The sequence below is a fragment of the Coenobita brevimanus genome, chromosome 71, assembly GCF_032717465.1.
Source record: "Coenobita brevimanus isolate Jiangsu-jjx chromosome 71, ASM3271746v2, whole genome shotgun sequence".
Taxonomy (NCBI): domain Eukaryota; kingdom Metazoa; phylum Arthropoda; class Malacostraca; order Decapoda; family Coenobitidae; genus Coenobita; species Coenobita brevimanus.
The window spans coordinates 39,443,599-39,556,493 of NC_137024.1; the positions used below are offsets into that span (position 1 = coordinate 39,443,599).

At 43.9% G+C, this 112,895-nt stretch overlaps 1 protein-coding gene and 1 pseudogene across 1 annotated transcript; both read left to right on the forward strand.

Moving 5' to 3' along the window:
• The first annotated feature begins 15,462 nt into the window (after positions 1–15,462).
• APP-BP1 (Nedd8-activating enzyme E1 regulatory subunit APP-BP1) lies at positions 15,463–109,332 on the forward strand. The gene is made up of 9 exons (XM_080277988.1): positions 15,463–15,578; positions 22,608–22,772; positions 32,442–32,624; positions 33,027–33,120; positions 49,740–49,989; positions 59,635–59,914; positions 60,226–60,428; positions 83,909–84,045; positions 108,581–109,332. Exons 1-9 carry the CDS (start codon positions 15,511–15,513, stop codon positions 108,809–108,811), a joined length of 1,611 nt encoding a protein of 536 aa, XP_080134114.1. The 5' UTR covers positions 15,463–15,510; the 3' UTR covers positions 108,812–109,332.
• LOC145406952 (5S ribosomal RNA) lies at positions 43,473–43,586 on the forward strand (annotated as a pseudogene).
• Positions 109,333–112,895: the final 3,563 nt, after the last annotated feature.

The following is a 112,895-nucleotide window of genomic DNA, read 5'->3' on the forward strand; positions in this document are numbered from 1 at the left end:
AGCTAAGGTACTAGCCAGACTTTTACCTCTGACTGTACTCTGGACATTTCTGGCCTTGTTCCTTTGCATCTTCTGTCTAGCTTCCTCATGCCTGTTACTACTTATTTATTTATTTATTTATTTAGAGAAAGTACACTTTCTGCAATCTCTGACCTCAAATTGAGAAATGCGAGTGGTCCTGGTGGTATCCCTCTTACTGTTTTCAAGAAGTGTGCCTCCGTGCTAACACCTTGTTTAAGTAATCTCTCATCTTTATACTCGTATGTGAACTTGCAGCTTTCCGTTTTTATGGAAACTTGCACTCATTCACTTTGTCCCAAAGTAAGTTCTTTGTTCACGTCAGTTACTGCTCAGCTGTCTTGATATGTCATACTTCCAAATTCTTCAAACCTGTCCTTAAACAGATAATTTCAAAGTAACTTATTATTCATCTTTAGAGACAAGTCACTTATGATCTTACATTCCCTTCATATTCCTGGTTCTCTTCTTCATGATTTCGTTGAAACCTTTGCTGTTGTGCAAGACATATTAAAGCGCATTTCTTTTTAGTCTTACGCTACTAAAAAATTATGGTGTTAACATGAGATATGAACTCCGCAATTTATTCCTGACTGTCCCTGAGCGATAGTTCTGACATTTCAATTAGTCCCGTTTAGGATTTCCTATTATCGTGACTAACGAACTGATTCCTACAATTTTGAAATATTATGGTATTTTTGCATTTATTTATTGTTTTCTGTAACAATTTTACATAATAGGTTTCTCCTTGTAAAGATTTGAGGAAAAGTATGTACATTATTGCTGACCAAAAACTTCTGGATACTCTGCCGTCACTTCTTGGGCCGACTGTACAAGGAATTGGTGAAATACATGCAGTAGCTTGGAGGGAGGCAGGAAACCGCCCTAGTAGTTACGACATGGCATGGGTACACCGTAGTTTTTTGCATTTTTTCTCAAGAACTATGAGGCATAGGGGAACCGTCCTGATATCAAATTAAAGCCCATGAAATTCTGCATAAGATGATGAAGTAAACATTTAACACTGCCGAGAAAAGTTTCTCACTAAAGCTCCCCGAATAAAAACTCAGTTGTCTGTCAGATAGGTTTTACTTTTTTTGCTTATTACCCGAACACCATACCTCGTATCAAAATGTAACTTACCCATTCGAAAGCTAATAAAATTCTCTTTCCAATGATTGTACAACATAAAGAGATTGATTAGTAGACATTCGAGTTATGATGTTGGGAAGTGAGATGAATGTTCATGAATGATTATTCACACTGCCCTGACGTATGTATAGTGAAATACCTGCCGCTGCCGGACCGACCACCCCACCACCCCCCACCCTACCACCGAGCCGCCGCCTCACCACCACCCCCCACCCTACCACCGAGCCGCCGCCTCACCACCACCCCAGGAGGACACCACGGAGGGCCAGATCACCGAGAGGTCAATCCGGGACAAGAAGGGCGCCAGTGCTCCCCTGTCCTAAGTCCCTCTGTCACTCAACCAGTCCAACAGAAGCTACGCCGGCAAAAGACATGACCCTGCGAGCGGGGCAGCCTTCACCAGGTTCGAGGTGGGACTGAGCCGGATTCAGTCCCAGGCAACACCGCGGTACGGCCACTGTACGTGCCGGGGATGGAGCGGTCACTGTTTGCTCCTCAGTTGTTTCCCCCCTGTAGTGCTGCCACAACGGCCACTGTACGTGTGGGGGAAGGAGCAGCCACTGTACGCCCTTCAGCTACAGCCACATCTGGAGACAGCCTCAGAGTGTTAGCTATTGAGCGCACTCCGACTGGGAAAGGAAGGAGGAGTGGAACCGCGATAACAGCCACTGTACGTTTTGGGGAGGGAGCGGCCACTGTACGCCCCTCATCCACTACCTCCTCCTCCTACGGGAGTAACATCGCGGTAACGGCCACTGTACGTGCTGGGGAAGGAGCGGCCACTGTACGCCCTTCAGTTACTTCCCGTGGGGCAGGCAGACCTGCGGTAATGGCCACTGTACGTGCCGGGGAGGGAGTGGCCACTGTACGCCCCTCATCTGCCTCTTCCTCCTTCAGCACTGCCACAATGGCCACTGTACATGTGGGGGAAGGAGCGGCCACTGTACACCCTTCAGCTGTGGACCTTAGGAATCGCGGAACCGCCACAACGGCCACTGTACATGTGGGGGAAGTAGCAGCCACTGTACGCCCTTCATCCATGATTTTTGAGGTCCTCCCGGAGAAGGAGGTCCCTTGCACGGCCTGCCTTTCACCTCTCGGCTGCGTGGGACGCCCCTCACCCCCTCCAGGTGTGGTTCCCCAGAGGTGCTGCCGGAGTGGTGGCATGGCCCTGTGTCGGTCCTGCCGCTCACCCCTGCTTGGCCCCGGTCTCTGACGGACGCCAGACAGAAGAGGTGCCACAGTCTGCCCCTGACGGCACCCCTCCCTACAGGCAACCACAGCAAACTGGCTCCCAGACCGGACCGGCGGGCCCCAGAGCCAGACCGTTTGGGCTCCATTCCCTCACAGCTCTCAGCCCGGAGTAAGAGGTGACATGCCCGCATCCTGCAGCTGTTCGGCCCCAGTCCCAAGGGCCGCCCTTCAGGTCGAGGCCCCCAGGTTGGAGGGCCTCCCTTCACCCCACCGATGAGGCTCCAGCACGAGGGCCTCTCAGGTTGAGGCTCCCAGATGAGAGAGCCTCCCTGCACCCCCCTGACGAAGAAGGCCCGGGCAGTGACACCCCTGCGGGTAGTGCACTGCCTCCTGCAGGAGGGCTCCCCAGTAGAGCCCTCTCCCAAGCCCAGGCACCTCCTATGTTAAGCCCAGGAAACAAGGGCAAGTAGTGACTTTAGCGCATCTCATGTGCCTTGAAAAACCTTAGAGACGGGAGTGAATAGTGACAGTGAAAGAGTAAGGCCAGAATAATATAAGTGACACGCAGTGAGACAAATAGTCAAATACCTAGGCAGAACAGAAAAGACTAGTAAACACGGGTACAGTGATATACAGAACGAGTAAGAGCGCGAGGAAAAACCAAAAACCTGTGAACAGTGTCTCCGTGACTAAAGGGGCTATCACACGGGAGACTCGTGGACGTCCAAACTAGCCGTGGACGTCCAAACTTGCCCCCGCGGGAGGGTCATGGACGTCCACGAGTGGAAGGCCGCCTAACCCATTCGTGGACGTCCACGGTGACCGTGGACGTCCACGACTTGGTGTTCTCCTTCTCTATGGAGTTTACACATAGTGTGTGTTCTCTGCTGTCTTGAACTCTGTAGTCAGTTGAGGTGATATATTATGATTAATTCAAAACCGTCAGTAAACTTTGTACTTTTAATATTTCTGTTTGTCATAGAAACTTTTCATATATACCAAAATGTGGTAAATATGATGGAATGTGGATTGATTGTTTCCAAGAGAGGCCAGGGCACGTTCAAAAGGCATACTCGGGAAGAAAGCACTACTGTGCAGATTTCTATACTGGCTGCTTTCTTCACTCCGTGGGAGCCATTCTATCGTCCACAATGCCCTCATTCTCCTCCTCCTTTGTCTTCTTGCAGAGGCTTCTTCCTCATCCTGCAGGGTTAGGACTGCAGCACCCATTGCAAAAGTCACAATCTGGTTAATGTCCATTGTTGTTGCTGATATACACGTTGTCTGCTAGGGAGTTGGAGGTGACCTCCCAGTCGCTTGGGGTGAACTCAATAAAGAAGAAGGTGGCCGTCGACGTCCAGCGTGTGATAGGGTATGGACGTCCAAGCTCAGTTTGGACGTCCGTTTTGTGCTGCACAATTTGTTCACGGGTCCCCGTTTGATACCCGCTTAAATAACTATCCTGAGTGTCGCGACTCGCGCTCTGACAAGTTATAGTAATATTCACTCTCTTGACCCCTGGCCCTCTTTACCCCTGGTGCATCTGGTTTAGACTATTAAATGCTAATTCTGCCTATGGACATAATACGGGTATAAGGAAATTACAACTCACCATCGATCTGTGCCTGTGCTGTGTGATACATTATATTGAGAAGCTAACTCTGTAAACCTGTCTCCATCATATCCTGTAACTCTTTGTTTTTATTGTAACAGTGTATTGAATTAAGACAATAGATGTCTTAAGGTGTACTGCCTAGTTTTTATGCCCTGTTCCTTTGTGAGTGCTTTATTTCCGGTCCGGAAAGAGGACCCCGCTCAATCACGGGCGTTTTAAGAACGAGGAGTCGGACTAAAAACATCCCACATAACATAGTGTTTTGTTTTTTTTTTTTGCTTATCGTGTAGAACAAACATCGACGTATAAGAATATGTGGGTTTTGTGGCAAAATAAATATGTTTGGGTGGTGAAAATAAGCCAAGAATGGAGCGCGCGGCAGGCAGGAGGGAGGGGAGAAAAGCCGATGTGTCGTGGAACATGAAACATTTTAAAACTTACCCTGTGCGATAGATTTAACCAGGGAACAACACACATTCAACACGCTACTTAGAGTTCTCCCCAGTATGGTCAAAGGACATTTTACAAAACACAACCCTATGGGAGACCTAGGTGAAGATTTCCCGCTCATACAATGCCTCCTAACCTCCCGCTCCACCCCACAACAGATCAACATCGTTAGTAAATTCCTCACACAAAGACCAGCGCCAAACAACAAACCTCAGCCGCCCTCAACCCACACCAACCCAACCAACACCCAGCCTACCCAGGACGCATCCAACCAACAAGCGCCCCAACCCCAAGGAGAACCAGAATTTAATTTCCATTAACCCGTGGGAATTTATCGCTTGCAGCCACCAATGTCCACTCCACGACATCAGAGAACAACTGAAGGCTGCCAGGTGTAGACCAGCCACCCAGGGATGACGAAAAGTGTCCTCCCTCGATAACGAGGGCCCTGAGGATAACAATGCACCCACCTGGGACACAAACCCCGAGGAAATGGAGCTGGAGGAAGACGAGATTCCACAGCAGCTGGATTTTTAGGCCTGCCCACGGATCACCTCCCCATGGTGGCAGGGGCCACCTCTCAGAAATACCACCCCCTAGTCTACAGTACGACAAGATGAGACTGAACGGAGTAAAAGCGAGGTTATGGCTGACACAGGAGCGGCCAGATCCTGCCTCTAGTCATTTTCACTCCCGTAATAAGTCGGATTTTCCCTACGTCAGCTCATCTCATGGACTCAGGGAATGGCCCCCTACCCATCCGTGGGAAACCTGGACCCTATGCACTGACACCCACCAACAAGTCTCCACCCAGCACAAGTTTATTGTGTTCGACTCGACCTGCCGTGTGTTTGATGGATATCTGGGATTGGACCTCCTGCAGAAGTTATGTGCAAACATCAACTGCCACAAGTAGCAGCTCCAATTCCAGGATCCCTCTCACTCCCCCCCAGTCCATGTGCGCATGCAGGTCCCTCCCTCTCCTCCCTCCCTCCTTCCCCCCCAGTCCATGTGCGCATGCAGGTCCCTCCCTCTCCTCCCTCCCTCCTTCCCCCCCAGTCCATGTGCGCATGCAGGTCCCTCCCTCTCCTCCCTCCCTCCTTCCCCCCCAGTCCATGTGCGCATGCAGGTCCCTCCCTCTCCTCCCTCCCTCCTTCCCCCCCTGTCCCCCCCTCAGCTCCTCCCCTAGCCCACCCCCCCACACCCCACCTTCCCAGCAACTATTGCATCCGCCCTAACAATCCCTCCCCACCACAAGGCTTGGATACATCTATACAGGCCTACTGGCACCTGCGTCCTGTTCTCCCCCGACCTACCACCCGGGCCCCTCTCAGCCTGTCTGCTGTTCCCCACCTTCCTCCCCCCTCCACATTGCCGCAGTCAGAATAGCCAACATCACACACCCCTCACGCTACCTAGGAGATTAGTTGTGGGAGAGATGGAAGAGGCCGAGCCTTGTGCCACCCCCCACTCCCCCCCTACCACGCATACCTGACTATCTCTCCCCCCACCAGGTGGATAGCCTCCGCCACCTTCTCCTGGACTTCCAAGACCTCTTTGTGTCAGGCCCTACTGACATCAGCCACACCACCTACCTGATGCACGAAATATATACCACAGGACCACCCATTCGCCAACCATCTTGGCAAAAAAAAAAAAAAAAAAAAAAAAAAAATGGCTGAGGAAAACCGGCAGGTCCAGGAAATGCTCAATGCCGGTGTTGTGTCACCCTCCACCAGCCCGTGGTCCTCTCCCGTCGTCCTCGTCAAAAAGAAAGATGCCACCATGCGTTTTTGCTTGGACTACCGCTGATTGATGGACGTAACCACCAAGGACGCCATGCCCCTTCCCAGGATAGATGACTCTCTTGACTCCCTGTATGGAGCCTCTTGGTTCTTGATCCTAGACCTCCAATCGGGATATTGGCAAGTCCCTGTACACCTTGAGGACAGGGGGAAAACTGCGTTTTCCACTAGCAATGGGAAACACTACGAGTTCAATGTTCTACCCTTCAGACTCTGCAATGCCCCCGCCACCTTTTCTAGGTTAATGGAGTCTGTCCTGAGCAGCCTCACCTGGGATATCTGCCTTGCCTACCTGGATAACGTAATTATTTTCAGCAAAACATGAGCCCATCACCTCCAATGCCTCAGGAAAGTTTTTCTGTGTATCCGCCAGGCTGGCCTCAAGCTCAGGCCTTCCAAATGCGTCCTGGCAGCACAAACTATCGCCTTCCTGGGGCACATCATCTCGATGGATGGAATCTCACCTGACCCTGACAAGCTGCAAGCTTTTGCAGACCTCCCTCTGCCACAAGATGTTCACGAAGTCTGCGCCTTCCTGGGCCTCACGTCGTACTATCGGCACTTCATGAAAGGGTCCGTTGACATTGCCAAACCCCTCCACGACTTGACCAAAAAGGGCGAGCCTTTTATCTGGACCGATAAACAGAGAGCTGCTTTCCAAGAACTAAAGAACACACTCATCACCGCCCCGATCATGGCCTTCCCCGACTACACCCTGCCCTTCTGTCTGTACACGGACGTATCATTGATAGCAATTGGTGCTGTCCTCGCCCAGGTACAGCAAGGGTGAGAACACATCATCGCCTGTGCCAACCGCACCCTCAACCTAGCCAAAAGAAATTACGCCGCTACAAAAAGAGTGCCTGAGCATCATCTGGGTGCTGGAACACTTCTGGGCCTACCTGTCAGGTATGAACGACACTATCATCACAGACCACCAATCACTCCAGTGGCTTTGGTAGCCTGACACACACAACACCCAACTTATTAGATGGAGGAAAACACTAGAAGAATTTAGCTACGAGATTTCTTACCGCCCCGGCAAAGTACACACTAACACAGATGCTCTATCCCGACTGCTAATCAGCTTGATCCACGGTGAATCTCAATTCCTACAGCAATGGCACAACAAAGAATTCCCCCAGTGGCTGCTGCCACACCTGTTCTCTAAACTCCACCAGCAGGGTGACCACCTGTTCACCCAGTCGGGACATATAGTGCTCGACCCCAAGACCGCCTTAGACACCATGACACACCTCCACTCCGACAATAGGATTCACCTGAGCATCAAAAAACTGCTACAGGTATTTAATGAAGCCTACTGGACCCCTAACCCCTCCAACCTAGCCAGACAAGTCACCCAATCTTGCCGGACCTGTGCACTAGGCAAAGATACCCTCTGCACACCAGGCCCGTCGAGGAGCATCACTGCTCACAAACCGTGGCAATTATACTATCTGTTGACGTAGTGGGCCCCCTACCACCCAGAGCTGGCTACAGGCACATCATCACTTTCGTGGATACCTATTCAAAATTCCTCATCGCCTGTCCAGCCGTGGAACACCACACTAGCCGTGGATGACAAACTTGTCTGCCACATCTTCCCCTATTTCGGGATTCCCCAGCCTCTGCACTCAGGCAATGCCCCCGAGTTCACCAGCGCCATGTGGCAAGAGCTCGCGAACATCTTTGGCTACTGCCTTTCACACTCCTCCCCACACTGGCCCCAAAGCAACGGCATATGTGAGAGGAGCCATCACATCCTCATGAACCAGGTGCGGACCCGAATAGAGGAAACCAAAAACGAGGACTGGCCAGCCCAGGTCAAAATTGTTCAATGGGGGATCAACTCCTGCCCCCAAGATGACGGTATATCCTCCCACAAAAGGGTATTCGGGGAGGCCCCCCTCCTCCTGCCCCTACAACACCTGCAGCCTCCCACCACGTCCCCCACGTCCGACCCTCTCCACCACCTCAAGAGGTGATTGCACCACCTACAGAGAAATCAAGATCTGCAGCCGCACCTGTGGTCAGATGATGGCCTCCACCCACACCTCGCCCATGGTCCTGCTCGGAAGTCGGGCCTCGATAACGGCCTCCAGCCGCACCGACAGGGAAGGGATGGCCTCTATCCTTCCTCCCCCTGTTGCCTATGGGACCTCAGCAACGGCCTCCAGCCGCGACAGGGAGAGGCATCACCACCAAAGCCTCTCACCCCCTGTGACTTCCCCAGTGATGGACGACCCTTGCTCGGCTCGCCCCTCCTGTAGCCAAGAAGGATGTTCCTCCATCCCTCTCCACCAAGGCAGTCCCCAGGAGGAACCTCCCTACCTGGAGGAAGTGTGGCGAGGTCCTGTGCTGTCCCTGGGAGTGTGTGCCATCCAGCTGGCGCCCATGGGAGACGACCACCTGACGGACTCCTGATGAAGGCAACGCTGCAGTCAGACCCTGATGAAGGCCTGACAGAAGGGAGACCGCAGGTGCTGGACTCCCCGATGCGCCCCCACAACCCCAGGGCACACCCTCCCCAGCACCAGGCAACAAAGACCTTCTACCCAGAGTAGGCGCAGACAAGAGCGCCTTCTCGTGCTGTTCGGTCCAAGCCCTATAAGGACCAAATTACCCCGCCAGGCCCCACAAGTAGAGGACCTCCCACCACTCCCGACCACAGCTCTCAGCACACGACGTCACCTTTGAAGGTCGTCCCATGGCCATTGATAGAAGGGACACCAGACGGGATCCCTCCAACACCTGGCCGACACCTGAAGATCACCTGGCCCCTGAAGCCCGGCTGGAGTTCCCCGGACTGCCCAGCGTAGTAGTGACTGCCCAGACCAATAGTGACTGTAGTGCTCGTGATACATGCATGTACAGTGCCGAACTATTTTTTTTTAGTGCCATAGTGCCTATGTGTGTATATTGTGTTGTGTTACTGCATTTACCACTGTGTGATATATGGTGAGACACATATGTTCAGATTGATGTCAGAGCCCAAGTAACAAACTGTGTGAGAATTAATATCCTTCATTGCACAGTGTCCGTCTAGCATCCTCTGACTGGCTGGTATCCTGCGTGATACCCACCAACCTCGGGACCCTCTATCCGTCACAGTTGACTGTAAATAGTATGTCGTGTGTAACTCCCATCCTACTGAGCGAAGGTTGTAATTTGGATAATATACATGTAAGGTTGTTACCTAGAGTTTTATGTCCTGCTCTTTTCGTTGTGTATTCTAGCTCCGGTCTCGAGAGAGGTCCCTGGCTATATTGCAAGCATTCTAGGACGATAAGCCGCCCTTAAAACACCTACCATAACAATGTTACCTACTCGTTATGAAACGTTTGCATTTGGCACACTATAATTAGCCAGTTTTCCCTAATAAAACTTGTATTAGCACTCTGCACCTTTTACAACAATAAACCATTCCATTCCGTTTACATGTCAGTACGTTATAGATTTACTCCCGGACTCTCGTCAGGACCACCATAGCGTGTGGACGTCTGTTGTGGTGTTCTACCTTGCATACATAGTCTGTTTTCTGCGACAATTTGCTACGTCTGGTGTGTCTACTGTTTCCTAGCTGACACCAGAGTAATGCCTGAACCACCTGTGGATCCAGGGGGCATGCCGCAACCACAACATATGGACGAATCCTCCGCCGGCATCAAGAGGACCCATGACTCTTCTCCTTCCGGGGTTGGTGGTGATCCCACCCAGGTAAAAGTGACTGGGGGCTCTGCTTACCATCCTCCAGCATCGTTAGGTGAGCCCCAAGAGGATACTTTCGCCGTTTTTTACATCCAGGAGGCTTCTGGGTCCAGGGTTTTTACAGCTCCCCCCAAGATCACTGAGTATCTGGTAGCTGCACCCTTTGCAAAGTGGCGCTGAGCTGATAAAACATTCATCAGGGGCAATGGTATGACCTTGGAGGTGCAGATCCGGGAGGTGGACTTATTTAAGATAAACCCCCCATGGAACAGCTAAATGAACTTGGACCCTGGAAGGTGAAGTGTAGACGGTTACGGGAATGGGAGGTAGGTACAGGCAATTGCACCTTCGGTACCATAGGTCCTATTGCTTGTGACTGTTCGGTGGCTGACCTCACCACAGAAATCAACATCTTACAGCACAATCAAGATTGACCCCTGGAGACGAGTCGTCTGGTGGAGGTGGTTCAGCTCCCATCCAGGTGTCCAGCTCCAGGTGAGCTTAAAGTTTCCACGACGCTACGGCTTCGGTTTGCAGGCCCATTACCATCGCGTGTGGTTTATGGTGGGGTGTCTTTCCGTGTAAGTCCATATACTTTCCCCGTCTATCGTTGTTTTCGATGTCTCGCATTCGGTCATAGCTCAGTCACGTGTAAATCTGGCTTTCGTTGCTCTTTGTGTAGTGGTAACCACCAATTTCGGATGGAGGATGGTACCACCTGTTCTTTAGACCCACACTGCTACTTGTGTGGTGGTGCCCATAGGCCGGTTTCGCACGTGTGTCCAATATATCGCATGGCCTTAAGTGTAGATCGTGATGGCAGGATCTCTTCAACACCAACGGCAGACATCAACAAGATCCTGCGTGCCCTCCCAGCCACCTACTGTCGAGATCGTCCTATCTCTGACAGTGTCGTGGCCACCAGCTCCTACGACAAATACTCTCCGAGACAGCTTCTGGGCCCCCTCGCGTGGCTCTGCCCATGGTAGTTCCTCTTCCCCTGGACTGGGGCCGAATCGTCCCTCAGTGGGGATACCCATTATGAACCGGTTTGCCACCTTGGAAGAACAAGATAACGGAACTGCAACAATGGACTTCGGGACCTGGGGTTCAGAACCCTCACCAATCACTGAGGTCGATACTTCCACCCAGAAATTGTCCTACTCAGCAGTCGTCCACTTGCCTCCGAGGTTGAGGTGCCCTAACGGACTTGAACGTTGTTGTCCCCAACCACATCTCCCAGCAGACAGGACCCCGATGGATGAGATCATGCCGGCTCCACTCCTCTTCCAAGGTCAACCACAGGAACACGCCCCTCAGCGTGCCCCCGCAACTCGTACCCCGCCAGCCAGACCCCAGCGACCTCCCTCATCACCCCCCTCCCTCGGTAGCCAGCCGCGAACTCTCCCTTCTGTGGATCTTGCTACCCTTCTCCAGATCATCATCAATGCCATCTCCGCTTATCTTCAAGGAATCTCACCCAAGGACATCTGTGAGCAACTCATGCCCAGGCTATTCTCCCTTATGCCATCTTCTTAGACCACTCTTATGCCTTTTTCCATGGTGGTGTGGAACGCTCGTTCTGTACTGAGAAAAACCCAAGAATTCAAGATGTTTTTGGATGAACTTCTTCCCTCGGTTATTGGGATAAGCGAAACGTGGCTACAATCGCATCTTCTTTTTCACCTTAAGGGTTACACTGTCATTAGACAGGATAGGCCGGCTCAACAGAGGGGAGGGTTGGCCTTACTGGTCAGAGAGGGTATTCCATGCAGGCCATTTCCTTTCACCACTTGTCATAATGGGGTATTGGAGACCTTGGATGTACAGGTAGAGCTGCAGGGACGTCGGGTTTCCTTGCTACTTTTATACAACCCCTGTCGCACTCTTACAGTTGCCGAATTAACACATTACTTTGACCAGCTTCCTTCACCAGCACTGGTCTTCGGTGACTTCAATGCCCGTCACTCCCTGTGGGATCCTGACCTCCCTTGTAGATCTGTCAATGCCTCAGGTTCTTCCCTGTTCTCTTATCTGCTGCAGTCGGATAGGTACACCCTTCTCTCCCCAGCGGGCCTCAAGACCTGTTATGATCCACACACAGGAGTGGGTTCAGCTTTAGATCTGTGTATAGGGGATACTTACTTCCATGGGGCAGAGTTTACCGTGGGACCCTTTATGGGTAGCGATCATCTCCCACTAATAATCCTCTTCCCCGATGTATCCGTTTCCAACTCAGTTCCCGCGAGCCCGCGATGGCGCCTGTGGGCTGGTGGATGGACAAAGTTTTCTGTGGCCTTGACGGACTCTCTGCCGGTACTTCACTTTCCCCTAAATATCACTGCAGGTGTTCGGATTGGTTGGTAGCAGCAGGTAAGGATGCGTTTTCGTTGGTCACTTCCCGCCGGACGCCACGGTGTGGTGTCCCGTGGTGGACCGAGGAGTGTCACCAGGTGGTGTTAGCAAAGCGCCGGGCTTGGCGCGCATGGCAGGCCTGCTTGTCTGAGAGCAACATGGTTCGATATCGCCGATTAAACGCAGAATGCATTCGTACTGTCACGACTGCAAAACGGAAGGCTTGGGCGACTTTTGTGGCGTCTCTATCATCCTCCACCTCCTCCACTCGCACCTGGCGTTTCTTGCAGGCCATGAAGGGTAAGTTATATTCTTTCTCATATCCCCTAACCCTAGATGGTGTAGATATACTAACTACTACCGGGAAGGCTGACGCTCTTGCACGCCATTACAGCTTAACACTTAGTATCCCTGCTCCCATCCCTGATTTCCCCCGGGTCATGCATATGGTTGAGGTGGCTGAAGCAGAGCCCTCCCCCACAGATCTGTCATCTCCTATCATTCCCCATGAGTTATCAGTTGCGATACGTGCTCTACCGCCCCACAAAGCTACTGGGCCAGACATTATACCGTACGAACTCTTGACCCATCTTCCCCCTGTGGCACATGATCTCCTCCTAAAGCTGCTTAACTCTAGCTGGCAATTGGGCGTCTTCCCCATGGCATGGAAGCATGCCGTCGTTCTCCCTTTTCCAAAGTCGGGAAAAGACCTCACCCTGCTTAATAGCTACAGGCCAATAGCCCTTCTCTCATGTCTTGGGAAACTCATGGAGCGAGTGGTAGGTAACAGGTTACACTGGTGGGCAGAGGGAAAGGGTCTTCTCCTGGAGGAGCAGTGCGGCTTCCGGCCAGGATGCAGCACTCTGGATATCCTTCATCACCTTGAACATTCTATCTGGACTACATACAGAAATAAGGAAGTCATGTTGGTCCTTTTTAATGACCAGGCTGGGGCCTTCGACTCTGCTTCCCACGAGGGGATCCTTTATAATTTATCTAGAGTGGGGATAGTTGGGACGACTCTAACTTGGATCCGTAACTTCCTATCTGGTAGACCCTTCTCAGTTTCTCTTGGGGGGATAACATCTTCTTCGTTTCTGGTCGGCAGAGGGGTACCTCAGGGGTTGGTCTTGAACCCTTTCCTTTTTAATATGTTATTGTCTACACTTCCCCGTCCTCCAGGCACCTCCCTTCTGGTATATGCGGATGACCTAACCCTCCTTAGCTCAGCCCCCACTCTGCAGGAAGCACAGGACCGTCTCCATGCAGAGAGACGGTCCTGTTTGCAGACTGGGGTTTCAGGGTTAATGTAGATAAATGTATACTAATGTTTTTTACCGTTAGACGCACCCTACCCTTTCTGCCCATCATTCATGTCCATGACACCCCAGTCCCTCTCCGGGGTCACCACACCTTCTTGGGGCTCCGACTTGATGGCCCCATCCTGACTTGGAAGGCACACATTGAATATTTACGGGTCTCATGTATGAAGCGCCTTTCCCTCATGAAATGCCTAACAGGCTTCTGATGGGGTGCCTCCCGGGAAGTTCTGTTCAAGTTTTACCGGGTGTATATCAGGAGTAAATTGGATTATGGCAGTACCATATATGGATCCGCCTCCCCCTCCCTTTTACGTAAACTCAATGTAATTCAAAATTCTGCCCTCCGGATAGCACTAAGAGCACTCTGCTCATCACCAGCTGCTGCAATGCATGCAGAGGCAAATGTGTTACCCTTGGAGCGATGGCGAGTATTCCAAGGCTGTTCATTCCTATATAAAAGTCTCTCCTTCCCATCCCTTGACTATACTGTATGCTCATCCTAGTATCTCCCACGACGATCCATCCTGGCCTCTACGTTCCCGTGTTCCATTCATCGTCCGTGCTTTGTAATCCTATTGCCGATTGTCCTTACCTCTGCCACTTTCCTTCCCTATGTCTCCTGTCTCTCCACTCCCCCCTTGGTTCCCTCTCCCCTCCCTTTTTCACTCACACCTCCACGTCCCGTTTACTAAGTCCACAGACTGTCCCAGTGCCCTACCCCTCTTTGGCGAACTAGTGTCCCTCCATTATGCTAACTCTATTCAGATTTTTACGGATGGCTCTCATGTCCCCTCCCCTCCCTCCACGACAGCAGCAATCTTTGTCCCTTGCCTTTCTCTGTGTAAAACATGGAAACTAGACGGGCTTCAGCCTATCCTTGCTGCCGAGCTTTTTGCCATCATGGGTGCCCTGGAGTTTGTCAGATTCATTTCCCCCCCAGTCAGTTGTCATTTTTTCCGATTCTCAGTCTTCCCTTGCCCTATTGTGCTCCAGGCGCCCATCCTCTCATCACAAACTCGTCTTCGACTGTCACTCTGTTCTCCTTTTTCTCCACGACCAGGGTTTTACATATACATTTTCAGTAGGTCCCTTCTCACACAGGCATCCATGGAAATATCGTAGTTGATGATGCGGCCACACTGGCACACGACATGACAGAAATTGAATCTTATCCTTGACTTTTCCTCCTTCTCATCACACACCTTTTGCACCCTCTTCAACTCGTGGAACGCTGCCATCCCTGATCTACTCCGCAACACTAGCCTCTCTGCATATCGCTCATCATCTACCCCACAACCTTGGGCTCGCTCCCCGAGCCGAGACCTGGACACAGCATTGGTCCGACTACGGCTTGGCCACACTGCCCTCAATGCACACCTGCACAGGATAGGCCTTTCCCCTACCCCTTCATGTCCATGGTGTGGTGACACGGACGAGACCATCCTCCACTTTGTCTTTTGGTGCCCGAGATTCTTCTCTGCCAGAACTTTCCTCCGTTCAGCCTTGATCGCCTCTGGTGTCCATGACTTCACGCTCCCCATTCTGCTGGCAGATGTCGGGCTACCGGAGGACCTCAAAGCCAAGGTGCTACGTCTCATGAAGAAGTTCCTCCGCGTCACTGGTCAAATTCGTCGCCTGTGATCTCTGCTAGTGAGAAGAGCCTCCCCTGCTTTCTTCAAGATCCCGCTTGATCACCAGTGCATAGTCATCCCTGCAAAGCCTCACCTCCTGGCGTACCACCTCCACCAGGGGAGGGTGTATAAGCTTCATTGCTTCTCTACCCTTCAACCAAAGAAGAAGAAGATTTTCCTCCCGGGGCTTGAAGGTGAAGAGTAAGGTTAAGTTGTGTACATGCGGGTGCAGTTGGTTGACTTTCGGGTTATCACCAGTAATGGAGTCGTCGGGAACTCCATCCTGTGAGCTAACTGACAAAGCCAAGAAATATGACCGCCAGCTGAGGTAAGGAGCATTGAAATAAGTGCATATGAAATACTACGTGATCAGTAGTCACTGATTATACCTGGGGTTATTAGGCTTTTATTTAACACCTCACATAACGAATGTAATTTCGACCACTTCACGTTACTTACAGGTTCTGGTTATTTTCCTTCTGTGATGTTATGTGTATTACCTTTACAGTTTGTGATAAGTGTTTGTATGTCAGTATAGTTGCTGTTCACAGGATAGTTGTTTGGCTTATGTTTCTTGTTCCCTCATAAGCTGAAACAGCATAGGTACTGGTAACGTGTAATTACCTGCTCCTCCCCATATTGGGATTTTATTATTATTATTATTATTATTACTATGAGATAAAATTAAAACTATTACTGTTGTTCGGGGTGAGGGTATTATATTGGAATCGCACCTGGTTAATGTTTTCAGAAATTAATATAGCCACCATCAAGTTCATGCATCACTAGATAGAGTCAGTAGACACCATCTAGTTTATGCTTCACTGAACAGTTTCTCTTGGAAATGCTTTTTCATATGTGCAGTAGATGCTTTATGTAACAAACACCAATTTAGGGGAAGCCTGAGATAACAGAATCATTTTTTTCTGATATTTTTTTGCCCAATTTAAAGGAAAATTTTGTTAAAATTTGTATGAATCCATTAAGGAAATTCCGTTCCAAAAACCTCCTATTTATTGGAAAAAAAGAAAAACAAATTGATCACGTCATCAAGCCCATACCGGAAACACTTCCTTGACTGGTGGTGTGCGGTGTTGCCATTTGTCCCTACTAAGCATGCAGTCTTCACGTGATCACCAACTGTAAACAATTGCGGCTTTGCCTTGGTATTGTGGCCTTATTTGCGTTTTTCTTAAAGTAAACCAAAGCTCCTATGAAGCATGCCTAAGGGTCAGGAAAAGGAGGGGGTGAGGGTTTCTCTCGACTAGAAATTGGAAACACAGTAACTGAGAAGGTGGAGCACCATCCCTGATGCTCCTGAGCCCCTCTGTCATCCCTGTACCACCTTGAGTGCTGATGGAGGGTGACTCTGACAGTGACTAAACCACACCCAGGCCTGACACAGGTTTAGGGGGGGGCCAGTATGGCTACCTGTGTTGGGATATTTCTGCAACAAATGCAGAATCCCTGCTTTTGGAGGGAATCCTTACTGTAGTTTAGCATCTCTGTTTACTATACTACAGTATTTGGTACACTACTATCACTGCTTTATTCTTTATGTGTGCATATTTTATTGCAAAGTCAGTACTGTATGTATCACTGTTAACATGTACACAATAATGCATGTAGGTGGGGGTATTAATTATGAGTGTACACAGTAATGCATTTAAGTGGTGGTTTGGCCATGTGGAGAGGATGGAGGGCGAAAGACTGACGAAGAGAGTGTATGTGAGTGAGGTGGAGGGGGGAAGAGGGAGGGGGAGGCCGAGGATGAGATGGAGGGATGGGGTGGAGAGGTATATGAGAGAGGGGGGTGTGAGTTGGGAGCAGGGCAGTGAAATGGCAGGGGACAGGGCGACTTGGAGGCGATTTGTTTGTGGCCACCCCAAACGGGATTGAGGCGTCTGGCAATAGAAAGATAAATAGATGGATTAATTATGGGTGTACACAGTAATGCATTTAAGTGAGGATATTATGAGTGTACACAATAATGCATTTAAGGGGGGTATTAATTATGAGTGTACATAGTAATGCATTTAAGTGGGGGTATTAATTATGGGTGTACACTAATGCATTAAGTGGGGGTATTGATTATGAGTTCAGACTGCTGTGTGTAACATTGAGTTAGCATAGTTATGCTAGGTTTGGTTGTGCATTTTCAGGAACTTGGCTTGACCATTGGCTTTAAGGATTTAGTGGAAAGTACCTCAGTATATCAGAAAAGTTTCCATTATATTGAACCATGGTTACAGAACTCAGTTTAGCAGAAAATTCAAGGTATCGGAATGGGTTGGCTAAATTAGTTCATTAAATCGAACATCTATTGTACTTAGTAAATAGGTACATTAGGTGGGTCAAAATTCTCCAGCGCCTCTATCTATCAATTTATTGCCAGACACCTTAATCCCGTAAGGGGTGGCCACAATCAAATTGCCTCCATGTCGCCCTGTCCCCCGCCATTTCACTGCACTGCTCCCAGCTCACCCCACCCCCATCTCATATAGCTCACCACTCCATCCCACTATCTCATCCTTGGTCTCCCCTCCCTCTCCCCCCCCCCTCCGCATCACTCACACTCTCCTCGTTCGTCTATTGCTCTCCATCCTCTGCACACAGCCAAACCACCTCAGTGTATTTCTCCTAATGCTTTCTGTCACTTCCACATCAACACCACAATGCTCCCTCACTTCCTCATTTGTCAGTCTGTCTCCATGTAACTCCACAAGCTCCTCTCCAATAACACGTTTCCACTGCTCTCACGCTTGACTTGTGTCCTTCCAACAGGGTCCAAGTTTCACTTCCATATGTTAGAGTTGGTACCACAATACTGTCATGCAGTGAATTTTTTACTTCCATGCTCACTTCCCTTTATCTGTTGCTGCCTTCACATAACCAGCAACCTTCCTTGTTGTCCCTTTTCAAGCACTTCACCTTCCAAACTTTCATCGGTATCACACTATCCAAGTACTGTACCATACTTGAATGCTTTCACATTTTCCATTTCTTCATCATCCAACCTCACTGTACATCCAATGACTTTATTTGTTTAGAAGACCGTAACTTTACTCTTCCCTACATTCACCTCAAGATTCTGTTTCTTACACTCTCTTCCGGACTCATTCACCAAGCCTTGCAGACCCCTTTCGTCTTCACTTAACTATACAGTATCATCTGCAGACAACAGTACAGGGAATTTCCAAATGCTGCATTCTCTCATTAGGGCTGCTCCAGCATCCACTGCCCTACCTTGCATGTCTTTTATAACCCCAGCTGTATACAGATTGAACAGCCTTGGAGACATGTCACATCCTTATTTTAATCCAACATTCAAATAGAAAAATTCACTCACTTCATTATCCACACGCACTGCAGCCTTACCCTCTCGTACATACTCATCACAGCATTCAGCATCATCTCATTTACTCCAATTCTTATATATGTCTGCAGTATTTCCACATCTACATCAATGCTAGCTGGACTAAGATTAGCATAGTTTAGCTTCATTTACATTGGATTAGGCCATTAGGTTAGCTGTTTTTGATAAAGATACAATAACGGATAGAGACAGAAGCTATAGTACTCCTCCCCCCCTCCATATTAGTATGTCTGTCTATCTATAGCCAGATGCCTTAAGATGTGGACACAAATAAATCGCTTCAGTGTTTCCCTGTCCCCTGCCATTTCGCTGCCCTCCCTCCAGCTTTCACCCACCTCTTTCATACCAGTATCTCTACTCCATCCCTCCATCTCATCCTGTCTCCCCCTCCCTCTCCCCCACTCATTCTCACTCACTCACATCCTCCTCATTAGTCTCCTGTTCTCCATCCTCTCCACATTTCAGACTTGTTTATAGATGAGAAATTGCATAAATTTTTGAAAATTTATGAATGAGATACTAGTGCAATCTCACTATTATGTACCGTACAGCATTCTCTCGTTTATTCGGACATAATAGAGCCAAAGGCATGTCCGGGTAGTGGCAACATACGGGTAATGAACACTATTCCCCTGCCATCCCCAGCCCCTACCTATACCCACCTCCAACCTATACCTAACTTATTTGTTCATCTATGTTTAATTTGGCAATATTTTTGGTCATTCAGGCATATATAGACATCAAAATACACATAGGAATATCCAAAGTAGTGCTAAACACCTAGAAAATCATGCAGAAAAACAACTGAAAACCAAAAAACACCCTTCCTGTACACCACTATATGTGCAGTGCCCCTTCTAATTTTGACACAGTTTTCAGGCCAGTCTGCCACATTTCGACATCAAAGCACACCTAGGAATGTCCAAAGAAATGCCAAACACCAAGAAAACCATGAAAAAACAAAATGAAAACCAAAAAACTCCTTACTTATTCACCACTGTAGGCACATTACCCCTCCTAATTTGGGCACTGCTTTCAAGTCATTCTGCCACATTTACATCAAAAAACACATAGGAATATCCAAAGTAATGTGAAATATTGAGAAAACCATGAAAAAAAAAATGAAAACCAAAAAACACCTGACCTATACACAACTGTATGTACAGTACCCCTCCAAATTTTGGCACTTTTCAGGTCAGTCTGCCATATTCAGCAGGGTTGGAAAAAAATAACTGAAAATTTTTTTTAGATAAAAAGATCAGTTAAAAAAAAATATATATTATTTTTTTCTTTAACACTGAGGTTGTTTGGCCATGTGGAGAGGATGGAGGGTGAAAGACTGACGAAGAGAGTGTATGTGAGTGAGGTGGAGGGGGGAAGAGGGAGGGGGAGGCCGAGGATGAGATGGAGGGATGCGGTGGAGAGGTATATGAGAGAGGGGTGTGTGAGTTGGGAGCAGGGCAGTGAAATGGCAGGGGACAGGGCGACTTGGAGGCGATTTGTTTGTGGCCACCCCAAACGGGATTGAGGCATCTGGCAATAGATAGATAGATAGATAGAATTTGTTTCCAACCCTGTTTGTGCCTCTGGGAATTCTGTCAAAAGAGTACCATACTGGGTCTTTTCTCCTCCCACTTGCTGCAATGTGTCCATTAGGCATGATTTTATATCACTTCAAATAAACAGACTTACAAATTTGAAATAAAAATGTGAATGGGAAGTGGGAGTAAGGCAGTGCACCATAGGCTAGCACTTCTTGGTATGGGAGAGGTTACCGTACTTACACTCAGGGTTGAAAAAAATAGCAATATATATATGTCATCATCATCATCATCATCATCAGCCGTTGAGGTACACTACAGGACCGCCCTATCCCTACCGAAGCAGGGATGATGCAGCCAATGTATCTCTACTTAGTGGCTTAGGCTGTCTGGTAGAGACTGTATGTAGAGTGAGAAGTGCTTGTGAGTGTAATTGTTGTGTTGTAGTGGCTTTGAATGTGTATGTAGTCTGTGAACCAAGTGTAATTGGCCCACCTTAAGCCTATTGGGTGCAAGCATACTGGTATGCGACACTGATTCAACCACAGCACCCCTTGTGTCCGCCAAAGGAGCAAGTGGCTTGGTGAACGCTTCCCAAAGTTTTTACAACTCTGGCGGGGGGCGAACCTGCGCTCACCAGAGTGTGTCTTATTACATTCAAGGTTCTTAAGTTTGGTGAACTGAAGTATCTTGCTGAATTGTTAAAATTCCCATCAGCATGCCCAGGTGTGTTGTTACTTAGTGAAGATGGTTCCTTGTGTCTTGAAGAGGCTGGAGCCATTCACCAGTCATCTTTTTCTGATTGTTCTTTTGTGTATAGAGCCTCAAGATTATATAATAGATTGCTGTTGTCCATGAGACATCTGTCATCTGCTGAATCCTTTAAGATAGAGCTTAAAGCCTTTCTTCTTTCAAAATGCTACGACCTGGAGAGAGGTACTGTTCTATGACGGATGATTATAGGGTTTAATTATTGCCACGTTATTTTTTTTTTTTTTTTTTTTTTTTTTTTTTTTTTCTGATGATGTTTGCATTGTATATGAGAGATGTCACAATTTTTGCAATGGTAAAAATAATGTATATGTGTATCGATCACTAGTGAATTCCCTGTGGAAGAACTGGTGCTTTTGAGAAACAAAAGACCAGATTATTATTATTATTATTATTATTGTGTGGTAGGTGGGGGCACTCACCATCCACTCACTCAGTGTAGTGCTGCTCTCAGGTGTCTGCCCTGTCCTCTCCTCCATCCTTCTTTCCTTCCATCTTCTGTCTTTCTTTCCTCGTCTTTCTGCCTTTACACTCCCTCTTCTGTCTTTCATTCCTTCATGCTTTCCTCTTCCTTCTGCCTGTGGGTGACTCCACACTGAGTGACAAGCCAAATGGTTTCCTGTACACCAGGAAACCATTTACTACGCTGGATGGTAATCATATAACCAAATTTTGGCGCCTGGTGGTTTAGTAGGTAATTACGGCGCTCCAATCGGATTGAGCCGGTGAAGGTTTATATCCAAGGGGTGGTTGGGGTTTATTGCTCATGTAATGCCACTTAGGGATGAGGGAGGCGGGTCACTCTCATCTTAAATGTCAGGACCAACTGCCGTGCCCCAGGCTCCTGCACTCTTCATGGGGCAATGTAGGATTGGGTGATGGATGGATGAATTATTATTATTATTATTATTATTATTAATATCATCATCATCAATATCCAAGGGGTGGTCAGGGTTTATTGCTCATGTAATGCCACTCAGGAATGAGTGAGGCTGGTCATTCTCATCTTAAATATCAAGACCAACTTGCCTAGCCCGGAGCTCCTATGCTCCTTATGGGGCAACATAGGATTGGATGATGGATGGATTATTATTTTTATTATTATTATAAGTACAGTATTGAGAACTGGAAATACTCCTCATTGAAATGTGGTGTTAATGGACTCACTCAGTTTGAGGTTGTGTCTGGTGTTGTCATTTTGCAGAAGGGTGAATACAGTACTGTATTAGCATCCTCTAGGTGTTGGTTCTCTTTTTCTTAATAGGTGTGAGACATAACTTCAGCAATAAGCAGAGCTTTGGCATGGTGAGTTTATTCCTTTGGTACTGTGTTCTTGTGAGATCACTGGTATGACTGAGTGCATATTTCTCTGATGCTGAAACTGCAGTAACAGTGAAATAGAGGGAAGTATAACAATATGTTCGTTGAGAAGTGTCATTATTGTGTAACTGTTTAGGAGCAGTATAGAATGCCGCCATTGGGGTGATGGCCTTGCACAGCTTTGATCCCCAAGAGGTGACTGGTGTTGTTTTGGTCATCTGATGCCATTAATGGTAGCAGGCTAGTCATTTACCATTAATAATACTGAACTACACCATCTTAATCTGCACCTCATATGGTGTATTATGAGACAGTCATGGTTTTTTATGTCTGCATGTTTACTCTTCAGGTTATGGGGTGACCATGGACAGTCATCACTGGAGTCTGGCCATGTTTGTCTCATCAATGCCAGTGCTTCAGGGACAGAAACTCTCAAGTCTCTGGTGCTGCCTGGACTTGGAGCTATCACAATTATTGATGATGCAAAGGTCACCCCTCAGGATGTAGGCAACAAGTAAGCTTCCCATTTTAATTTTTTTTATTTAGCTGTTTATTTTTTTGTTTTTACTTGGTCTTATTTTCTTGAAGATGATACTAATCTGATTTAAAATAACATTGTAACTTGTATGTTGGGTCTGGTTAGTACTTGGATGGGTGACCGCCTGGGAACACCAGATGCTGTTGGCATAACGTTCTCCCTACGTGTGAAGTGGGGTTGGTGGAGGATTAGTGCCCCTCCCTGTAAAACAATTAACTCTAAGCCCTTGGCCACCCCGTCTGGGTTACATGGCGTCTGGCAATGAATGAATGAATGAACTTGTATGTCATTATCGTCTGTTATTCAATCTTGTAATTTTTTCAGTATTGGATACTGGATGGGAATGCTACATAAAATTGTTGCATTTATGTTTGTAATATAAATTTTGTAGTATGTGGAATGTTAAATAGATCCTCTGATTACATATATTCTACATTCTACATTCAAGTGCATTTTGGTGGAGCGGAGTGTACCAGTACATTGATAAATGCTTACATTTTCAAGAACATTTCAGCCTCCCAAATCTGAACATCCAATTTCTAGAAACTTCTACTTTCATCCTATGTCCTCACACAGTCAGGACATATTTGACAACAATTTTTATATGTGGACAAGTTTAATAACAGATGTTTCTCTTGCTAATAGAAGGTACTTAATTACATTTATTGTTCATGCTAGTGGTAGGTGGTGATGACCATCAACCACTCACATGGAGGAGTGATAGCAGCTTTTCCCCTTACCTTTATCATTGTTTTCCTAACTGCCCTCCTCCCTTCTTTCCTGTCAGTTTTATATTGTTGTTCTTTCACTTCAGGTGTCTTTACACTGAGTGACAAGCCAAATTACTGTATTTTATTCTCAAATCCATCCTAATACTTTCTAATCTGTTGCGATTGTACTGAACCATGACTCGTGTCCATAAATTAAAATTGGTCTAACCATGGACTTGCAAATTTTTACATTAGTATGTACCAAAATCATATTATTATTCCAAACAGATTTTGACATTCCAACAGCTCACCAAGCCAGTCTAATCCTCTCCTCAATTTCATTGTTTATTGATCTGTTAGATAATACAATTGTTCCCAGATATTTAAAATTTTCTACATTCTTCACCACATTATTCCCAGTTACACAATCGATTTGGTTCTCCACGTTCATATTAATAATTTCAGTCTTTCCACAATTTATTACCAGTCCCACTTTTTCTCCCTCCTCCACCAGACAATCAAGCACCCTCTGCATCTCGTAAATACTTCCGCAAATCAGTACAGTATCATTAGCATAGTCCAAATCCATCAGCATCTTATTTTTTTTCCAGTTAATTCCCGCACCTGTTCTCCTTACAACATTTCTCATAACATAATCCATAACCAAAACAAACAGCATTGGTGAAAGAACTCCTCCTTGAATCACTCCTGACCTAACTTCAAATGGATTATTCAAAGAACCACCCACCATTACCTTACAGAAAGTACCTTCATGCAGGCTTTTAATATTATTTATAAACTTTTCTGGTACACCATTGAATCTCATAATTTTCAACATAGCCCCACGTGAAACACTATCAAACACCATTTCAGAATCCACAAAACACATACTATGTGGCATTTTCATCTCATTAGCTTGTTGCATTAGATGCCTTGCAATAAAAATCTGATCATTACAACCTCGACCCTTTCTAAATCCCACTTGTTCTTCTCTTAAAATTATATCAATTACTGGCTCTATTCTGTTCAGCAAGATTTTGGAAAAGACTTTTGCAAGTACAGGTGTCAAAATTATCCCCTTCCAGTTGCCAAACACACTTAAACCTCCCTTTTTTTATATTTTTATAATCATTCCATTTTTCCACCCTTCTGGAATTCCACCATTATCCCAAGCCATATTAAAAAGTTTCAAAAGTGCATTCATCAGCTCATCATTAATCATTTCAGGAAATATTCCATCCTCTCCTGGGGCTATAAAATTCTTTAACTCCTTCATAGATTTTGCTATCTCTTCCAAGGTTATATCCCCTGTTTCTTTCTGCAAATCTCTCTTGGCTGGCAAAATGTCCTCTTCAGCTTCAGCTGGGATTGGTCTATTTAGAACAGATTCAAAATGCTCTTTCCACCTTCATTATATCCAAATTTAGTCATTATTTCTATCTCGTACAGGTATTTCCTTCCTTCTCTTTTCAGTCCCAGTTAACTCCCTTATGGCCTGATACGCTGCTCTTGTGCTCTGATCGTCATTTTTACTTAATTTAATTTCTGTCTCTGTTGCCTTTTCATCATATAGCCTCCTTTTATCACGACTAATGAGTCTTTTTACTTTAGAACGTAAACTCCAGTACTTTGCTTTAAGTACTTCAACTTCCTGGCCATCAACCTCCTTTTATCACGACTAATGAGTCTTTTTACGTTAGAATGGAAACTCCAGTACTTTGCTTTAAGTACTTCAACTACCTGGCCATCAGCATGTTGTTCTTCACTTCTTAACTTTGCCTCTTTCCATTTTTGAATAGCATTCCATGTTTCATCTGACATCCACTTTTTCCTTCTCACCTTTCCCTTTTTCTTAATAGTAATCTTAGCACTCTCATGCAAAACCTCTTTTACCTCTCTCCACATTTGATTAATATCATTGTCTTCAGTTTCCTTGAAATCAAAGTCTGCAGGAATAGAAACCTGTTCCTACATTCCCACCAAAATTTTTCCTTCGTGTTCTCATCATTTCTCAGCTCATCAAAATCATAATTATTACCTCCTGTACAATTACCATTAACGTTTCTCAAGTTTTATTTTAATCTTTGACACAACCTATGTTTGCCCCCCTTCTTATGCAAACATCTTGCAAATAACTCCTATGCCTTTGCTAATTGCAGTATGGTCAGTGTGGTTACAATATTTACCACATGATGAAATCCAAGTAGTTTTATGTATTTTCCTATGCACAAAGATAGTTCCACCAATCATATGGTTATATGCCAAACAAAATTTTCCAAATCGCACCCCATTTTCTTTTCTTATACCAACACCCTCCTTACCCATACAATATTCAAAGCCATCCCTACTACTGCCAACAATCGCATTAAAGTCACCAATGCAAACTAACACATCACGTCTTGCCTCTCTGTTCACTACATCTTGCAGCTTCTCATAAAAGTCATCCTTCATTTCATCAGCAGCCTCATTTGTTGGAGCATACCCTACAACCATACTGATATTACTATCTATCTATCTATCTATTGCCAGACGCCTCAATCCTGTTTGGGGTGGCCACAAACAAATCGCCTCCAAGTCGCCCTGTCCCCCGCCATTTCACTCCCCTGCTCCCAACTCACACCCCCCTCTCTCATATACCTCTCCACCCCATCTCTCCATCTCATCCTCGGCCTCCCCCTCCCTCTTTCCCCCTCCACCTCACTCACATACACTCTCTTCGTCAGTCTTTCACCCTCCATCCTCTCCACATGGCCAAACCACCTCAGTGTGTTCCTCATAACGCTTCCTATCACATCCACATCAACACCACAACGCTCCTTTATATCCTCATTCGTCAGCCTGTCTCTCCATGTGACTCCACAGGCTCCTCTTAAATAACTCATTTCCACGGCTCTCACTCTTGACTTGTGTCCTTCCAACAACGTCCAAGCTTCACTTCCATACGTTAGAGTTGGTATCACAATACTGTCATGTAGTAACTTTTTCACTTCCATGCTCACTTCCCTGTTTCTTATCACTGCTTTCAAAGAACCAGCAACCTTTCTTCCCTGCTGTACCCTTTCAAGCACTTCACCCTCCAAACCTCCATCCTTACTCATCACACTACCCAAGTACTTAAACGTACTCACATTTTCCAATTGCTCACCATCCAACCTCGCTGTACATTCACTGACTTCACCTCTCTCAAAGACCATCACTTTACTCTTCCCTACATTCACCTTTAGATTCCGTTTCTTACACACTCTCTCAAACTCATCCACCAAGCCTTGCAGCTCCCCTTCGTCTTCACTCAACAACACAGTATCATCTGCAAACAACAGTACAGGGAGTTTCCAAACACTATCCTCTCTCACCAGGGCCACTCCAACATCCACTACCCTACCTTGTACCTCTTTTATTACCCCATCCATGTACAGATTGAACAACCATGGAGACATGACACATCCCTGTTTCAACCCAACTTTCAAAGAGAAAAATTCACTTAGTTCACCATCCACACGCACTGCAGCCTTCGCACCATCGTACATACTCTTCACAGCATTCAGCAACTTCCCATCTACTCCATATATTCTTAACACTTTCCACAATCCTAGTCTATCCACCCTGTCATATGCTTTCTCCAAATCCATGAAAGCCGCATACAACTTCTTTCCCTTCTCTAGAAACTTTTCCACTAAAGATCTGAGAATGAATATCTGATCTACACAACCTCTTCCCTTCCTAAAGCCTCCCTGTTCTTCTCCAACTGATTTCTCTGTTCTTTCTCTAACTCTGTCAATAAGTATCCTACCATACACTTTTCCTATTATACTAAGAAGACAAATGCCCCTATGATTACCACACACTTCTTTTTCCCCTTTTCCTTTGTACAAGGGAATAATTATACCTGACTTCCAATCCTCCGGGACTCTACCTTCCTCCCAGGCCAATCTGCACATCTTCCACATCCATTCTACTACTATCTCTCCCCCATGCTTCAGCATTTCACCACACACTCCATCAATTCCTGGGGCTTTCCCTGATTTAACTTTCTTCATTGCTTCCACAACTTCTATCCTACTGATTTCTTCCTGTCCTCTAACCTCCCTCCTTCTCGCAGCCATTCCCCAGCCACTTATACTCGCATTACTTCCATCCTCCACGTTCAACAATTCCTTAAAGTGTTCTCTCCATCTGCTCACTTTTTCTCCCTTCTCCACTAGTAATCTACCATTTTTATCTTTCACTCCCCTGCTAACTTCACTTCCACCCTGTCTTACTTTTTTCACCTCTTTCCAGAACATTTTCTTACAGTCCCTCCACTTTACACTCAAATTCCTTCCAAATTCCTCATCCACTCTCTTCTTACTCTCTCTTACTAGTCTTTTCACCTTTCTCTTTCTTTCTACTTATAACTCTCTCTTCCGCCTCTCAACTTCTTCCACGCCCCTATTTCTCATCCATTCATTGTATGCTTTCTTCTTTTGTGCCACAGCCCGTTTCACCTCTTCAGTCCACCACGCTGTTCCTTGCACCCCCCTCCGTCTTCTCTTCCTTCCACACACCACATCACATGCTGCACATATTTCTTCTGTAAATATTCTACACACACCTTCCACGTCCCCCATCTGCTCCAATTCATATTTGCCCAATCGTTCCTCCACTTCTCTCTTATACTCTGCCTTTTTCTCATCCTCTTGTAACCTTTCCACTCTCCTTGCAACTACTCCTTCCTCTCGTCTTTCCCTTCTTCTATTCCTCCATCTTACTTGTACTTTAATTCTGGCCACCACCAAGTAGTGGTCAGAAAGTCCACTCCCCCAACCTCTGTAAACTCTTGCATCCAATATACATCTTTGCATCCTTTCATCCACACACACATAATCAGTCATTGCTTTCCTTTCACTCAGTTCACCACCCACCCTTCTCATCACTCGCCATGTATACCTGTGGATCATTTTATGCCTGAAGAGGGTATTGGCTATTACCAACCCCCTCCCAGCACAAATGTCCACTAATGCACTCCCATTCTCATCTACCTCAGCAGGCACACCCCACTCACCAACTATTCCATCCACCTTCACATTCCCAACTTTACCATTCATATCACCAATCAAAAACACTCTCTCATTCCTTCCAAACTTTTCCATGCACACTTCTACATTTGTCCAGAACTCTTCTCTCACTCTTCTAGCATGATCTTGTGTTGGCACATACACACACACAATCGCCCACATTTGTATTCCAACTTTCAACTTTACCCACACAATCCTTGATCCAACTGATCCATACTGTCTTATGCTCCTCTTCCATCTTTTACTCACAACTATACATACTCCTTCCTTTGCCCTCTCATTCTCACCTACTCCTGCATATATACCCCATCCATACTCCCATTCTCTCACACTTTCTCCTCTCCATTTTGTTTCAGTTATTCCACATACATCCACTTTCACATCCTCAAGCACCTGGACAATCTCTCTCTCTTTCACCTCATCATTTGCTCCCCTTACATTCCAAGTTCCAATTGCAATATCCTTTGTCCGGTCCTTGGTCGTCAACGTTTGGTTAGTCCTTGTCCGAGGCTCCTTGTTTGTTTTTTTTAGTTAGTTGTTTGCCGGGGAGGGGCACTAACCCTCCGCCAACCCTTTTAGTCGCCTTTTACGACAAGCAGGGATATTACCATGATCAGATTTTAAACAAGCATAAAGCAAGCGCTCATTAATTGGCTCAAACACACATAGTGCCTTACAAGCATCTCTGCTCAGCAGTATGCCTGTTCATTGGTAATAATTTCCATCACTCTTGCCAGAAACCAACAAAGTAATACCATCCTCCAAATTCATTTTATCAGCACCAAGCAACCTTGTTTCTGTAAGAGCACAAATATCCATTTTATATTCCTTGAGGAGGAGAGAGGGTTGGTACTGGCTCTTAAACTCTGATTCTGGGAGACTGGGATCAAGTGTCCGGTATTTATTTTTGGAAGCACGGTAGCTCGGTGGTAGGGTGTTGGGCTCGTAATTCTGAGGCTGCGAGTTCGCGCCCCGCCTAGTGGCTGCTGTGCTGGGAGGGATAGCGCTCTCCTGTAACCCTAGCAGGGGTATATGATCTGATGAGGTCTAGCTTGGGGATTAATCCCCTTTTCATCCCTACGTGTCAAGTGGGGTTGGTGGAGGATTAGTGCCCCTCCCTGTAAAACAATTAACTCTAAGCCCTTGGTCACCCCGTTTGGGATACATGGCATCTGGCAATGAATGAATGATATTCCTTGAACAGTGAAATAAGTTCTTCCATTTTACCAGCCTGATTGAGAGTTCGAACATTCCAATTTCCTTTTCTTAAGGTTCTTTTTGGATATATAAACTTATTCCTACACCGTGGGATTCTTAGGACCCCCTGCCCACTTAAGGGCTGCACGGGACTGAGGGTCATTGCATCATAAATACATGTATAAAGGGTCAATTGGTGCCGCCACCCCAGGACTTTTATCTGTTTTTTTCCATTAGAAGCCCTCCTATCACTGCTTTTTTTTTTTTTTTTTTTTTTTTTTTTTTTTACAAATAATAGGACTGATTATTAAATTGTCATGATTAATATAATTCTCAGGTGTTCTGGCAGCTGTCATACCCTCCACCCCCATCCCAGTCCCCACAGATACAGCGGAGGCCATTATCGACCACGAACCCTAGCAACCATTGTTGTACAGGCTAAAATACCACACATTACACAATACGGCTTTACTCCACCGAGTGTGGTAAACTTATGACGCACATGTGACAGTGTGAGCGTTTGAGAAAGTTTGAGCGAGACGAGGCTACTACGTCATCAAGATGGCGGCCAACAAACGCCATCCAAGATTAGCTCGGCGGATGTTTCATACAAAATAACCGTTATTTGAGTGAATCCAAACGTTATTATAGAAACTGGGGTATCTATTCTAACGTAACTTTATCGCCAAAAAAATTATTGTTGAAGTCGTTATTGGTGAGGCCCTGCTGTATGTGGATTTTGTGTATGGGGAATGGCAGGATAACATGAAGTGAGGAGTCCAGCATATGCTGGGTATGCCCTTCACATACCGATATGTATCGTGCAGTTTCCAAAATTTGAATTCCAAATTTCCAAAAATGTTGTAGCAGTTTTTCAAAATAGTTTTGGGAGCCAGTTTACTAGAAATAATTTTTGAAAGAATTCATTTATCACCAAAAAAGCTCTTTTGTATAGTTTTCAGGCTCATTGCTATGTTGACAAAGTCCCGCAGTGCCGTAGTATATAATCAGACAGGACTCATTAATCACAGGGTTAATTTTGTTGTTTTTGTGGTAGCTGGGACACCCATCATCTACTCATTCACTCTATTGCTGCCTTCAGGTGGCAACACTGTGTTACAAACCAGATGATTCCTTTTAAGCCAGGAAACTATTAATAACACTGGCTGGTAACCATAGAACCAGATGGTGCCTGGTGGTCTAGTGGCTTAACCCACAAATACAGTACCAGGCTACTTTTAATGCAATTGTCACTTCACTATGGGCAATTTCTCAGAAACCATAGTATTTAGGGGAAATGAATTAATGACCATTTTACTCATCAACTCTTCCTCTTGGAAATGAAAATATCCCCAGGTCTCTAGGCTGTTGCGTTGATGAGTAATGGCATGAGGAAGAGAACTGATTTTCGACGCAAGAGCAGGACGTGTTCATGCGTCTGCCCGCGGTGCCGACTATGGCTTTGCTGTCAGAGTGATAACTTCTTCACTACTAGATAAACTAGACACTGTTGCATCCAAGGCATGCCTTATGGCACTATCACTGAGTCTTTTTCTTGTATCCATGGAAAGAGACTTGGCAGGGGTGGATGATGCAATTAACTACAGGTGGTACAGACAGACTCAGACAAATAGGAACCTGAAGACATCATTGTACACCTGGCAAAAGCACGGGACAGACTGAGTCTCGCCTGTGTGCTATGGAGGGACTCTCTCCCTACCCTTTAGTGGTGAGATGAAATGGCAGCCGGCTCAAATGGTGGCAGGAAGACGCTTGCTTTTATAGATGTCACCTGGCGTCCCCGTAGCAGCCAGATTGTGACGTGTGTAGATGTTGCCTGGCGGATGGGGGTTAAAGTGCAACAACAGGATGGAGCCTGTAAAGGTTTCCATCTGATGGATGGTTGGGGTTTATTGCATACCTAATTCCACTCAGGGGCAAGTGAGGCTGGTCATCTTCGCCTTGAATGTTGGGACTGGATAGCCTAACCTCGACCCCCTGTGCTCCTGATGTGGTAAAAAGGGATTGGATGATGGATGAATTCTATCCCTATGGACGAAATATTATCACTGTTTAGTGGCAAATTTTCACATCTGAACTGTCAAACCATGATTGTAGGATACAGTAAGCATTGAAGGGAATGGCAAGCTGGTTTATGTCCACATACATAACTGATGGTTATGATAGAGAAGTCCAGTTTGGAAAAAAAAAAAAAAGTCCAAAATCCTGTTGACCCTGACCTTATCAGATTGGGGGATTTTCAGTTGGGTTTCATTTTTACATTTGGCTCATTATACCCAGTCCAGCACCGAATATGCACATATATACCTGTACTGTATTGACTTTGTGATGTAAGATCTGCTGTTTACAGCACTGCTGATAAAGGCTATGCTTCAGTAACTCCACACCAGCCAGTTTGTCTAAAGTGCTTCACCCTTTCAGCCACCATGTGAGGCTGATGGAAGGTCCTTACAAAATTTATGAATATATGTGAACATCCTGTGTGACACACCATTTTATCACAAGGAAGAAAATTAGCCAGTTAAAGGTAACTATTAGGAGAAGGTGTGAACCTATGGACAAATTGGCTGGTGTGGAGTATTGTGTGAAGGATCAGTGTGTAAGAGTACTGATGACACATTGATGTGAGTGAGGCTCATGTACACAATTTTTTTGTATGGCAGTTTCTTTGTGGAGAGTGAAAGTGTTGGTAGTCCTCGGGGTGAGGTGGCCTTGCGGTTGCTGTTAGAGCTTAATCCAGAAGTCCGCGGCACCTTTGTTGACCAGCCCCTGACAGAGATCCTTGATAACCAGCCTGACTTTTTCACCCCTTTCACCTGTGTTGTTGCCACCTGCCTTCCTGAGTGGTGAGTATTTATTTTTGATGATGATCTTTTTTATCAAATTATGGTAATATGCAGGGATGTCATTCCTATGTATTGGGTAGGGAGCTGTAGGAAACTCTACTTTATCTGCATACAGTATGATAAGCCAAGCACTCTAGCCTGATGTATGTGCTTGAGGTTTGGGATTTACTCTGTTGCTAATTCTTGTACTGTGCTCCCACTCATTACGTATTTTGTAAATTGCTACCTTTCATATTAAGTTTACTCTTATAATTTGTTAGTACTTTGTCTTTACTTCATTTATATCATGATACTGCAGTTTGCAGCTTACCGATGCTAAATGGAGTAGTTGAAAGAATGTGTAATGATCTGCAAAACATTTGAAAGTGCATTTTGATAACACAGTATTAACTGTCCTTACAGCACACTGCTGACACTTTCAAAAGTGTTATGGGAAGGAAAAATTCCATTGATAGTTGTACGCAGCTATGGCATGATTGGATACTTGAGAGTACAGGTTAGTAGAAGCATTTATTTAAGTGATGTTGACTCTTCAGATTAGATCCTTTATAAGTACAGTATGTTTGTAAACTAATACTCTTCCATATTGATATTATTATTATTTTTTATTTTTTATTTTATTTATTATTTTTTTTTTTTGTACAGAATTTTTTTAATTTTTTTTTTTTTTTTTTTTTTTTTTTTTTTTTAAAGTGGGGGCACTGACCATCCACTTACTCGTTGCAGTGCTCCTCTCGATTGCCTGCCCTTTCCTCTCTTCTTTCCATCCTTCCTCTTCTGTCTTTCTTTCCACCATTCATTTCTCTTCCTTCTGTCTGTGGGTGACTGTACACTGAGTGACAAGCCAAATGGTTTCCTGTACACCAGGAAACCATTTACCATGCTGGATGGTAACCATATAACCAGATTATGGCACTTGGTGGTTTAATGAGTAATTAAGGCGCTCCAGGTGGATTGAGCCTATGCAGGATTATATCCAAGGGTTGGTTGGAGTTTGTTGCTCATGTAATTCCATTCAGGGATGAGTGAGGCTGGTCGCTTTCATCTTAAATGTCAAGACCAGCTTGCTTAGCCTGAGCTCCTACACTCCTCATGGTGCAACACAGGAATATATGATGATGATGAGGCCATAAGGTTCAATGCAGGTTATCGTAGTTGCATCTGTTCTTGAGTGCCACATATTTTTATTTATATAGTTCATATCAAAAGTTTTAGGACCTGTCCCTGTTGTGTAATAATCCCTGTGCTTATCAACAATAGGCTGAGTAATGTTAAAAATGGTAGAAAATATTGCAGGTGACTCATACCAGCTTGCAAATATTATTGATTTTTTTATTTTTCAGTATTAAAATTGCATCTTATTTCCCACCATATAATGTACACTTTTTTTTTTTCCAGAAAAATTGCTTTAAAAATTACCCTATGCTTTATACCACAAAGTTAATGGTTTGGGGTAGGCCTATGGGTTGAGGTGACTGGTACCAAGGCCATCAACATTCAGAAGAAAATCACTCAGTGTCCTTGGTAATTATTAATTAAGATATCAAAAGTTCAAATGCATTATCATAAATACATCATAAATAAACAGTAAAGTTAACATTCTATGGTTAGGTAGTATGCACACACATGAAGTATGGAGTGAGTGCACCACGCTAAGTGTATCAGTAGATTGTAAACAAAAATCATCTGATTGCCAGCTAGCAAATGTAGGCAGCAGTGAAAGATACGTGTATTCCACTTTAAGTATATAATTATTGCAAAATTATTTACCCTCACAACTTACTGGTGGATGTAGAATTTGAATTATTTGTCACATTGTTGTTTTATCATTTATAAAGGCTCCAACATGCTTACATGCATCAGCCTTGGTCACCTGATGGCGACTCTCCACGCTGCTCGATCTCTGGAAGCTTCCCCATTCCATCCCTTATCTTTCCATAAAGACACTTTCTATGAACTTCTTATCACAGGTCTTTTTTGGTCTGCCTCTCAGGGTATCCTGAGGGCTAGTAAATGAGGAGCTCCAATTCTCCCTGTCATTAGCATCACATGATGTAGTGCTGCTTTTGTTATCTGCCCTTTCCTCTCCTCCTTCCTTCCTCTTCTGTCTTTCTTTCCTTCATTCTTGTCTCTTCCTTCTGTCTGGGGGTGACTTTACATTCCCTCTTCTATCTTTCTTTCCTTCATTCTTTCCTCTTCTTTCTGCTTATGGGTGACTTTTCACTGAATGACAAGCCAGATGGATTCCTGTACACCAGGAAATCATTTACTGTGCTGGGTGGTAACAATATAACCAAATTATAGTGGGTAATTAAGGTCCTCCAATCGGATTGAGCTGGTGCAGGTTTAAATCCAAAGGATGGTTGGGGTTTATTGCTCACGTAATGCCACTCAGGGATTAGTGAGGCTGGTCACTCTCATCTTAAATGTCAGGACCAACTTGCCTAACCCTGGGCTCCTATGCTTCTCGTGGGGCGACATAGGATTGGATGATGGGTGGATGGATGGATTAGTATTTTTATCCTCCTCCTCCTCCTCAGGAGTACTGTCCTGATCGACTAGTGCTGCAGCCTACGGTAGTAACTAAATTGAGTAAACTTTTTTTTTTTTCCCTAAATATTCCTTGCTAAATTATGGGTGCAGATTGTACATTGGTGCACATTATAGGACATAAAATATGGTGAGAGAAACCTGTACTGTACACAGGAAAAATCATCTGATAAATTACCAATATGCTGAGAATCGAACCGGGGACTCTCAGGTGAGAGCCAGGCAGCATACCACTACACCACGACCAGGTAAAAGTTAACTCACGTTGTCACAATCTTGTAACCAACGTCCCTCCGCCCCTACTGTGGGCATCAAGAGGATGAGTTAACCCCCTGGCACTCGGGCAAGTAGATGCTTTTAATCTATCTCAAGCACTTACGGCAAGTCAGAATGAAGAGAGAAACCTGTACTGCCTGGTTCTCACCTGAGAGTCCCTGGTTCGATTCTCAGCATATTGGTAATTTATCAGATGATTTTTCCCGTGTACAGTACAGGTTTCTCTCTTCATTCTGACTTGCTGTAAGTGGCAATACAATGCAGAACTACAGTTACTTAACCACAATTATAGTTCATAAAGTTTACAGGGGGTGTGGGCAAAAAATCATGATTTTACGTAGTTAGGTTCGGAGGCCCCGGACCCAAACTAATTTCCCATAAGTTCAGTTTAAATTTTGATGGGTTGAATTTTGCAGTGATTTTTAGGTACCCATGCCCATCGAAATTCGAGAAACCACTGAATAGAGAGAGAGAGAAAGCCAGATGATCATAATTCAGCAAGGCTAAAATTTTGTGATGTCAAATGTCATGTCCAAAAAATGGGAGTAAGTTTCACAAGACATAGTTATGAGTATAAAATGGTAAGAGAGAGGATCACCAGACAAGGGAAGAGAAAGGTCTTGGAGTGACCATACAGGATAATCTGTTGGCAGAAAAGCATATAAATAATAATCGGAGGGGCATGTACACTCAATCCTCGTAAATTGTGACAATTTGGGTCTGGACCACTGCTGTGATTTGCGAATTCCGTGATTTATGAATAATAACTCTTATGTGAGAAATTAATTTGGGTCTGGACTTTGGCCAACCCGCCCCCGCGGCACCCTACCTACACCTATCTAGGCACCATCAAACACAAACATATAAATTTAGGATTACAGTAATCACTCTAATATCCGGACGCCCAGTATCTGAACATCCCCACTATCCGGACATAAGAATGTTTCATACTGTACTTTTTTCCATACTATACTTACCTCATTTCACTCTTTAATGTCCTTTATTGGTGTGAATAGGGTGTTAGGAGCTATGCATGTGCAGTAGGAAGGTGTTTTTCTGAGTTAGGCTAGGTTAGGGTCCATAAGTACCAGTCCAGGAGCCAGTCACCAGAATGTTTATTATTGTATGAACCTACTTCAAAACCCTCATTTTATGTTTCTTTTGCATTTATTTCAGTCATTTATATGCCTTATTGGTGTGATTAGGGTCTTAAATAGGTGCTATGCATGTCCAAAGGGAGTTGTATAGGTGTTTCTCTGAGTTAGGGTCCATAAGTACAAGTCCATAAGCTGGGGCCCAATATCCGGACAGAACCAATATCCGGACCTACCTATGGCTCTATTACGTCAGATATTGGAGTGATTACTGTATTCAGTGCATGTATTATATGTTAAGGGATCTCACCTTAATCCTATGATGAATTTGCTTAAGTGAATGGAGTAGAGTGGTGTTGGGAAGAACTTAGAACCTCTCAGCACTTGTTCTTCCCAAACTCTTTTGCCAGCTTTGAAAACTTCTCTCCCCTCTCAACACGACGAATGAGCTCCAAATATTGACTGTACAACAATGACGGCAGCTTCGTGACGACATACTGCTTAGAGCGCTTCATTAGGGGTTGGGACGGGCCATGGCAGGTAGGAGGCGGGTGGAAGTTGCACAAAAAAGGCAGGTAGTTCTCGGCGATGGTCTGTAGTGTGCGGACTGGCAGGACAAGAACAACAACAACATGGCAGCATTAGTATGCACACATGCCACCAGGGACGCACGGTGATTGGTTGTTGGGTCGTGATTTTCAGTTTGAATGCTGCGGTCCATGATTCTCCTCGGAAAAGGCCCACTTAGGTGCCTAGGTCCATGATTTTCGTGACTTAACAGTGATTTAAGGTTGCCGGCAGTCTGACAGCCACATAGCCGTGATTTACGAATCCATGATTTATGAACACGCGATTTACGAGGATTGACTGTAGATTGATGATTCATATGAGGGCGGTCTTCAGTTATCTGGATGAGGAAATGTTAGGTAGATAATTGTCTCCATAGGTAACTGTGTCCATGATAAGACCAAAATTAGAATATGCAGCAGTGATTTGGTCACTGCATTAAATGAAGCATGTAAGAAAAAAGGAAAAGGAACATAGGATGGCTCCTAGGGCTGCCAAGTTGAGAGAATTGTCCCATGAAGAGAGGCTGAAGAAACTGAAGTTGCCAACATTCAGAGAGAGAGAAGAGAGAGAGAGAGAGGAAATTTGATTGCAATGTTAAAATGAGTTAGAAAACTGGAAAAGGTGGGTAGAGAAGATCTTTTTGTGGGTGATGATGGAAGGACGGGAGGACATGACTATAAATTGAAGATTTTTTTTTTTTTTAAACAAGATGAACAAAGGAAAAACAAATTTGATAAAAAATATAATCCATACACCAGATTACAAATGTCCTCCATTAAAAAAATATATATATGTATCAGTTGAACTTGAACTGCTGTAGGTTGAAGTTTTGGGGGAAATTATTCCAAGGAAGCAAGCTCCAAAGAGATGCAATTCTGGGAACTAAAGAATTCTGATAGGAAGAAGTTCTGCAATCTGGCAGTGTGATAGTCCAGTCATGAGCGCTACCAGATGCCAGTGTAGCACGGAGAAAATCGTCGAGAGGTGGTACAATGGATGCAACTTCGTCTGAACACTTACCTTAAAAATATCTGTAAAATAATGCAAGGGAGGCAACATTCCTTTTTACTTGTAGGGGAGGTACAGTAGTTCATTTGTAATTGCAGGGTTGCTAATAATTCTTCAGGGTAGGTGGGGGCACTCACCATCCATTAACTCAATGTAGTGCTGCTTTGGGTGTCTCCCTGTTCCTCTCTTCCTTCCTACCTTTTCTGTCTTTCTTTCCTTCATTCTTTCCTCTTCTTTATGTCTATGGGTGACTTTACACTCCATCTTCTGTCTTTCTTTCCTTCATTCATTCCTCTTCCTTCTGCCTGTAGGTGACTCTGTACTGAATGATAAGCCAAATGGTGTCATGTACACCAGGAAACCATTTACAATGCTGGGTGGTAACCATATAACCAAATTATGACGCCTGGTGATTTAGTGGGTAATTAAGGTGCTCCAATCGGATTGAGCCTGTGCAGGTTTATATCCAAGGGGTGGTTGGAGTTTATTGCTTACATAATGTCACTCAGGGATGAGTGAGGCTGGTCACTCTCATCTTAAAGGTCAGGACCTACTTGCCTAGCCCAGGGCCCCTATGCTTCTTATGGGACAGTGTAGGATTGGATGATGGATGGATCGATGGCTAGTAATTCATATAGTTTTGTTATGATTTTTGTCCAGTTGTTTTAGTGCAACCTCTCCACATCCACTCCACAAGGGTGCGCAATATTTCAGCTGAGAGTGCACACGACCCTTGTAAATTATAGCTAACTACTTGTCATTGAAGGAGTTTTGGCTTCTGTACAATAATCCCAGCCTCTTTGAAGCTAAATGAGAGGTCCAGCTGAGGGTATTGTTAAGTGAAACACCAAGAATCTCAGTGCTTTTAGAGGTAGGAATATTGGTTGCATTAAAGGTATCGTCGAAGTTAGGCAATGTCTATCAGTAAATTGTATATACAGGCAAACCCTGATTTGTGATACCCCTATACAGTCACTACTTGTTTTACGTTGATTCGGTTTACGATAATTCGCTACAACGATAATAGAAAATCCGATATACGATAAATTTCCCTCTATAACGATTTTCCCTTCGGAAAGCGCCAGGCACATGCAAGGTGACTGTCACTTGTCTCAGGCAAGATGGTGGCCCCGGCGTGCAGCGCATTGTTATGGTTCAGGTCCTGCCACCCCTTCAAAGCCCTGTCTTTTCAACTTGTTCATGTGTGCCCCCATGTTATCATCACCTCTAAACCAAACATCGTACTACAGTAGACATCGTGTAGCACCAGGCCAACTTTACGCAAGTGTGATTACTGGACTGTATTGTGTTGTTGCAACGATTTACTGTACGTGAGTAACTCTGCCTGTACTGGTGTGATAGTGTTTCTTTTGGTGAATTACTGTACAGTACTGTAGATTTGTGTGCCCAGTGGTAAGGTCAGTGCCAGTGTAGGCCCCAGTGCTATGGTTGGTGCAGGTATGGGCCCCATTGCGAAGGTTGGTGCGGGTATGGGCCGGATTCCCCTCCCCCTAACCTGTTGCTTTCTGACTCAGAGGCTGCCTACTAGTGCCTGTAAGCACAGGCTGTCCCCCAGCCTTGTGGGGGATGACTTGGAGACAACTTGGACCAACACAAGAAGGAATGAAGGTGGGTTGTCATTTATGGTTTAGTCTTGGTTAGGAGACTTTGGGAAGTTGAGTTGACATAACCCCCCTTTTATAATGTGTTTCAATCTCCTGATTTACGATAAAATTGGTATATGATAATGTATGACCGGACGTAACCCTATCGTAAAACGAGTAGTGACTGTATGTGATACCCCGAATTAGTGATGATGGTGGAAATACCACCCTACCTCGCCAAATGTTGGTCAAACCCCAGTTTAACGATGGTGGTTTAACCTATTGACTGCGGCTGTATCATATATGATATTTGAGTCCAAATGGCTCTGACTGCGGCTGTACCATATGAGGCGCTGAGTTCATTATGTGCTAAGTGCCAAAACTACAAAACGCCAGAAAATACGTTTAAAGTCTGGCGATTTTAAAACTTTGATATCTCTGTAACCACTTGTGTTATTTTGATTTTTTTTTTTTTTTTTTATGTAGCTTATGGTATTTCCTTTATTGCACTAACCTCTATTTTGCACTACCTGTCATTAATCATGATGTTATCATGTGAAGAAGTAAAATTTTGCCTCCCACTGCTGGACCGATCGGCTAAGAAAATATTTTCATCCTACAAATAACTACAGAAATACATCATAAGAGGTCAATAACATATTAGCATAATGTCTCAGGAGTGTCATACTGTGGAATAAAATAAAAGTTCTGTTCCGAAAACTGCAAAAAAATCGAGAGAAAAAAAAAAACGAATTTTTCCCACCCGTAATATGAACTTGGCACGCGGAGCACGGGACAGCTTTGTTGTGGCACGTCTTTCCTCCGATGTCCACTAGAGTGCCCCTGCATCCTCCCCACTTTCCGCCTGTCTCTCGTTGCAAGTGCACACTCGTCGTCATGGCTGCCCACGTGCTTGCTTTTGTGGTGGTGCCTTACCTGCTGCAGGCACTCCTGCTGCTCTCATGCCTCTCCTTCGTGTGTGTGATGATGGCCCCACCACCAGAGAAGAGGAAGAGAGTGGTGTTGACTCTGGAGAAGAAACGGGAGATATTGGAGAAAGTAGATGCGGGGTGGTCTTCTTCCCGCATCCTCCGTGAGTTCAACCTGGCCTGATCTACTTTGTTTGATATTAAGAGATCCCGAGACAAACTCATGCAGTACACGGCTGACTTCTCATCGAGAAGCAAATGCAACGTGGAAAGGAAGGTGATGTTTACTCCCAAGTTTGCTGAAGTCGACCGCTTACGTTGATTTGGTATGGACAGCAACGTGCTGCTGGTGTGATGGTACGTGGTACGGAGCTGAAGGCTGCTGCTGAGAAGTTCTCCAGCCTTCACGACGCCCTAGACTTCAAGGCATCCGAGGATTGGCTCTTCGCGTTCAAGTTACGGCATGGCCTTACCAACCTTTATGTAAAGCTCATGGCGAAGCTTTGGACACTAACGAGGATGGAGTTGACCAGTTTCGGCACAAGGTGAAGGGCTTGATCGACAGGGAGGGCCTCACTCTCGGTCAAGTCTACAATGCTGACGAAACTGGTGTATTCTATCGCTCTTTGCCAATGAACACTCTAGCCGAGGAGACGGAGAAGCGTGTACCTGGCCGCAAGCTATCCAAGGAACGGATATCTGCTTTGTGTTGTGGCAGTGCTAACAGCATGCACCGGCTTAAGCCCATTATTTTTGGCCGTGCTAAGCAGCCTAGGTGTCTTCGTGGGGTGATGGATGTCCTTCCTGTCGTCTGGTACCATTCTTTGAAGGCATGGTTTACAGCCCAGATCTTCAAAGACTGGTTCCACCGCCACTTTGTCAAGGAGGTCATACATTACCAGACGGAGACACTGGGAATCCCACGCGACCAGGTAAAGGCCCTCCTTCTCCTCGACAATGCACCTCCCCACCCGTGCAACAAGGACTTGGTGGCTGAGAATGGCCGTATTAGGTGCATATTTCTGCCACCTAATACGACTGCTCTCATCCAACCAATGGACCAAGGAGTGATCGTGGCAACAAAGCGCCTATACCGACGGAAGTTCCTGGACGAGGTGATGGTTGTTCTCAAGGACGAGGACGAGCGCAGGTAGGGATGGGACAGGCGAGGCCAGCGGACTTTGGAAAACCTTTGCTGCTACAACATCAAGTCTGCAATCTACAACTGGGCCAGTGCATGGAAGGAAGTCCCTGTCAAGACTCTAGAAAATGGCTGGTCTCATCTGCTTCCCGGAACGGATGTGGAGTACGATTTCCTAGGTTATGACGTGGATGACTTCCATGCACGTCTACTTACACATGGCAACAATGTTGATGTGGACGATGTACATGAGTGGTTGGATGACGACGAGAGTGATCATGGGTATCAGACCTTGTCTGATATCGAGATCGCATCTTCAGTTGCAGGTGTCAGTACCCAGCTTGAAGATTCTGACGAGGACGGCGACGATGATGTGGACTCCTCTCAGCATGACACAACTCCAGCCATCCCCAAGCTGAGCGCACTCCAGGAACACCTAGAGTTCGTTCTCGACTACCTGGAACACCCGGACTGCGACAGGGAGATGGGGCCCTTCGGACTTGTGGAGGAAGTGCGTGCTTTCAGGCAGCGCATCATCAATCGTCAGAATCGTCGTTCCTTGCGTCAATCAACGATTGACAGTTTTTTCAGGCCCGTGACCCCCAATGTGCCCAGCCCTGGCTCCACTCTGTTGCCTCCCCAAGACAGGCCCTCATGCTCTGAGCCACAGCCCAGCACATCAGCCACAGTGAAGTCACCGCTCGATGTGAGTTTTCGTCTGTCTTCAGAGTCGTCTGCAGTGGGTACGCCATCACCACGACCCAGCGACTCACCCCTAGGTCACCTGCCAGTGATACTCTCGGACTCTGACAGTGAATAGATGCCAAGAACTTCTCCACTAGACCACGCGGGAATTTACAGTGTTGTGCAGTGAAAAAACAGTGCATTGTGTTAAGGATTTACGGTTGTGAATGAAAAGACAATTTTTGAACTAAATTTAACGTAAATAGACTTGTGTGTTTTTGCTTTTGAAAATGGTTATAAGAGCGGAAAAAGTTAAAGTGCAGAGTGCAACACGTATTAAGTTACAATGGAGCATAAGTTAGACAAGAGTGCGCACTGTGAAGAGAATGGACTTCTGAGTGCGAATGACTAAGTTCAGTGCAAGACTTCATGAACAGTGTACTGCAAGTGCTTCAGGAAATCCTTCTTACTGTCAGAGTCCGAGAGGAGGCGGTTATTCATCGAGATGGCCATGGACTTGCTGTAAGTAGGCAGAATGTTTCATACTTTACTGTATTTTCCATACTATACTTACCTCAAACACCTCATTTCACTGTTTTATGTCCCTTATTGGTGTGAATATGCTGTGTCTTAGGTGCTATGCATGTGCAGTAGGAAGGTGTTTTTCTGAGTTAGGCTAGGTTAGGGTCCATAACTACCAGTCCAGGAGCCAGGGACTTGTAAGTACCCAGAATGTTGAATATTGTATGAACCTACCTCAAAAACCTCATTTTATGCTTCTTTTGCATTTATTTCAGTCTTTTATGTGCCTTATTGGTGTGATTTGGGTCTTAAATAGGTGCTATGCATGTCCAGAGGGAATTGTATAGGTGTTTCTCTGAGTTAGGGTCCATAAGTACAAGTCCATAAGCTGAGGCCCAATATCCGGACAGGACCACTATCCGGACCTGCCTAGGACTCTATTACGTCAGATATTGGAGGGATTACTGTATATATACTGTAAACTCGCGTACACCGCTTCCCGTCCGATCAGCGAAGTTAAGCAACGTTGGGTCTGGTTAGTACTTGGATGGGTGACCGCCTGGGAACACCAGATGCTGTTGGCATCCCTACGTGTCAAGTGGGGTTGGTGGAGGATTAGTACCCCTCCCTGTAAAACAATTAACTCGAAGCCCTTGGCCACCCCGTGTGGGATACATGGCGTCTGGCAATGAATGAATGAATGAAACTCGCCCGGAACACGTTCTCGCCGAACGCGCTCGCAATTATACACGGTTAGTGCTGGGATATGTATAAGATAACGTAAGATTAAAAAACCATTACAAAAACTATATATTTACGCAAGAGAGGCCTTTGATAGGCCAAATCCTCGAACATCAGCTCAGCATGCACGGTTTGTTTTGATCACGTGATGTGATTCGCTGTACTGCTTTTCCTCAGTGCTGTATTTGTAAGTTAAATATTTACATTACTGTTCTGGTAAGTTTATGTGCAAGTTAAAGTATTATTAAATAACGTTCAGGCAAGAAATAAAGTCTTATAACCAGTTTTCTGATAGGCGTCAGAATATTACCTTTTTTATTTGTTTGATAAATATTTGTTGTACTGCTTTTCCACAGTACTGTATTTGTAAGTTAAATATTTACTATTCTGGTATGCACTTGTAAGTTAAAGCACTTAAAGAAAGTTAAAGCATTAAATAAAGCCATGTAACCAGTTATAGATTACACACGATCGGTGGGTTCCAAGACAATTCACCATCATGTCAATTCCCCGTCAAAACATGAACGATTCCCCATCAGGACAATTCGCACCTTGTATGATTCCCCGTCATTCTATAAATATAATTAATCAATACTTTTATAAATATACTTATTATTAATTAATCAATACTTTCTATCTATCTATCTATTGCCAGACGCCTCAATCCCGTTTGGGGTGGCCACAAACAAATCGCCCCCAAGTCGCCCTGTCCCCCGCCATTTCACTGCCCCGCTCCCAACTCACACACCCCTCTCTCATATACCTCTCCACCCCATCCCTCCATCTCATCCTCGGCCTCCCCCTCCCTCTTTCCCCCTCCACCTCACTCACATACACTCTCTTTGTCAGTCTTTCACCCTCCATCCTCTCCACATGGCCAAACCACCTCAGTGTGTTCCTCATAACGCTTCCTATCACATCCACATCAACACCACAACGCTCCTTTATATCCTCATTCGTCAGCCTGTCTCTCCACGTGACTCCACAGGCTCCTCTTAAATAACTCATTTCCACTGCTCTCACTCTTGACTTGTGTCGTTCCAAGCTTCACTTCCGTACGTTAGAGTTGGTATCACAATACTGTCATGTAGTAACTTTTTCACTTCCATGCTCACTTCCCTGTTTCTTATCACTGCTTTCAAAGAACCAGCAACCTTTCTTCCCTGCTGTACCCTTTCAAGCACTTCACCCTCCAAACCTCCATCCTTACTCGTCACGCTACCCAAGTACTTAAACGTACTCACATTTTCCAATTGCTCACCATCCAACCTCGCTGTACATTCACTAACTTAACCTCTCTCAAAGACCTTCACTTTTCCTTTCCCTACATTCACCTTTAGATTCCGTTTCATACACACACTCTCAAACTCATCTACCAAACCATGCAGCTCCCCTTTGTCTTCACTCAACAACACAGTATCATCTGCAAACAACAGTACAGGGAGTTTCCAAACACTATCCTCTCTCACCAGGGCCACTCCAACATCCACTACCCTACCTTGTACCTCTTTTATTACCCCATCCATGTACAGATTGAACAACCATGGAGACATGACACATCCCTGTTTCAAACCAACTTTCAAAGAGAAAAATTCACTTAGTTCACCATCCACACGCACTGCAGCCTTCGCACCATCGTACATACTCTTCACAGCATTCAACAACTTCCCTTTAATAACTGTATTTCAGGGGGATCCATCAAAGTGTTTGTTGTCTTGTTATTGTTGTGAAGGTGAACTGGCTTGACAGCGAATAGTCCAGAAACCATTTTGCTCCCTAGACTCCCTAAACTTGGTATTTTGCTGTTATCTGCCATTGATAATCATTATGAAGCAATTTAAGTGGTTAGAAGGTTTATTTAATGTTATAACTTACAAATACAGTACTGCACAGCAAAACTTCAACATACAAATACCTAAACACAAGGCAACATTCCGATGCCGAAACCAGTCGGCGTCGGAATGTTGCCTTGTGTTTACGAATTGGTATGTTGAAGTTTTGCTGTGCAGTACTGTATTTGTAAGTTATAACATTAAATAAACCTTCTAACCACTTAAAGTGCTTCATATTGATTACCAATGGCAGATAACAGCAAAAGGCCATGTTTAGGAGATCTAGGGAGCAAAATAAGAGTAGTTAAATCTTGCGCGGTTTCGCGCCGAACTCGCCACGTTAGGAACGAAACCCATGCATTAGGGGCGAGCTTGCTGTATGTTTTTATATATATATATATATATATATATATGTGTGTGTGTGTGTGTGTACTTACGGTCATTCCTCATACTTCGATGGAGGTATGTTCTGCTAAAACCACACAGAGTGTGAAACGTTGAAGTATGAAGTTAGTTGTTTATGTGAAAAATTAAAAGTGTTCTGGAGGGACAGCTATGTTACCTACCTAACGTTTCAAAAAACAAATCCTCAAACGCAAGGAATACCTAACAAAATGAACTGAAAAATATTTTTAGGTTACATTATATTGTAATTAGGGGCAAACTTGATGATAATAACAAGTAAAAATAAAAGATATTTATACGAGTACACAATTTATTGAAAAATTGACAAAAAAAGACAATCAAATGCAGGGGTTAGGTGAGGATGTTCTTGTAGGGCATGTGAAGTTCTGTACAGGGTGGATGGGGGATAGTGACTAGGTGTGTGCGTGCATGTGTGTGTGTGTGTGTGTGTGTGTGTGTGTGTGTGTGTGTGTGTATTTACCTAATTGTGATATACAGGAAATGAGCTACTCGTACACTCTTGGGGTCCCGTCTCTGTTTTTCGATGTCAAATTTTGCTTTAAATTTTTAGACTGGACGATCTCTTTGTCCAGGCTATTCCACAGGTCTATGCATCTGTAAGGAAAACTATTTTTCTTGATATCCTTAAAGCAGCTTGGCTTCTTTAATTTCATTCTTTGTTCTCTTGTTACTCTCTTATCCCATTCAAACAGATCTTCTCTGTCAGTTTTATCTACTCCCACCATGGTCCTGAACACAGCAATCATGTTGCCCCTCTCTCTCCTTTCCTCTAAGGAAGGCAAATCCAGTTTTTCCAGCCTCTCTTTGTATGACAGATCTACCAGGCTGGGGACCATCTTGGTTGCTGTTCTTTGTATTCTCTCAATCATATTTATATCTTTCTTTTTTTTGGGGGACCACACTACTCTTTCAGAGAGGAGGGAGGGCATGGAGAATAAGAGAGAGAAGAGAGACAGATGTTTATGCCTTATCTCCTCACTCAGATGGATGCTCTTTTGCCATTCCCGTATTTTCTCTCTCTCTCTCTCACGTGTGTGTGTGTGTGTGTGTGTGTGTGTGTGTGTGTAGATCCCCTAGCGCTTGGTGCAGGGTTGGCGGCGTCACAGTAGGAAAATTAGTCCGCGCTTCATGGTGTCTGTGCGCGTGTGCGTATTCTGAGCATATATGGGGCAGTGCATGGGTGGTATCGAGAGTTGCCACCTGCCCCTATTTCCCATACAGATTTCAGCCACCTACTCCTCGTAGCGCGGTTTTGTTACGCCTTTGAAAATCGCGCTCATTTGAGACCTATCGCTTTTGACTCTGATAAGTCCCAAATGAGGCCTATTGCTCTCAATGGGTTAAAAAAAAAAAATGGAGGCTGTATACACTACTTTGTCTCTGGCAGCCTTCCTATTTGGTCCCTTATTCCTGAGATCACACTCTGTGACCATGTCCCAGGTCTCTTTCTATTTGTCTCATGCAACCCTATCCTCGACATTCACACTTCTTGCCTGTCAGTCAGGGCAGTACTCCTCAGGAGGATGGGAATACTAGTGACAGGGTGAGCTGGAGGTCCTGTTTCACTAGCTCTCAGGATATCCTGAATTTTATGAGTTTAACATAGAGACCTGGGGAACATACCAGTGCTCTCCCAGGCACTTTTCTCTATCTCGTGCACTACTCCACATGCCCTTTACATCCCACACAATGTACCCCACTGCTTCACAGGGGTTGGTGCTAACAAGGGCATGCAGTCAGAAAAGTTTTCCCCCACTACTTGGTGGCAGACCTGAGGGGAGGCGTGGTGTGGGTTCTGCCAGCACATTTTGGAACCAGGATGGGATGGGGCTCAGATCTGTGCCAGATGGTACAGAGCATTGTGGTTCCCAGGCTGCCACTTTCACCCAATAGAGAGGGGTCTGAACCTGGGAGTAGTGCCCTGGGAGGCTGTCCTATCTGTGGTTGAATAATGGCAGGGCAATTAATGCCAAGGGTGCCAGGAGGGTGTCCCTGTAGCTGTCCTTGCAGGGTACCCCCAAGGCCACTGCCACAGCCACTGGTAATGGCTGGTGGGCTGTGGGTTCCAGGTTTTGTACCTGGACTTGGGACTGTGTTGGTGGGTGGGGCCTTACGTCTGTCTGCCCCTTTATTTACCAGACTTATGAAAATGAGTCATAGTAAACTGATATTAAGTACCATGTGAGGATGGAAATGGCAGGTTACGAGGACTGATGGATTTTATGATACTGTTCTCATATTACTAAATTTTTGTCACAAAAAAAAAAAAAAAAAAAAAAAGGTCATTCCAAGTTATAATGCGTAACTCATATTTGGGATAGCTATGGCACTTCCACTTAGGGTGACATAGCCTTTGTCTGGCCATTTTCCATCTGTTGATGAGCTGTTGGGAGGATTCGTTGATTTTATATTACTCTTCATACATATCCCACAATTTTTGCCACATTCGACCTCAGAAACTATTGTCATTCAGAATAGTAATGCACTTTGATTGAGGATGTTGCAACCTTTGACTCCATGGTTAAGGTGATGGCTGTTTCCTGTCTAGCTCCCACCTGTGACAATAGCATTACATTGTTGCTTGGGTGTGTCAAAATCTATGCTTGTTTTTCCCTCTCTGGTACCACACAAATAGTATAAGTGACTGGACAAGGGATTACCTGGGTATAGATTTGCCTCCCTATAGATTGTGCAGGTCAGACCTGTGTAGATGAAGGACCTGCGTAACACAAGTCCAAGTTTAGGCTCTTGCACTCTCACTGATTTTTTTTTTTTTTTCTCCAACACCTGTTGGGCAGGGGGGGCATAATTAGCTGCTTTTGATGCTTGATTTATTACAGTGCACAGAAAGTCGTCAGTTGTACCACTGCCACCCCCAGAGTGGGGTTCCAGTGGCTATTTTAATAATAATGATGATCAGCCCTTAATGCTTTAAAGTTATGTTGTATCTTTTTTTTCTCCAGTATCTGTACAAGTATTTTATGTTTTTTACTAATTTTTAAAGAATTCTTGAGTTTTGCTTATGAATTATATTAGATTACATGTACTTTTAGTGGAAGCTTAGTGAACTGTGCATATTTTGTTTTTCATCCCTTAGGCATGGCATTGTGAAAAAATAACAAAACATGATACAGCAACTTCATCAGCCTGGAGGTGTCTTGTTAAAATACAGTAGATATTTCATTGTAGCTAATGCCAGATGATTATATTTAGCTTGGTAAAATATTGTAGGCTTTAGAGGTTAATAATAATAATAAAGATTATGGCAGTAACTGAAAGATCATAATGATGGAGATTAATTAGTATATAAGCTTATGGTTGCCTTTCTGAATACTGTACTGTTGTATAAGGAAGCTACACCTTGTTTAAAGTATGTACAGTACAAACACAGAGCTTTTCAAGTAGGCAAGTTAACATAAACAACGGAAGGGTAGAAATGGTGTTCATAACTGGAAATAGCTGAGAAAAATATTATGATATTGGTGATTATAGCATATTTAACTCATTACTGGGATAACTCTCATAAGCTGTTCCAGTTAATGTTACAGTATTTTACTCAACTTCAGATGTGTCATTTGAGCCTGAGTGTATTAATACTTTCACCATTAACTCTCTCATGGTGAGGACAACTCTGATATAGGACTGCACTTTACTCCTGATAACATAAAATTACTGTATTTTATTCTGCTGAATGTGTGGCTTAGGAGTCAGTATTAATATAAGGGCCTGATACCACAGTTGCAAGAGCATACAGTGGTCGAGAGCCATCCAGATAATGAGATGCCAGACCTGCGTCTAGACCGACCCTTTCCCGCCCTCCAAAAATACATGGATAGCCTGGACCTGGAGGCCATGGATGACCGTGAGCACAGCCATGTTCCCTATGTGGTGATCCTGTACAAGGGTCTTCAGCGCTGGACCCAAGAGCATGGCAAACCACCTGCCACATATAAGGAACGAAAGGCATTTGCTGAGCTCATCAAAGAAGGTTAGAGTTATAACTTTTTTTATGTAACTAGTGCCAGATGATATTATTCAGTTTAGGAATGAAAGGAGTAACCCTTAAACTGAGAATGATGGCATGAGCTTCACTGAGGGAGACTGCAATTGATGTCTCTGGCCTTACCCCCTCCTACTACCCACCTCTCAACCCCCAACCTAAATTTATCCAACATACTGACCCCACCTTCCTTCCTCCATCCATCCCCCACCCCTAGCCATCCGCCACTCCCGCCACTGCCACTATACCCCACCCCACCCCATCCCACCCCATGCCCTCGGTGCCTCAAAATAACAGAATTAAAAACACTGGAGCTGCTAAACGATGGTATATATCAACCTAAAAATTGATAAACATGTACCTCTTTACATCAAGTAGGCCTGAGAAAAAGGACTTTTGAGATACATGTTTTTTTGCACACCAGGTGCAGATTATACAGTAGTTTCCCCCCCTAACAGTTTATAGGTTAAGAACCAACTGTTAACCCCATTGGTTCTGTGATTAGAATTTTGTATCTCTCTCAGTACATTCATGTTTTGCATATTTATATGCTTGTAGTGACTGAGTGTCTAACATTGTTGGATATAGAGCTGCTGGTCTGATTGTGCCAGGGTTCAGATTCTGGTGTAGGCAGTTTAACTACTTGATTCGGGTACCTGTCCATCCTTCGTTGGTTGGTAGGTAAAATGAGTACAAGTGTACGTAGGGTAATACATAGGTTACCTGGATGATGCAGTAACACTGGTACTGTATCCCAAGATAGTGGGTAAATATCTCACCATAGACTCAAAGGCATAAATTACAGAGGTAAGCATTGTAGCAAAGTGCCTCATGGCATCTGTTCCACCTTTATCCTTACTTTTGTTAATGCCAGGTGATTTTTTGTTTTCTTGTAGGTTAAGTGGGGGTTTCCATCATTCAGACACTTGAATATAGTGCTTCCTACTTCATCCTTCATGTCTATCATTCTTTTTCTGTGTCTGTCCATCTGTCTCCCTGTTTCTCCCATCCTTCCTGTCACTATTTATTACTCTTCATTCCACTTCAGGTGGCATTGCACTGAGTGACAAGCCAAATGGTTTCCTATACCTCAGGAATCCATTGGCAGTGCTGGGTGATAACCATAAGGCTGAAGAACAGGGATATGTGGAATCTACTATGGTACCCCAGTGAACCCTTCTGGCATGCTTTTCTCCTGCCTCGACTGCCCCCCAGGACGCAAAAAAAGGCCTATTTTTTTACTTTCTCAAAGGTTAAAAGTTTTATGCCCGATTTATAGAGCTTGAATTTACACACCTAAAAAGGCCAAACCTCATCCTCCTAGACCCAATAGTTACCGAGCTATGGCCCGTCTAAGTTGATAATAGTTACCCATCGTGGCCTGGACGAGAAAGAAGATATGCCGCTCGCACCCTTTTTCTTCCCAAAAATACGTACAAAAATCACCAGAATCAATATTTTTTTGGTGTGTATAGATGTTATTAACCATTGTAAAGTGCTAAGAAAAAAAATAAAATGGCCATGAGCACTGCAAAAAAGTATGATAAATAGTAAAAGTTGCCCTTCCCTCCTCTCCACTCTTCATATCTTCCATCCCCTCCCTCCCCTTCCCTCCCTCCCCCTTCTCCTCCCCTTCCCTCGTCTCCCCTCCCCTTCCCTCCCCTCTTTCCCCTTCCCTTCCCTTCCCTCCCCTCGTTCTCCTCCCCTTCCCTTCCCTCCCCTCATTCTCCTCCCCTCCTCTCCGAGCTTTCAAATCTAGCTCAGGAAAATAAAATTTCTTTTTTGAGTGGGTTTCGAATAAAGTAAATATTTATGTATTTATGTATGTCTGAAATAAAGACACAAATATAAATAAATATCATTATAGTAGTCCCACCAATATCCGATGTAATAGAGCCAACGGCATGTCCGGATAGTGATCCTGTCCGGATATTGGGCCCCAGCCTTCTAGACTTGTACTTACGGATCCTAACTCAGAAAAACACCTCTCTCTACCACCTCAAGCAGTCTGGCGTTCACAGTTCACTTCGTCCCAGATGTTTTCTGCCGATGCATACATGCTGATGTAACACGCATCCTGATTTTATTAATTCTTACACAAATCATAGCAAATCACAGGATGGATTTAGGGTAGAAAATAATAATAAAAAAAAAAAAAAAAGCCAGGTGTGCGAGACGAGTCTTTTTACATATGTAAGAAAAAGAAATTGATTTTAGAACTTTGAAGAAATGGTCCCAAGGCCGACCACGGGAGCACGCAAATATCTGAACCCACAACCATTGAGGGGGCTAAACATACGTTTTACTGTAAGCAGTAAAAGCACCATACCAAATCAGTTCATTCTGATAGTCTGTTATATTTTTCAGATTATTTCTGGGTTGGTAAATACAGTAAACTTTTCTTATTAAAAATACAGTAAACGTTTCTTATTTTTAGCTGTTCAGGTGTGACAACTCTTGTTTATTTCGTTAACATAATGGCGGCAAGGACTGTTCTTCCCTAAGTGTTTAACTAAACCTGGCCTAACCGAGCTTATCTGTACCTAATAATTTTAATAATTTGGTTTGTGTTCAGTCCTGTACAATTTCTCTTGCTGTCTTTCTTGTGTGTATTGTAGTGTACACTCACGATCACTAATTTCTGCTCAGGGGTGCCCCCTTTGTACCCCCACATACCCAGGGAAGATGGAGGGGGGAGACAAAACGAGCTTCACCCACCTCTACCCCAGCTTCCAACCCTCCCCCATACCCCTACCCCTCCCAGCCCCCCACTCTTCATTCTTAACTGGCAATTACATCTCAAGCTAAACTTATACTTTACACTCATAGTCACATTACTAATACACAAATATAAAACACTAGGATATGTAAAAAGTATATAATATGTCTGTGAACATGCTGCAGCAAGAAATTAATGCATTATAACGTTGACAATAAAACAAAAACGTTAACAACGGCCATCCCAGGCCTCGTGCATTGGGTGTTTGCATGCATCCGTGTCTGTGCCTGCATGTTTGGGTGTGTTTATGTCTGTGTTTTTCAATGTGTATTTACCTTATTGTAATTACCTAATTGTGATATACAGGAAATGAGCTACTTTCGTGGGGTCCCGTCTCTGTTTCTCAGTAAGTCAAATTTAGCTTTAAACTCGTTTAAGTTTTTTGACTGGACGATCTCTTTGTCCAGGCTATTCCACAGGTCTATATATCTCTAAGGAAAACTATATTTCTTGATATCTTTCAGGCAGCTTGGCTTCTTCAGTTTCATTCCGTGTCCTCTTGTTAATCTCTTATCCCATACAAACAGATCTTCTCTGTCAATTTTATCTACTCCCATCATGGTCCTGAACACTGCAATCATGTCACCTCTCTTTCTCCTTTCCTCTAAGGAAGGCAAATCCAGCTTTTCCAGCCTCTCTCTGTACGACAGATCTGCCAGACTGTGGACCATTTTGGTTGCTGTTCTTTGTATTCTCTTAATCTTGTTTATATCTTTCTTTTTGTGTGGAGACCACACTACTGCTGCATATTCTAACCTGGGGCGTATCATGGCCACTATCAATTTTTTCATCATCTCCTCATCCATATAATGAAAAGCTACTCTTATGTTAGTCAAGAGTTTATATGTGTCTAACTGTCATGTTAATATTTTTTTCAGGTGACAAACTGTCCTGGACCAGTACTCCCAAATCTTTCTCTTCTCTTGCTTTTGTGATTGGTTCATTACCCATCAAATAATTCTGTTATGGCCTCTTGGTATTATTACCCATTTCCAGTATTTTACATTTCTTTGCATTGAATTTCATTTCCCACATCTGACTCCAATCATGTATCCTATCCAGATCCTCCTGCAGCATTTTACAATCCTCCTCAACCTCTACCTTCCTCAAGATCTTTGCATCATCAGCAAACAGACTGTTCACTCCATCTACCATATCGTTTACGTAAATCAGGAACATTACTGGCGTCAACACCGAGCCCTGTGGGACTTCACTTGTTACTTCCCTCCATCCAGACATCTTATCCTTTTTACTGTCCTCATTTGTCTGTCTCTTAAAAAGTCTTTCATCCATTCCAGGAGGTTCCCCTTCAGCCCTCCTGTATGCTCTAGTTTCCACATCAGTCTCTTATGGGGTACCTTGTCAAAGGCCTTCTCCAGATCTAAATACTGTACACATAATCCACCCAACCATCTCTCTCCTGTAGCACGTCAATTGCTCTTGAGTAAAAGCTCAGCAAGTTGGAAACACGTGACCTTCCATGTCTGAATCCAAACTAACTATCAGCCAGAATATTCATCTCTTCCAGATATTTTATCCATCTATCTTTCAGAATTCTCTTGCACAATTTTGCGACCATGCTTGTTAGGGATACTGGTCAATAATTCAGGGGTTCTTCCCTGTTTCCTCCCTCATAAATTGGTACCACATTTGCCCTCTTCCTTTCTTGAGGCACTTTCCCCTCTTCCAGAGAGCACACAATTTAACCGTGAATCTTATCCGCCAGTTGTTCTCTGCATTCCTTCAGTACCCATTTGGAGATTCCATCTGGTCCTGGGGCTTTCCTTACATCTTGAGTTTCCAGTAATTTATACAGTTCATGTACTTCCACTTTTATATCTTTTATCACTACATTTCTAGTCACTCCCTCCCCTTCCACAAACTCCTTTTCATTAGTGAAAACTGATTGGAAACATTTGTACATTACTGTATTTCTGCTTGCATTGCCGCATCTTTATAGACCTCTTTATAGACCTCGCCTTCTACTTTCAGTTTGGTGATTCCTTCCTTTTGTTTCAGTTTACCATTGACAAATCTATAAAACAGTTTGGGTTCATCCTTACATTTGTCTGTTATACCTTTTTCAAAATTCCTTTCTTCCTCTCTTCGTATTCTTGTGTATTCATTTCTAGTTCTTTTATATTCTTCCTTCATTCTGTTCTTATCTCTCTTTCATCAGTTGTTCCATGCCGTGTCTCTCTCTTTTTTTGCTATCAAACACTTTCTGTTAAACCACTCCTTTTTCCTGTTTTCTTTCCCCCTTACTCTTGGAACAAATTTTTCCACTCCCGAATTATAAAGGTCTAGAAAAATATCTCACATCCTCTGTATCTCTCTTGTTTCTCTGAATTTCTCCAATCTGCATTTTCGAATAATTTTCTTAATCCTGTAAAGTTTTCTTTCCCAAAGTTGTATCTTCCCTGCCTGTAAAGCTCGTCTCTTGGCTCCCCTTCCCTGCTGTCATCTGCAGCTCTGTGACCACATGATCACTTTTTCCAATAGGACACAGATATTTCAAAGATTCTGTTACATTGGGTTCTTTGGTAAACAGTAAATCCAGTCTTGTTGGTGTGTCCTCACCTCAGAACCATGTTTCATCTTCAACCCATTGCGTCATCACATTATTCGTTATTACATTCAATAATACAGTGCCCCACGAATCTTCGCAGGCTCCTGAGTCCCATTCCTCCCAGTTCACCTCTTTACAATTGAAGTCACCCATTAAAATTATATTGTTGCTTTTCTCAATCATTTCCTGTAAATAACTAGCCATGTCTGACAACATTTCCAGGTATTCATCATCACACCATGCTCTTGTCTTAGGGGGAGCATACACTACCGCCATATCTCTCTTGCTATTCTCTCCAGTTTCTAATTTCATATTTATCACAGCCTGCTTCTCCCATTTCCACGGTATCTACATTTATGTTGTTCTTCACTGCTATCATCACTCCTCCTCCCTTTTTTTCTTTTCCGTCTCTTCTTCACAGTTTGTATTTACCATCTGCCATATGAACCTCAATATCTTCTCTTAACTTGGTCTCTACAAAGCACATAATATCAAGTTCGTATACCCTCAAAAAATCGTTGATTTCTAGTCTTGCCGATATTAAACCATCAACATTTGTATATGCCACCTTCAAGTTACTTTTGATGTTTTTTATACCCTCTTTTCTCCTCTCCGTTGGTACCACTTCCTTAATTCTTATCCATGACTCTCCAATAAAACACTGTCTTCTCTTCCTCCATTCTCTGTTCGTGTTTTACCTTTGCTTCCTTTACTAACGCCCTTATTTTAACCCTTTCTTCCTTAATTGCATTTCTCCTTATCCAAACATTTTTTAACTCTTCCTCGTCAGATAATTTGCATGTTCTGTTGATAATTTCATATACTGTTGCCTGGGACTTAAACTTTACCTCCAATGTCCTTGCCCCTCCTTCCTCATACTTTCCTAACCTAAACACCTCTTCAGTCTCATAAGCTTCGTTGTTTTCCTCCATGACTACTGATTCTGTAACTTTACTCAGTTCTTCTCTTTCTCTTCCCGATCTTACTGTCATACGTTTTTCTTTAACTCCTGAAATTATTACACATTTTTTCTTATCTGCTACGTCCCTAATTAAAAATTCTCTACTTCTCAATACCCTAACCACTTCCCTCTCCACCTTTTCCTTGCTTTGTTGTTTCAAATTTACATTTCCTGGTTCCTGAATTTTCTTTCACCCCTTATGTTGCTCCTTGATTTCTTTAATGTGTTCGTCTTGCATTCTTGATTTGAATTCATACTCATCTAGTTTGCTTTTCATCCTGTCCCTTTCTTCTTCCAACCTCTTATTCTCCCTCTTAACCCTTTAACCGTGGGCATTGTTTTGACTCGACTGCCCCCCCCCCTCCCCCCGCGGGGGTTCCAGCCAAAATGTAAACAAACTTTAAACCTTTATAACTCTGCACAGAATAAATCTAGAGCGAAAAATAAGGTACCATTAGCAAGTACTAACCTTCGGCTTTGCAGTGATGTAGGTTTCATGATTTCGTTGACTATCACTGGATGGGCAGTGCCATTAGAAGTGAGCAATCTAAAATCACCATTTTTCGCTCACACACCATTACCAAATGCCAACCTCATTCAGATAATAATACTATAAACATATATGAACACTGCACATACGATAAACACCCACTCTGTGTTCACTGAGGCAGGTAAAAGGCACTGTAATTGCCCGCACTTCACTGCCACATCAGCGCTGTTGTCACTCACAAAGCTGGACAGATACTGATGTGTGTTTGGTCAGGGGTGGGGGGTCCGGGGGGTGGGAGGTGGGGGCCTGGGGGGTGGGAGGAGGGAGGTGGGGGGTCGGCTGGAGTGAAAGAACTTAATAGCTACTCTCCCTTGAAACAATTGGCACGCGAAAAAACGCGCGGTATTCAAAATATTCACAAACATTCCAGAATGACACCCACGGTTTGGTCCAGTTTTTGCAATATCATTCTGGAATGACACCCGCGGTTAAGGGGTTAAGCTGTTTTATTTCATTAGAGGCAGATTCATTGCTCACGTTTAATTCTGTAACTTCTCTTTCTTGTTCGTCACTGCGTGTACAAACTTTTTCCAGTTTCTTTCATAGAATTTTGATCTTGTTTTCCTGCTCTATGGTCCTTTCCTTTAACTCTCTAATTACTGCCCATACCTTTTTTATCTCCTGGACATTCTTCTCTGCTGTTTTCTCTACACCTGCTACTCTTGTTTGATTCAACTTAATACTTCCATTTCCCACATCCTCTTCGAAGAAGCCCTCAAACTCTCTCTCGGCGGCTGTAAACAAAGCACTGTCCTTTTCCGGCATGATTCAACCATATGGAGACTTTCTGTTTCCACTATGTCTTGTTCTTTTTATGACCGAACTTCAGTTTTCCTTAACTACTGTCCGACTGGACCACCACTCACGCACTCATTAACATAATCACAAATAGGCTGGTCTCCTTTTCGTCGCTGATTCAGCGATTATTTTCCCACAATCCAGGAGGAGCTCTGTCTCTGTCGGTGACCTGTGTGTATGTATGTGTGTGTGTTTGCTTGCAAAGCAGTTCATCCAACACAGGAGGCCAGAGGTGGCCGTTGTTAACCTTTTTGTCTTACTGTCAAGTCATAAAGCATTAATTTCTTGCTGCAACATGTTGATAGTTATATTCATTTAACACATCCTGATATTCTGTGTTTGTATTAGTAGTGGGACCAAGAGTGTTAAGCATGAAATCAGCTTGAGATGTAACTGGTAGTTAAGAATGACGGGTGGGGTGGGGGGTTGGTAGGGGTATGGGGGATGGTCAGGAGCTGGGGGTAGTGGCGGGTGGAGCTCATTTCGTCTCCCCCTTCCCTCTTCCCTGGGTATTCTGAGGTAGGAAGGGAGCATCCCTGGGCAGATATTAGTGAGCATGAGTGTACCTGTTCTGTATCTTACCTGTACAGTACTTTATCTAATACTGAATAATGTATACAGTAGGTACTTTATGAAATAAAGTCCCAAGTTTGGTACTTCTGTATTTCATTTGTTTGACCCCTCAGAAAATTTCTAAGAGTAACATTCGATTATCCAGAAAATTCCATATCCAGAATGGAAGAATCCCCATGCGTTCCGGTTAATTGAGCTTTTACTGTATTATGTAAATGTTAACGAATATTGTACGATCAATGCCACAATGATGACTAGTTCCTGTTAGTGACAACTAGGTTTAGGGATTATCCGATGACCAATAACTGTCAGTGAGATAAAATGATGCTTACTAAATGCATTTAATTTTATTCCATTCGGTACCTTACTTACAAAAATATATACTCGTATTTCAGCATTAGCACAAGAAAAATGTGGGTGATTGCAGAGCCTGACTGAGAACACTTGGGACGGGTGGTGAGTGAGTGCAGGATGGGAAAAGATTTAAGAAAGCTCATTGTCATCACAAAACATGCACTATATTCTTCTAGTAAATTACCAATATGCTGGGAATCGAACCAGGGACTCTCAGGTGAGAGCTAGGCAGCATACCACTACACCACGACCAGGTATAAGTTAACTCACGTTGTCACAGTCTTGTAACCAACGTCCCTCCGCCCCCACTGTGGGCATCAAGAGGATGAGTTAACCCCCTGGCACTCAGGCAAGTAGATGCTTTTAATCTGTCTGACTTGCTGTAAGTGCTTGGGATAAATTAAAAGCATCTACTTGCCCGAGTGCCAGGGGGTTAACTCATCCTCTTGATGCCCACAAGGGGGGCGGAGGGACGTTGGTTACAAGATTGTGACAACGTGAGTTAACTTTTACCTGGTCGTGGTGTAGTGGTATGCTGCCTGGCTCTCACCTGAGAGTCCCTGGTTCGATTCCCAGCATATTGGTAATTTACCAGATGATTTTTCCTGTGTACAGTACAGGTTTCTCTCTTCATGCACTATATTGATGTTTTTCTGCTAGCTGACTGGCTTCATAATTAATATCTTGTAACCTCATCTTTAGCACTCATGATAAATAGTAATGTTTCCTAAAGTACTCGTTGGCAATCAGTAGTACAAATCCTTTATATCCAAGTCCCTACGAAATAATATTCATACAATAATGTCACATTTTCCAGTAAGAATATCATCTCACGTGCTGTACATTAATATTATCATAAACTGAGATATAACTTATCTCTGGCTCACAAATGTTAAATATTATCCATTTAAATTATACCAGGCAATTTTATTTCACACTGAGTTACCAGGTCAACAGGCTCGTAGTTCACACGCTGATAGGGATGACTTCTGCTGTCGACTGCACATGCTCGTACTATCATAGTAATATTTAGGTTTTCAATCTTTCAGGCATGAGGGAAAAAAAAGGTGGAGAGACAGAAGAGAACTTTGAGGAGGCAGTAAAAGCAGTGAACACATCTCTGCTTCCAACAAATATTCCATCAGGGGTGCAATCTATCTTAAATGAGGCTTCCTCCATCACGCCAAGTCCAACCACCAAACCCTTCTGGATCATGGCTCGTGCCCTTCATGAGTTTGTCACCTCAGAGGGCCGAGGTGCTTTGCCCATCCGTGGTACCATTCCTGACATGACTGCTGACTCAGAGAAATATATCAAAGTACAAAATCTGTGAGTATTTATGTATTTAATGTTAGAAATTGTGATGATGATGGTACACAGTATATTTCCATATATAAGTGAGACATGTAATGCAGAGTATGTGAATATTTTGTGTCCACCTGATGAGACAGCTTGATGAAACAAACTTGTCCTTGTAGAATTATTTTGCTCCATTGACTTGCTATAAGTGATTAATATGAGTGGGAGAAATGCAACTGTTGTATAGAATGGGATATGGTGAGTCATATGAGGAGAAGTAGAGGCAGGTGTATAGAATGGAGCAAGGTTATGGAGTACTGATGGCCATGTTGCTGTGGCAGGTACCGGGAACAGGCGGCACAAGACGCTGACTGGGTATTGCGTCGGGTCCAGGAGCACAGTCAGCAGCTGGGGCCCAGGAAGGTCATGACAGCATTAGAAAGTAATGTTAAGACCTTCTGTAAGAACGCTCATGCCCTAAGAGTAGTCAAGGGCAAAGCTATTGCAGAGGAGTACAAGGGTAGCATCAACCTTAGTGAAATTGGTAAGAATTGGCTTTGTGTACTGTAAATGTCATCTGTTTCAGTATTGCAATCGTATACTGTCAGATGGGGCTATTTTGGACATTTAAAAAAAAATTTGCTACAGAGAACACATTGTAGTTAACATAGGATCCACATTTATTCCATGGATCTAGAATAATGTTTTGAGAATAAAATGGTGCAAAGAAGAATGTTCTATGATTTAAAAAAAAAAAAAAAAAAAAAAAAAGGCAAATTTTTTAACCAACACTTCGGAAAATCTTGGCTTCAGGGCTGTTTCGGACAGTACCTTAAAGTCTCATTTAATATGCCCTTCAACCAAATAATAACTATTTTTACAAACAGTAATGTTATAAAATATTTAAATCAAGTATAAATTTACTGAAAAAAAACTTAAGATGGAATTTTTTGGAAATTTTTATGAATCAAATTTTTTAATGAAAATAAAATATTTATAAAACCTACTGTTATTTATTTATTTATTTTTTTTTAAATTAACAAAGCAAGTTTAGTTATAGAATGCAGTTATAGTGACAGTTGCTTGGACCTCCTGTAGTCCATGTATCCATGAGACGCCCAGCCATGTAGACAATGTAATGGGTAAGCATTTGCCTGGCCACAGTACTGGCGAACATGATGGAGGTATTAGTCATGCCTATGTTCATAACCCTCTCTGCATACTTGATTCCCTACTAAAGAGCTGCATATTTTAGTTGGGATCATCCTGTAGGTTTGTCTCATGGTAATTTATGATGTTTGATGGAGGAATGCCAGACAAGGAGTCTTGTAGGTGGAAGAAGTAGTCTTGAATTTGCTCTTTGGTGATGGCGGCACATTTTCGACTGATTTTCTAACAGTGTCTTTTGGTAAGAATTTGGCAATTCCTCTTATAAAACCCAGCAACCCAGCCCTACCCTGGTAGGTTGTTGTCGAAAGGCACAACCATCCTGGCTGTTGTGTCCAGATGTACTTGAATGAAATTCATGAGGTCCATGGAGTCAAATGCCTGTCCATAGTCCCCAAGAGTTGCTACATTTTGGGCAATTGCTTCTTCCTCTTCCCTTGTTAGTGAGGTGGGATGTCGTGGTTGACAAATGTGCAACCCTTCAGTTGTGGCCTTCTTTCTGTCCAAGACTGTGCTGTGGGGCATATTAAACTTAGGCTTGGTTTACACATTCAAGAATTGGAACGCTTCACAACAGGCAAAAGGGTGGGATTCGTGGTGAAAATGCCACGATTGCTGATGGTTCGTGATCGTCCAAGATGGCTGTAAGAATTGCTAACAATGTTGCGACGATTATCACGACAGAGTTACAATCGCATTAAGAATGTCGTAATTGTATCACCAAGGATGCCTCCTGATTCACCAAGATTATCACATAAACAACAAGTCACCAGCATGATGCTAATACGATGTACTTACGTTTTTTGCCGAATGTCTTGCACGGTTCGTAGCACCGGTGTCCCGGTGATATACATAGAAATATAGAAATACACAATATACAATATTTACAAGCATATAAAAATACACTATCTATTAATTTCATTTAATATTAGTAATTCAATGTTTCATGTGCAGACATATACAAAATTTATTTTTGCCAGCGTAACTTATTGTTTTACGAAGTTAAATAACTCACAAAGTACCTGTCAGTGGTGGCGTGAGGCTAGCGTCTTTTTCTTCATACATTTGGTTTTTCATGGCCACATTCTTGTAGCTCTTGAGCCCCTTGTTGTAGAGGCATGAGTGATCCTTGAACCACTCCCCCAGCTCCATCTCCACTTCCTCATCGAGGAGAAGAGATGTAGCTTTCTTCTTCCTCTTCCTGGTTCTGCGTGGGAGCTCGGTGCTGTCATCCTCATCACTCTCCTGCTGGGTGAGTGGTCCGTGTTGATGACCTGACGCAGTTTCTTCGTTTTCATCATCCAGGTCTCATACAACACCTGCTGCTGGAGGAGGAATAGTTGGAGGGATCTCCAACACTTCATGATCATCACCAAGGGATAGAGTAGCACTGGTGGTGGGTTCCTCTTGTGATGAGCTTCTCTGCACCTTTGAAGGGTGAACCATACTGAAGGTGTCAGTGACAGTGTGAGAAGCACACAGCAGCTCTGACAGAGGCACAACTGGGAACGAGCCCCCCAGCCCCCCCCCCTTTTGTATGTGTGTGTGTTCAACTCTGGGCATTGGCTTCACAGCCTGCTATCAAGGCCCAACAGTCCTCCTACACACCATACACCTCTTCATGTCACCACTTCGGCGCTAACACCCACCGTCTATATTGAATACATGCTAGGGCTGTCTCATTCAGGACTGGTGTATTGGTCAGTGACAGTGTGAGAAGCACACAGCAGCTCTGACAGAGGCACAACTGGGAACGAGCCCCCCAGCCCCCCCCCCCTTTTGTATGTGTGTGTGTTCAACTCTGGGCATTGGCTTCACAGCCTGCTATCAAGGCCCAACAGTCCTCCTACACACCATACACCTCTTCATGTCACCACTTCGGCGCTAACACCCACCGTCTATATTGAATACATGCTAGGGCTGTCTCATTCAGGACTGGTGTATTGGTATTAGCGGGGGTATTTTTACGACATGTCGGCGGGTCTTCTGGTAGATCAGTAAAGCTTGATTTAATGAAATTCAAATCCTTAAACTGTTCCCTGCCCCAGCGGGGATTTGAACCTGGGTCCGTTGGAACGGCAGGCCACCTCTCTACCAATTGAGCCACGCCTCCCCTCCCACATCGGTACGCAGGACAGTTGGTCAAGAGGGTAACGTTGCCGATTCGCAATGTCTTCGTAAACCGTTTTTTAACACTACGGACATCGTTGTTCCTTCGTTGTGTTTTCTGAACCACCAAGAATCACACCGATACTTTTAAGTTGCTATTACGATACCACAATGGTGTCAATAAGATATTCTTGGTTGTTTCACGAATTCTGATACTTGTCAGTGTAGGCCACGAAAGTTTTTGGCAGCCAAAAACTTTCGGCATGCATTGGGACTTTCCCGCCACACACCAAGAACCCTGGGGATTATCTCACGAAGCGCTCTGAATACATTCGCAGTATATGCTGTTTCTACACAATGCCCACCATTTTGGCTTGTCGTGAAGCATCGTGGCTCCGATTCTTGAATGTGTAACCCAGCCTTAATGGCAGCTTTGCGAACAGTCATCCGTCCTTCCAGAGCAGATTGAACAGCTGCATTAACCCCTTAAACGCGGATCGTCGCTTTTGCGACGGTCAGCCCAAAGGACAGAACGGCGGATCGTCGCGTTTGCGATTTGAGTTAATTTTGAATAACTGCGGGCAAGCAGGCTCCAGCTGGTATTGTCTATCAGTACCGCCACCCTTGAGCTACGTTTAGCACACTTGACCTTTGTACTACTGACCTCGGTTGTTGCCAAGTTTAATTTTTTTTACCCACCCACGCACCGATGCGCGGCCCTCCCTCGTCGTGCGATATGGCAGCGCGCGGACGGCTCATACGTGTCAATCTGCGCCGTCATCTCGCAAGCACTTTCTGCTATTGGGAAACGCTTGTTTCCCCAGTTGTCACACTATGATTTTTTCGCGCGGTTTGCCCCTGTTTAGCGTCAGTCCACGCGAATCTTCCACGGTTACACCATGTCAAATTCAAGCTCTTCCGAGTCTGTGCCTTCCAGCCCTCCGAAAAAGGGTTTTGTGACCTCAACCCCGTTCAAAACCTTACCAGGAACTGCTAAGGGACTGAGTGGCTCTGCAATAGCCAGTGAACTATTGAAAGCGTCCATGGATTATGGGAGTGACGTCGGTGTTTGATCAAGCCTGGCAGAGTCTGACACGCAATCGAGTGCTGAGTCTGTGCCAGAAGTGACTGTTTCTGTGCCAAGCACCTCAACAGGCAAGGCTCCTGTGAAAAGGGGCTTAGAATATGGAAAGGGGGCCAAGAGGAAAAGGATTGGTGACCCCGGTTCACAGCCATTGTCCCCTACGCCACGTCACGCCACCGCCAGCCCGCCACGCACTCCCAGCCCCATTCTCTCGTCCTCCTCTTCAGCTGCCCTGTCTCCTGAGTCTTCAGAGTCGCCTTCACCACCTCGGAAGGGAAGTAGACCTTCGACTTTACGTAGTAGAGGTTTCCGTAGGCCCAGTGTTCGTGGTAGTAGAGCTAGAACTTTGTCCCCTAGTGTAAGGCTAGCTCGTAAGGAAACTCGCACTAGGCAACTTGCCAGTCACGCCACCGCGAGTGACCTTGAACCCTCAGATAATCTCCCCACCACCACCACCACTACACCAACACGACCTAGGACAGCCTCTGCCTCACGCACTGTCTCACCGCCTGCCTCACCCACTCCCACACGACCTGCCTCACCCCCTGCCGCCCCCAGCACCTCCCAGCCTAGGCAGGGCACTCTTGATGCCTTCGTGTGGTCAGAGGGCTCAGATTTTGTGCCGGAAGATCTGCCCTTTGATGACAGTGGGTGTGGAGTTCAGGCTGACTTCCCTGTCCAAGAGGATGGTGAATGCTTGGACTACCTGTTGGCCTTCCTTGACAACGAGGTAATGGAGCAGATTTGTACTAAGACGAACAGGTACGAGGGGCAATCTGCTGCAGTTCGTGAAGGAGAAGGTGAGGCAGCAACGCCATCCACGTCGCGGATGGCAGCATGGGTGCCTCTAACGATCAGGGAACTCTTTGTATTTATTGGGTTGATGTTATTGATGCCCCACAATTGGAAACATAAGCTGGAGAAATACTGGAGTTCAGACGATCTTTGCCCAACACCAGTCTTCAATAAATACATGAGCCGCGATCGTTTTAGGCAGCTCATGACTTACCTTCACTTCGCGAACAATGATGAGCCTTCCCGAACTGACCCATTATGGAAAGTGAGGGGAATCCTGAACTTGATCAAGGATAAGTTTACGAGGTTCCTGCGCCCTTTCAAGAAAGTGGTGATTGACGAGTCCTTGGTTTTGTTCAGGGGCCGTCTTCGGTTTGTGCAGTATATTCCAAGCCAACGGCACCGCTTTGGAATCAAGTTTTTCGTGCTGTGTGACTGCAAGACGGGGTTCATCTTAGACTTCGTGATTTACACCGCCAGCAATGTCGATTTGTACAAGACTGACCCCCTTGGATTCTCTGGTTCTGTGGTGAAAGTGCTTTTGGAAAAGTACTTTGGCGAGAAGCATGTCCTGTATACGGACAATTACTATACAACTCCTAAACTCGCCAAGTACCTTTCTGAACACGGCGTCGGATCCTGTGGCACTGTCAGGAGCAATAGGGCACACTACCCTGCCTTCCCCGAGGCTGAAAAATCAAAGCGGGGAGACGTGCACCGGAAGAAAACTGACAAGATGCTTGCGATCAGGTGGCATGATAGGAGAGTCGTGAATGTGCTCACCACAGTACACAAGGGGGAAATGCTGGCCACAGGGAAGGTCGACAGAAGGGCTGGCGAGCCTGTATTGAAGCCTGATGCTGTCATTGACTACAATGTCAATATGCGGCTGGTGGACAAGTCTGACATGATGATCGGAGAGATAGACTGCCTGAGGAAGAATCGTCGTTGGTACAGGAAGGTGTTCTTGCACTTGATTGATATGTGCATGCTGAACGCCTTCATCCTGTATAAAATCAAGAACAGGAAGCCAGCAAACTACTCTCTCCGAAGATTTTCTAAGACTTGTGTCTACCAGCTGCTTCAGCGTTATGGCCAGGTACTTGCAACAGGTCCCAAACGCCACCCTCAGACACCTCCAGACCGCCTACGGTGTCAGGCCTACCTTCAGCGACACCGCCTTGAGCCACTGCCTGCCACTGCCAAGAGGGGAAAAGCACTGAGGAGGTGTCATGTGTGCAACCACACTACCAGGCAGGACAGAACCTTTAGGCGCACCTCCTTGCAGTGCAAAGAGTGCTTACCTGTGTTTCTTTGACTACCACAGCCTGACTAGATATTGAAAATAAGGGTAAGATTCTTGGAAATAATACTGAGAGTGACAGTGATACTAGTGTTTAGTTTTCTTTTACGTACTGACAGTGACAGTCTGATGAGTGTAAATTAGTGTATGTACTTGTAAAAGCACTGACAGTGACTGTTTTTTGGTGTAAATAATTGTACATAGTAATAATATATGTATTGCGAGTGACAGTCACTCCAGTGTAAGAAGTTGAAAGCATATGTTCCTATTCTATGTTCTGACAGTGACAGTTTGTTGTGTAGAAAATATTATTTTTATAACAATGGACAGTGACACTGATGAATAAGGCAAAAAACGGACAGCTAGAGTGAAAGTGAGCGATAGAAATGAAGTGCGAGTGGCCGACCGGAGCGAGAATAAAGTGGCTGCTGTAAGGCTGAATAAACTCGCGCCGCGGTGGTCTTCCTCAGTCCCGATCCACAATACTGGCAGTGACAGTGATTTTTATGGCCGTAATAGTGACAGGCGAACGTTTGCGAAGTACTATGATGGAAAATAATGTAGTATACGTGTTTTTAGCCGTGAAAAGGCAAATGTGTCAATAGTGACGGGAAGATCGCCGCCTCGCTGCATGTCGGCCGTGCGCTCCGTTCATTTTAGCCTTATTTTCAGTGCTTATTGTACAAATACGGATTCCAAACAACCTGTACGTTGTTGTATAAAGTGTACTGTGACAGATTGAGGCTGTGGTAGAAAGAAAACCGGGTTTCTGGAGGTGTGAAAGTGAAGACTTTGTTACCCAACTTTGCAAGTCTTCACAAGTCTTTTGGTAGTCCACGAAGGCTCAACATGTGTCTCAGGAGAAAGCTGAATGTAAGTACTATAAGCCATAAAAATTTTAATGCTCTAGGGTTAATCTCTGATTTTTGGCAAATATTTTCCCACAGGTACTCAGTCCCCGCTACAACCCCGCCACAGCGGGGGGATCGGCCGTACACAGCCGCGTTTTAGGGTTCTCTTGAGAGTAGTGCTTAAACTTTGTGGCCCTTTCCATGGCTTTCTTGTAATTTCTTACCATCAGTGGACATAAATGAGAAAAAAAAGGCCCTTGTAAGTTTCAAAGAGATGCAAGGTTGAATTAACGGGAAATGCTTCAGTAATTGTGCCACTGTCTGGCATAACCCGGGACTTTTATGTATTCTTTTTCGGAGGGTAATTATTGATCAAATTTAATAAAATTTTGGGTACACAAACCTTATTAGTCTATAAACTTCCAGAAAAAATTTGGTTGTTGTCAGTTGTGTTTAAGTCTGGTATCAGCACCTTAATATTTTCCCACCAGCTCTGCTGGAAAAACAAGCTATAAGAACAAAGTGACAATAACAAAAGGAAAAGGGACAAAAACAAAGAGTAGAAAAAGTAACAACTCCACAGAATTAAAGTACAAAGCATACAGCATCTCTGAAAAAAACTGAACATGTAAGTTAAGAGTGAATATTTTTTATAAATTAAAGAAAAAAACATAGGAGACCGGTGGTCAGGTGTCCGAAATAGCACCGTATGACAGTATCTAATTTGTTTTTGTCTTTTACAGTCCCATGGATTCAGGGCTGTATTCCAGTATGGTTAGGGAGCTTACCAACACCTGTTCCTTACCAATTTATTTCTGATTCTGCTGTGTTACTATATTCTTGTGTGTGATTCTTGCAATCTATGTTGATATTGAAAAGACATAAGATGAAAACCAGGGGATATTAATCTGTAGTTTGGAAAATAAATTGTTAAGGAAGAGTGTTATGGAGCCTTCTTGCCCGATGAGAATATAGGCACCACGGTAGGGAAGATAATGAATGATGGTAATAATAATTGTGGTGTTTATACTGTCTTTAGATGCTCATACACTTCTTGTATATTGCAGTGTAATTTTTTTTTTTTTTTTTTTATCAGGGCAGTATTTAGAAAAGGAAGTTATTTTAAAGGAAATGGACATGTCACTCGTGGGTAAGTGTTTTGCTCTGTTTTTTAGCAGTCAGTTGAGTTCATGTACAAAAGAGGCTGGGGGCACAACAGCAACAAATAAAAGTATCCTTCAGCAATCAGTAAAAATTTTTATGGAATACTCGTATCGTTTGTATTGTTTATAAAGGCTTCACCATGCTTGCATGCGTTTGCTTTGGTTAACTAATGGCAGCTCTCCATGCTACTCGATGTCTGGTAGCCTCCCTATCCAGTTCCTTATCCCTGAGGTCACACTCTTTGACCTTGTTCCAGGTTATTTACAGCCTGCCTCCCTCAACCCCTCTCAACCCTACCCCAGATGTTCACGCTTCTCACCTTCCACACCCAATTGTCTTTCTCCATCCTCTCAACATGCCCAAACCATCTCTATCTACCCCTCCCCATCGCAACACCAATACATTCCAGTCCCATCCTTTCTGTCAGGTCTGCAGTCATAATCATACCCCCCCAGGCATCACATTCAAGGACACACTACACATCCATCCAATCATGGTCATTACTGTACATGTGAGCCTATGAATATCCCCCTCCTTTACTGCCCAGGTTTCTGTTATACAGCATTACACTCCAAATGTACTTGTTTTATTTTTTACTTTTAACCCTCTCACATACCGATGATGGGCTGTCCCGTCATTCGTTTGTCAACCTCTGATGTCAGTATGATGACTTTGCCTGTCATCCGATGTAGTCTCTAAAGAAATACTTAGGGAGTTGCCATTTTTGTTGAATGACAGGCAAAAATGGGCAGAGCTAAGCCTGCCACAGTTGGTACATGCATGCTCACTTTTTTGCTCTTGTCAGTGTTTTGTGAGGCTCCTCACAGGTTGGATGTACCCTTTGTGACCTCCCACTGAACACTTATGCTCCTTTTTCTCTTGTATTTATAGGGCGTTATTATTGAAGAAAATACAACAAATAATGCATCTTTGGAAAGGAAATTTATTCTGCTCTGTACTGAAGCAAAAAATATTATTATTTCTTGAATAGGTTTTTTGGGGGCAAATATGTTTTTAAAGGTAAGTGTAAAACTTTAGCATGTCAGATAACTTCTACTCAATTTTTTTGCATTTTATTTTATATATACCTCTGTTGTCTTTCTGAACAATGTATGACAGAGCAAAACTCTTCATATTCAAAACGAGACCAAATTGGCCTTTCTGCAATGAGTAGTAACTTTCCTACGAGCATTAGAAGTAAAATATCTCTACATGACTTCTGAAAGCTCTTGAGCGAGACTTGTGTGCCACAGCCAGAATTTACGCACACCCCTTTACGTGAAAGGGTTCACATAAGCAGCAATGATCTTTGCTGATACATTGTGAGATGTCAACACGTGGGACTAAAGGAAAAAAGAATATCACTCATGTACAGTATTCCCTGTGGTAGGCAGGGGCACCCATGATCTTCTCACTCATGAAATGCTACCATCAGGTGACTACAGTAAGCAACAAGCCACATGGTTTCCTATAACCCAGGAAACCATGTACAGTACACCCCCAGATATCCAATATCCAGATAACTGGGATTATCCAGCAGCCGGGAAAGTTCATAGACTGGCAAAATATAGTAAAAATATATTACTGACTGCCACTTTGAATATCCACCACTTCATGGGATAGTCACATTGTCATGTTAGACTGGATGAAGTCAGGCAAAGTGAGGTGAAGGCATTAGTCCCCTTCTCAGACCTCCACTCCCCCCCTTCTTTCCCTCCTAATTCGGTCACCATCCACGCCACCACAACCAGTATTAGACAAGCTCTCTTGCTGTTGTGTTGTGATAGACAATGATTTATATACTCCTTGATGTCTAAAGTGCAAGCTAAATGTAGGTGTGTTGTGCTCACCATGAATCAGAAGCAGGACATACACAATCAACTTGAAAAAGGTGAACATTATAAGACACTGATATCAGAATATAATGTAGGAAATGCCACGATTTATAATATAACCTTCCAGGAACCCCAGCTCTAGGAATTTTTATGTGAAAAGTGAGATGAGTAAATCCACTGAAAAATAGCATGCCCTTCGTGAGGCTAAATTGTTTGGTACCAGTATGGTTTTCTACCTAATGAGCTGACTGATAAGTACACACTTGCAGTGCCTTACTGTACCTTGGGAAGCCCATTCTTTTAATTATTATCCAATATTTTACTATTAAAACATCCAAAAAAATTAAAAAACAAATTTTGAATATTAATTGGTAAACTGATGGTATACATTAGAAAAGATGTTGTACTGTGCAATAGAATTATTACATCACTTGTCAGCTGTGTTGATTTGGTGTTGATTGCAGAGAATGAAAGGGAGGCGGAGGAAAGGTTTAGGAAGTGGAGAGATGGTATGGGGCAAAAGGGTTTAAGGGTAAATGCAGATAAAACAAAAGTGATGATATCTAGGGTTGGTGGCGGTACTGTCAAAGACGAGGGAGAGTGGCCATGTGCAGTTTGCCAAAAGGGCATGGGAAGTAATTCCATCTTGTGCGGTGTGTGTGATAAATGGGTGCATAAGAGATGTAGTGGTATCAGAGGTAGACTGCGAGATAATGCTGATTTTATGTGTATGACGTGCCGGGGTGAGCAGGTGGAGATCATCAGACATGAAAGGATTGAACTTGCTGGTGAATCTCTTGAGTGTGTGGAAGAGTTTTGTTACTTGGGAGTTATGTTGTGTGCTGGAGGTGGGGCTGGAGCTAGCTCTGTGGCTAGGGTGAAAAGTGGTTGGAAGAAGTTCAGGGAGCTCTTGCCTCTCCTGACATTGAGAGGGCTCTCCCTATGTGCTAAGGGGTCTTTGTATGCAGCATGTGTTAGGAGTGTAATGCTGTATGGCAGTGAGACCTGGGCAGTGAGGGAGGAAGACATTCGCCAGCTCAGACATACAGAACTGACAATGATTAGGTGGATGTGCAGTGCGTCCCTGCGTCCAAGGCCTGGAGGGGCTGGGTTTACAATGGAATAGTTGAGAGGTAGGATGGGACTGGAGTGTATTGGTGTTGTGATGAGGAGAGGTAGATTGAGGCGGTTTGGACATGTGGAGAGGATGGGGGATGATAATTGGGTGAGGAAGGTGAGAAGTGTTAATATTGGGGGTGGGGTTATGAGGGGTAGACCGAGAAAGACGTGGGACGAGGTCATTAAGTGTGACCTTAGGGTTAAGGGACTGAACAGGGAGGCTGCAATGGATTGTGCAGCGTGGAGAGCCGCCATTAGGTGACCAAGGCCGACACATGCAAGCATGGTGGAGCCTTTAAAAACGAAACAAAACGAAACGTATACAACCACAACCTGCCCATCTATTTCTTCCCCACCTATCGTCACTCCATCCCTCACTTGCAAATTCAGCTGTTTTGCAGAAAATAAAACAGATATTTAGGAATTGTAAGCATAGTAATTTTGTCCAACAAAGCAAACATGCATTCCTGTCATCTAGATTTTCTCCTCTTTGCCAGCACAGATACATTTTCAGATGATTTAGTGTATCATGTACAGTTGACCTTTGATGCTGTGGACTAACAGGGGGGAAGACCGATCCTTTAATGCAACAAGTCCGTTCCTGTAAAATATACACTGTACGTCTATCTACCCATCTATTGCCAGACACCTTAATCCCGTATGGGGTGGCCACAAACAGATCACCTCCATGCTGCCCTGTCCCCCACCATTTCACTGCCCTGGTCCCAGCTCACACCCCCGTTTCTCATATACCTCTCCACTCTATCCCTCCACCTCATCCTTGGCCTCTCCCTCCCTCTCCCCCCCTTCCACCTCACACATACACTTTCCTTATCAGTCTCCCGCCCTCCATCCTCTCCATATGGCCAAACCACCTCAGTGTGTTTCTCCTGATGCTTCCTATCACATGCACATCCACACCACAATTCTCATTCATTTCCTCATTTGTCAGTCTGTCTCTCCATGTGTCCACATGCGTCTCTCAAATACTGTAACTCATTTCCACTGCTCCTATTCTTGACTTGTGTCTCTCCAACAAGGTCCAAGTTTCACTTCCATACGTTATAGTTGGTATCATAATACTGGCATGCAGTAACTTTTCACTTCCCTGTTCTTATCACTGCATTCAAAGAACCAGCAACCTTTCTTCCTTGTTGTACCCTTTCAAGCACTTCATCCTCTAAACTTCCATCCTTACTCATCACACTACAGAAGTACTTGAATGCACTCACATTTTCCATTTCCTCGTCATCCAACTGCACTGTACATTCAGGGACTTCATTTTTCTCAAAGACTGTAACTTTACTCCTCCTTACATTCACCTTTAGATTCCATTTCTTACAAACTCTCCCAAACTCATTCACCAAGCTTTGCAGCTCCCCTTCATCATCACTTAACAACATAGTATCATCTGCAAACAATAGTACAGGGAGTTTCCACACATCCCTCTCTCATTAGGGCCTCTGCAACATCCATTGCCCTACCTTGTATCTCTTTTATAACCCCATCCATATACAGACTGAACAACCATGGAGACATGACACATCCCTGTTTCAATCCAACCTTCTATCTATCTATCTGTCTATTGCCAGACGCCTCAATCCCGTTTGGGGTGGCCACAAACAAATCGCCTCCAAGTCGCCCTGTCCCCTGCCATTTCACTGCCCTGCTCCCAACTCACACCCCCCTCTCTCATATACCTGTCCACCCCATCCCTCCATCTCATCCTCGGCCTCCCCCTCCCTCTTCCCCCCTCCACCTCACTCACATACATTCTCTTCGTCAGTCTTTCACCCTCCATCATCTCCACATGGCCAAACCACCTCAGTGTGTTCCTCATAACGCTCCCTATCACATCCACATCAACACCACAACGTTCCTTTATATCCTCATTCGTCAGCCTGTCTCTCCATGTGACTCCACAGGCTCCTCTTAAATAACTCATTTCCACTGCTCTCACTCTTGACTTGTGTCCTTCCAACAACGTCCAAGCTTCACTTCCGTACGTTAGAGTTGGTATGACAATACTATCATGTAGTAACTTTTTCACTTCCATGCTCACTTCCCTGTTTCTTATCACTGCTTTCAAAGAACCAGCAACCTTTCTTCCCTGCTGTACCCTTTCAAGCACTTCACCCTCCAAACCTCCATCCTTACTCATCACACTACCCAAGTACTTAAACGTACTCACATTTTCCAATTCCTCACCATCCAACCTCGCTGTACATTCACTGACTTCACCTCTCTCAAAGACCTTCCAACCTTCATTTAGCAAATTCACTGCATCCTTACCACCTTCATACATACTCTTCACAGCATTCAACATCCCATTTACTTCATATATTCTTAATATTTTCCACAATCCTTGTCTATCCACCCTGTCATATGCTTTCTCCCAATCCATGAAGGCCACATACAACTTCTTTCCCTTCTCTAGAAACTTTTCCACTAAAGACCTAAGAATGAATATCTGATCTGCACAACCTCTTCCCTTTCCAAAACCTCCCGTTTCTCCACCTAATTCCTCTGTTATTTCTCTAACTCTGTCAATTAGTATCCTACCATATACTTTTCCTATTACACTAAGAAGACAGATGTCCCTATGAATACCATGGCTGACATTAAAATTTCTTCAGTTGATGTATTTTCTGCCATCACTGGCCTCAGTACTAACAAGGCATATGGGCCTGATGGAGTCCCTCCTGTTGTTCTCAAGAACTGTGCTTCTGTGCTTACACCCTGCCTAGGCAAACTCTTTCGCCTTTATCTGTCAACTTGTACCTTTCCTTCTTGCTGGAAGTTTGCTCTCATTCAGCCAGTCCCAGAGAAGGGTGACCACTCCCAACCCTCCAACTATCGTCCAGTTGCTTTAACGTCCTGTATTTCAAAAGTTTTCGAGTCAGTTCTCAATTGAAAAATTTTAAGGCATCTTTCCTATCACAACCTTCTTTCCGATTGTCAGTACGGGTTCCGTCAGGGACGCTCCACTGGCGATCTTCTCACCTACCTTTCAGACTCCTGGTCATCCTCCTTTCGGGACTTTGGCGAAAGCTTTGCCATTGCACTTGACATCTCAAAGGCTTTCGATCGAGTCTGGCATAAATCTTTAATTTCCAAACTGCCCTCCTACGGTTTCTATCCTTCTATCTGTGCCTTCATTGCTAGCTTCCTTTCTGGTCGTTCTATAGCTGCTGTTGTAGACGGCCATCGTTCGTCTCCTAGATCTATCAACAGTGGTGTTCCTCAGGGCTCTGTCCTATCACCAACTCTCTTCCTTTTATTCATCAATGATCTTCTAAGCTGTACATCTAACCCTATCCACTCATACGCTGATGACTCCACTCTTCACCTTTACTCTTCACTAGGCTCTTTATGTTTTTCTTGCTCACAACATACTTCAACTGAATCCCTATCCTGTAACCACTTTAGCCACTTCTTTCTCTTTTCCTCCACCTCTCTCTTAACCTCCTCATCCCACCATGCTGTACATTTCTTCTTTGTTGTTACTCTTGCCACACCACACACCACTCTAGCATAGCTGACTAAACAATCCCTATATGCATTCCACAGTCTGTTCAGATCCATTTCATTCCAGTTCACTGATTTGGCGGTCAATTCAAATTGGCGCACAGTTATAACTTACTGACATTTTTACCATCCCTTGAATTTTCCCGTTTTTCTGAGTATTCCGTTTGTCTGGATACCGGATAGCAGGGATTGTACTGTATATTTATGCGCATCTTTGTGTTTGAAAATATGAGTTACAAATGCACAACCTCCTTTCGTGACACATATCCTTTAGTCGCTTCCCATTATCATTTTCATCTGGTACTCCATAACATCGCATTATGTCATCCTCAGGACCAGTGCCTACTCTTTGATTCATATCCCCCATTATGATCACCTTGTAGCTCCTGGTCATTTCTCCCATTACTTCATCCAGCTCATCCCAAAATCTGTCTCTCTTTCTCACTTTTGTCCTCACACAGTGCATATACTATAATCACTGCCACTTTCACCTTCTCAAACTTGAACTTGACATACATACACCTCGAGCTGACACATTGTAGTCTCTCATTCCACTCAGCCACGCCTCATTCATCAACAAAGCAACTCCTTCCTTGCATCTTCCTCGCCCATTCTTTTCCAATCTTACACATTTCGCACCCTCCCACTCCTCCACTGTGCACGCTTTCATCTTCTTTTCACACATTGCCATCACAGCATATCTTGCACTTTTCACACATTGCCATCACAGCATATCTTGTACTCTTAAACACATTCACCACTTCCACCTTCTTGCTCTCCTTATTCACACCTCTCACATTCCACATGGCCATGCAAATCTGCCCATTTGATTGGGGCCCTTGGCAGGTATTGGGCCCTCCGAGGCTCTTTGAAACGACTGCCATGATTAAGTGATTTTGGATAGGGTAATCTTGGAGATACTTAACCCTGCCAGAAACCCCAGTTATATGGTTACCACTCAGCATAGTAAATGGTTTCGAGGGTACAGGAAACCATTTGGCTTGTCACTCAGTGTAGAGTTCATATGGCATCACTCTACATTGAGTGAGTGGATGATGTATTTATTGCTTTAAGGCTATTTACTCGCGCTCTTATGGCTTCTTTACCTCTGTATAGTAAGCTGTGCTCTCAGTGAGCATACCTGTAGTACTTTATTTCTGCATTCTTATATATTGCTTTAAACCTCTTTAACCCACCGCATCCTGGCAAATTTTTCACCAGTGACCCCCCCAAATTCCGGCAGATTTTCGAAAAGATTTTTTCTGGCTAAATCCTCCGCTTTTTATGAGAAACATCGAAAATTCAGAGAGAAAGTGCTCAACTGAGTTTAGAAATATGGTAGAAGTAACAGTAACTTCACCTATGTACCGTGTTCTCTCAGGCCAGGCTCCAGAGAAAACATTTTCTATGGGAGGGGTAACTATTCCAAACCATTCATAGTTGGTTAGATATTTAATTATTTGGTACGAATTTATATGTGGTACAAGAGTATATTGGTTTTCAGACAATAATATAGACAGTATAAGCATTGTTCACTCACCAAACACATCGACATATGGCACCTTCTTTTACGACGTTACCGCCTCATCACTTCTGCTTGTTTCTTCCTCTGGTTTGTTTCTTCCTTTATCCTCCACCTCGGGAATCACTTTCGCCTTGAATTTCGTCATTGGAGAGACCATGGTGCAACATGTCTTTATTGGCCAGGTCACTGCTAACAGGTGAGTTGCTGAGAAAATGGCATGCAGGGTGGAGGGGGGGGTCAGGCCAGGCATTTTCCCTGCCTGGTGTTGGGTAGAGGAAGGTCTCCCACATATGCCTACCAAAAATCGCCAGTGAAACTTGAATAATGTGCAATGATGGACCTCTCAATTGCAAAACGTATGGATACGTTGTCGGGTGTGACTGTGACAAAATGTGGCAACGTATCCATACTTCGTCGGGATGCCTTGGGTTAATGCCACTGTAATGTCTGCCTTACCTCTGTGCAGTAGGCTACTCCTTTAAGAAACTTAACCAGTAGTCTAGTTGGGGTCATGAAGGTTTTTAACCCTTAGACTTGCCAACGACAACCTGGGTCGTCATGCGTTTGTCAACCTCTGACGTCAGTATGACGACTTTGCCCATCATCTGATGTAATCTCTAAAGAAATATTTAGGAAGTCGTCATTTTTGTTGGATGACGGGCAAAACTGGGTGAAGCTAAGCCTGCCACAGCTGGTGCGTTCGTGCTCACTTGGTTTGCTTGGCTGAGTGTGGTGTGAGGTTTCTCACAGGTAGGATGTACACTTTTTGACCTCCCGCCGAACACTTATGCTCCTTTTTCTCGCGTATATATGTGGCATTATTATTTAAGAAAATCCAACAATTAATGCATTATTGGAAAGGAAATTTATTCCTGGGAACACCAGATGCTGTTAGCATCCCTACGTGTCAAGTGGGGTTGATGGAGGATTAGTGCCCCTCCCTGTAAAACAATTAACTCTAAGCCCTTGGCCACCCCATTTGGGATACATGGCGTCTGGCAATAGATGGATGGATGGAAATTTATTCTGCTACTTATTGAAGCAAAAAATATTACTTCTTGAATAGTTTTTTTTCTTGGCGAATATTGTTATAAAGGACAGTGTAAAACTTTAGCATGTCAGCTAACTTTTACTCACTTTTTTTGCACTTTATTTTGTATATATTCTCTTTTTGGACAATTTATGACAGAGCAAAACTCTTCATCTTCAAAATGAGACCAAAGTGGCCTTTCTATGATGAGTAGTAACTTTCCTATGAGCATTAGAATTAAAATGTCTTCGCAACTGTTCTGAAAGCTCTCAAGCGAGATTTACGCACACAGCCAGAATTTACGTTCCTCCCTTCATGGGAAAGGGTTAATAGGCAGGTTTGGGTTAGGCTACAGATTTGGTTAACCCGAGACATCCCATTGACGTATGACTACGTTGCAACATTTTGTAATTGCCAGTCCTATCGACGTGCTTGTACGTCGCGCAATTGCAAGGTGCATAATTTGCACAATTTTCAAAATTCACGCTTGATTTTTGGTACGTAGGGTCGCTCAACCTTCCCCTACCTGCCACCAGGTGGGGACACTTGGCGACCCCGGGCGACCCGCACTCACCCTTGGCTCGGTCACTCACCTGTTAGCAGTGGCCCTGGTCAGACATGGCGCATAGAGGTCTCTCGGAGGAGGAAATCCAAACCGCCCTGGACGCCTTCACAGGCGACAGTGATTCCCCACTGGACGACAAGGTTGTGGACAAAGATTATGTCCAACCAGAGGAGGTTGAAAGCAACAGCAGTGATAAGGTCCCGTCCCCCAGGAAATGGTGCTACGTGACTTATCGTGCTGCTAGAGAGGGCCAGCCTGCACAAAAACAACGTGCAACATCCTCTCGGCAGCCCCTACGTGATGTGGAGCCCGATTTTGAGGACGAGGATGGAGCCGTGGGACGTGCTACCACGTGGTACAGCGGAGAGATTATCACCCATCGCGGCCCCAAGCGCACACCACGTCGTACAAGCAGGTATGGGCCTAGTCTTTTGTTTGGGGAGGGCAGAAGTGTTGTGGAGGGAGTGGGGAGTGAAAGGGAAAGTGCAGGGGCGAGTATGGAAAGTGAGAATGGCGGGAGTGAGTCATCGCTCTTCCGTGGTGGTGTGAGGCGACGGGGAGTATCACGTGGCTGAGTGAGGGTGCATGATGAGTCACGTGGGATTGTGATGGAGGGGGAAGGTGGGGAGGAACCATTCCCCAGCACATCTTATGCTCCCCAATATTCCCAGACACGTGTGCGAGTGAGGGTGCGTGATGAATCACGTGGTGTTGTAATGGAGGGGGAAGGTGGGGAGGAACCACTCCCCAGCACGTCTTATGCTCCCCAATATTCCCAGACTTCATTCCCAAAACCCCCTAATGTTCCACAAGGCCATAAGGGTGAGGGAAAAGGAAAGGGTAAAGGCTGTGGGAAGAGGAGTCCGAGTGGGGAAGCCCTTCGCACTCCTCCTCCCGGACCTCCCCCACCAGCATCTCCTCCCCACCCAGACGAAGGCGACGATGGGGACGAGGGATTTGTGTCTTGGAATTGGGAGGATGGGAGTGATTTTTCTCCCATCATTCACCCCTTCACTGAGCAGGGGCCCGCTGGCTGCACTGCTCCAGGAATTCACCCTAATTCCACCAGGCTGGATTTTTTCCACCTTTTTTTCAGTGAGGGTTTTGTGGAGGAAATAGTGGACCAGACAAACCATTTTGCTAGCAGCCAGCGACATGAGAGTGAAAGATTGGGCACAAGGAGCAGGCATTCTATCAAATATGATTACCCAGTCTCCCTTGCAGAAATGTTTTTATTTTTTGCCCTGGTACTTGTGATGGGTATTGTACGAAAGAACAGAATTCCGACATACTGGTCAAGGGACCCAATTATGCTGACACCAGTATTTGGCAAAGTCATGAGCCGTAATCGCTTTCAGCAAATTCTAAGTCGCCTCCACTTTTACGATGCTGATGATCCTGCAAATGCAAATGACACAGATAAGATGAGGCGAATTAGGTTGGTCTTTGATCACCTGAAGCAAACATTTCGTTCCTCATTTTATCCCTATAGAGACCTCGTCATAGACAGGAGTCTTGTGTTGTGGAGAGGCAATATTTCATTTTGGCAGTACATACCCATCAAAATGCACCATTTTGGGTTCAAGATCTTTGTTATGTGTGACTGTAGGACTGGTTATGTGCAAGACATAGTCTTGTACACCGGTGCACAGACAGACATAATAGAAGATTAGAGTATTGGACTGTGTGGAGCAGTGGTAAAGACAATGATAGAAGACTACCTTCATCATGGTCACGTCCATTACCTGGACAACTGGTACACCAGCCCTCTTCTCGCTCATTATCTACGCAGGCATGACACAGGAATCTGTGGTACCATCAAGGTGAACCAGCGTCACATGGTCAAGGAGGGGCGGAAACTTGACAGAAATGAGGTTGTCTTCTTCCAGGCAAACAATATACTAGCAACAGTGTGGAACCACAATAGAGAAGTCAACCTCTTGTCCACGGTTCACCGCCCCTTGATGCACCGTACAAAGTCCGTGAATTACCGGAGCGAGAACAGGCGCCATATATGGAAACCTGAATGTGTCCTCGATTACATCAGCATGCGCTTGGTGGACCAGTCAGACTCCATGATATCCACTGTCGAGTGTGCCAGGACCACGATGAAGTGGTACAAGAAGCTCTTCTTTCACTTGCTAGATATAACTGCCCTGAATTGCCACCACCTGCATGCCATGACAATAGGAGTTCAGGAAACCTTTGAAGGGTTTGTGAGGGAGCTCACACGTGAGATTTCTGCCCGGTATGCGGTTGAAAGGCCCCAACACCGCACACGCACTGCCCCTACCGGCCAAACTCCCCTGAGAATATCCACCCGCCATTTCCCCACTCCTATACCTCTCCAGCCAAATAGACTGAGGCCCCAACGCAGGTGTCATGTGTGTAGCAATTCCCAGGTGAGACCCACCACTCGGAGAAAAGACACCTGCTACCAGTGCGTTGAGTGTGACGTGGGTCTCTGCATTCACCCTTGTTTCAGTGAGTATCACACCTTGATGCACTTCTGATACGGTGTGAATGCGATATAACACTGATACTCAGAAATAAATGTGACAAACAGACGCTCAGTGTAATTATAAGGCCCGTAGATCTGTAAATAGTAGTATGGAAGTGGAAACGGGTGTATAGTAAGTGGAAAAATCTGTAAGGGCATAATTATTTTCAAAGTGGAAAACTTCCCAGCAAGTGTATGTAGATGAGCTTTTCTGACACTCAGTGGAATAAATAAGGCCCGTAAACATGTAAATATTTGTATGAAAAATGCTATCTATCAATCTATTGCCAGACGCCTCAATCCCTTTTTGGGTGGCCACAAACAAATCGCCTCCAAGTCGCCCTGTCCCCTGCCATTTCACTGCCCTGCTCCCAACTCACACCCCCCTCTCTCATATACCTCTCCACCCCATCCCTCCATCTCATCCTCGGCCTCCCCCTCCCTCTTCCCCCCTCCACCTCACTCACATACACTTTCTTCGTCAGTCTTTCACCCTCCATCCTCTCCACATGGCCAAGCCACCTCAGTGTGTTCCTCATAACGCTTCCTATCACATCCACATCCACCTTTATATCCTCATTCGTCAGCCTGTCTCTCCATGTGACTCCACTGGCTCCTCTTAAATAACTCATTTCCACTGCTGTCACTCTTGACTTGTGTCTTTCCAACAACGTCCAAGCTTCACTTCCGTACGTTAGAGTTGGTATGACAATACTGTCATGTTGTAACTTTTTCACTTCCATGATCACTTCCTTGTTTCTTATCACTGCTTTCAAAGAACTAGCAACCTTTCTTCCCTGCTGTACCCTTTCAAGCACTTCACCCTCCAAACCTCCATCCTTACTCATCACACTACCCAAGTACTTAAACGTACTCACATTTTCCAATTCCTCACCGTCCAACCTCGCTGTCCATTCACTGACTTCACCTCTCTCAAAGACCATCACTTTACTCTTCCCTGCAGTCACCTTTAGATTCTGTGTCTTACACACTCTCCCAAACTCATCCACCAAGCCTTGCAGCTCCCCTTCGTCTTCACTCAACAACACAGTATCATCTGCAAACAACAGTACAGGGAGTTTCCAAACACTATCCTCTCTCACCAGGGTCACTCCAACATCCACTACCCTACCTTGTACCTCTTTTATTACCCCATCCATGTACAGATTGAACAACCATGGAGACATGACACATCCCTGTTTCAACCCAACTTTCAAGGAGAAAAATTCACTTATCCACCATCCACACGCACTGCAGCCTACGCACCATCGTACATACTCTTCACAGCATTCAACAACTTCCCATCTACTCCATATATTCTAAACACTTTCCACATTCCTTGTCTATCCACCTTGTCATATGCTTTCTCCAAATCCATGAAAGTCGCATACAACTTCTTTCCCTTCTCTAGAAACTTTTCCACTAAAGATCTAAGAATGAATATCTGATCTACACAACCTCTTCCCTTCCTAAAGCCTCCCTGTTCTTCTCCAACTAATTTCTCTGTTCTTTCTCTAACTCTGTCAATAAGTATCCTACCATACACTTTTCCTGTTATAATAAGAAGACAAATGCCCCTATGATTACCACACACTTCTTTTTCCCCTTTTCCTTTGTACAAGGGAATAATTATACCTGACTTCCAATCCTCCGGGACTCTACCTTCCTCCCAGGCCAATCTGCACATTTTCCACATCCATTCTACTACTATCTCTCCCCCATGCTTCAGCATTTCACCACACACTCCATCAATTCCTGGGGCTTTCCCCGATTTAACTTTCTTCATTGCTTCCACAACTTCTATCCTACTGATTTCTTCCTGTCTTCTCACCTCCCTCCAAACGGGTGTAATATAAGTTGAAAGTTTTGTAATTGCTGAAATTATTTTCTAAGTCAAAATATTCCTAGCAAGTGTATATAGATGCGATTTCCTGATGCTCAGTGGAATAATAAAGCCCGTAAATATGTAAATAGGAGTATACAAGTGGAAACGGGTGTAATATAAGTGGAAAATTAGTATGTAAGTGTATGAGTATTATCTTTGTCGAAACATTCATTGTGAGGGTATTTTGGTGCGATATTCTGACGCTCAGTTGAATAAATAAGGCCTGTAAATATGTATAGTGCAATCTAGGGTGTAAACGGGTGTAATGTAAGTGGGGAAGTGTATTGGGAGTGAAGAAATAAAGTAAAAGTTGAAACACGAGTGGTAGAGATTGTGCTTGCTATGTGAATATGCGCTAGCATTTCGCTAAATGCCCTCGTAATGAATGTGAATAATTGAAAACATTTACAGTGGTGGAGGAAAAGTTCAGTGTAAAGAAAACATTACTATGAAAGTGATAAAACAATATGGTATGTTGAGATACGAGTCATAGCCAGTGCGCTGAGTAAGCAGATGTGCTCTATAGTTATGCTACATGCCATTGTAATGAATGAAAACAGCTGAAAACAATTACATACAGTACAAAATGATAAAATGGCATTGAAACAGTAGTATACAAGTAGAAAAAATGATATGTTGACTGAAACAAGAAACTTAGCACATAGCTGTTACCACTGTGACCAAACTCGCTATGCTCATGCGATGGTACAATGCTTATTTTTCATATATATGTCACTGAAATCCATTATATTGTTATTCTTATTGCTTATTAGTTCAAATTCAATAAATGTAGAGGTGTTCTTTGTGGTTTCTATCCAAAATTACCTACCGTAGAAAACGTGAGCGCCTCACACGTCAGTGACAGAATACGATACCTGGCGCGGGGGACCTTACCTGTTCCGACCACTTATGGACCACGATAAGCCCTTTCTTGGTGATTTTCCTTTGTTTCTCAACAAAAGCGGAAGTTTTAGCCAAAAAAAAAAAAATTCCAAAATAGCTCGGGATTGGGGGGTGTCGGAGATGCAAAATAGCTCGGGACGTGATGGGTTAACACGTCAAATTTTTTGTAATGTGTTGAAGGGGACAGTATCTGTAGTTTCAGTATGCATGGAAACATATGGAGGAGTGACTACTGCTTTATGCTGCTAACATCCATTGTTGATGATTCAGGAATGAATGATAACAGTATGTTGTAGAGAGTACAGATGTTAAATAGATTAAAAGCAAAGTTTGGTGCAAGTTAATTTGGGCTGTGTTTTTCTTCCATGGAGGTCCAGTCCTACAATGGACCACAGCAAAGATGAAAGGCCATCTCTAGAAATTTGAATCAGGTTAGAAAAGATGTTCGTAAGTTAAAGGAGTATCAAGTTAACCCTTTCAGTCTGAAGAAATTGTTCATATTATTTTGGCAAATGCCAGATGATTTTATTCACATTATGAAAGATGCCTTGAGGCCGAAAGGGCAAAATGTTTCAGTCTGTGGTTGCCCGGCCTCGGAACCCTACACCTTACAGAGGTTCATGTGGAGCTGATTTTGATCTGTTTTAGTTTTTGATTGCAGGAGCACACCTGGAGAACCCTGAGAGTGAGCTGGTGTGGTATGTTATGCTGCGTGCTGTTGACCAGTTCCAGTCAGAATTTCGGGCATATCCTGGCTACTTCCAGGATCAGGTGGAGACAGATATTGTCCGCCTTAAGGTTAGTACTGTATGTGAGATTTATAGCCATTTGTTTCATTTAATTTTTAAAGGCTGCAACAAGCATGTATGCATTGGCCTTGATCACCTAATGGCAGCTGTCCATGCCTCATTGTATGCCTTAAGGTTAGTATGTGAGATTTATAGCCATTTGTTTCATTTAATTTTTAAAGGCTGCAACATGCATGCATACATCGGCCTTGGTCACCTAATGACAGCTGTCCATGCCGCTCGATTTTTGGCAGCTTCCTTATTCAGTCCCTGATCCCTAAGGTCACACTCAATGACCTCATCCAAGGTCTTTTTTGGTATACCTCTGCCCTACATCTAACATTAACACTTCTCTTTTTCTGCACCCAGTTTTCATCCCCCATCCTCTCCACATGCCCAAACTATCTCAATCTATCTCTCCTCATCACAACACCTATACACTCAAGTCTCGTCCTACCCCTCAGCTCTTACATCGTAAACCTAGCCCCCCCAGGCCTCGCACTCAGGGATGCATTGCATGTCCACCTAATCATTACCATTTCTGTAAATTTGGGCCTGCAAATATCCTCTTCCTTTACTGCCCAGGTCTCACTACCATACATCACTAAACACTTAACACATGACACATACATAGATCCCTTAGCACAGAGGGAGAGCCCTCTCAGTGTCAGGGGAGGCAACAGTTCCCTGAAGTTCTTCCAGCCACTCCTCACGCTAGCCACAGAGCTAGCTCCAGCCCCACCTTCAGCACATAACATGTCTCCCGAATAGCAAAACTCTTCCACACACACAAAGAGACTTACCAGAAAGTTCAGTCCTTTCACACCTGACAATCTCCACATACTCTCCTCGACATACCACACACATGAAATCAGCATTATCTCCCAGTCTGCCTCTAAGACCTTTACATCCCTTATGCACCCACTTATCATGAACACTGCACAAGGTGGAATTACATCCCACGCCCTTGTGGCAAATCTCACATGGCCACTCTTCCTCTTCTTTGACAGTACCACCACCAGCCCTAGATACCATCACATTTGTTTTATCTGTGTTTACTCTTAAGCCCTTGTACCCCATACCATCTGTCCACTTCCTAAATCTTTCATCTGCCTCCCTTTCATTTTCTGCAATCAGCATCAAATCATCAGCATACATCTCCCACGGGAGTCCAGTTCTGACGTCATGTGAGAGGACCTCAAGTACCATAATAAGCAACAAGGGGCTAGAGACTGACCCTTGATGCACACCAGCATTCATGGAAAACTCATCACTCAAATCTTCATTCACCTTTACCTGGGTGCAAGCACCTACACATATGGCCAAAACCATGCTAACCAGCCACTCCTTGATTCCAAGATTTCTCACTGCCCACTTCACCACCTCTGTAGGAACCCTGTCAAAGGTCTTCTCCAAATGGACAAAAGCAAAGTACAGTTTCATTTTCTTCCTCGTATATTTTTCCAGAAGCTGTCGAACGATGAATATGGCACCAGTGGTCCTTTTGCCTGGCATAAACCCAAACTGCATCTCATCAATATTCACTTTTTCTCTAATCATACCTTCTAGACCTCTCTCCATTACCTTCACTGTCTGATCATAAAGCATTATACCTCTACTGTATAATTTCCTTTTTCCAGGGCATCACCCTTTCCCTTTCACACAACTGCAATTATACTCTTCAGCCAAGCATCTGGGACAACAAACTCATATATAATCATATTTATCAAGTCAGTGACTAACCCTGCTCCTGTATCTCCTGAGGCTTTCAACATTTCAGCAGTCAACCCAGACACACCTGCTGGCTTCCCCACCTGCATCCTGCCTATTGCCCTACTTACAATAGCAGCGTCAATCCACGAGTAAGGGCCAAACACTGGATCTGCTGGCACTAAACCTTCCATGTCCCAGTCGAACTCCTCATTCAACAGCCAATTGTAGTGCTGTCTCCAGGCATCTTTAATATCCCCATTGTTCACCACAACCTTTCCTTCATCATTCTTCACACACTGTTCACCTATGATATCCCTGTTCTCCCTCTTCATCTGATTTGCCACCTTAAATATCATATCCTTCCTTTCAGCATTATTTAGGTTATCAAGTAAATGGCTCTGAGACTCAGACTTTGCCTTGTAAACCTCTTTTCTAGCCCTGCGCTTGGCAGCCAAGTATTCCTCTTTGTTACCACCCTTTTCCTTTCCTGGAAAAGCCTTCATTTTTCTTTAACTTGTACACCCTCATCCCACCACCAAGTTACTTTTATGTCTTGGGGGGGCCCTTGTGCATCCACACACTGAATCAGTAACTCTTCAAGAGGTTGTTCTTGAGGGCTCTGTGCTGTTCAATAACACTTCTGTCAATGTCTACCTATTCAGCCACCACTTTACTCATCTTCCTATAGAAGGCATCCCTTACTGCTTGTTTTTATTCATCTTCCATATTTTCCTCGTAGGTGCATAAGTCCTCTTTTCATCGCCCGCCCCTTAACCCTCAAATGCCAGGCTGTTTTTACCGTGCACCACAGCACTCTCCTTCTCCCAGCACGGGATGTTCCAAAAATAGCCTGTTTTCAGACCTTAATATCTCGTAAGCTATAGCAGAAGGGGATACAAATTAAAGGCCATATTACTCAACAGTTCTCCTTCTTGTGAATGAAAGTATCCCCAGGTCTGTAAGTTGTTGTGTCGATGAGTAAGGACGTGATTATGGGGACTAATTTGTTGTGCACGAGAGAGGGTGCATTCGCGGGTGTGCTTGCGGCCCTGACCATGGCTTTGCTCTTAACATGATAAACTTGACACAGTGGTGTCCAGTGCACGCTTCTTGGCACTATCGCTGAGTCCATTCCTAGTATCCCTGGAAAGAGGCTTGTCAGGGGTTTATTAGGCAAAAGTCCATGTGAGGTGGGAACGGAATTGGACAAGAAGGTTAAGAAAACATCGTCTTACACCTGGCAGAGTCAGAGAGGTGACTGAGATGTGGTTGGCTTGGCTGGCTGGACTCTTTCCCTAGCATTTGGTGACGAGATGAAGTGGCAACTGCTTCAAACAATGGCACAAAAACATTTGTAGCTATAGCTGTCACCCAGTGTCCCCGATCCACAAACTTTGCATCAGATATAACCGTCACCCAGCGCCTAGGGGTTAAGCACCATGTCACATATCAGTAACTTGTGTTGTAGCACACACTCCTCACTCCCTATAACTTTAACATCTCTCACTAACCTTCTATCAACCCTCCTGACCAGGAAATATTCTCTCTGGCTGCTATTTCCCCCAGACTTGTATGTAATCAACCTACACTCTCTTTTCCTAAAATGTGTGTTGCATACAGTCGTGTTCATTGCCTCCCCTAACTTGAGTATCCTTTTCCCTTCCTTGTTTCTTGTACCATATGCACATCCCCCATGTATTCCTTCATATCCTCGAGCCGCTTCACCTATTTGACCAGTTAAGTCCCGACCCAAAACATCAATCTCATCATCCTCCGTACCACTTATTACACGAATTAGGTAATCCCAGAATCTATCCTACTCTACCTCATCGAAGTTTGCCTCTGGGGCATACGTTAATATAAATGCAAACATTATCCCACCAAACAAAATTTTCATTACTATTATCCTTTCACTGACTCTCATTATATTCAGTACATATTCCACCTATTACTCCTTAACCAACACACCTACACCACCATATCCATCTTCCCAACCCTGCCAAAACTTGTAACGTCCATCTTCCCCGGCAGTCATTCTGGCTGATCCTCCCCTGTACATGACTATCTGCACTCTTCTCACATCCACCCACCAGTGCTGGGAACGCTGTTAAAAAAAAGTAGCGGCGCTCCCATTCCCGTTACTAGCTCGAAAAAGTAGTGGTATTACTGGTTTCGCTACTTGATACAAAATGTAGCAGCGCTCCCGCTCCCGCTACTTTGGATAAGAAAAAGGTACACAAGGAAAGGTTAACAAAAATCTGCAATATAGCAATACACTTTATACTGTTTTGATATTAGTCAGTCTGGGTGGTTATGTTGTGTGCCAGTAATGTCAGTACAGTATATACTTATACTGAAAAAATAAAAACATCATATACATGTTGATGTCACATTAATGAAGATTAGAGCCGAAGGTACAGGGAAAAGCTATTTACTGTATAATGTAACAAATGTTCTTTTACACTGTTACCTAGTATACCCACTAAAAGTAATATATGTAAATACAAGGCAAAAAAAATGTGGCCTACCATTGATACATATTATGTAGATTTATTAGTAATCCCTCTAATATCTGGACACCCACTATCCGGACATCCCCAATAACCGGACATAATCGTCCCGGGATCCAATATTCCCAAAATGGTCCGAAAACCGCAAAAAATTAGAAAAAAAACTGATTTCTTTCCCGCCCATAATTTGAACTGGGCACGCGGGCGCGGGACAGCTTTGTTGTGGCACGTCATTCCTCCGACATCCGCTAGAGCGCCCCTGCATCCTCCCCACTTTCCGCCTGTCTCTCGTCGCGAGTGAACGCTCGTCGTCATGGCTGCCCACGTGCTCACTTTTGTGGTGGTGCCTTACCTGCTGCAGGCATTCCTGCTGCTGTCATGCCTCTCCTTCGTGTGTGTGATGATGGCCCTGCGGCCTGAGAAGAGGAAGAGAGTGGTATTGACTCTGGAGAAGAAGCGGGAGATATTGGAGAATGTAGATGCGAGATGGTCTTCACGCATCCTCCACGAGTTTAACCTGGCCCGATCTACTTTGATATTAAGAGATCCCGAGACAAACTCATGCATTACACGGCTGACTTCTCGTCGAGAAGCAAACGCAACGTGGAGAGGAAGGTGATGTTTACTCCCAAGTTTTCTGAAGTCGACCGCTCCACGTTGATTTGGTATCGACAGCAACGTGCTGCTGGTGTGATGGTATGTGGTACGGAGCTTAAGGCTGCTGCTGAGAAGTTCGCCAGGCTTCACGACGCCCTAGACTTCAAGGCATCCGAGGGTTGGCTCTACGTGTTTAAGTTACGGCATGGCCTTAACGACCATAAGTCTCATGGCGAAGCTTTGGATGCTAACGAGGATGGAGTTGATGATTTTCGGCACAAGGTGAAGGGCTTGATCGACAGGGAGGGCCTCACTCTCGGTCAAGTCTACAACGCTGACGAAACTGGTTTATTCTATTGCTCTTTGCCAATGAACACTCTAGCCGAGGAGACGGAGAAGCGTGTACCTGGCCGCAAGCTCTCCAAGCAACGGATATCTGCTTTGTGTTGTGCCAATGCTAACGGCATGCACCGACTTAAGCCCGTTATTGTTGGCCGTGCAAAGCAGCCTCGGTGTCTTCGTGGGGTGATGGATGTCCTTCCTGTCATCTGGTATCATTCTTTGAAGGCATGGTTCACAGCCCAGATCTTCAAAGACTGGTTCCACCGCCATTTCGTCAAGGAGGTCATACATTACCAGACGGAGAAACTGGGAATCCCACGCGACCAGGTAAAGGCCCTCGTTCTTCTCGACAATGCACCTGCCCACTCGTGCGACGAGGACTTGATGGCTGGGAATGGCCGGATTAGGTGCATGTTTCTACCACCTAATACTACTGCTGTCATCCAACCAATGGACCAAGGAGTGATCGTGGCAACGAAGCGGCTATACCGAGGGAAGTTCCTGGACGAGGTGATGGTTGTTCTCGAGGACGAGGATGAGCGCAGGGAGGGACGGGACACGCGAGGCCAGCGGACTTTGGAAAACCTTCGCCGCCACAACATCAAGTCTGCAATCTACAACTGGGCCTGGCATGGAAGGAAATTCCTGTCAAGACTCTAGAAAATGGTTGGTCTCGTCTGCTTCTCGGAACGGATGCGGAGTACGATTTCCTAGGTTTCAACGTGGATGACTTCCATGCACGTCTATGTACGCACGGCGACGATGTTGATGTGGACGAAGTGCGTGAGTGGTTGGATGACGACGAGGGCGATCCTGGGTATCAGACCCTGTCTGATATCAAGATTGCATCTTCAGTTGCAGTTGTCAGTACCCAGCTTGAAGATTCCGACGAGGACAGTGAGGATGATGTGGACTCCTCTCAGCGTGACACAACTCCAGCCATCGCCAAGCTGAGTGCACTCCGGGAACACCTAGAGTTCGTTCTGGACTACCTGGAACACCCGGACTGCGACAGGGAGATGGGGCCCTTGGGACTTGTGGAGGAAGTGCGTGCTTTCAGGCAGGGCATCATAAATCGTCAGAATCGTCGTTCCTTGCGTCAATCAATGATTGACAGCTTTTTCAGGCCCATGACCCCTGCTGTGCCCAGCCCTGGCTCCACTCCATTGCCTCCCCAAGACAAGCCCTCATGCTCTGAGCCACAGCCCAGCACAGCCACGGTGGAGTCACCACTCGACGTGAGTTTGCGTCTGTCTTCAGAGTCGTCTGCAGTGGGTGCGCCATGATTGCGACCCAGCGACACACCCCTAGGTCACCTCCCTGTGCTACTCTCAGACTGACAGTGATTAGACGCCAAGAACTTCTCCACTAGACCACACGGGAATTTACAGTGTTGTGCAGTGAAAAAAACAGTGCATTGTGTTAAGGATTTAGAGTTGTGAGTGAAAAGACAAAAATTTAATGGACTGTAACTGTAACATAAATTAACTTGAGTGTTTTTGGTTTAGAAAATGGTTTTAAGAGTGTAAAGACTTAAAGTGCAGAGTGCAACACTTATTTCATTAAGGTACAATGGAGCACAAGTAAGACAAGAGTGCGCACTGTGAAGAGAATGGACTTCTGAGTGTGCAAATGACTAAGTTCAGTGCAAGACTTCATGGACAGTGTACTGCAAGTGCTTCAGGAAATCCTTCTTACTGTCAGAGTCTGAGAGGAGGCGGTTATTCATCGAGATGGCCATGGACTTGCTGTAAGTAGGCAGAATGTTTCATACTGAACTCTACTGTATTTTCCATACTATACTACCTCAAACACCTCATTTTACTCTTTTATGTCCCTTATTGGTGTGAATATGCTGTGCCTTAGGTGCTATGCATGTGCAGTAGGGAGGTGTTTTTCTGAGGTAGGCTAGGTTAGGGTCCATAACTACCAGTCCAGGAGCCAGGGACTTGTAAGTACCCACAATGTTTAATATTGTATGAACCTACCTCAAAAACCTCATTTTATGCTTCTTTTGCATTTATTTTAGTCTTTTATGTCCCTTATTGGTGTGATTTGAGTCTAAATAGGTGCTATGCATGTCCAGAGGGAGTTGTATAGGTGTTTTTCTGAGTTAGGGTCCATAAGTACAAGTCCAGAAAGCTGGGACCCAATATCCGGACAGGACCACCATCCGGACATGCCTATGGCTCTATTGTGTCGGATATTGGAGGGATTACTTATTTTCAATGATACCTATTTAAGATATGTACGAAAACGAAAGTAAAAATGAACTGAGACTTTCTTTTAACCCCTTAACCGCGGCGTTGTTGGGAGTGTGCCGTGCGTGTCCCACGGGGATATTCGCGCTCCGGCTGACTTTTTAAAAATACTTGTATTTGCCAAAAATCAGTTATTAGTCCTAGAGTATTATAATTATATAAGCATATGGCACATACCTTCAGCTTTCTCCTGGGATGTTTGTTGAGCCTTCGTCGTCTGCTGTAGGACTTGTGGAGACTTCTGAATTTGGGTAATGAAGTGTCCACTTTATACTTCCTGATACCCCGTAATATGGTTACCACTGCCTGATATTATAACTACAAACACTATTCTATGAATTTCAAGTAGTTTGGAATCCATATTAAAAAAAAAAAACACTGTGAAAGCAATGAAAATTACGAGCGCATACGAGCTTTCCTCCTGTGCTTGTTCCCCAATAATATTCTGAGGCGGAGCTGTCATTTATTATTTATAAACACACTCAGACTTTATATTCCTAGTACAGTACTTTATTACACTTATTTATATATACAATATTTATCTATAAGTTTCTTTCAGTACTAGTAGTTTATTTTCACTCCAGGCATTCACTTACTCGTTCTGTTAACTAGCGTAGAGAGAGAAGCTGTCACTTTCACTTTCATTACTCCCAGTATTTATACATGCTAAAGCGAAACTTTCACCTTCACTTTCATTACTCCTAGTATTTATACTCGTATTCTTATATTACCACTTATTTACATTTCTATTTACATTCTCTATTTTATTTACATTTCTGTTTTATTTACACTGTTATGCACTCACTTGCAGTAAATTATAAAACTATTTTCCACTGTTCAGTTATATTTACATTCATTGCTTTCACTTTCTGTTTACACATAATTTACATTTCCACTTGCACTGTTTTACAGTCACCAGAAAGATCGTAGTCACTGTCCATCATTATCATTGATAAATTGGCCAGTTCACGTTCCACAGCAGAGTCGCTTAGCCCTGTACCCCTTCCCACACGAGGTTTAGTAGGGGCAGAGGTCACAAGGCTCTTTGCATGGGGCTAAAAAGTGGCGGAATTGGACGTGGTTTCACCTTGAAAGACGACAGTAAACTGAATGCTGTGGCCTAGGGGCAGTGAAGGGTTGACAATGACAGCATGGTGACAGCTGCTAATTTATACGCTATGAAATGATTGTCAGGAAATCTAGACAATACAGTACATAATAAATTACGTAGTTCTAGGTGAATGTAAATATTACTTAACCTCCCTTCCTTTCTTATATATATTTTTATTATGAGAACAGGTCATATGGCATATTTCAAGGGGAAATAAACAAGGAAAATTAGCGAACGAGTGCACATGAGGTGTTGCCAGGTGATACTTACAGTAGCCCATTCCAGATGTATGGCAGTATCAGTTACTTTTCTCTTTCCGATATATATTATTTTGTATAAGAATAGGATAAAATGAGTGGAAAAATCCGTCCAGGATTTGTGTAGTGCAGCACAGCTGGTCAGGTGGGAGGAGAGAGTAATGGAGGGGAGGTAAGGAGGGGAGTCAAGGACAGGAGAAAAATGGCTAAATTGTCAACAGTGGATGGGAGTACAGATGACATTAGCAGAACTGAGTATAGCTGGACACTGGTAGTACTGATAGCTGATACAAGCCACCACTTGAAAGCCCGGGCAAATTCAAAATAACACAGAATCACAAAAGTGACGCTCTGTGGTATGATCCCTTGCTCCCGAGCATCACGAAAGTGACGCCCCGTGGTTAAGGGGTTAAAGGCTATTTATACAATAGCAATGTTTTTTTTCCATTACTTTAAACTGAAAGTAACATACTGTTACGAAGTACTGTAATAACGTAGTGAGTAAGAATTGGTCTGAAAGATAGACTGAGGACGAGGGCGGGAGTTAGAGACGGGGATAGTTAGAGGTGTGTGTGTGTGTGTGTGTGTGTGTGTGTGTGTGTGTGTGTGTGTGTGTGTGTATTTACCTATTTGTAGTATACAGGAATTGAGCAATGCTCGTGTTGTCCTGTCTCCATATCCACATTTATCAAGTCTACCTTTACACACATGAATGTTTTTCTCATGCACCACCTCTTTGTCTAAGTCATTCCAAATATCTAAGAATATACCTAATTGTGATATACACGGAATGTACTATGCTCGTGGGTTTCCGTCGCTGTTTCTCAATAAGTCGAATTTAACTTTAAACTCGTTTAAGTTTTTAGACTGGACGATCTCTTTGTCCAGGCTATTCCATAAGTCTATACTTCTGTAAGGAAAGCTATATTTCTTGATATCCTTCAAGCAGCTTGACTTTTTCAATTTCATTCCGTGTCCTCTTGTTGCTCTCTTATCCCATACAAACAGATTTTCTTTGTCAATTTTATCTACTCCCACCATGGTCCTGAACACCGCAATCATGTCTCCCCTCTTTCTTCTTTCCTCTAAGGAAGGCAAATCCAGTTTTTCCAGCCTCTCTGTATGACAGGTCTGTCAGTCTGGGGACCATCTTGGTTGCTGTTCTTTGTATTCTCTCAATCTTGTTTATATCTTTCTTTTTGTGTGGGGACCACACTACCGCTGCATATTCTAACCTGGGGCGGATCATGGCCACTATCAATTTTTTCATCATTTCCTCATCCATATAATGAAATGCTACTCTTATGTTAGTCAAGAGCTTGTAAGTCTCTCCAACTATCTTGTTAATGTGCTTTTCTGGTGACAAACTATCTTGGACCAGCACTCCCAAATCTTTCTCTTCTCTCCTTTTTGTGATTAATTCATTACCCAAAAAATAATTCAGTGATGATCTCCTGGTACTTTTACCCATTTCCAATATTTTACATTTCTTTACATTAAATTTCATTTCCCAAGTCCGGCTCCAATTGTGTATCCTATCCAAATCCTCCTGCAGCATTTTACAATCCTCCTCAACCTCTGTCTTCCTCAAGATCTTTACATCATCAGCAAACAGACTCGCATAACTGTTCACTCCATCTACCATATCATTTACGTAAATCAGGAACATTACTGGCGCCAACACTGAGCCTTGAGGGACTCCACTTGTTACTTCCCTCCATCCAGACATCTTTTCCTTTATTACTGTCCTCATTTGTCTGTCTCTCAAAAAGTCTCTCATCCATTCCAGAAGTTTCCCCTTTAGTCCTCCTATATATTCTAGTTTCCACATTAGTCTCTTATGAGGTACCTTGTCAAAGGCCTTCTCTAAGTCTAAGTACACACAATCCACCCAACCATCTCTCTCCTGTACCACATCAATCACTCTTGAGTAAAAGCTCAACAAGTTTGAAACACATGACCTTCCACTTCTGAATCCAAACTGACATTCAGCCAAAATATTCATCTCTTCCAGATATTTTATCCATCTGTCTTTCAGGATTCTCTCACACAATTTTGCGACCATGCTGGTTAGAGACACTGGTCTATAATTCAGGGGTTCTTCCCTGTTTCCTCCCGTGTAAATTGGTACCACTTTTGCCCTCTTCCATTCTTTTGGCACTTTCCCCTCTTCCAGTGAGCATACAATTAAGCTGTGAATTTTATCCGCCAGTTGTTCTCTGCATTCCTTCAGTACCCAATTAGAAATTCCATCAGGTCCTGGGGCTTTCCTTACATCTTGAGTTTCCAGTAATTTATACACTTCCTGCACCTCCACTTTTATATCTTTCATCACCGGAACATTTCTAATCACTCCCTCCCCTTCCACAAGCTCCTTTTCTTTAGTGAAAACTGACTGGAAACGTTTGTTCATTATTTCTGCTTGCATTGCCGTATCCTTAAAGACCTCTCCATCTACTTTCAGCGTGGTGATTCCTTCCTTTTGTTTCAGTTTGCCATTAACAAATCTATAAAACAGTTTGGGTTCATCCTTGCATTTGTCAATTATACCTTTTTCAAAATTCCTTTCTTCTTCCCTACGTATTCTTGTGTATTCGTTTCTTGTTCTTTTATATTCTTCCTTTGTTCTGTCGTTACCTCTCTTTCTCCAATTGTTCCACGCCTTATCTCTCTCTTTTTTGGCTATCATACACCTTCTATTAAACCACTCCTTTTTCCTGTTTTCTTCCCCTCTTACTCTTGGTACAAATTTTTCCACTCCCAAATTATAGAGGTCTAGAAAGATATCCCACTTCCTCTGTATCTCTCTTGTTTCTCTGAATTTTCTCCAATCCGCATTTTCAAAAAAGTTTCTCAATCCTGTAAAATTTGCTTTGCCAAAGTTGTATCTTCCCTGTCTATGAAGCTCGTCTCTTGGCTCGACGTTTCCTATTAACATCTGGAACTCAGTGACCACGTGATCACTTTTTCCCAAAGGACAGAGATATTCCAATGATTCTATTACATCGGGTTCTTTGGTGAACAGTAAATCTAACCTTGCTGGTGTGTCCTCACCTCGAAACCGTGTCTCTTCTTTGACCCACTGCGTCATCACATTATTCATTATTATATTTAATAACATAGTGCCCCACGAATCCTCGCCGCCTTCCGAGTACCATTCCTCCCAGTTCACCTCTTTACAATTAAAGTCACCCACCAAAATTATATTATTGCTTTTCTCAATTATTTTTTGCAAGTAGCTAGCCATATCTGACAACATCTCATGGTAGTCGTCATCCTTCCATGCTCTCGTCTTTGGGGGAACATACACTACCGCCATATCTCTCTTCACATTCTCTCCAGTTTCTAATTTCATAGATATCACTTCAGCCCTGCCTTCTCCCATTTCCACAGTATCTACATTTATGTTGTTCTTCACTGCTATCATCACTCCTCCTCCCTTTTTTTCTTTTCTGTCTTATCTCCACAGTTTGTATTTACCATCTCCCAAATGAACATCAATATCTTCTCTTAATTTGGTCTCTACAAAGCACATGACATCAGGTTCATGTTCTCTCAAGAAATCATTAATTTCGATCCTTGTCGATATGAAACCATCAACATTAGTATACATCACCTTCAAATTATTTTTGACATTATTAATACCCTCTTCTCTCCTACTCTCTGTCCGTACCACTTCCTCAACTTCTGATCTTTCACAACCATCCCCCCTAGTTTCCTTCACTTCTATTTCCTTAAATACCATTTCCTTACTTTCATATCCAATACTCTCCAAAAAAAAGTATTACGTTCTTCCTCTGTCCTCTTATCATTTTTTTCCTTTACTTCTTCCTTTAATGATTTTAAAACTTCTCTTTCTTTTTCATTCAGATCTTTTCTTATTATAATATTTTCCATCCCCTCCTCTTTGCTTAATTTCCAGGTCACTTTAAGTATCTCATTTATTACACTTTCTGATGTAAACTTGACTCTCATTGGTCTTGTTTCCCCTTTCTTATAAGGCCCTATCCTCCTTACTTCCTCAATTTCTTTTACCCACTTGTCTCCTTCGGGGTCAATCTTGCCTAATATTCCTCTCACCATGTTCTTGTCTCTCTCGAGTCTTGCGAACCTAACCTTTTCTTCCTCTTCCCTGTTTCCAAATACTACCACACATCTTTTCCTTTCTATAGTTTCTCTCACTATTTTCTCTTTTTTCTTCAGTATTTTCACTACATTTTCTTCCATTTCTTTCTTGTTCATTTCCCTTTCTTCCTGGATGATCTCTCTTAAGCTGACCACTTCTTTCTGTTCTTCTTCTACATGTGCCCACTTTGCCTTATGTTCTTCTAATACATTACTCACCTTCTCCGTTTTATTAGTACTCTCTTCAAGTTTCCTCCTCAGTTCAACATTTTCCCTCTTCAAATTCCTAATCTCTTCATTGGCTGTTTCGTTGGACTGAATTAGACTCTGTATGGTGGATTCCGTATTTCCTGACACATCCTTTATCACTAGATTCTCTACTTTTTTTTCGAGTTCACTAATCCTCATAATTGATGTTTTCACCAGGTCCATGACATTAGTATTAGCATCAAATCCTTGAAATTCCATTCCCTCATTGTTTACATTTTCGGCCATGTTTAATGTAAAGTACCTAAACAGCTGTTACCGAATAAGCCACAAACATTCATGTATACTATTGCCAACAAATCTTTACATTTTTGGTAGTCTACTAACTTTCATTATTTTAAATTTAAAGAAAGACCCTAGGAGACAGGACAGACAAAATTCCTGAAACTACTCAAGGTTAGGAGCGATGCCTGGGACGTCCTCTCTCTCCGGCTGTTCGTGTGTGTGAAATGAAATACTGGGGCGAACTTTTATCCCCAAGTATACACATTAAGTTTAGCCTCCAGCCCATCACCTGTGTGTGTAATTCACCGGGTCGGTCAGGATCACTTGATGGTCGTGATCGTCAGCTTTTACCCTCCCGGAAGGGAGCTGAGAGCTCATATAGTCCGATCTAAGGGCAAGGCTGTGACCTTCACACACGCACACATCCGTCCCCTTGCTCCAGGGGGACAGTAACCACCCACTTCGTCAGTGAAACTTTTCGCAACCTGAGCGAGGCGCGAACTCCCGTCCACCAGTTGGCAAGCGAGAGCGTTACCACTGCACCAGCGTGTGTGTGTGTTCTTACCTAATTGTATCTTTACAGGAATGAGTCAAGCTCTTACTGTCCCGTGTCTTAAACCATATTTATTGTACATATCCTTAAATTTGTGAATTGTTTTGGCACACACTATTTCATTCGGTAGTTCATTCCATTGATCAATTGCTCTGTTTGGGAAACTGAATTTCTTACGTCTTTATCACCTCTCTTCTTATGCAGTTTTTTGCAGTGTCCTCTTGCTGATGCTTCTCCATATGTTAAGTAATCATTTATGTCTATTTTCTCCTTCTCTCCTGTAGTGTTGGTAGATTCAGTTTATTTAGTCTTTCTTTGTAGCTTAGGTTCCTTAAGCTTGGTATCCATCTTGTAGTGGCCCTTTGAACTTTTTCAATCATGTCTATGTGTTTTTTGAGATGAGGACTCCAGACTACTGATGCATATTCCAGGGTTGGTCTAATGAAAGATGTTATTATCCTTCTTAGCATGTCTTCATTTATGTATGTGAATGCTATTCTCATATTTGCAAGCAGTGTATACATGTTCCGTACCTTCTCGCTGATGTGGTCAGCCAGAGATAGTCTGTTATTGATATTCACACCTAGGTGTGTGTGTGTGTGTGTGTGTGTGTGTGTGTGTGGAAGCAAAGTGAAGTAAAGATGCAAATTGCAAGTTCAGTATTCTGGTCAGTACAGGGGTCAGGTTCCATAATAGGAATTGAAGTGCAGAGAAATTTAGAAAAACCGCAGTCTGCTGACCACGGCAGAATAAACTGAGACTGGGTAGTCTGGCTCACACTCAGTCCCCGTGCTGCTTGCCAAGCTGCCAGTTACTTAATTTAAATGATCGATAATTAACTATCAAATTCCTGTCTAATTATTGCACATTACTAATAAATACCGGAAATAATTAATGAATAGCTGATGTAATGTAGAACAAACATCATTAATTGACAGAATTGACGAAAGTGTTATTTTTCATCATTAATAAATACTGTACAACCAAACCTTTGGCATATCTATACGTACTCACTGACTCTGGACCTGTATTCGTCGCATGAGTAGCGAGGAGCACGGTAACGCGTGAGTATGGCCAAAAAGTAGCGACGCTCTCAGTTCCGCAGCTGGCTAAAAAAAGTAATGGCGTTACCATCATCGCTATTAAAATAGTAGCTGTGCTATTCCCAGCTTTGCCACCCGCCTCCTACTCAGTGCCTCAATTACTTCCCCTCTCTACCCCTCAAACCTCCTGCATTCCATGATGCCACTTTTATCCCCATTGGTGATTTAGTTTCCTCAGCCTCACTTCGAGTATTAAGATTACTGTAAGAAATTATTTTATTTTTGACTATTGGATTAAGAAAATTTAGAATACTGTACAGTATTTAATATTCAGTACAGGTATAGGATTAACCTATTGAATCCCATGGACATACTGCTTTCATATTATCTTCAGATTATTTTATTCAGCTTAGAAGAGACTTTTTAGCTGGAGAGGTTAGATATAACCTCCTTAAGCTCCATCATTACAAAATCTCCACGAAGCTCATGAAAATTGTCTAAAGTTGGCAACAATTTTAGATGAAACATTGTATTTCGCTGGATTGTAGAATTTAGAAAACTTTTCATCTCCCTTTTTGAGAAGTATGTTTCAAAGATTAAGAGGATTTATATTGCAAGTATGGACATGTTGAATGGAACATGGGTGAGTCTCATTGTATGAGCATCCACAACAGTACGCGAGAAACCGATGACACGAGAATGGACAATTGACAATTTAGACCCAAATTTGGTGATGCAAGCACAAAAATCCGGTAGTACCTTGGGGGTCAGTTAACCTAACCCTGTTTTTCCCATAAGTTATCCATCGTCACAATATCCAGCCTATCGCAAAGCCAGCGCTTTCGCCTTGGCTCAGTTAAAACAGTATCCAGCAAAATTAGGTAATATCTGGCTCAGAAATGAGAAGCAGTTACCTTGGCACTATGCATTTTTCTGCGGTAATCTGTATCATCCGGCTCAAACATGGGACCCAGTTGGCGTGTGGGCAGACCATGCAACACAGCAACACATGCCATCCAGTCACAGCGTCTTGTAGGAGTGGGCCATTCTATGCTCCAAACCAGCCATTGCCCTCTCACTCTTTCCACTGGATGCCATATAGTGGGAACATTTCTGTGCCCTGTGCATTTGTGACCCAGTTCTGTGACTTAGCCTGTGGCCTCCCCATTCCTCACTTATTACTGTAGTGCAATGACCTCTCTTGTGGCCCCTCAGTGCTCCATGCCCTAGCACTCTGACTTCTGTACCCTGCTTCTGCAATATGGCTGAGTTTGTGACTTCTGTGGTGTTGTCAGCACCAGGTGAGTATGATTATTATTATATATGTAATGTATTACTGTACTATATGTACTGTATCAGTACAAGAAAGAAAGAGAGAAGCTGAGCAGATAAAATGATGGATACCACAATAGTACATCACTGTAGTGAAGATATTAAGGAATTGACGAGAGATTGAGTCGGTTGGATGAAGTGTGTACAGAGAAGTATATAATAAAGGTTTGGCACCCCTTTTTAACTTGTCAGTTTGTGGGATGACTGTGTTTCTGGTATACTGTATGTAAAGAGCATCTATAAATAAAGAAGAAAGAACAGAAAAAACTGTGTTGATGTTTAGGTTTGAGAGTTGGAGCCCTGTGCTGGTATTAATAAAAACTCCTAGGAGTAAAAAGTTCCTCTCAAAGTGAAATTTGGCTCCTAACTTCTAGAAGTACTCCTAAAAGTTACTTTCAACTCCTAAGTTTACTCGTAAAATCGCTAAAAAGTAAAAGTCCTCCACAAGGACTTTTAAGGAGTTAGTAGGGCTTTTAGTGACAGTAAACACAGTAGCTGCGTCCCTCAAACACCAAGAGACAAGACAACATAGACCATGGCTGACCGACCCCACCCACCACGCAGAAATTTTCGAGCTCGGAAGGATGCATTCTTGGAATATGATGATCAAGAACTTGTAAGAAGGTACCGTGTCGATCGTGAGGGCATTGTTTATTACTGATTCAGTAAGAGATGTACTGGAAAGGCCCACACATCGAAACCATGCTCTCACACCCGAGATGAAAGTGTTGATACTATTAAGGTACCTTGCAACTGGAAAAATGCAGCAGTGTAAATGTGATGACTTTGGACAATCGCAGCCATCAGTGAGCAATGTGATAACAGAAACACTCTATGCTCTAACTGCTCCTCACATTGTTAAGAGGTTTGTGAAGTTCCCTCGTACACTTCCTGAACTACAAAGAACTGAAAGAAAATTCAGGCGAATTGCTGGTTTTCCTGGGGTAGCTGGTGTGATTGATGGGACTTACATACGAATTGTGGCACCAAACCAGTATGAAGAAGTGTATGTGAACAGGAAAAATTACCACAGCATGAACATTCAGTTGGCGTTTGATAGTGAATATAAAATACTGGATGTGGTTGCAAGGTGGCCTGGATCAACACATGATGCCCGAATTTGGCAAGAAAGCGGATGAGAGGAAGCAGCATTCACGGCATTTGCAATCTCAGCCCATGTATGCTTTTTCATGTCCGAGGTGTTGCCTGTGGCCGAATTTCCCTTTTATAATTCTTTTTCTTTCTCCAATGCCTTCTGCCAGCACGAGACACTCTTCCTCCATCCAGTTTCTCTTTCTCCGGAATTTATCTGCAGCCGTGGTATGTTGAAATTGTGCCATTGTTGACGGTCACTGTACCACGTGTACACACAATGCCCCGATGGTAGCAGGCTCGATCAGCTGACCACACGATGTGTTTACATTTTATCCATTTTATCGACATTCGTAAAGAATCACAATATATGATTAAATAGATGTTGTTTCTATATATAAAAACTAGTTTTTCATTTTTAAACTACTTACTGATACTCTAAGGCTTTCGAATGGTAATTTATTAAATATATTAAGCAGAGATTCTTTGTGTTGGTAACACTTCATGGTAAGAGCGAAATTACTACTAAGAGTCCTCCTAGGAGGAACTTTTAGAAGCAACTCTCATCTACAACCACTTTTAGTAGTAATTTTAGGAGTACTCCTAGAAGTTTTTATTAATACCGGCCCTGGTTTTTGAGGCTCAAATAATTTGTAGATGGTTTGTCCTACTTTAGATGTGTTGCTGATAGTTCTTTCACTTTTCTACTTTCTTTTTCCTTGTTCCTGGATCTTGACTCACCCATCTTTTTGTGGGAAAAAGGATGAGGATGATCTTTTAAAAATGAGGACATGGTTCCATGTGCAAGTTACTGTGTAGTCATGGGTTGGAGTTAAGTGATTTAATAGCAATATTACGTTTATTTTTTCAGTCTGAATTATTACTAGAACCCTGTAACTGTCCTGTGGACAGTCACTAGTCTCAACCTACTGTTTCTTACAATGACACTGACCCCGTTGGGGAGAGTTGGATTTTTTTTTTTCTCTCTCAGCAATGGCCCATATAAGAACACCTGACCTGGGCCTTTCAGATTCCTTGTGCAGGTCCCATTGAAATCTCCATAAGACATGACCAACTTATCTCATTCACAACATAATACTGATATGACTGTTTCTGACATGCCCTTCCACTGTGCATGAAGGATTTGAATTTTGTTTTCTGTCAGCAGTGGTGTATGCCAGGGCATATAACCTGAGCCCTTCAGATTCCTTGCACAGTGTCTGTTTCTCCTGGAATTGCCGTGAGACTTTGAGGTGGGAATAGTAGTAATACCAGTGAAAACAATAGTCTTCACCTATTACATAGGTGGAGACTAGCTAGAACTCCGTAACTGTCCTACGGACAGTCACTAGTCTCCATCTATTGTTGCGGATGAAGGTCTTTGACTAACGGTCACTAAGACATGAACAGGACACCTCAGTAGTGTTCATAGGTCGTGGTAGGATACCGTTGTGGTCATAAATAATCACCTATTCTCCGGTACCCCGTGCCTCCGACTGGCTCCTTTATGTGTGGCAAGCACAGTGGAGTAAGAGGGGTTGAGGGGGAGGGGCCAGAGAGAGAAAGGAAGGTGGATGTGAGGACAAGCAATGCTGCAGGGTTGGAGTGAGGGAGGGGAGGGAGGGTAGGTAAGTGAGGGGAAAAAATGGAAGTGGTGGTCACATTGTTTGTCTGTTTTCAATCATTCAGGGCATGATATAAAGGAGTTAATATTTGGTAGATAATGCTGCATTACACCTTGTATAGCGGCATCAGATAAGAGGCTTTAGATAGGTGGTAATATCAAGGGCTAGCTCATGAGAGAAATATACTGATGTGACATCAAACAGTGCAGAGACATTATTTATGTTCATTCATATATTTCAATTTGGACACAGAGTGGAATCTGGATGGCTTTGACTTTTGTGATGTTTGTGTAAGAAACATCATCTACTCTTACATACAATTAATTTTTGGAACTAAATATCATACACAATCTTTGACATGACTGTGTCCACAGTAAATCTGATCATCCTTTCGGTATACACTCTGTACAGTCACCGTCACATCAACTGTTTTATGACATCTCTATATGAAAAGGCTATTTAAAGTAATTATACATAAAAGGTAAGTAAATTTGATATCTGTATACATGGGTGGATATAATAACGATATCTCTCATAATCTGTTGCTTGGACTCCATGCCGATATAGGTATGACTGGCTGTCCAACAACCCCAACATTCTCTCATCACCTCGGAATGATATTTTCCTCTGACAAAAGCAGCTATTTACAGATTGGTGGACAAGGCAATAGTGTGTTGTGCTGGAAACTTCTGGCTCTGGACTAATATTTGATCTGTCACATCAGTACAGTATTTCTCTCATGAGCCAGCTCTTGGTATCACCACCTATCTGAAGCTTGTTATCTGATGCTGCTCTACAAGGTGTAATGCAGCATTATGTACCAGATACTAACTCCTTTATATCATTCCCTGAAATGGACAAATAATGTGACCACCACTTTGCATTTCATTTTCTCTCCCCTACCTACCCTCCCTCACTCCACCCTGCACCATCGCTCATGCTCCCACCCACCCTCCCTTCTCTCTCTGGCCCCTCCCTCTCCCCTCTTACACCACTGTGACTTGCTGCACATAAAGACGTCAGCCTGAGGCATGGGGTACCGGAGGATATGTGATTAATAATGACCACGACTGTACGTTCTCTAGTAATTTAGTGGAATTTGGTCCAAGTTTACTGCTATCTCAAAAGTCAGATTTTATATTTCTTGCAATGACTTTGACCTCATTTGGCAAATTTGGATTTTGTTTCTACCTGCATCCCAGGACACAACCTGGGCCCATCAGATTTCTCGCCCGGTCTCTGGTTCTCCTGGCATCATCTCTGAGGGTGGAATAATAATAGTAATACCACAGAAAACAATGGTCTCCACCTATATAGTAAGTGGAGACTAACTAGAACTCTGTAAATGTCCTGTGGACACTCATCAGTCTCCGCCTACTGTTTCTTACAGTGACCTTGACCCCGTTGGGGAGATTTGGAATTTTATTTGTATCAGCAATGGCCCATGCCTGGACACATAACCAGGGCCATTCAGATTGCCATGGAGTAGACTGTAGCACCAGTTGAGCAGGGCAGTATTCCCAAGGTGGATGGAAAGCTGATGACAGGGAGAGCTGGAGCTCTCATTTCATCAGACCTTGGGACTAGTTCCTGACCACCCCCCTTTGCTGTACTTTTTCAGTGTTTCACAAACACAGAGAGTAGGCCAGCATGCTCTCCAATACAAGTTTCTCTAACTGTCGACACCAAACTACATGCATATTACACACTACGCTTCCTTTTCAAAATTTTTTAAAAAGTGGCGTCTAATAACCAAGGTTCGGAGTCCCCAAGGGGGGGTACCATAAATGCCCCCTCCATCTGCCCCTCTCCCAGTGACGACTCAACAGGTTGCCTGGAACCACTGTCTGACTCACTTCTTCATTTCTGCAACATTCGCAGTCTTTCCTCTAACTTTCTCTCTCTTGAGCACCACCTCTCCTCTAAACCTCACCTGTTCTTAACTGAGACTCAGCTGTCTGAGGCAACTAAGAGCAAACCATTTTCTGTATCCTCCTACTTTTTCTATACTCATTTCAAAGCCAAAGGTGGTTGTTGTGTATCTGTATGCAATGACTTACCTTGCTCTCATGTTCCTGTACTTGATTCTTTTGAATTCTTTACTCTCTGGCTTTGGCTTTCCTGTCATTCTTTGACCAAATAAATCTGTGCTGTTTACTTATCCCATAATTCTACTGACCATAAAAAATTGTTTGACCATCTTACTTCTACGATGGAACACATCCTATCTGTTTCCCCTTTGTCTGAAATCTCCATTCTAGGAGATTTCAATGTTCACCACCACCTTACTATCCTTTCACTGATACACCTGGTTAACAAACCTACATCTTGTATATCCTTAATGACCTAGTGCAGCTTGTACAGAACCCTACCCATATCCCTGACCACCTTTCAGAGAGCTCCAACATGGTTGACCTCTTCCTTACAACTAATCCTTCTGCTTATGCTGTTAATCTTTCCTCTTCACTGGGCTCTGATCACAACCTTATTACCTTGACCTTTTGTATCTCTCCAGTAAGGCCTGTGGACCCTCCAAAGAAACATCGGTTGTGGCACTTTGGAGCTGCGGATTGGGAGGCCCTCAGACATTACTTCTTTTATTTTCCCTGGAATTTTTATTGTTTCCATGACCGAGAGCCATCTGAGTGTGCCATGTGCATTACAGAGGTTACTCTCTCAGGCATGGAAGCATACATTCCTTTCTCATATCCTTTGACTAATGCAAAAAAGCCTTGGTTTAATCATGCATGTTCTAATGCTGTCCACAACAAGTAGAGGGCCTATAAAAGGTGGCAGAGCCAACTCACTCGTGAATCACATCTTTTTTTATGTTTCTGCCCTGAATCGTGCAGAGTTTGTTCTTTGCTGTGCTAAAAATACTTTCATCTGTACTAAATGCTCTCAACTCTTCAACTTGAATTCCTCCCGTACCTTTTGGCGCCTTGCCTAAAACCTTTCGTACAGCTTTACCTCATCATCCTTCCCTCCTCTTTTCCACTCTGATGACTCTGTAGCTATTTCTTCTACTGATAAAACAGATCTCTTCACTTAGACTTGCTCCTCTAATTCCACCTTAGACGATTCCGGTGCTGTTCCTCCGTCACTTCTCCCCTCTGACTTCCTCATGACTGACATTAAAATTTCTTCAACTGATGTATTTCTGCCATGACTGACCTCAATAGTAACAAGGCTGATGGGACTGATGGGGTTCCTTCTGTTGTCTTCAAGAACTGTGCTTCTGTGCTTACACCCTGCCTAGGTAAACTTTCACCTTTGTCAACTTGCACCTTACCTTCTTGCAGGAAGTTTGCTCTCATTCAGCCAGTCCCAAAGAAGGGTGACCATTCGCATCCCTCTAACTATGGTCCAATTGCTAACATCCTGTGTCTCAAAAGTTTTTGAGTCTGTTCTTAACAGAAAAATTTTAAAGCATGTTTCCTATCACAACCATCTTTTTGATTGTCAGTATGGGTTTCATCAGGGACACTCCACTGGCAATCTTTTCACCTGCCTTTCAGACTCCTGGTCATCCTCCTTTCAGGACTTTGGCAAAAGCTTTGGCATTGCACTTGACATGTCAAAGGCTATCTATTGAGTCTGGCATAAATCTTTTAATTTCCAAACTGCCCTCTTACAGTTTCTATCTTTCTATCTGTGCCTTCATCAATAGCTTCCTTTCTGGTCGTTCTATAGCTGCTGTTGTAGATGACCACCATTCATCCCTTAGATCTGTCAATAGTGGTGTTCCTCAGGGCTCTGTCCTATCACCAACTCTTCCTTTTATTCATCGATGACCTAAGCTGTACATCTAACCTTATCCGCTCATACACTGATTATTCTGCCCTTCACCTTTCCATTTGGTTCCTGCAACATCCATCTTAACAGTCACTTCAGCAAACAGTGGATGAGGCAGTGGCACACCTAATGTCTGACATGGCTCGTATCTTGTTGTTTTTAATGCATCAGAGACTCAGTTCTTACACCTATCAACTGTCAAAATCTTCCACAGGAGTACCCACTAATGTTTAATAATATCCAGCTCAATCCTGCATCATCCTTAAACATACTTGGGATTTCATTGTCTCAGGATTTATCTTGGGAAGATCATATTACATCTCGTGTAAAATCTGCTTCCAAGAGATTAGGTGTGCTAAGCCAACTCCGTACCGTCTTTACCCCTGCACAGTTGTTGACTTTATACACAGGTTTTATACGCCCATGTAGAGTACAACTCTAATGTGTGGGGAGGCTCCCCACATACGGCTCTTCTCAGTAGGGTGGAGTCAAAGGCTTTTCATCTCATTACCTCTCCTCTTCTTACTGGCTTCCTTCAACCTCCGTCTCTTCACCACACTGGTGCATGTTTATATCCTTTCTATCGCTTCTTCAGTGGTCACTGCTTCTCTGCAGTCTGCTTGCATCCCTCTACCTCTACAATGGGCACATAGCACCCATCTAGCAGCGAAATCTCACCCCTTTTCTGTCTAGCTGTCTAATGCAAGAGTTAACCGTTACTCCCAGCCCTTCATTTATGCAACAGGCCAACTCTGGAACTGTCTCCCTCTGTCTGAATTTCGTACTTCCTATAGCCTTCAGTCTTTAAAACGCAGTGTATCCAGGCATCTCAAAATGAATGGATCTTGAATTTGGGTCTCTGTTGTATTGTTTTTGTTTATTTTCTTGGCAGGAACGGCTTGTGGGCTTTGGTTCCTTCTTCCTTGCATTAAAAAAAAAAAAAAAAAAAAAAATCCTTGTGCAGTCTTCGGTTTTCCCAGAACTGTCGTGAGACTCTGAGGCTGCAAGAGTAATAATAATGATGATACCAGTGAAAATGTAGGTGGAGACTAATAATACCTGTGAAAACAATAGTCTCCACCTATGTAGTAGGTGGAGAATAACAGCATCAATAACAAACTCAGTACCATACACTTCCGGAGACTTCAACAATACCACAGAAAGTGATCCAAATAAACAATTCCTTCCTGTCCTGCAGGTAGTCACTAGTCTCCACCTAGTTTCTTACAATGAGCGTGACCCCACTGGGGAGACCTGGATTTTTTTCTACCAGCAATGACCCATGCCAGGTCACAAGCTGGGCTTTTCAGATTCCTTGTACAGTCTCCGGTTCATCTTGAATCATCGTGAGACTCTGAAGCCGGAATAATGATAATGTAAATAATACTGTACCAGCGAAAACAAGTCTCTGCGTATGTAGTAGGTGGAGACAAATGATACCAAGGAAGCATTCATCTACTCTTACATGTACTGAACTATGGTAGCATAGTCTTCGGCTTCTATATGTTACCCCTTCAGTTCAGTGACATTTTTAAAATGCTAATTTTAATAGGCAGATAGTCTTAAGTCTTGATTAGCAAGATTTAAATAGTCAAGAGACTGAAGGGATTCTGTGGAGCCTTGTGGAAATCTCTGTTAACTTTCATAAAAGTAATTACTCTTCCATGCAGTACTGTAATATGTTTGTGATGTGGCAGGTATGCGTCAACAAGCTGCTGGCTGACTGGGGATGTGGGCCAATCATCAAGGACGACTTTATCCATGAGATGTGTCGCTATGGGGCAGCGGAGGTGCATTCTGTTGCTGCATATATGGGGGGTTGTGCTGCCCATGAGGTTGTTAAAGTCATCACAGGACAGTATGTTCCTGTCAACCATACTCATATCTATAGCGCCATCACAGCCACCTCTGCCACTTTCTCACTCTGAATACATGTGCATCACAGCCACTTCACTATGAACAATCATATCACCATTGCTTTCACACAAATACCAGTCTCCTACAATCACAGTGAAAATTACACTCATTTCAGTAAGCTGTTGGGAATCCCAGATATTCCTACATCAACACTACTACTACCATTTTTATACCTTGTTTTTAGTGGCACATGTGCTACCACATTTACATGGAACACACTTAGGTTATTGCAATATTCTCTCACACAGAGCACATTTGTATCCATCACTTCTGTCTGCATGCTTTCAATATAATAATTACCATCATTACCTTAATGATATATATGTAAAATTATAATGATAATAATAATAATGATAAAACTAATATGGACTCCTTAAACCCTGTAAAGATAAGATGCTTCTGTCAGTTGAGTAATATCTGTTATTTGCCATGATAAAATCCCTGCCCCTCCAAGCCATCATTTTGGGGTTAATTTAAATGTGTTAACCCTATAAGGGCATGGTATGTGCCCTAGCTGAACAAATCATCCAGCACTGGCCACAATAAAATCTTCATATTGTTCCAAGCTCTGCTTATGGGTTAAGTGATTGTACCTCTTTACTTCAGTGATATAGCACTGTACTTTCTTTAATGGCTGAACATGTACCTGTACTTACATTGGTGTAGTCAGAAATATGTTTTTTGAATTAACTTTCTACATTTGTGATTGGAGGAGACCTTGGCCCCTCTGGCTATCCCCTAAATACATCCATGCTTTAAGTGGCTTTCTTATTGAGAATACAGTACACTTTGTCTTTGATGACTGGCTTAAATTTGCCTTACATATATAATCACTAAAGCTGATCTTTTAGCTAAGGTTTCCTGATATTATGATGTATCTGTTTCCAGGAAAATGTATGTATGAAACATTACCCAGCATAGTACATCACAGTAATATTTAGATGAACAGTATGTTACTAAGAGATTTTATCAGGTAGGAATATCAGTTGATATAATGTTTATTGGCAATCTGTATTTATAATGACATAATCTTGTAACAGTCAGAATTACATTTAGGGCACAAAAGTTGTGTATATGCATAAAAATCCTTGAGTAACATGCGATGAATAATGCATTTTTGTTCTAACACAGTCAGCATAATGCAACAGGTCATAATCAGCATGGGATTGGTGCAGGAAGTGTCAGCTGGCCTAGTGATGCAGTTTGAAATTTGTACACGGTAATGTCACCAGCCAGACTTGCCATGATTGGCCAACTTACATCTGAGTACATTCACCTCCAGTGACGAGGTCAATTCTGTTGTTTCAACCCTGGACTTTGAAGGATTTGACTTAGGTGTTGAAGAAGGAAGTGCAGGAGCAGCAACATCTTAAGAATAACAAACAACAACATTGGGGGTGGGGGTCGGGGAGAGAATGCCACGGAGTTATGCATCAACACACGGGTACCCAGCCTGACTTTTGTTTTTGTTGATGCTGTTTTAATACCATTCATGTTCTTAATTACAATAGTTATATCTCTTTCAGTGTTTTACATGATGGTGTGTATAAGTAGGGGGTAGTGTGGTAAGAAGGGGTAAAAATGAGAGGTTTGGAAAGTTGCCAGAACATATTGTACTATTATACATGCAAACATATTGTTGGAGTAATGCGTGTTTGAGTATCACTGTCCTTGTCCTGTCCCTATCATCCTTGTTACTTGATGACTGACTATATATATATATATATATATACAGTACCCTCGCGTCCAACACGCATTAGTCCAGCACGATTCGGGTCCAGCACGGAGAGCAAATAGTTAGTGTTATTTAATACGATTTAATTACTGCAACACGAGTGTGTTAGCATAACACACACAGAGCTCCAAGAAGTGGGCGAAATCCACAGAGTTCAACTCTAGCACGATCACCCCCAGTCCAACACGGTCATACTGGACATTCCCATGATGATGATAGCCAATGAAAACTTCTGATCAAGTAGCCTTCCCCGCCCGCTGTCGTGACGTGATCATGATGCCGCCCAATTAAAAACGCTTCTGGTGTCACGTGATGTTTTGTTTAAATTTCTCCCGCCACAGCGCCACTCAGTCGCATAATTGCATTGGAAGGTGCTTTTTTCTTGCTGCATTTTCTGCCCTTGTTACTGCATTTTACCTTGCTCACGATCCCTAGGAAGCCTTCTGAGAACCCCAAGAAGTGTCGCACCTCCCTCAGGCCACCAAGCTAGAAAGCATCGAGAAGAAGAAGAAGGGAGAGGAAAGTTGACATTGCCAAGGCCTACGACATGAATGAAGCCAACGTGAGGACCATAATAAAAATCCAAGACAAGATCCTGGCAGCCGAAGGCTATCACACGGCACTTCATACCAGGTTTGCCAAGGATACGATGGTAAATCGGAACAGTAACGTGGTAAAATTGCCGACGATACCACGGGCATTTGGAATTCATCTGGATGGATTCCTGCCGAGGATACGACGGGCAAAACAGTGTGACCAAAACCCAGGCGACTCGACAGAGAATGTATCGTACTGCAGCATTGAACATTTAGCCTGACACTGAATACATATTAATATTTTAGAATAAATATAAATCGTTTTGAAACCCTTCTCATCGGCGTGCGTACCAGTTTATAAACAAAGGTGCTTCTCCTTATTCTCTACCGAGTCAGCGACAGCGATCACTTTCCACAGTCACGAGACGGGGCTCTGGCAGCATTGTGAGAAGCATGCCGTTTGCCGAGGATTACAGTGCTAGGACAGGCAGAAGCACGACCTTCCATGGCTGTGGACGAAGATAGTGATTCTGAGTGTGATTTCGAAGGATTTATGAGGGAGGTTGAGGAGGAGCAACAGCCATTACCCACTAGTGACGCCAGCAGCCATCCTCCGGGGACCCAGTAGGACTACCTACAGCCTTGGATACCACCTTCCATTCCCAGCAAGCCCACCAACACTATCCTAAAAGGTTAGTTATCATTCATAGCACAGTATCATTTATTATAATTACATTAGTACCAATATATGTATAGGTATATGGTAGGTATTCAGGGTGACTTTTCCTAGGGTTGCTGACATAATTCATTTTTCCCCACAAGCTCTGTTGTTAGTCCAACACGTTTTTGGTCCAACACTTGACCCATGCATGACAATATTACCGTGTTGGACACAAGGGTACTGTATATGTATATATATATATATACAGTATATATATATATATATATATATATATATATATATATATATACCGTCCTTCCTTCCATCCTCTTCTGTCTTTCTTTTCTTCATTCTTTCCTTGTCCTTCTGCCTGCAGGTGACTTTATACTCCCTCTTCTGTCTTTCTTCCCTTCATTCTTTTCTCTTCCTTCTGTCTGTGGGTGACTCCACACTGAGTGACAAGCCAAATGGTTTCCTGTACACCAGGAATATATATATATATATATATATATATATATACTGTAAATATATATCCATCCATCCATCATCCAATCATGTGTTACCCCATGAGGAGCATAGGAGCCTGGGGCTAGGCAAGTTGGTTCTAATATTTAAGATGAGAGTGACCGGCCTCACTCATCCCTGAGCGGCATTACGTGAGCAATAAACCCCAACCACCCCTTGGATATAAACCAACAGTACACAGGCTTAATCCGATTGGAGCGCCTTGATTGTCCACTAAATCGCCAGGTGCCAGAATTTGGTTATATGTGTAACACCCAGTGTAGTAAATGGTTTCCTGGTGTACAGGAAACCATTTGGCTTGTCACTCAGTTTAGGGTCACCCATAGGCAGAAGGAAGAGGAAAGAATGAAGGAAACAAAGACAGATGAGGAAGGAAGGAAGACAGGAAAGGGCAGACACCTAAATGCAGCATTACATCAAGTGAGTGGATGGTGAGCAACCCCATGTATCACTATCCATACATATATATATGTATGTATGTATTTGTTTTTAAAGGCTCCAACATGCTTGCATCTGTCGGCCTTGGTCACCTAATGGTGGCTCTCCACGCAGCACGATCAATTGCAGCCTCCCTGTTCAGTCCCTTAACCCTAAGGTCACACTTAATGACCTCGTCCCATGTCTTTCTCGGTCTACCC

What these genes read in the sequence shown, in the direction of transcription:
- APP-BP1 (XM_080277988.1), top strand. Translation starts at nt 15,511, where the DNA reads ATGGAGTCGTCGGGAACTCCATCCTGTGAGCTAACTGACAAAGCCAAG. An exon ending in CCTCAGGATGTAGGCAACAA is followed by an intron (nt 22,773 to 32,441) that starts GTAAGCTTCCCA and finishes TTTGTATGGCAG; the next exon opens with TTTCTTTGTGGAGAGTGAAA. An exon ending in TGCTGAGCTCATCAAAGAAG is followed by an intron (nt 49,990 to 59,634) that starts GTTAGAGTTATA and finishes TCAATCTTTCAG; the next exon opens with GCATGAGGGAAAAAAAAGGT.